This window comes from Heloderma suspectum, chromosome 5, assembly GCF_057233095.1.
Source record: "Heloderma suspectum isolate Gila_16-S chromosome 5, 16-S_ref, whole genome shotgun sequence".
In the NCBI taxonomy this organism is placed as follows: domain Eukaryota; kingdom Metazoa; phylum Chordata; class Lepidosauria; order Squamata; family Helodermatidae; genus Heloderma; species Heloderma suspectum.
This window is the reverse complement of record NC_139462.1, coordinates 40,997,163-41,141,341: the sequence shown is the minus strand read 5'-3', so window position 1 is coordinate 41,141,341 and position 144,179 is coordinate 40,997,163. Positions and strand designations below refer to the sequence as shown.

Here is a 144,179-nt window from a genome sequence, read left to right as displayed (position 1 = left end):
GTGCGTGCAGTCCCCAGCCCCCCAGCCAGCATCACATGTGATCGACAGGGCTGAAAATGTTGTGTACCCCTGCTTTATGGCACCACAGAACTGCACTGGGGAGGTTATGATGGTGAGAGTATAGAATGTCAACAAGGCCATTTTGATGTCTGGTGTCACGCCATGTAGAACCTTCAGAGCACTGCGGTCCCCTTTAAAGCCATCAAAGCATTCATGCTGAATTTTTGGTGTACGTGGCCAAGAGACATATTGCCTTCTCCAAAAACTCCCTGGAGTACATCCTATGAACTATATATTAAATCTGTGATTTAATGTTGGAGTACAAAAACTCCACTCACCTTCTCCCCCACCACACTCTGCAGAGAGAAAAAGGAGCTGCAACTTCAGGGACTACCTCTTGAAAAATCCCATATCTCCTCCCCCCCATGCTCACTCCAGAGTCAAAATGTACTCTGTGGTAAACATTTAAACAATTTATATTTGGGATTCAAAATGCAAATTCTTTCAAAATGTCTATGTTCATTTATGAAAAATATAAACAGTCAATTTTTCATCCATTTGATCCTAGGAACTATATATTAAATCTGTGATTTAATGTGTACAGTGATTTATTGTGAATGACATTAAACATTAAAAATGAATGCCAGGTGTCTAGCCTACAAACAGTTGCCCACCCAGGTAATGAAGATGGCTTTGGCAGCTGGCCAAGTTTGTGGCATTCACCACTTTCCAGAGCAAGACCATAACAATCGCTGAGGCATTTTAGGATGGATTTAATATCTGAAGAAGCAGCCCATAGCAGAGGGAGGAAAATCAGCAGCAGAAAAACAGGTGTCAAAGAGAAACACAACATAGTCTAATAAACCTGAGCTAACAGACTTGCCAGCATTAGGTCACCACAAGATTGTCTGGGACTGGAGCTAGTCAGATCCAATAATGTTTATACAGGGTTCCCATCTAATTAAAAGATGGGCGGGGAGCCAATCAGAGCTTGAGAAATCACTAAAGAACTAGGAAAAATATGATAAATTTGTATGATTTCCTAGCCATTGTATGCCTCTCATTCTTTGCTTAAGGACACACTTTCTCATCCTGGGCATGACATCTACGAAGATAGTAAAACACCAAATTAATGTGTTTACCTTAATGTTTATATTAAATACTGGAAAGTTTCACAAGCTAGTTAATAACGAATAAATCCAAATTTCCCAACATTTGGGGGAACAAATGTTTTGAATTTGAAGTGATATGACCTTAATTTGTGCACCAAAGATTCATCAGTTATGACTTCGAAATCTACTTATTGCTTGCTGTTTTTCACAATTCTAGTCTTAATACTCATCTTATTCACACACAATCCTTCTGTTGTCAGGACACTCTCTACAACTCTTCCATACCTGTAGTCACAGATTCCAGGCTGGTACTCTTTCCCACCACAATGAACCTGTCAAATCCAAGTCCAGTTTGACATGAGATAGAAACTTACAGCTAAAGGCTTCTGGTCCATTTATACAACTCGCAGAATTATGCAGAAGCTTCTGTTAGTTGGCCACTGTGTGAACAGAATGCTGGACTAGATAGACCCTTGGTCTGATCCAGCATGGCTCTTCTTAAGTTCTTATGTTCTTATGCTGGACTGTATCACTTCAGGCAGCAAGGAGACTGCATATTTGAATGCTCTATCATAGGACCAGTGGGGAGGGGAGGAGGAAGCTCCTTGTACAAAGAAAAACACCACTAATAGTAACAAGTTACTTTTCTGGAAGTGACTGTTTGTTTTGTTTTGCATGGGCGAGCATTCAAATATGCAATTCTGTACCTGCAGTTTAGAATAATAAACGTCCAGAAAAAGTGTTACCTCTTGATTCCGACTGTATAAACTGGCCTTCAGCCTAAACCGATGAGATGTAGGGACCAACCCATAACCAAGACTGTATTCTTTTGTGAATACAGTCTTATATTTGTTATATTTTCTTTACAGGTCTGAGATTGGAAAAAATTTTCAGAATAATTTTTCATTCATTTTTCTCACTTCTAAAATTAAACTCAACTGAACTCTTTGAAGTTCAGTTTTCTTTCTCTACTTCCAGTTTCCACCTGATATTGGTTGGTTCCAAATTAGGCTTTTATTGTGCAATTGCCCTGCCTCATGCACAGAATTTTCACAGCGGTTCCAGATGCAATGTCTTCAATTTATAGCCCTCCTGCCTTTTCTCAACACTTCTTCCATCTTTTTTTCATACTAGGAAAAGTTTGCTAAGGAAGAAAAGGTGCACAATGTCTTTTGATTTGTAGTGCTAGGAGCTTTCCATCTGGAAGAATCCAGTGAAACAAGAAGAGCCAGGGGGAAAAAAATACTGCCTAACGGTTCCAGCCTGATCCTTCAGTATAGAATCAATGTGATTCATTCAAATAATCAAATCAACTTTTTAATGGTTATCTGAACTCCAAACCCTTTGTTCATTATCAATAATTCCTTCTTGTATAATATACGAGTATTATATGAGAGAAAGAATAAATCTATATATATAGTACAGCTTTACTGCAAATACTTCTTAGAAATGTTTTACATATATTAACCCTACCATGATACCTATGAACTTCTAAAGGAAACAATAATCCTCTAAGAACATAACAGGACACTATCCTGAAGTCTCTTTATTCCTTTTCTAGAATTGTCCAAAGCACTTTCGGAGCATGTATATACATATAAGTGTATCCTTTTTAGCTGTTTGAAGTTGGCAGCATTTTTGTTGTATCAGACTAGATAAAGGTTAGACCAGGTGGAGAATGACAAAACAATTCTAGCAAACATTTAAATATATATGCAAATTGATGCACCAGTCCCTGCAAGGTACATACACCTGTCTCTCAACTCCCCTTCTTTGTGTGTGCGCGTGTGCATGTGTGTGTGTATATGTGTGCAAGGAGATCTATGTAGAAAAATAATGCAGGAGAGAAGGTACTATGAAAAGTGTTACATTCTTAATTCAAAACTTGCATCTCGAGGTATAGTTGAAGGCCACCTACAAAAACTGGAAGTGTATGAAAATTTGTTTATTAAATTGTTTTTCATATGAGCAACTATATTTTGATAGAAGGTATCAGTATGAAATCCAGACCTGGTGGATATAAGTTGTTCTATGATTGATTTCAAAAGCTGACAAATATTCTAATATCCATACTCTTTATTATACATATGCACACACACACACACACACACACACACACTTGCCAAAGCCATGTGGTAAATGTTAGAATCCTAATAGAATTTTGTAGGGCTCTGCTCTCTGCAGCAGACACATTCATTTTATACAATTTAATGGAAGTCACTGGAAACCACATTCATTAGATCTCGAATCAGATAGCTAGACATTACCTTTACCATGACACAGTCTATCAGTATAAGGGGAAAGCTTGAAAAGAAGTAAAGCAACAGAAAAGTAGACTCAGGTTAGGATTTAGTTATGAAACAATAAAATTCAAGTACAATATGAACTGTACAAATCAAATGTGTTCCCCATATATAGTATATCCACAATCACTAAAACAACAGCACACTAGGAACTTCTGACTTTTTTTTTTTTAAGGCCAAATAACAATGTATTACCAGATAGCCTTTGTGACCATCATAAACTTTTCAGTTCAGTAACTGAATCTCTCTTTGGTGTTCCTTTGCCAATACTGCAGCTCAAGCCACTTGCAAATGACATTTCCTTTCCACTCATTCCCAGCGTTGTTTACTGATTACCAAAATCCAGGCTGAGCTAGTAACCAAGGAAAGCACCTTACTCTGTTTCCTCTTCCAGAGTCACTTTATCTTCATGACACAGAAATACATAATAGCACAGGCAATAAAAGATAACATCCACACCTCTGCATTACCCAATCATCAGCAATCCACTATAGATTCTATGACACTCTTCCATTTTCATAGACACACACACAAAACACAGCCTTTAGATACCAAACTGCAGTACTGCTCTGTTCTTCACTGTGCAAACTACAATCTGCATCCTTCAATAACACATTGACCTGGTTCGCATGTAGCAATGAGTCACAGTCCACGTTGCGTATGGGTCATTGTTGAATAGTGAGTCGTTGTTGAATCACAGGCTGTTATTATGTGCTAACCCTGCACTATGGTTTAACTATGGGTTGTTAACCATGAACAGCCCAGGAATAGAACCCATGGTTTGTTGTTGAATTGTGAGCTCTGGGTTGTTCATGGCTAACAACCCATAGTTCACCATAGTGCACAGTTCCCACATAAAGACAACCCACGTTTCAATGACAGCCCATACCCAACCTGTTCTCTCAGTTGTTGTTATGTGCAAACCAGATCATTGACTATGGAGTGTGTGTGTGTATGCCAGGTGGTACTTATGTCTGACAAATGGTACACATCCTTTATGCCACACTGGATGCTGTCTATTGGAATTGTATGCTCTTCTGCAAAGGTCTGTGATCTCCAAGGGATGTGTTTTGTACCTCAATTACACTTTTATCCCATGTGATCTTTTCATCTATGGGAGATGGTTAGCTTATTTCACTGGTTGACACTGCCAGTATGGAGTTGGCCAGTTGTTTGGTGGGGAAATGGTAATTGATTATGGTGTCAGAATGAAGTATGTGTTTTTAGAGACCGGCGTGGGGGGAGCAGAATTCTTCATGTGGGAACAATTCACTACCAAATTCAGTGTGTGCCAGGTAGTGTGTCATATATATAGGCCTTGTGCTGTATTTTGAATATTCATATAGGCTGAATAGAATTATTTAGTGGAAGAGTGATGCAGTGTTTGGTTTGAGAGATGCTGTCTGCAGTTCTGAGGCTACATATACTAGCATTACTACCATGTATATCTGCAAAGAAATCTGCAAAGTGCGGAAAGATAAAGGGAGGTTTGGGCAGTAACTGGCTATTGGTCTGCACTGTGTGTCAGGCACTGTGGTAATATGCTGCTACACCACTGTTATAGGTGTTTGTATGTACATGAGGTTTGTAAGTTCAGCAAGGTGAGTCTAGAAGTAACAACATGGAGTTGTGTCTCTATTGTGTATGCCAAGGATGTGTTATTATTAAAGCTAGCATGCTTGATTGATATGCCTAACAGTGTGTGCTCAATTTTTGCAAGGCTGGGTAGCAATATGAAATCATGAAGAATGTAATAGGGTTTTTACAATAAACAAGGAGTGTGAAACTGATGTGGTCATTTGGGGGTTTGTTTGCCAAAGAGAGTGTGGCAACATGAAGACACAGAGGAGAAGCAAAGCTCTTCTGGTGTCAACAAGCTTGCATGACGGAGCAGTGTGCCAGAAGCTGAGTATCCCTGTACAGTTGCGCATGGCAGCCTGAGTTTGTCACCTCCATCCCCAAACGCATCTGATGAAGCGGACTCTGGCCCACCAAACGGCACATATAAAAACGTGTTAGCCATTAAGGTGCCACAGGACGCTTTGTTGCTCATGCCAAACGCAACGATTTGCAACCAAGCCCCCCATAAGGACTGAAATGTGGCTTCTTCCAAGCAGGTGTGGTTAAGATCGTAGCCTCGGGGTGTGCGACTGGGGGGGGGGGGGGGAGGGTGTTTGTGCCTCCAGCTGCTGCAGCCTGAGGCAAAAGTGCCCCGCAGAGGGCGTTGCCTGCCGCCGTATACCTCCCCAGGGCCGTCAGAGCGCACCCACCTGCCGAAGGCGTGCCTGGCCGGATTGGGGCGACGTCCCGCCTCCAGGGGACCCGGAGGAGGTGGGGGAAGCCATCTTCCGCGCCTCGGCTCCTTCTTGTCACCCGCGCCTCTTCTCCAGTCCCGCCGCGCTGTCGTCTGGTAGCTAGCGTCGCCGCCGCCGCCGCCGCCTGCTGCTGCCGACTTCAAGCTGGCCGGCGCCAACGGGAGGCAGCCGCTGGGCTGCCCATGCCCGAAAAGTCCCCTTTTCTCTCTTTCACCTTGGTCCGTCCCGCCCGCAAGCGCCCTCCTTCCCAGCCTCAGGCGCGGGAGAGAAGAGCGGCTTGCCTCGAAGCCGGCCAAAGAATCCCCCAGCCGCCCGCCTCCGCCCCTGCGGCGGGCTTGGACGCCGCTGAAATGCGGGTGGGGGAGCGGGAAGGGCACGCGACCGGCCGACTGGCCAAAGAATGACCTTCCCCGGGCACGTCGGAGGCGCTGCTGCTTTGCTGTGGCTGGAGCCGCGGCGCGTCTCCAGCGCCGCCTCTCCTCTCCTCTGCTCCGCTCTGCCCTTGCACGGCTTGGTGCAGCGGCAGCTTCTAGCCCGTCTGCCTGAGTGTGTATATATGCGGGCGGGCGCGCGCGCGCGCGCGCTTGTCGGGGGCGGGAGTGAGGAGGGGGGGCGGCGGGAGAGAAGCGCGCCAGCGCTGGGGTCATTCGAGCGGGCCCCTCTCCCCCCTGTGTGTGTCCCTCTCTCAGCAACACGCGCTCACGCATACGCGGAGTGGCTTGAGGCGGGACGAGCAGGCTGAGCTCTCGATGAGGTCATGGACAGCTCCTTGAAATACGGCTGGCCCGCTGCTGCTGCTGCTGGTGCTGGTGCTGGTGTGGTTTACTGGCTGGCAAAAGGGCGGGGACACACGCATGTAAACGAACAATTAAATAATTTCGGAAGCACCGGCCATTGGCTCCGTTCCCCACCCTCACGCCCAGCGCCACCGTCCTTTCTTCAGCATAGCCCGCGGCGTTGCTGCCACAGTCCATCGCGAGACGACTGCGAGCGATTCCTGCTTCCTCCGCCCCCGCCCAGCGAGCTCCCATACCACGATTCACTTTCCTTCCAAAGCTCTGGAGGGGTCACGTTTGTGCTGATGCACGTATATGTAAGCGGGTCCCCCCTGCCTTGGAGCCGCCCGGGAGGCGCTGCCCGAGGTGTAATACGGGGGTGTGGTCGCCCGGGCAAGGCGTTTCTCTCGCTCTGGCTCTGCTGTGCTCTGCTCTGCTTCTGTTCCAGGCAGGCAGTCGTACAAAGAGAAATACGAAGTATTCACGGAGCTCACCTAGACATGCCTACTCGGAAGTAAGTCCCACTGAGTTGTACGAGGCTTACTCCCACGTAAGCGGGCATGGGGTTGCAGTCCAGGCGTGCACGCCTAGCCGTGTCTACTCAGAAGTAAGTCATGATGAATTCAGTGAGACGGACTCCCACGTGTATAACAGCCTTCCCCAACGTGGACTACAACTCATCACCCACAGGCCCCTGCCAGTATGGCTGTGCTTGCTGGGGATGGTAGGAGCTGTAGTCTCCTACAGCTTGAAATAAATAATTTATTTAATTTAAATAAATAAATAAATAAATAAATAAATAGTCCAACACAGCTAGAGGGCATTAAGTTGAGGAAGGCTGCTGTATAGGATTGTAGCCTAAAGCAGTGGAGGCTGGTAGTGGAAGCACCTTGGATAGCTCCTTTAGAGTTCTGACTGGTTCTGACTGAAAGCCAGAGTGGATTCACCACCCCACTGACATCGGAGCCACCAGCCTCCACTGGTCTAACACATCTAGAGGGCATCATGTCGAGGAAGGCTGTTGTATAAGATTCTATCCTAAAGCTATATTAGAGCTCATTTCATGGAGGACAAGACCTCACTCCTCTGCCTGCTTTGTTGTTGTTGTTCAGTCGTGTCCGACTCTTCGTGACCCCATGGACCATAGCACGCCAGGCCTTCCTGTCCTGCGCTCTCTCCCGGAGCGTGCTCAAGTTCATATTCATTGCATCCATGATGCTATCTAGCCATCTCATCCTCTGCCGTCCCCTTCTCCTTTTGCCTTCAGTCTTTCCCAGCATCAGGGTCTTTCCCAGGGAGTTTTCTCTTTGCATTAGGTGGCCAAAATATTGGAGCTTCAGCTTCAGTATCTGTCCTTCCAATGAGCACTCACGGTTGATTTCCTTTAGGATGGACTGATTTGACCTCCTTGCAGTCCAGGGGACTCGTAAGAGTCTTCGACTAAACCCCATGGAGCTCAATCTATGCTTTTGAGTAGATATGTACATTGTTGTAGATCTTATGGCTATTAGGCATAACAACCAAATGGAAACTCCATGGTCCCAAGTAGTATACCTGCCACTAAAGAAGCTTTAAGGTGCCAGGGAACTTTCTATTTAAGATTGCTTTTAGCTGCTGTTTTTAACCTTACTGTATTTCTTTTGACTTCTTTTTTAGTGTTGAAAAAATACTTTGAAATTGTGTTTTATTATGTCTTATATTAATATTTTTGTAAGCTGCACAAAAGGCAACATAAGACCATAGGAATAGACCTGCTCCATCAAACTAGAGGCCCATCTAGGTGCTGGAGAAGTTAACCACATGCCTCTCCGATTGTTCCCCGCTAACTGGTATTCAGTTGCATGCTACCTCTGATCCTGGAGGTAGCATACAACCATTATGAGTAGTGGGTCTTTACTGAAAGCCTTGGAATAAAATATAAGTACTGGAAGTACTGGAACAAAACGAGAGGGGAGGGTCATCCTTTTTCTGCACTGAAGCATCTAGTTGGCCATTTTGGGTCACAGAATGCTGGACCAGATATCTGACAGAGAGGGCCAGCCCTACCAGTAGGCAGAGTGAGATGGCTATCTCAGGCAGCAGATTTTAGGTACCATGTCCCCCCCCCCCCAAAACAGGCACAGGAAATATGGAGTCATGCAAACACTGTCAAAATGTGTTTGCTGGCACTTGTCAACAAGTGACACGTAGAATATAAAGTTAATTATATTTTATATTCTACTAACATTAAAAACACAGAATTGTAAGGATAGACCTTAGTCGGAACTAGCAAGGAAGTTCTTATTATATTCTTACATCAAAATCTTAGCCAAACTGCAAAATATTCATTAATATTTTCTAATGCATTAAAAAAAACACTTTAAAAACCTTTTCTCTGTGCTGATGCCTGCATCACAAAGTGGAGATCTACAATATTTTACAAAAGTAGCCCAGGAGAGTCACATCAGTGGTTCAGTGGGGAGAAACATCAGGATTAAGTCATCCTTGACCCATACCCTCCCATATTTTCTCATTGATTTGGAAGTTATGATTATATGTAGCCTCTGGTATTATCTGCTCCATCCACTTCACAGAGCCAATGCAAACTTCAGATCATAAGAAGAGTCCTGCTGGGATCAGTCCAAAGGTTCACCTAGTCTAGCAGTGGCCAACCAGATGCCTCTGGGAAGCTCATACATTTACATTTGTGTTACTCTTTGCAAATCCATATTGTCCGAGGCAAAATCTGTGTCCTTCCTGATCCTTGTTTCAAAAATGAAAGCCTATGACTAGACACCTGCAATCTGCATGAATGCCACATGAACCTTCTTGTGATATTTGCAATGTTTCAAGGAGCATACTTGCTGCGGATTGGGGCAAAATTTTTAATTGTGTAAGCTGAGTTTGCAGAGAAGGGCTGCAATATATATTTTATCGGACCCAAGACATTCTGCTGCCTGAGACTAAGGACAAGATGCCACCCAGCCCCATTCCACATATAGAAGCCAATGAGACTGGCAATTTCATCTTACTTCAAGACTAGTGAACAGAATAGCATCTTTCAACACAGGTGGGGGCAGCAGGCTAGCTTAGGGGTGAACCCAAGGGCAGGCTCTGTGGCACACACTGCTCTGTCTACCAGCACCTCACCGCTGCTTGCTCACCACTGTCTGGCACCTGTTCTTTTAAACTAAGAGTCCATTCATGTACCAGCATGTGTCTTGTGGGAAGACCAACACTGGACCAACTGGTGTGTGTGGTCTGAGCTGGCTGCCTCTTTGCCTAGTCATTCAGTGGGCTTTCCCAATGATGCTGTCTGTGAGACACTGGGAGAAGGCAACTAGGTGAGGCAGGCAGGCAGCAGCAAGCAAGCAAGCATTGCTACCAGCTCAGGAGAATGGAAACAGCCCAGGGACCTCAGGAGGAACTGCCAGGCATGGCCAATGGCCTGGGATGACCATAACATTCTTCTTACTGACCCTGTGGGACATGGAGCTGGGAAATCATAGCACATGTAATTTTCTACTTGTAATTTTTTAAAAATTAGACCTTGAAATGATGAGAGGAATGGATATGTTTATAAAGTATGTTATGTCTTGGAGGTCAAATCCTACAGAAGCAATCTTTCAAGACTACTTATTGATTGTACTGAGTAAGCCATTACCCTGCCATGTTTAACCTGGTGAAAGCAATATGAAATATAACACTGTTACTTAAAATGGCCAGTGTATTTCTACTCTAAGAGGATCCCTATGTACATAATACATGGAGAAAACTAAAGCTGTCATATGTTGAAATTGAATATACTTTGAGCATGAGCATAAAGTATTTTGGTTTTATACCTACAAAAGATGACACATTTGAATTTTATTTATTTCTATAACGCCCAATGAACTCTCTGGGCAGTTCCTAAAAATCAGATTTCTGATTGCGCAAATGGCTAATGCATGTCATCCCTCCTCAGGTCATTTATGTTCATAATAAATGACAAGAGCTCTTTCTTAGGCAGTCCAACAACAAGACTGTTATATGGCTGCTTCCAGAGTAGGCACAGACTAACGCTTAACTGTATAAAAGGCTGCATCAACTTAAATTAGCTAAAGGCAAAGTTAAGGTATCTGATTTTTATTCAATCTGGCACGATTTTCTTTCATATAAAATCAGGGACACATGCAGCAACTTCTGTCAAAGCCTTTCCTCATATTATGGAAAAGAGACTACCAGCACAGTGTTTACTCAGAAGTAAGTCTCACTATGTTAAGTAAGGCTACGTTGTACTCTTTCCGGCGCCAGGTGAAGATATTTTTATTCTCCCAATATTTTAGCATTTTAGCTTCCTAGTCTTTTAGCATTGGTGTTTTAAATTTGTATTTTAAATCTCTGCATTTCTGCTAGGTTTTATTTTGGTTGTACTGTTATATTGTGGTTTTAAGCTTTCATATTTTATATCATTTTATGCTGTGCTTTGTGGTTTTAATTTTTGTGAACCACCCAGAGAGCTTTGGCTATTGGGTGGTATAGAAAGAAAGAAAGAAAGAAAGAAAGAAAGAAAGAAAGAAAGGGATTGCATTCTCAATATAATTTGCTATTATGATTAGTCATAAAATCTCCCAGCAGTCAATAGATTCCACCCATATTTTTGCCTGTACAGTGAAGAGGAAAAAAATGTCAAACATACTGCCCTCTGTCAACAACTAGATTTAACCTTGATGTAATGTTTTTCTTTCTTTTTGTGTGTTTGTCTTTATATTAAGAAAATTAAGAAAATTCTTTAAAATGTGTAAAACGCCACTTCTGTGGAAGAATACAGATTTGAAGAGATGTGGCAGCATAAAAGCACAGTGGGGAGGAAATTAATTGGTGATATACAAGAAGATATAAAACAGAATGCCACCTCCCTTCTAAATATATGTAGCAGGAATGGAGTTCCAATGATTTCAATAGAATGTACATCCAAGTCTATCTGCTTAGGATTGCTGCCCAATACTTTAAGCAAGTGTAAAAAGAGAAGGAGGCAACAGGGGTGTGTTGGCATTGTCAGTCTATGCTTGGCTCAGCAAAGAGGGTTCCCAGAACCACTTGGATCAAGATATTTTAAAAGATCACATTATCTTGTTTCTAAAAATCAATAGTCATTACAGTACTTTGGGGTATGTTGGGATATAAATGTCTTCCATTCCACAGACAACTCACTTGATGCTTGTGACGATGAGCTTCAAACCTGTTTTTCTGCTTTTTGGGGTGGTCGTGGTGTGTGTATGCCAACAGTCTTAACATAGATTTGCATAGCTGTATGTTTCCTTCATCCTTAAATAAGCAACCTAAACATTAATGTACTTCTTTTGATGCGGCTTAAACTGAAGCGTGATACGTACAGCTGCAATGATGCAGGCCTCAGAACAGCAGTAGCAGCAGACCAAACTGGGTATAATCATCAAGAGAGCTGGGATATACGTACTATTTATCCTCATCTGCTCCAGCTCTCCCATCATTGCAACAGTCCAGCAGAGCAAGAGTGAAAAGAGGGAGCAGCTTGCAGTTCATCATCTAGATCTGAATGAGGAAAACTCTGTTCCCCAGGGACATTTGTAACATCCAGCTGTAGAAACATTTTAAGGGGTGGGCGAGCTATTTGATCTGCTGCTGCAGGCCCCAGAACAGCAGCAGACTGACGCTGGTGTGTTCTTACTGTTGCTACAATGAGGGCCAGGATCTGCTGTCTTTGTCCATGTGGACACTGCTTTTGGCACCCGCCAGGCTCCCTGCCCCTTTTCAGTAGCATCACCCATTGTATCCTTCTGGAGAGGCTGCCTGAGTTGGGTGTGGGTGACATGGCTTTGCAGTGCTTCTGCTGATACTTGGATGGCAGTTTCCAGAAGGTAGTGTTGGGGGACTTCTACTTGACTCCATGGCATTTATGCTTTAGAGCCTCACTAGTTTCCATCTATTCCCCTATACTATTTAACATCTACATGAAGCCAATCTCAAGGAGCGCCTCCAGCAATACCAGAAATACCACTCAACAAGATCAGCCTCGGATGGCCTTCTCTCTGTCCCATCAGCCAGGATGGCTAGGCTGGTGAGGACGAGGGAGAGGGCCTTCTCTGTGGTGGCCCCTACTCTGTGGAACTCCTTCCCTAGAGAACTCTGCCATGCCCCCTCTTTAATGAGCTTCTGCCATGCACTGAAAACTTGGTTGTTCAGGCAGGCATTTGTGGTGGGTTAGGGTATTTTAGAACATGATGTTTTAATGCTTAATTTTACTGTTTTTGATTGTTGTATTGTTGTACATCACCAGAGCAGCCGGGTGACCAGCCAGATGGGCAGTTAAGAAATTTAATAAATAAACAAACTGCTGAATGAGGTCATTCAGAGATTTAGAGTGCAGTGTCATCAGTATGCTGATGACACACAGCTCTATCTTTCTCATCAGATCCAGGTGAGACAGTAGAAGTGCTGAATCAGTGCCTGGCCATGGTAATGGACTGGATGACGGCCAAAACTGAAGCTCAATCCAGACAAGACAGCTAGTGCATGATTCGACTATCCAGGGGAGTGGTGTTCAACCTGTTCTGGAAGGCATTTGATCTCCCAAAGAATCAAATTCGTAGCTTGGGGGTGTGTGTGGTTTCAGCTTTGTCTCTAGAGGCACAAGTGTTTTCTGTGGCTCAGAAGCTTTTACCAGCTTAGGCTAGTATGACCAGCTATGACCCCACCTGGAAAGTGACAGCCTGGCTTTAGTGATCCATGCCCTGGTAACCTCCGAGTTGGATTACTGAAATAGGTTGTATGTGGGGCTGAACTTGAAGATGGTCTGAAAATTTCAGTTAGTACAAAATATGGCAGATAGGATACTGTGTTGAGCTGGGCATTATGACCACATTACACTAGTCTTCGGCACATTATGCCATCTTTACTGGCTCCCAGTTTATTTCCAGATCCAGACCCAATTCAAGGTGCTGTGTTAACCTATAAAGCCTTTAATGGCTTGGGGCCACAGTATATGTCTCTTCCCGTATGTTCCTGCCCATGTTACGGACCTTTTCTGCAATGGCCCCCAAATTGTGGAATGCCCTCCCTTGAGAGGTCTGCCTGACACCTACTTTGTTGTCTTTTTGACACCAGGCAAAGACCCTTTTATTCTTCCAGGCCTTTTAAAAGAATTTTAACTGCAGCTTAATTATTTTTAATGATACATTTAATACCGCATTTTAAAATCATCTTTCTCCATGTTTTAGCTGCTCAGTTATTTATATCTTTTAAATTATTTTGAATTAATGTTGCTGCTTTTAAAACATTTTAATGTGACATCAGTTTTATTGAATTTGATTTTATTATGTATGTCACCTTGAGAGCTTCTGCTATAGGGTGACACATAAATTGAATAAATAATAATAATACACCCCCTATTTCTGAACTGAATATTTGAAGCAAAATGTCAACAGGTCTAAAAAAATGCACATGAGAAATCCAAATGTACATGCTTTTCAGTGTTGCATACCTGGTAATCAATGTTCGCACAGGAACATTGTTTCTAATATATCAGTTAAAAATACCAGTTCCTTCAAAAGAGTTCTAATTGCCTTCTGAACCCATCTCTCCAAGTAGAGGTTTTCATTGAGAACATAGGTAGGGATGATATTGGAGAAATCCACAATGGATTCAAATGATTTTGGATTTCTGTGAATCTAACCTGTGGACTCTGCAGCAGACTGGCTTTTTCTGATTCTGCAGACTTGCAGACCAGTTTTTACTATTGGGGGAATTTGCACAATTTAGTTTATTTGCAAATGCACTTGTGCTAATGCGCCCTTGTGCATTTGCGCAAGTGAACATTTGCAAATGAACAACATTCTCATATCAAAAATCTGATTCTGTCAATGAGCAGACAATGGAATGAAAGACACCTGACAATCTGTGAAACACAGAATGGATTTAGCAAAATCTGTACATCCATAACACAAATGGGAATGGGAGCCATTGCAGATACCAGTACAAACTCAAGGAGCCCATATCTACTACAATTTTAAGACAGCTGTCTAGAATCCAGATTCCTCTTTCAGAATCGAGAGGTTCCAGAATCTAGACTCCTCTTGGCTCCTCTTGGAAAACCTAGTTAGAATTCCTCTCATTTTCTGCCATCCAGCACCACAGTCCAACTCCCATTGAGTAGCACTGTCACCTTGCTTCTACAAGACGCTGTTCCCTGTATGAAAAAGGCTGTTTCATGTGACTCGGAGATGAAGCCAGAACTTCCCCTACAGCAGCTCTGTATGTTCAGCCAGTTCCCGATAGGATTGCACTCCCTCTGAAAGAACAGGTATGCAGTCTGGGGGATCACCTTGATCCAGCATTGTTACTGGAGGCCCTTAGTGCATGGAACACCTTTTACTAGCTTGGGCTAGTTCACCAACTGCAGTAATTCCTGGACAGGATATTTTAGCTACAACAATCCATGCTCTGGTAACATCTCAGCTGGATTACTGGAAAGCTTTATATTTGGGGCTGCCATTGAAGACTATTTGACAGAATTCAGCGGATAGAATTCTGACTAGGTTAGCTAGGTGGAGTCATATTATACCAATTTAAACTGCACTGACTGCCTATTTACTTCTGAATCCAATTCAAGGTGTTGGTACTTACCTTTAAAGCTCCAAATGGCCTAGGAACCAAATACTTCAAGGAGTACCTCTTCCCATACCATCCCGCCCTTGCATTATAAACTTCAGATGGGGGCTTCTCAGAGTACTGTCAGTGGGTAAAGCACATTTCAGGTGATTGTGTGTCCTACTTTACAGAGGACAGTCCTCTATTTGAAGGGCTATCTTGTTTAAAGAGAAAGAACCATAAAAAGGGAGAACAGGGGTGGTACTGAAGTTGCCCATCAACAGCTACCACCAATACAGCAGACCGAACAGACCAGCTCAGGCACATTGAGATGTCATAATCCTTCCAACTATAGAAAAATATATTGCATTTCTATTTAAATTATAGTAATGTTTTCTAAGTCTGTAAATATAAATTAGCACATGCAAATTCTGTGTAAATTGGTGTCCTCTTTTTTGGTGATGTTTTCCTCTTCTTTAATGATGTGCCTGCCATTCTAGATACATTATGTATTTACAAAGGAGAGGTCCTTTTCAATGGTGAAACATTCTCCCTAAGGATGTTCAGATGGTGCCAACAACTACAATCCTTTCAGGTGCCAACTGAAGACACTTCTATTTTCCCTGACATTTTAAATTAGTTTTATTGCTTCTCTTCTGCCTGGTACTTTTATGGTCTTGCTGCCTTTTAGTCTTGCTGTTGTTGAAGTTTAATTGTATTGTTTAATTATATTTATATTGTACTTTTATTGTACAATATTCAATAAAATCCATCCTGGAATCCATCAGTATGAAAAATGGGCTATACATTTTAAAAATAAACTAATAACAGGCATCCCAAAAAGATATCTGCTTGGGGAAATTTCTGATTTAAAATATTTAAACTGAACTTATTTCCCTTGGTCTGTGAACATTATGACAGCTGTAAAATTGTTTCTGCCCACTTTGGATTAATCTGATCTCCTGCAGCCAGTCTTATTTCTCTTCTTTAATGCATTCTCCACTGTTTGTGCCTGGAAGTTAAAATCTCGTTTTAAAGAAAACCTGCCTGTTTTCTTGCTTTTTTCAGTAGAGCAACGATTTCACAGTCTAATTGTTATTTTTGGTTAAGTGACCTGTAACATCCACATAACATGTTTGTTCTCAGACATTTCAATTATCGGTCCATAAACTCAGCTACTTCCGAATCACTTTTTGCATGAAAGGTTACTGTCTAATCACAACTAATGTTCCCCTAATCTAAACCCTTTTTCTTTCTCCTTTTTATCTGTGCATCCCATAACAGAACATACGCAGTACCAAGAGGTTTTATCCCACAGAATGCTTATGTATTTAGCATACCCTGAACAAATGCATCTAGGCTGCAATCTTATTCAGTTACCTGGGAGTAAATCCCATTGAACTGAGTGAGACTTACTTCCGAGTATGTATGTGTAGGATTACACAGTTAATACTTCTTCTCAGGAAGAACTCCCTGCAGCAAGCCACACCCATCATTACATCTAATCAGCTATTGGTGCAGGACCTTGGTTTGAGAAATGAGAACAACTAGAGATCTCTTCAAGAAAATTGGAGATCTCAAGGGAACGTTTTGTGCAAAGACGGGCATGATAAAGGACAAAGAAGGCAGGGACCTAACAGAAGCAGATGAGATTAAGAAGAGGTGGAAAGAATACACAGAAGAACTATACAGGAAAGATCTGAATGTCCCTGATAGCCATGATAGTGTGGTCACTGAACTTGAGCCGGACATCCTCGAGAGTGAAGTCAAGTGGGCCTTAGGAAGCATTAGTAACAACAAAGCTAGCGGAGATGACAGTATTCCAGCTGAGCTGTTTAAAATCCTAAAAGATAACGCTGTTAAAGTGCTGCACTCAATATGCCAACAAATTTGGAACACTCCACAGTGGCCACAAGACTGGAAAAGGTCAGTTTACATTCCAATTCCAAAGAAGGGCAATGCCAAAGAGTGTTCAAACTACTGCACAATTGCGCTCATTTCACATGCCAGCAAGGTGATGCTCAAAATCCTACAAGCTAGGCTTCAGCAGTATGTGAACTGAGAACTACCGGAAGTACAAACTGAGTTTCGAAGAGTCAGAGGAACTAGAGATCAAATCGCCAACATTCGCTGGATCATGGAGAAAGCAAGAGAATTCCAGAAAAAACATCTATTTCTGCTTCATTGACTACGCTAAAGCCTTTGATTGTGTGGATCACAACATACTCTGGCAAATTCTGAAAGAGATGGGGGTACCATACCACCTTACCTGTCTCCTGAGAAACCTGTACAAGGGTCAAGAAGCAACAGTAAGAACCAGACATGGAACAACCGATTGGTTCAAAATTGGGAAAGGAATATGACAAGGCTGCATATTGTCGCCCTGCTTATTTAACTTATATGCAGAGTACATCATGAGAAACGCCGGGTTGGATGAATCACAGGTCGGAATTAAGACTGCCGGGAGAATTATCAACAACCTCAGATACGCAGACGATACCACCCTAATGGCAGAAAGCGAGAGGATCTAAAGAGCCTCTTGTTGAGAGTGAAAGAGGAGAGTGCAAAAGCTGGTTTGAAACTCAACATTAAAAAAACAAAGATCATGGCATCTGGCCCCATCACTTCCTGGCATATAGAAGGGGAAGAAATGGAAGCAGTGACAGATTTTACTTTCTTGGGCTCCAAGACCACCGCAGACGGTGACTGTAGCTATGAAATTAAAAGACGCTTGCTCCTTGGGAGGAAAGCTATGGCAAACCTAGACAGCATAGTAAGAAGCAGAGACATCACCTTGCCAACAAAGGTCCACATAATCAAAGCTATGGTTTTCCCAGTAGTAATGTATGGCTGTGAGAGCTGGACTATAAGGAAGGCTGAGTGCCGAAGAATCAATGCTTTTGAACTGTGGTGCTGCAGAAGACTCTTACGAGTCCCCTGGACTGCAAGGAGGTCAAATCAGTCCATCCTAAAGGAAATCAACCCTGAGTGCTCATTGGAAGGACAGATATTGAAGCTGAAGCTCAAATATTTTGGCCACCTAATGCAAAGAGAAAGCCCACTGGAAAAGACCCTGATGCTGGGAAAGATTGAAGGCAAAAGGAGAAGGGGACGGCAGAGGATGAGATGGCTAGATAGCATCACGGATGCAATGAATATGAACTTGAGCACGCTCCGGGAGAGAGCGCAGGACAGGAAGGCCTGGCGTGCTATGGTCCATGGGGTCACGAAGAGTTGGACATGACTTAACGAGTGAACAACAGCAACTAATCGTGACCACTAGAGGGAGAAGGAGATGCAGCATACTTACATTTCATCATTTCTCATTTTCCAGGTGATCACAGCCATTTGCTATGATACTAGAAAAGATGGTAAGAATTATCTTGCTGGAGCAGATCAAAAATCCAAAACCCTTCTGGTTTTGAAACAGGAACTGCCTTGTTCAGCCTGTAGGATGACCTGTGCCAAGAGAGGGACAGGGGGAGCGCAACCCTGTTGATTCTCTTGGACCTCTCAGCAGCTTTAGATACCATTAACCATGGTATCCTTCTAGATAGGCTATCTGGCCTGAGAGTTAGAAGTACTGCACTGCAATGTTTCCACTGCTACTTGGATGGCCAATTCCAAAAGGTGGTGCTCGGGGTTTATTGCTCTGTCCCTTGGCAGTTATGCTAAGGGGTGCCACAGGGCTCTATTTTATCCCCCATGCTGTTCAACATCTACATGAAACTGCTGGGAAAAGTTACTCAGAAATGTAGGCTGAGTGTCCATCAATATGCAGATGACACCCAGCTCTAACTCTCTTTTTCATCAAACTCAGGTGAAGCAGTGGGTGTTCTGAACCAGTGCCTGAGTGTGGACTGGACAAGGGCCAATAAACTGAGACTGAATCCAGACAAGACAGAGATACTGTTAGTTCATTGTTCATTGCTTAGCTGTTAGATCAACATGTTCAACCTGTTCTGAAGGAGGTTGCACTCCCCCTAAAGGATGAGCTTCATAGTATGGGGCCGTTCTTGGATCCAGCATTGTCATTGGAGGCACAGGTGGACTCAGTGGCATGGAGCACCTTTTATCAGCTTAGGCTGATATGCCAACTACATCCTTGTCTGGATATCCTAACTACAGCTATCCGTGCTCTGGTAACCTCTTGCCTAGATTACTGCAATGTGTTATATGTGGGGCTACCTTTGAAAATGGTCCAGAACCTTCAGCTGGTCCAAAATAAGGCAGCAGGATTGTTAATGGGTACTGGCCAATGTGATCATATTATGCCAGCACTTTTCCATCTGCACTGGTGGCTGGGCCTGATTCAAAATGCTGTATTAACATTCAGAGCCCTAAATATCTTGGGGCCAGGTTACCTGAGGGATTGTCTCCTTCCATTTATATCTGGCCAGATAATAAGATCATCTTCAGCAGTCCTTCTCCAGGAGCCCCCACCAAAGAGAGTGAGGTGGATGGCTACTAAGAAGGCCTTTTCTGTTATAGCACCCTGGTTGTAGGAAGAGCTTCCTGTATAGGCTTGCCTGGTACCTACATTGGGCTCTTTTTGATGCCAAGTAAAAACCTTATTTTCCCAGGCATTATAGTCTTTCCGTTTGTTGTTTTATATTGTTACTATATTTTAAATCTTTGCCCTGCTGCTAGGTTTCATTTTGGTTTTCTTTTTATAGGAAAGGAAAGGTTCCTCCTGTGCAAGCACCGAGTCATTGCTGACTCCTAGAGGGACGCCGCTTTCACTGGTGTTTTCATGGCAGACTATAGCAGGGTGGTTTGCCATTGCCTTCCCCAGTCGTGACTACCTTTCCCCCGGCAAACTGGGTACTCATTTTACCGACCTCGGAAGGATGGGAGGCTGAGTCGACCTGAGCTGGCTACCTGGGACCCAGCTTCTGGGATCGAACTCAGGTCATGGGGAGAGTTTCAGTTGCAATACTGCTGCCTACCACTCTGCGCCACACAAGGCTCATTTTCATTTTATACTGTGGTTTTAAACATTTATATTGTATTTTATCGTGTTGTATTTTATGGTTTTAGTCACCGTGAACCACCCAGAGCGCTTTGGCTATTGGGTGGTATAGAAATGTAATAAATGCCTGTCTGCCCCTAGGATGCACACAAGCAGGGGCATGATGAAGATAGCATTCCCCTTGATGCCGTAGCTACATGGGAGGAAGGGAAGCAGAGATGAGCTCGCTAGCTCCACTCCTTCCCTTGCTGTTCTCAGTGTTTTCTATATGTGGAGGGTGACTGCAGAGGACCACTTCTTCTATCCATGGTGTCAGGAGTGCCCTAGCGGCCTCTTTAAGTCCCCTCCAATAGCCAACTCATGACACAGACAAAAGGGATTCTTTCCAAGGCTTTATTCCTTTACAACTTAATGACTCTTTCAGATGCTAATCACCAGCGACTAAGCAAGGAAATGCACTGGGGTAGTTAGCAGAGTAGCCTAAGCTCCGGGTAAGGCAGTTGGTCCCCGTTTGAAGGGGAAGAGCGGGAAAACTCTGAACTTATGGGCTATGGAGAGGTCCTCCCTCTTACCTGGGGATCCTCGGGATGCGACCGTTTTAGCGCCAAGTGGGCAGAGTGCCGCCTCTCGGCACCCTCCATCAGGCGCTGCTCCCTCTGTCTCCGCCGAGTGTCCAGCAAGATCCCATCCCCCACTCTCACTGCTAGGGTCACTCAGGAATGCAGGCAGGAGGAATCTCTCCCTGCTGCTGTGCTTGTGAGAGATGAGCGAGCTCCTCTCCCACGGGTGGTTGGTCCTCCTCAGAATCAGAACTACTCTGGGGCTCTATGGGCTCAGTATCCACCCTGACATCACCCCTGCTCCCATGAGGCCCCCCTCGCGCCCCCCCCAGGGCCCCGGGTTTGTGGGGGTACAGCTGGTGGAAATGCCTCAGCAGCAACAGAGCATGCACATTGTCAGCGGGTTCCCAGGATCGCTCATCTGGCCCGTACCCCTTCCAGCCCACCAGATATTGCAGACGGCCGCAAGAAAGGCATGAGTCCAGGATCTCCGCGACTTCAAACTCCTCCTCCCCCTCCACCAGCATTGGCAGCAGGGAGAGCCAGCTGAGCAATGAGGGTTGCCAGAAACCAGGAGGGACAGCAAGGACCGATGAAAAACAGGATGGATCTTCATGGGGGGGGGGAGTCAGGTGAAAAGCAACAGGGTTAATCTGGGCCATAACCTGGAAAGGCCCTGTGCGACAAGGCACGAGCTTCTTTGCAGGCGAGTGAGAGGGGAGGTATTGGGTGGACAACCAAACCCAGTCCCCCAGTTGCAGAGGCGGACCAGGCTGGTGCCGCCGGTCCGCAGAGGCCTTGTAGGCTGTCTTGGCTTGCTCGAGGGAGTCCCATAAGAGGCGGTGTACAGCTTGCAACTCCTCTAAAAACTCATGGGCTGCAGGCACCGAAGACGGAGCTAGGGTGGATGGGAAAGCCTTGGGGTGGTAACCAAAATTGGCAAAAAATGGAGTTTGGTGGGTGCATGGCAGGCATTGTTATAAGCAAATTCTTCTAGAGGCAGCAAGGAAAACCAGTCATCTTGCTGGTAATTGACATAATAGTGCAAATATTGCTCCAGAGTCGCATTGGTGCGCTTGGTCTGACCGTCCATCTGGGGATGGTGGGCGGAGGAAAGATGGAGCGTCACGTGGAGAAGCCCAAGTAGCTCCCTTCAGAAATGGGCAGTGAATTGGGCCCCCCCCTACCCGAAATGAGGCCCTCAGGCCATCCGTGGAGCCAAAAAACATGTGCCAAAAAAAGCTCCGCCGTCTCCCTGGCTGTGGGCAACCCAGAACAGGGGATGAAGTGGGCCATCTTAGAAAACAAATCCACCAGAATGGTGGTCTTACCTTGTGAGCGAGGCAAGTCAGTGATGAAATCAAGGGAGAGCAGTTTCCAAGGACCTGAGGGGGTGGGCAGGGGGTGAAACAAGCCTGTGGGCTTGCCTGAGGGGGCTTTCGCCTGCTGGCAGGTTGGCCAAGAAGCAACATAGGTCTTGACGTCCCGGCACACACGAGGCCACCAAAAAACCTGCATCACTCCGTGCAGGGTCTTGGCGAAGCCAAAATGCCCAGCGGTGGGGGAGTCGTGGCACTGATGGAGGACCTTCTCATGGAGGGGTCTAGAAGGCACATAGACCCAGCCGGAATGGTAAAGCAGGCCACCTCACAAAGAGAAGGGGGTAGAGTGGGGGGGGCAGAGGCTAGCCCCAATTCCTCCACCTACGTGCGGACAAAATCATCTTGAGCCTGTTCAGAGCGAAGGAGCTCCTCCCAAGAGCGAGTCACCGCAGCTGCCGCCAGACTCTGGGGAGGGAGAATCAGAGAGGGGGAGGGACTCTCCTCACCCCCCAGCTGGAGGTCCGGCTTATGAAAAAGAGCATCTGCTTGGAGGTTGTCGGAGGCTTTCACATGGCAAATCTTAAGGTGGAACCAGGGGAAAAAAGCGACCACCTAATCTGCCACTGGTTTAAGGCACGGGCTGTCTGAAGATGTTCCAGGTTGCGATGGTCGGTTCTAACTTCAACTGGGTGCTGTGCCCCCTCCAGCAGATGACACCAGGTCTCCAAAGTGGACTTTATGGCTAACAGTTCCTTCTCCCAGATAGTATAATTCCTGGAGTGGTAGGCGCAAGGTTGCAACCTGCTGCCCGCCTGATCTGGCTGAAAAAGCACAGCCCCCACCGCAAAGCCAGAAGCATCAGTTTACACACAAAAGGCTTCCTCGGGTCAGGATGTAACAGGCTCGGCTCAGAACTGAAAAGCTTCTTAAGTTCCTTGAAAGCCTGTTGGGCAGATGCCGTCCAATGAAAAGGAGATTTCCTGCCCTTACAGAGGTCCGTGAGAGGAGATGTCAGCCAAGCAAAGCTGGGCAGGAACCTTCTGTAGAAATTTGCAAAGCCCAGAAAACGTTGCAAGTCCTTCTTGGTGGATGGAGCCTGCCAGGAGAGGACAGCCTGGACGTTTCCAGGGTCCATCCTGATACTGTCAGCTGAGATGATGTAGCCAAGGTAGTCCAAAGATGTTAGGTCAAAAGCACATTTCTCCAGCTTGGCACAAAGATGATGCTTGCGGAGGCGTTGGAGGACAGTGGAGACATGGTACTGATGGTCGTGGGGGTCCTCAGAAAATATAAGTAAATCATCGAGATAAACAATGACAAAAGTGTCCAAATGGTCCCGGAAGATGGCATTCATAAAACGCGAAAACTTGGGGGGGGGGTGCAGGCGAGCCCAAGAGATATCACTAGGTATACATATGCTCCATACCGGGTACCGAAACAGGTCTTCCACTCATTCCCCCGCAGATGCGAATCAGATTGTAGGTGCCACGCAGGTCCAACTTGGTGAAAATCTTGGCTTGCCCTAGGCGCTCCAGCATTTCCGGAATGAGGAGGAAGGGGTACTTGTTGGGGATTGAGACCGAATTCATCGCTCGGAAATTGTGCACCAGGCGGAATTCTCCCAATTTTTTGCGAATAAACATGGTAGGGGCGCAGGCGGGGGAGGAGGAGGGACGAATGAAGCTACGTCTGAGGTTTGTTTCCAAAAACTCCCGTAGAGCTCGAAGTTCTGGCTCTGACATCGAATACAGCCAGCCTGCTGGGATGGTAGCCCCGGGGATTAGGTTAATGGCACAGCCAAAAGGGCAGTGAGGGGGCAGCTGGTCGGCCTCCTTCTTGTCGGAAACATCCCGGAAAGCCACATATTTGTCTGGGAGGGTCATGGGAACAGTAGGGAGACGAGAACTGCACTTGCTGAAGCCCCCAAGAAATCTGAGGATCATGCTTAGAGAGCCAGGAAACACCCAGCACGATTGGGTATTGGGGCACCTTGGCCAAGTGAAACTGAATTTGCTCAACGTGGGACTGGGCGCACGGAGTGAGCAGAGCTGTAATCCGAGTCACTGCGCCCGAAGAAAGAGAACGCCCATCGATAGTCTCCACAGCCAAGGGGGCAGGAAGAGGCAGGGTAGGAATATTGCGGAGGTGAGCGAACGTTTCATCCATGAAACTGGTCGTAGCCCCAGAGTCCACTAAAGCCAGGGCCTCCACCCCACCCAACTGGGAGGAGCTGAGGTGAACCTTCAATAGCAGATGGGAAGGTGGTGGGGTTTGCGGAAGGCACCTGCCTGGTGGGGAGCCGAGCCCCACACAGGAGACCCCCAACAGACTTGGGGGGCAGCCTAGTCAGGCCTGCAGATGAGTAGAAGGAGAGGAGGAAGGAGAGGAGGAGGAGGCAGTGGGGCTGCCAGTCTGGCGCAGCAGGTCTTGGGGAAATGTCCCAGCTTTCCACACCGAAAACATCCGCGCTCTGCGCACTGCTACTCTAGTTCCTCTGGCAGCAGTGGAACTTGGGTAGCTCCCAGCTGCATCGGGGTCTCCTCCGCCCCCACCGTGGGGGTGGGGAAGGGGTCAGGAAATGTGGGGGAATGGGAGGACGGAAATCTCAGCCCGCCGGGTCTGTCGGCACCCCTCCAACCGACTATCGATCTGGAGGCAGGTCTGGATGAGGTCCTCCAAAGTAGGCAGGCTTGGCATGCAAGCCAACTCATCCAAGATCTTGTTGTTCAAACCGTCCAAAAACTGAGCCACCAACGCAGCATCATTCCACTGTAAATCCTGTATCAGCAATCGAAAAGTTGTCGCGTAGCTGGAAACTGAGTCCTTGCCCTGCCTGAGGCGGCGAATCACCCGAGAAGCCGTCTGCGTGCGCAGGGGGTCACCGAAAAATCTGGCCATCGCTGTCATGAAGCCTTGATAGTCCCCTAGCAGGGGGTCATTAACGAGAAGAAGCCCCGAAGCCCATTTAGCTGCCATGCCTGAGAGTAGGTTAATGATAAAGCCCACACGAACCTGTTCCATCAGGAAATCCTCAGGTCGAAGGTGCATGTACAGCTCTGCTTGGGCACGGAAAATCTGAAAAAGTCCTTTCTCACCAGAAAACTTCTCAGGCAGAGCCACCGGGCACTTGCAGCGGGGGGGAATCGGAGGGGGTGGAGGTTGAGCAGCAGCTTGCAAGGCGCGCACAGCAGTTGTTAGTTGAGCAACTTGATCATGAACAGCCTGGTTCTCTTGCGCGAGAGCTTGCACCGTGGGGTCCGTGGCACCATCCATAGGCAGTAGGAGAAAGAGAGAGAGAGAGAGAGAGAGAGAGAGAAAGAGGAACGGGGACCAAGCTGTCAGGAGCGCCCTAGCTGCCTCTTTAAGTCCCCTCCAATAGCCATGACACAGACAAAAGGGATTCTTTCCAAGGCTTTATTCCTTTACAACTTAATGACTCTTTCAGATGCTAATCACCAGCGACTAAGCAAGGAAATGCACTGGGGTAGTTAGCAGAGTAGCCTAAGCTCCGGGTAAGGCAGTTGGTCCCCGTTTGAAGGGGAAGAGCGGGAAAATTCTGAACTTATGGGCTATGGGGAGGTCCTCCCTCTTACCCGGGGATCCTCGGGACGCGACCATTGTTTTAGCGCCAAGCGGGCAGAGCGCTGCCTCTCGGCGCCCTCCATCAGGCGCCGCTCCCTCCATCTCTGCCGAGCGTCCAGCAAGATCCCATCCCCCGCTCTCTAACTGCTAGGGTCACTATCTCTCTCAGGAATGCAGGCAGGAGGAACCTCTCCCTGCTGCTGTGCCTGTGAGAGATGAGCGAGCACCTCTCCCACGGGTGGTTGGTCCTCCTCAGAATCAGAACTACTCTGGGGCTCTATGGGCTCAGTATCCACCCTGACACATGGAAGTTCTTCCAAAGATTGTAGAATCCTGATGCTTGAAATGAAATCATGATTACAGGTAGTTAAGTATTTATAATTTGATTTATCATATAGGTAAACTTGCAAGAAAGCAGATTCAAGTGCAGTGGCAGATTGTCAACACTGTGATTATAACTTTCCTTTTCAAAAACCATGAAAATTCAAAGGGAAAAAAACCCTGCTGGTTTAAGACTGGAGTTAAGGCTAGCTCATTCTCCACAAAGCCAGGAAATTGGAAGCTAAGGCTGATACCTTAACTGACGTGCCCCAAGATTAGTGATGATGTTGTGCAATGTCACAAATTGTGCTTGCTTACAACTTACCCTCCATGCACCTGCCCCTTTCCTTGGTCAGCAAAGATGACCCAATTTCCTGGTCCTATATTACTTTATGAAGAACCAACCATACTGCTAGAAGAGGGCTCCCTCTCACTGTTTAATGCATCCTGGCTGTCAGGGGGCCCTAGCCGGCTTCTTTCAGTCTACTCCAGTAGCCAACTCCAGACACAAAGGATTCTTTTCAAGGCTTTATTCCTTTTACAACTTAATAACTCTATTACTAGTGACTAAGCTATGAACAGCAGAGTAACCTATGCCCCGGGTTGGAAACAGTTGGTCCCCGTTTGAACGAGAATCACTTGCAGACCCTGAACTTATGGGCTAGGGAGAGTCCCTCCCCTTTTCCCTTGGGTCCTCTGGACGTGACCATTGCTTGCACGCCAAACGGGCGCTATGCCTCCTTTCTGTGCCCTCCATAGGTCATCGCTCTTTGCATCTGCGTCGAGCACCCAGCCAGCCCTCTTCCCATGCTCTTTCACTCCCAGGACCGCTATCTATGTCTGGAATGCTGGCAGGAGGAATCTCTGCCAGCTGCAGGGCCTGGGAGGGATGAGCGCGCTCCTCTCCCACAGATGACTGTTCCTCCTCAGAATCAGAACTGCTCTGAGGTTCTATGGGCTCAGTGTCCACCCTGACACTGGCAGCTACTGATGAAAACTACAAACTGGCATTGGTCAATTCACAGGAAGATTCCTCTAGCAAAAAAGTAAGGCTCAGATACTTTATAAGGCAATGTAGGACCAGGACGTGGGTATCTTTCCTGGTCCCAGGAACTCCATCCTCCCCATCTGGATTCGGGCCTGAAAGACCAAGGAAAAGTGTGGGTGCATGGATGGCAAGTTATAAGGAAGCACAGTTTGTGACATTACACAGCGTCATCGCTGAGCATGCGGCATGTCAGTTAAGGCATCAAGTTTCCTGGTTTTGTGGAGAGTGAGCCAACATAAGATAGCCTTAACTCTGGTTTTAAACTGGCAGCTTTTTATCATTGTTTTTCGTACTGAGAACCTTTGTATAGAACCACTCATACATTGAACAAACAAGTAACCTTAACTATGATTTATTAAAATAGTCCAACTTCAAATCATGATTTATGAAGCTGACTCATTTTGGTAAACCATTCTTAAGATTAAGGGGACGTGGGAGCACAGAAGCCAGAGGTGTGCCTAGGTTTGTCCTCAGATTGCTAAAACCATGGTTTAGAGTCCTTGACAATTACATTTCCATCTCACAGGCCTTTGGTGGTAGGCAGGCCTTTGGTGGACAGCCCCCTCAACGCGAAACAGCTACTTATCAGCAACAGTCCATCTAATGGAGATACAAACACAAGAACCAGACCTTGCGTTAGACCCAGATTCCAACTCTATTCCTGTGTCTACTCTTGCAACACTTACAGGAATGACTGTTAGAAGGTTGATATGAGGAACACCTATTGCTTTAAAATTCTGCCCTTGTGATTCTGGAAATACTGAAAGATCGATACATATGATGCTCTATTTTAATTTTTATCGGGTCTAGTTTCAGCCAATTTTGACATCCTATCCTGGTCATTCTGATGTGGTGCTACTGCAAATATGCCTGGAGGGGCATAGTGTCAGCATTACCTAGAAGGTTGCAATGTTTTTAAATACAGTTTTAAAAATTAGACCAAAAATGCTTGCAAATGATCCTTAACTTTACTGATTCAACATTAAGAGTATGCAATTGCTGTCCCTATACTTATGAGCATATATTTTTGTCTGTATACGCATGTTCCTTTCTATTTCAATAGAAATGAAAGTAGCCTGTGGACCAATTTTAAATAAACTATCTAATGCAGTGACTAACATTGTACTTGACAACATCAGGGATTCATACATCTGCTCATCTTCCAGTGTGATACATGACAACATTTGCCAGCAATACCACACTGCATTCTACATAGGATAACCAGGCTCATCTTTATGCAAAAGAATAAATGGACCCACATCTCGTATCAGAAATGACAATGTACAAAAATCAGGAAGGGCAGGGAGAGAATAACACTTTAACTTCCCAAAACACTCTGTCACTGACCTTAAGGTGCCCATTCTTGAACAAAGAAACTTCAACAAAACAGTTCAATGCAAAACAGTTGAACTACAATTCATCAAGAGCTTCATCTTTTACCTCCTATAGCTTGAATAGGGACAAAATATGTTCACCATGCTATATATGTTAATCAAGGATGACTGTTATCACCTAACAATTTTGTGAATGGCCACTGTAAATAAGGTAAATCTTACTGTCTGTACTTTCTGCATTTCTATTCCCTCTGACCCCACTGCTTACAGTTCCTCCCCCCGCCAGGTGTGTGCATATATACATACTTGGAATTCAGGAAACCACTACATGCATCTGATGAAGTGGGCTGTGATCCATGAAAGCTTTTGTCATAATGAATTTGTTAGTCTTTATGGTGCCATGAGACTTTGTTGTTTTTGCTGCAACAGACTAACATAGCTACCCCTCTGCTAAGTACTCAATGAAATTAATGTACATTGTGTCAGCAATCCTTACAACACTGCTATAAGATAGGCCAGTATTATGCCCATACTGTAGCGGAAGACTGAGGATGTGACACAGTATCTTGCATACAGTCACTGAATGAACTCATATCTGATCTGAGATTTAAATCAGCATTCCAGTTCCTGTTATACCAACTCCTAAATACAAATGAGGTGAACACAGACTTTTTGTAAATAATATGGGATTGCACAATTTATGCCAGTTATTTAAATGGGGGAAGGAAAGGGACTTGTGAATATGACAAATGAAGCCATGTTTACTGAATCGATACCAAGAATTGACATGCAGCTCTGTACATATACACTGAGATTCTCAATGTGTTGTGCTCTTCAGTACCTGTCACTTGATGGCCAAGGTTATAAACAAGCTGGGGAGGAGTGTGTGTTTCAGTGCATGACATTGTTTTGTTGGTTTTCAAACAATATGGTATTATTTTGAGCTTCTGGTATAGGGTGAGAAGCCTATAACAAGATGAACACAAAAACATTTTGGCATTAAGCCTTCTTTGCCAAGAATTCCAAATATCTAGGCTATATTGGAATTCAGCTCAAAAATTTAATATCCACTAACATTTATAGAAAGCCTTTTTCTTCCCTCTACAAGACTTCACTCCTGCATTCACTGGAAAGAAGGTGGCCCTACAATATATCATTCTGGCATATCTCAGACATCAGATGAGTCAGCGAGTAATAGAGGAATCCTAGTCATTCCACTGCCTGACACTGCTGTGCAAAGGATGTCTCTAAGGCTTAGTGAAGCTCAAAATGTCTGTCCAGGAGAGAAATATTTAAGCAGCTGGGATAGTAAAGGAATTGCTGAATTAAATCGTGCAAGAGAGAAATTGCATATGTATGTATTTCCGAGGAGCTATAAAAATACCCACCAATTAGCAAAATAATGTACAGCTGTCTTTATTCATGCATTCAGACCTGTATTCTATCTTATCCTGAAGCCCCAGGGTAATTATCTTTATAATCAGGAAGAAAAATAATCTACAGTTAGATCCAACAAAAACAAGAGCCTGAGACCCTCCCAGATCTCAGGAAGACCAAAATCACCAATTAAAATTTGATCGAAAAGTGGAGCAACCCAGGTCTCAGGGACTTAAGAACGTCATACAGTACTTCTCATGCTAACATTCTAGTGAGTCCCCAATAAAAGAAAGTGAATCATTGCTGAACAGCCAGCAAGACTGCCTCCATCTGTGTCCTCACTCTATAGATTTGGTATAGTAAGATCCCATTCGTAATAATGCCATCTTTATACTAAACCATTTGTTTATTGATATGTCAGTGCTGTAATCTGGAGCATAAATCTTTCCATTCATTTTCAAGGCAGTCAGATGAAGCAGAGATCATGGTAGCATTTCTAGATCTATATGTGGCAGTGTACTCAATTTTAGAAGTTTCTAGAGTTTGTGCCTCACCCATTCAGAAATCTCATTGATGTGTGTCCACCTGACTCCTATATCTTCCATGCACCTGGGGCAGTATCCAATGGTGTCATTCCGCAAATTCAAATAGCACTAACAGAGCTCTTCTGAATCTTTCTGTTGTGCAACAGATTGCCCAAGAGTATGTGCAGTGGGTTGCACAACTGTGCTAGTGCAAACACAACTTCTGTTGGATTCTTCTCTTGTGCATAGTTCAGAACCTAGTTTCTGCTAATGCAATGTCACTTGCGCTAACAGAATGACACAGCTGGATACTGCCCCTGGTTTCCCCATCCACCCCCTACACGTTCCCTTTCAAACCTTGAAATGTTTGACTAAAGATACATTAAAACAGTATTGACATATTTTAGCCCTTCGTAGTGGCCTGAATAAGAAAACTGACTTGGCTTGTTACTTGCCAGCTACAAAAACAAATATGGTGGATTGCCGGAATCCCTTAAGTTTCCAGACACCTTGCAATGTAACTCTACGCTGAATTGTTCCATTTCTCGTACAGTCCATCAGCAAGCATTGACTAACACAGTTAACAACAAAAGGGATCAAACATTTGTGGGAGGAAGATACTGTTGCAATTTGTTTCTGTATCAGCTGCCTATACAAAGATGATTTAAACCCGCCCCCCACAATTTTGAACACCAGTCCCTCAATGAAAAATTGCTCCAGAAATGTAATAGATCACATTAAACAAGCAACATTCACCAACAGTGATCTGTTCTCATAAAAAAACCCAAATAAAACAAATAAATCAACATTTCCTTATTTCTATACCCTAAAACAACCACCCACTCAAATGTATATATACAAGTAATTCTGCACTTCTTAAAAATCTACCTCTTACCAGAAACGTTACAAAAAGTATGATTAACTTGTATTATAATTTGTTTAGGGAGCAATCCTATGTCCCCTAGACAAAGTTCGGGGGGATATAGGTTTTTGGTTTCCTGGCTCTGAGCCAGGAAACCACGCTCCCTTCCCCCTCCCCACCAGCACAGAGAGAACCATATGGGATACCTCTCTGCACTCGAAAAACAAAGTGCAGAGATAGGGAAAAGGAGGCGGTCCTGGGAGCAAGGAGGGGAGGAGATTGGGGACATAGGGCTATAAGCTACCCTCAGCTGTACCCAACCTCCTTCCCCTCCCCAAAGCCTCCGCTGGACGGCTTTGCCCGTCTAGGTAAAATTTGCCTGTCTAGCTGAAATGCTAAAATTGGATACACATAAGTCTCTGAGTTTAGAGGCTTACAAGTACCCAGGCCACATCCCAATCGGATTGCACCCTTTGGCAACGGAATAGGCTCCACTGAATACATTTTAAGAAAATGTAGTGTTTCTATAGTGAGGGAGTTTGGAATCTATTTTACATGTTTGCAATGCAACAGTTACATGTGCTTATGTTTTGTAATATTTTATTTATTCATTACATGTTTATAATGCTGAATAGCCAAAGCTCCCTCGGCTGTTCACAACAATTAAACCATAAAATACAAGATGATAAAATACAATATACAAATTTAAAAGTTTAAAACTACAGTAGAAAAATAACCAAATAAAACCTAGCTGCAGTGCAAAGATTTAAAATACAATACCAGATTTAAACAAACTGAAAAACTAAAATGCCTGGGAAAATAAAAAGCTCCTCACCTGCACTGAAAAGAGCACAGTGTAGGCACCAGGCAAGCCTCTCTGGGAAGTTTATTCCACAACTGGGGTGCTAAAGCAGAAAAGGCTCCCCTTCTTAGTAACCACCCACCTCAGTTCCTTTGGTAGGGACTCCTGGAGAAGGACCACTGAAGGTTGGACAGGTGTATATGGAAGACGATCCTTCAGGTAACCTAGCTCCAAGCCATTTAGGGCTTTGAATGTTAATACCAGCACTTTGAAGCGGGTCTGGAAATGGACTGGCAGCCAGCGCAGATGGAAAAGTACTGGCATAATATGATCACATTGTTAATGAGGATGGGCCAATCTTGCTGCCCTCTTTTGGATCAGCTGAAATTTCTGGATCATTTTCAAAGGCAGCCCCCATATATAACGCATTGCAGTAATCCAGACGAGAAGTTACCAGCTCATGGGTAACTGTAGCTAGGCTATCTCTGTCCAGATAAGGGCATAGTTGGCATATCAGCCGAAGCTGATAAAAGGTATTCCACTCCACCAAGTCCACGAGTGCCTCTAGTGAAAAGGCTGAATCCAAGAGCCATCAGATTACAAAGCTGATCCTTTAGGGGAAGTGCTGCCCCCTCCAAAACAGGTTGAATATTACTTAGCTGGGCAGATGAACCAGCCACTAATAGTACCTCTGTTGTGTCTGGATTCAGTCTCAGTTTATTGGCCTTCATCCAGTTCATTACCACACCCAGGCACTGGTTCAGAATGCCCACTGCCTCACTTGGGTTAGATGAAAAGGATAGGGCTGGGTGTCATCTGCATATTGGCGATGCCTCAATCCATATCTCTGGATAACCTTCCCCAGCAGTTTCATGTAGATGTTGAACAGCATGGGGGATAAAATAGAGCTCTGTGGCACCCCATGGCATAACTACCAAGGGACAGAGCAATAAACCCCAAGCACCACTTTTTGGAATCAGCCATCCAAGTAGGAGCAGAACCACTGCAGCACAGTACCTCCAACTCACAGGCCAGATAGCCTATCCAGGATACCATGGTTGATAGCATCTAAAGCCACTGAAAGGTCCAAGAGAAGCCACAAGATTGCACTACCCCTGTCCCTCTCCTGGCAAAAGCCATCCCACAGGGTGACCAAGGCAGCTTCCATTTCAAAGTCAGGCCTGGAGCCTGATTGAAATGGATCTAGATAATCAGTTTTATTCAAGTGTGCCAGGAGTTGTCTAGCAATCACCTGCTCAAGCACCCTGCCCGGGAAGGGGATATTTGCAACCAGCCTATTAGGTGTAATAGGCCATGATGGGCAAGGGTCAAACACATAGGCGGTTGATTGGACTTGGCCAAGCACCTTGTCCACATCCTTGGGCCTCAACAACTGAAACTCATCCAATAAAACTGAAGCAGACGGTGCTCTGGACACTTCTCTAATGGAACTGTATCAACTGTGGTGTCAAAGTCCTGATGAATCTGAGAGCCTTTATCTTCAAAGTGTTGTGCAAACTCATCACAGCATGCAACCAAGGTTTCCATCATCTCTCCCTGGCCCAGATTGCAAAAGGCCATTAACCACTCAGAAAAGTTCTGCTGGAAGACACTGAGAAGATGCAACGGTGGTGGAAAAGAACTCCCTCTTTGCCCCCTTCACCACCACAGAGTAGGCTCAATAATGTGATCTAACCTGTGTTTTGTCGGACTTAACACAAGTCTTCCTCCACCTGCATTCTAACAGTCTTCCATCTTGCTTCATTGCCCTCAGCTCAGGTGTATACAAAGGAGCTTCCCAGGTTCTGCTCAGAGGGGGAGGGCACTTGAGAGTGATCATGTCAACTGCCCTTGATGATTACTTGAGAGTACTTGAGAGTAATCATCTCTGCATTCCACAGAGTAACCGGGGCTTCAACAGGGCCGTCAGCCATACCAGCAGGAAAATCCCGTAGAGCCCTCCAGAATTCATTAGCCCCTGAGGGTAGACCATTTTAATGGTCCCCCACCCTGGCAGAGGGGAAAGGCTACTGAGAGTCTCAGTCTCAATGGGAAGTCATGACAAGGGGATAGAAGTTAATTCTGCCACTTTCAGATCACCATTATCCTGCCCAGTTGAGAAAACCAGATCAAACATGTGTCCTCCTACATGGGTTGGGCCAACAACATGTTGGGACAGCCCCATGGTTGTCATGGCAGCCATGAAGTCCTCAGCTGCCTTTGATCCAATGGCCTCTACGTGGAAGCTGAAATCCCCCCCATAAACTTCATCCTAAGGGTCCTCAATACCAAGACCGAGGCCACCTCTGTCAGCTTAGGCAGGGAGACTAAAGGGTACTGGGGTGGGCAGTACACCAGCAGAATCCTTAATCTGTCCCCAGTGCCCAAGACACAAACACTCAAGATCAGAACTCAAATGGACAGGAAGCCTAACAAGAGAATCTCCAAAGGACCACAGCAACCCCCTCCCTGCCCCTCAAGTTTGTGTTGGTGCTGCACCAAAAACCCAGGTGGGCAAAACTGGGAGACTAACCCACCCAGTTCCTTCACCCAGGGCTCAGTAATGAACACTAGGTTGGCGCTCTCATCTACAATTAAATTGTGAATAAGGGAGATTTTATTTTCGACTGACCGGACATTCGGCACCACCAGACCCAAGGGCAACCTGTTAAGGTAGTCAGGAAACATCTGGTTGGGGGAAGGACCAGGAGAGGGGATAGATATAAGGTGTCTAACCCCCACCATTGGCCTGTTAATCCCCAAATGCCATACCTCCCCCTACTTGTGACCACACTTAGGGGGGCACCCCCATTCCACCCCAGGCTATCCAGTCAATTCCCAAGGCACATGTAAAAAATTCAGTTTAAAATAGTTATGGCCACCACAAGAGCACAGTCTTAAAGACCCACCCACCAAGCTTATCAGGTGTGCATTCACAGGCAGAAACCAAGCTCTCACCTTGGCTACTGTACCCCTCAAATTCAGCCTTCACCAGAGCTTGTGCTGAAAGCTAACACACACCCCCCCCAGCACTCCTTGCTCTCACCCAGGAGAGCACACAACTAACAGCCCACATAAAAACATTCACTCTTCAGGGGGTTGTGCATTTGATGAGGTTGGCAGAGTGACAGCAGGGGATCAGATATACTCAATTCCAGCTCCTTCAGTGTGCCACTGAATCTTGTGTTCTGCGCCCCGCAGACTTCTCGCCTCAGCCCTCGTACTCTCACCCTTTGTCCAGGCCCAAGCTTTACATTACCTGGATGGGAGGGAGATGAAACAGTCTGAAATCAGGAGCCACAGCTGAAGTAAGGTAGCCAAACACACCTTGTAGCTAGCTCCTCCCCCTGTGCCATGGAATATTCCTTAAAAATGTAGAATTATTTTTATGCTAGAAAAACAACTGGTATTTTTTGAGGGCATAAATAAGTTAGTGTGGCTATATGTAGATATTTAGATTGTTTGATGGAAAGATATGGGTGTCAATCAATCATACATTTCTAGATTCTGAAGCATTTTTTTTCTTGAAAAAGACTAGTGTTTGAAACAAGTTGGGAATTAAAGGTACCTTTTAGACTATACAGTCGCTGTTTCATGTTTGGATTTTTCTTTGATCGAAAGACCCTGCTCTATCCTAGAAAACCGTATTACTTCACCTTTCGGACCTGTCCTTCCTGTTCCATTATGTAACTGTGATTTCAGACGAATCTGCATCCATTTGGAACATTTGTATTATTAATTACATTTCAATCAGTGCCTGAACACTAACTATTTGCACTCTGTAATGAGTACTTTTGGGCAAAACCTGAGATATAATGCAGCTCACTTCCTGAGTGTCTTATGTTCTCATTTAAGGAAAAAATAATGAATATCATTTACACTTTAGAGTAACAAGAAAGGATTGGATAAATGCTTTCAGAGTGAAAAGAGTCAAAGACATAGCTTTCACTTGCAATACTAAGAAGTAAAATGGTGGCTCCCACAAGTCTACAGTTAGGGTGTTTGGGGTCTCGAGATAGAAGCCTCACCAACCTAGGTGGCTTATTACATATTGACTTAATTTTTAAGAGATGACCTTGTAAATGTTGTTATACCTGCAACTTGAGCCTTACCTTAGCATTCTTCACAGGAAGACATGCAAAACTTGTTCCTAAAAAGGGCATCATAGAAATCCCCCAAGTTAAGGAAGCTGTTGTTCAGTCGTGTCCGAATCTTCGTGACCCCATGGACCATAGCACGCCGGGCCTTCCTGTCCTCCGCTGTCTCCCGGAGCTTGCTCAAGTTCATATTCATTGCATCAGTGATGCTATCTAGCCATCTCATCCTCTGCCGTCCCCTTCTCCTTTTGCCTTCAGTCTTTCCCAGCATCAGGGTCTTTTCCAGGGACTTTTCTCTTTGCATTAGGTGGCCAAAATATTTGAGCTTCAGCTTCAGTATCTGTCCTTCCAATGAGCACTCAGGGTTGATTTCCTTTAGGATGGACTGATTTGACCTCCTTGCAGTCCAGGGGACTCGTAAGAGTCTTCTCCAGCACCACAGTTCGAAAGCATCAATTCTTTGGCGCTCAGCCTTCCTTATAGTCCAGCTCTCACAGCCATACATTAGTACTGGGAAAACCATAGCTTTGATTAGACGGACCTTTGTCGGCAAGGTGATGTCTCTGCTTCTTACTATGCTGTCTAGGTTTGCCATAGCTTTCCTCCCAAGGAGCAAGCGTCTTTTAATTTCATGGCTACAGTCACTGTCTGCGGTGATCTTGGAGCCCAAGAAAATAAAATCTGTCACAGCTTCCATTTCTTCCCCTTCTATATGCCAGGAAGTGATGGGGCCAGATGCCATGATCTTCGTTTTTTTTAATGTTGAGTTTCAAACCAGCTTTTGCACTCTCCTCTTTCACCCTCAACAAGAGGCTCTTGAGATCCTCTTCGCTTTCTGCCATTAGGGTGGTATCGTCTGCATATCGGAGGTTGTTGATATTTCTCCCGGCAATCTTAATTCCGACCTGTGATTCATCCAACCCAGCGTTTCTCATGATGTACTCTGCATATAAATTAAATAAGCAGGGTGACAATATGCAGCCTTGTCGTACTCCTTTCCCAATTTTGAACCAATCGGTTGTTCCATGTCTGGTTTTTACTGTTGCTTCTTGACCCTCGTACAGGTTTCTCAGGAGACAGGTAAGGTGGTCTGGTACTCCCATAACTTTAAGAATTTGCCACAGTTTGTTGTGATCCACACAATCAAAGGCTTTAAGTTAAGGAAGAGCAGGTCCCATTTTAGCAGTGCTTTAGGATGAATTTTAGAATCTCTTACACATTACTTTAATAACAGATACCAATTTATTACAAAGACTTCTACTTTTTATTTGGTTTGCCCTTATAACTCAGTTTATAAAAATGCAGTGTACAAAATATCTGTGATAAATACAGACAAGAGCTTGTTAATACATAAAACAGATCCAAGTAGCAGTTCAATCTGTTGAAGTGAAACTGTGATTTAGAACAACCTTATTCAGGTCCCATAGTATTATGAAGCAGAGATAATTTCTTCATAACAGTTTATTTCTCTTTTAAACAGCGTTTCATACAATTATACATTTACTCATCTTCAGAGAAACGGATATGCCTGCTTATCTCTTGTGTCTTCGCTAGTCTCATTTTTTCAGCTTTTGCAATTAGCTATAGAAGAAAAAAGGTAAAAAAAAATTCTAATTATATTGTATTGTCTGTGTCAGAGAAGATAAAGACTAATGATCAAACCAACATTTGCAACTAAAACCTTCATTTAACAAAGAAACATTCTGATATTGGGCAAGATCCAGCTAAGGTTAAGAACTTTAAATTCATTTGATTTTAACGGGCAAGATTTAAATAGTTGAAAACAGCAGGACTTCTCTTCCATGGGATCATGCCCATTATCCCTCTTCAGAGTTGTAACACCTAATTAACAAGGAATTTCTCTAATCCTTAGACAAAATTGAGCTATTTAACCACTAATTCCTTATCCTCAAGGTATTAACTTTTTAAGAAATGGTGGAAGATTTGAATTTGAATGTTTTTAAAAGTATTGAACACAAAGTTCTACAGAGCTTTTTAATTAAAACATGGCTTTTCAAAACATCTGTTTACAGCTAACAAAAATAGGATAATGTAAGATGTAAGGAAAAGAATGTTTAAGAAAAATATTCTTATTAAGAATCACAAAAACATTGACATTCATATAGGAATGAAGTGTCCAGACTGAAATATACATGCAATGGGTGTAAGCAACTCTATTGACGGTTTCTACTTCTGTAACTAACCGATTTTCTAACAGGCCTACACACGCTCATATGTGAGTAAGCCCCACTGAAAACAATTATATTTTATATCCTGCCATTTCTCCAAGGAGCTCAGGGTGGCACATATGGTTTATCCTCACAACAACCCTATAAAATAAGTCAGAGAGGTAATGACTGGCCCAACCAAGAACACTCAGAGTTGTATCCAATGGTAGATCTACTTAGAGTAGACCCATTGAAATGACTAGGCCTTAAGTTAGACTGATATTGGATACAGTGAGCATTATTGCTGAGTGGGGTTTAAATCTGGTTTCTCAGACTGAGTCAAACACTTTAGCTGCTACACCAAACTGGCCGCCATGCACTAGACTGTACTGTAAACTATTAGTATTACCATTTATCAGTGCACATTTGAATTCAATTCTGCCTGCAACCCTAGCCAAAACATGAACACAGGTCATACTGCTACTTGAAGAGCAAGTGTTCATGTTAAGTACAAGAACGAGTTAAAACTGGCCAGGATTCATCTGTCTTTATTCCTTCCCTTGTCTTTTCCTCTGTTTCTTTGTCCATTCTGCCCAACAGAGGTGCTCATCATCAGCCTACTGTCTATCAGGTTCACAGTTTGTACCATTGTGAATCTATGGCATGAATTTTGTACTAGTGTGCACTGCTTCATGAGGTTAGGAATGGGCTAAGAGGACCAATGACAAAACTCATCAACATCATTGAGGAAGTAGCATCCATACATGCAGGCCCATCATAGTAGCCTCCACCTAACAAGGAACATGTGTGTTTTGCTGAAGGCTGGTGACCCAGGTAACTGCTGGATTTTATATTTTCAAATACAGAGCCATTGTGTGTTTCTTTGTCCCAGGAGCCCTAGGTGTTACTTGAAATTTGAATAGCATTTAGTAGAGCCTAACCTAATTAATTCCATGTTTTTGCACCATGGTGGTGCTTTGAAGCATGGATATGTGATATTTACAGTGCAATCTATAGATTCAAGTAGAATCTGTGATCTGATGTTGGTTTTGGTGGCAGCCTCTATAAAAATAATGAGGATCCATGCCTCAAATCAAAGTTTTGTACCATGGCAGCATCAGAAAGTACCAGATCTGTTATTTTTATGGTTCAAGTCCATAGAGACAGATGTGATCTGTGATTTGATAGTGGTTTTGGAAGTATCTTACGGAAAAATAATGCAAATTTAGGAGTATCTATTTGGGGGTTCCAAAGCTTGGGTGGTGGGCTGCACAGGCATAACGCCACAGGTTGTGGACCCCTGCCCTAAACCAATCATGCATCTTGAGTTTTCCCTTGTCAAAGATCAATCAGTGCATTCAACATTACAACACATCAAGTATGTAACGTGAGTTTCTGTAATATAGGCAAATTTGGCAGCAAACGATCCAGCTTCACAGCACAGAGTCAGTAATCTTCAGAACCCTTCCTGCCCTACTGTTCTCAAATCCTCAACTAGTGCTAATTCCAAGTTTGGGAAGGAGTATCTAGTATGTTAAAAGGGAGGTTCAATTTTATAAACTTCAAGAAACACTAAATTAAGGCCTTTCGTCTTTAAAGGTTAACTTTATTTATATTTGCATTTCACTGATTCCAAAGTCCCAGGGTAGGCTACAACATTAACCAACTTAATATAAAAACAAACAAACAAAACTGAAATTGGACTAAAAACCTTCCCTCTAATATGAGGTTAAATGCCAGGTTTATTAATATTTAAACCAGGGGTGGGCAACTTGAGGCCCTCCAGCTGTTTTGGCCTACAACTCCCATGTTCTCTCACCGCTTATGGGAATTGTAGGTGAAAACATCTGGGAGGTCAGAAGTTACCCACCCCCAACTGAAACAATTCTTAATAGACATTTAACTGATGGGTTAAATCCAACACTAGTCCTACTTAGAGTAGACCCATTGAAATAAATGGGACTTAAGTTAATCATGACTAACTTAAGTACCATTCATTTCAATGGGTCTATTCTACATAGGACTAGCATAGAATTTAACCGAATGTCTCCTAGAGATGGAAGTTGACAGAAGAGGGTGGAAAGGGAATCTTAGCTGCTGCTATTGTTAGCTGCAATTTAACAGCTTATTTGAACAAAACTGCCGTCTGTACCTTACTCTGTATTATAGATAAGTTATTTGCATAAGGAATTCTCAAGTGCTAGAAGTTGGGTTTTGGGAATCACATTACATACTGAGCCATTTGAATGTTTTGGACAGTTATTTTGCTTATTGAAAGAGGGCACTGACAAATGAATTCATTTCTATTTCATATTAACATTGGTAGATTTTAAATTGCAGATGGGACGTTACTTGCAATTGAATTGTTACTTGCAACGTTTCCTTGAAATTCACAGCAGAAAAATTCCTTTTAAATATGCAATTTCATGGGAAACACTGCTAGATATTCTTGAATTATGACAACTTCACGGGATTTTCCAAGTGGCATGCCTGTTCACAGGAAGGATGTAACTGACAGGCATGGACACTCCTTAGCTTTCATACCAAATGTATATGACAGAGACAAAAGTTCCATTTTTCTGGGGCACATCCAGCATTGGAGTTCTTGAAAAGCCCATTCAATACCCCATTCAGGAAGAAGATCATTTACATGACTTCATAACAATCATTAACACTGAAGTAGTTCATGGTTATGCAAAAATTACTTAGCGGAATTAACACCACAAGAAGAGTTATCAAAGAGACTGCAAACCCTGAAGGATTTTAGCTGCATATATTCAAAAAGGTAAAGCAATGAGAGAGACCAAAGGATGCAAGACTCAGACCTTCAGAGTTTATAACATACTGACTGCATCAACTTGAAAATCCTTTTGAAATGTACTGATTCTGGCTTTCAGAATCTATCACCTATTTTTAGTTTTAAGAATTGTTATGTAAATCACACTCTTGACTTGCTTCCTGGTCCTTAACACTTGCTGGTCTTGGCAATACACTCATAAAAACTTCTCCAGCCCAGCACTGGGGATAGGGGGTGAGGGGGTGGTTCCAAAATAATGGGAGCTAATTACTAATTTAATTCTAAGTTCTGAAACAGAATAATTGACTAAGGGCGCAATCCTACGCATGTTTAGACAGAAAAAAAGTTCTACAACATGCATAGGATTGCGCCCTAACTTAAGGATGCGTCTTGATGAGAAAATGCTGCTACCAAGATAACCTGATCTAATAAAAGTGTCTTCTAGGTCAGGTCAGTGAAGTTTAGAACAAGCACCAGCTTCTTCATAGCCACACCTCAGTTTCTGTTGCAGAGAAAAATAAACAGCAATCATACAAGACATATGCTGTTGCCTTATACTGTCAGACGAATGGTCCTTTGAGCCCAGTACTGTATACTACAACTGGCAACGGTTCTCCAATACCTCATTCATTCATTGGCATTTAATACCGCCCTTCCTAATATTTATCCCAGGGCTACCACAAATCCTTTAACTGGAGATTTAACACTGGCCCTTATACATTCAAAGCATGTGCTCTAACACTGAACTATACCTTCTCTCCTTGAACATATGAAGCTGCCTTATATCGAGTCGAACCATTAATTCATCAAATCTACTTCCGTCTATTCTGATTAGTAGCAGCCCTCAATGGTCTGAGCATCTCCAGTAGAATGAGACTGAATATGGGATCTTATCCATATAAAACATGTGTTCTTTTCCAGAATTGAACTCCCACTGACAAGATTTAAGAACTCCTGGACTGTTGATCTTACCTTTTCTGTGCCCCGCTTCTTTTCTCGTGGTTGATTAAGTTTAGCCTGTCGATCCACCAGAATCTTCTGCCAATATCGTTGTTCATGATCACCTTAAAACAAGAACGTTGTGACAGTGTGTTATGAGGACACCATTTTGCCTGCCATGGCTATGTCAATAGATTATCATTATTATTCCTTCAACTGTATGGAGGAAATTATGAAAACAATTAGGAGTATGAATACTGGGAAATCACCTGGTCCAGAGGTGTTTCCAACTGAATGGTATAAAACTCCAACCTGTTAGTTCCAAGACTACATCATCTTTATAATTATGCTTTTGAATATATCTCTCTCTCTTCTTTGTTAAATAATGTCTATATCACTGTAACCCCTAAACCCAGCAAAGATCATGCTCATTGTGCTAATTTTATCCTATTAATATAGATATTAAAAATATTAACTGTTATTTTAGCCAAGAGACTTCAAGAAGTTATTACAATATTGGTTCGAGAAGACTGGGTGGGATTATCAAACATGGCCAAGAGGCTGATAATTTTAGATTAATTACTGATTTGATAGCTTTAAACAGTGATAAAGAATTTGTTCAGCCTATCTGCAATCTCCTTGTCCTCTTTTAGTACTCTTTTAACTCCACTGTTATCCACTGGTATTAGCAGACTGGCAGTTTCTATGGTGCCCGGATGTTATTACTTATCTTGGAATACTTATTCCTCGAGATGTATTTCAAATGATTAAACTTAATTCGAATAAACTAATGAGGTTTCTTGAGATTTAGATAGATGGGCATCTTTAAAGCTGAGCTTGTGGGGTAAAGTAAATACACTCAAGATGAATACAATACCTTGGATTGTTTATGTTATATAGGGGATTCCTTTATACCTTGCAAATATTTTCAGAAAATCAATGCTTTGTTTTGTAAATTGGGGGGGATTCCTCTCCACCATGATTATCTCTGAAAAGGATGCAACTTCCAATTAAAGAAGGTGGATTTGGTTTTCCAGATCTTGTCTATATCATCAGGCTTACCTGCTGACTTGTACTGAATTTTGGTATTTCCTGTTTACATTGCATCTTTTGTCTTGGTCAGTTTTGGAATCTTGTCTGGTTCCTCTATGTAAATGAATGGTACTAGGTTCTATACAAGAATGGATAGGGTTCTTCCCACAGCTCCTAGTGTTTAGAGTTGTGTGGCATATAATCTCATGTCAATTACACTTTGATCCATTTTCTCAAATGGACTTTATGAGGCAATCTGGAGGAAAAATTTGGTAAGAAAATGTTTTGTGGTGGACATTGACAGATAAGGCGATTTTTACTTTGGAACTGGTGACTGCTGCTACTGAATTCTTGTCATTCTCTATCATGCGATTACGATTTGCCCACTATGACTGAATGCCAATACCTGCAACTGCAGCATTTGTTAGTATCTAGGTTTGGCCCTGCCGCTTTTACGGCATCAGAGGCTCTGTCGTTACTGAAAGTACTTACTGAGGCTGGACAGGCAAAGTGACCCACCATCCATGTCTACAAATGTTATTGGTGAATAAATATCCAGGGTTCTAAGCAGAAATGGAAGAGGGAACTGGATTGTTCCAATTCAACTAATCAAAGGATCACCATGTTGGTGTCTGTACCTGTCGCATCAATGGAACTTCGGTTGCGTCTTATTCAGCAAAAACTTTTGTTTCGTGTCTATTGGACACTGCAATGTCTCCTTAATAAGTGTTTGTCTAATTCAGCTGGCAGTGCAATGCAGCTAATGCTTCTTTTAAATATGTGTTTTGGCAATGTCCAGTAGTTGCTTCCTTTGGGGAGGAGGTTATTATATGGATAAATTCTGTACTGGAACTGTCTTTAATATTCACTGATGTACACACTCTTTTAAATTATCTACCCGCTTCTTGGCAATTAATGAATGCTCAGCATAAATAGAATTTCTGCCCTATTTTGACAACTAAAAGACTGATTTTACAACATGTCAGGATAAGGATAAACACTCACCTCCTCTAATGCAATGGATTGAGGACCTTACAGTGCTTTCAATATTTGAACAGATGGCACATACACACCATCTTCAAATGGATACTTATTTGGTACCTAGTCTCTTTTTGTTGAAACTTATGAGTAATTACTAGAAAGTTGTATCTTCATATATACATTTCATGTGTATTCACTGATATGGATATGTACACATCTATGTGCGTGTATAATTTTTCTTCTTTTTCTCTTCTTTTTATAAATGTTTTTGGATGAATTAAAAAAACAAAAACCAATCCACCCACCTACCCCAACTGCATAAAAAACAATTGTGACTACCATCTAATAGTTTATTTCTTAAAGAGAAGACACTTTTGGTTGGATCCAATGCGGGTCATCTACCAGTGGAATGGATTTCCCCTCCCCCTGCAGCCCCCTGTTTGCACCCACAGGTTTGTACTGGAGGGTTGGGGGATGCTCTGGAGCAGATCAGAGGCAGGTGTGGGGGCTACAGGGGGAGGAAGGAACAGGGAGGTCCTACTATGGAGCCAGTCTTTCAGATGACACAACATTGGGTGGGATAGCTAATACCCTGGAAGAAAGAAACAGAATTCAAAGTGATCTTGATAGACTGGAGCGCCAGGAAGAAAACAACAGAATGACATTTAATAGGGACAAATGCCAAGTTCTGCACCTAGGAAAAAGAAACCGAATGCACAGTTACAAGATGGGGGATACTTGGTTCAACAATACTACAAGCAAGAAGGATCTTGGAATTGTTGTAGATCACAAGCTGAATATGAGCCAACAACGTGATGTGGCTGCAAAAAAGGCAAATGCTATTTGTGGCTGCATTAATAGAAGCATCACTTCCAAATCCCGGGAAGTACTAGTTCTCCTCTACTCAGCACTGGTTAGGCCTCATCTGGAGTACTGTGTCCGGTTCTCGGCACCACACTTTTAAGAGCAGATAAACTGGAGAGGTTCAGAGGAGGCAACGAAGATGATCAGGGGACTGGAAACAAAGCCCTATGAGGAGAGACTGAAAGAACTGGGCATGTTTAGCCTTGAGAAGAGAAGACTGAGGGGAGATATGATAGCGCTGTTCAAGTACTTGAAAGGCGGTCACAGAGAGGAAGGCCAGCATCTCTTCTCGATCATCCCAGAATGCAGGACACAGAATAATGGGTTCAAGTTACAGGAAGCCATATTCCGGCTGAACATCAGGAGAAAGTTCCTGGCTGTTAGAGCAATATGACTATGGAACCAATTACCTAGGGAGGTAGTGGGCTCTGACACACTGCAGGTATTCAAGATGAGGTTGGACAGCCATCTGTCAGGGATGCTTTGACTTAGATTCCTGCATTATGCAGGGGGTTGGACTCGATAGTCTTATAAGCCCCTTCCAACCCTACTATTCTATGGTTCTATGTAAAAAAAGATGTGTTACTTCTTCTGAACATATAACACATATGCCATTTTCTGTCTCTGCTTTCTAACAAGTTCTGTACTGCAGGATCAGAGAGCACCCATATCCAAATAAAAGCAGTATCTCTCAGAGAGCTTTTATGGCACTACAATATATATCTAACTTTAGAAAGTGGAGGAAGAAGGAAGGAACAAACATATGAACCCAAGACCTGCTCCTGATTTCACAGCGCACAGGACACAAGACATCATAATTTGGACAGGTGTTGAAATAATAAGACAAATAAATCTCACCTGAAAGGATCTCAAGTTTCCAGTTGTTTTTAGCGTGCAGTTCTTTATGTGACTTTATTATAGTTTCTGCGTCTTCAGGTGTCATAAGTCGTACATGACACTCCGTATCTCCTTCCAGCAGGTCAACATAAGCAACATTAGCTAGTGTTGCCAATATGTCCTGTGACAAAAAACAGACATCATAGTAATTAGTTAGTGATTTTACCTAGTTGTTAAATTGGGGTGGGCTCTTATACCATGGTGCTAAAAAACATAAGAACCATGCTGAATCAGACCTAAGGCCTATCTAGTCCAGCATTCTGTCCACACAGTGGCCAACCAGCTCCATATTAAATACCTCCGTATTTTAAAAAAGAAAGTAATTACTTCTGTGTTATAACATCTCTACTATTAACTGCTATTCGCAATTATTAGTGGTGGTCATATTACTATTATATATAAGGATAAGTTATATCTACCCTAAAGTACTTCTATGACACCACATTCATAAGCCATAAAGGGAGGAGGCGTTAATATCACAAAATGGTGATTTTAAAAAACTAACATGCAACAAGGACAATAGAAACATCTATCCGGATCTTTTTGATTTTGGAAAAGTATGGCCAGTGCAAAGTGACAATTTTCTAAATTGGAGGGACGGGGTGGGGGGGGTGGGGAGAAAGTGAGAGTGAGTGAGTGAGAGAGAGAGATGACAACTTTACAGGCTGTGGGGTCTTTCTCTCTCTCACTCTCTGTGTCACACACACACACACACCCCGCATGTCCTGGAGTACCTTAAAGGCTTAAAGAACTTTATCCTGATATACATTTTCAGCATATGCAGTTTATAATATTTTTATTTTAATTTGTTTGTATAAACTTCAAGCTTACTCACAATGCACAAGTTTCTTCTGTAGGCATTGTATTATTTAGATAGAATGCAAAGCAGAAAAAGAATTGGAATATATACTGTCCTTCCTCCAAAGAACTTAGGCCAGTCTTTTAGTCACCATGTGAGGTAGGTTAGGCTAGAACATTTGTAAACAGTTACTCGGTGAACTTAGTAACAGAACAGGGATTTGAATCTAGGTTTCCTATTTCCAAAAGCCAACTCTCTAGCCACTGAGCAACACCAATCAGTACATACATTGTTTATATGCTAGAAACCAAGTAGATAAGATAATGCCTAAACAACCAACAACTATTGCTGAACCTAAATATCTTCTACCAATCGAGCCTTTAAACTTTATGCAACCTGGTTCGAAGCTCTGACTTTCAAAAGCATGCTGTCATTCAAACACACAAGCTGGTGCAATAAAAAGTATCATCTTATCTAGTTTATTTCTCTAGCTGACTATACTGCTGTCATGAGCACTCTCAGACAGACATTCAGTGTCAAGGTTACCTTACAAATAAAGGTGTCCCCAACCAGTCATGTCCGACTCTAGGGTGCGGTGCTCATCCCCGTTTCTAAGCCAAGGAGCCAGCGCTGTCCGAAGACGCTTCCGTGGTCATGTGGCCGGCATGACTGAACACCGAGGTGCACGGAACGCTGTTACCTTTCCCGCCGAGGCGGTACCTATTTATCTACTTGCAATTTCTTGCTTTCTTGCCAACTGCTAGGTTGGCAGGAGCTGGGACTGAAGACGGGAGCTCACTCCGTCACGCAGCACTCGGGTCTCGAACTGCTGACCTGCTGACCTTCCAGTCTGCAGTTCAGCATCTTAACCACTAAGCCACTGCGGCCCTAACCTTACAAATAGCTAAAATAATAAACTTGAAGGCACAAGACAACATAGTTGGATTATACAGCTCCTCAGAAGACCAAGACATACATAAATGCTAAGATTATATGCTTCTCAGACAGTAATTCAACTGTCACAGTACTTAGCTATATAGTGTTTTGAATTGCTCACACAAAAAGTGAAGGTAGCTGTGTTGGCTAAAAGAACATTTCCAAAATTCTTTTGGAATTTTTCCTTTGTCCAATATGGCTATGTCCGCTTTTTGTGTGACCTGGAGAAATTTAGCAATTCAGCAGCAGGATCCTAAACTGGAGAAAGATTATCTTATACCACCCGAAGCTGGGAACTCCGAGGATAAATTTCCTCCTCCTAGAGCGAGCTACCCAATTTGCCTTCCATTGACTTTTTTTTAAACCTAGTACTCCAGGTCTGTTAACATTACAAACTGTCTAGTTTTTCCTCTATTTCTGTGTTTCATCTGTCAAGGAACCTGTGTGCTTTGCCTAAGGATGGAGATGGTTTTTGAGCAACAGCTGGATTTTTTTTTATTTTCAAAGCTATATTTCCAACCATTCTTTGTTTTTCTTTACCAGCAACACTTGGGAGGGTCCCAGGTGCAACTTGAACAATCTCTATACCTCATAGAACCTAATTTGAATGTCTGCAGCTTCCTTCAACTTTCCATCTTAAGCCTGTAGCCGAATGCAGAAAAACTGTTTTTTTCCCCCTTTCCCTGCCCACCTTTTGCTGTTTACCATCCTGCCTGATAAAGATTTCTGGAAAACTTGCACAGTATTTTGTGCCCTTTGAGTTGGCTTAACAAAGTTATTATGGTGATAGACTTTGGAATTTTTTTTTTAATTTTTCAAAGCATTTCACATATCTGCACCCAGTTAGCACTACAACCCATTGTGGGTTAATTTACCCACAAGGAGCTGCGGTGCGTGTCAGCCACCATTATGTTGTCATGGTTTGTCATGTTATTTGAACAAGGCAACAGGGGTTGTTTGAGGGTTAAACAACTCTCACATGACCTTTAAACCAATTGTGGGTTATACGGGGGTTGTTGTAACCTGCAAATAACTCCCACTACCCAGGTTTGGAGGACACAACAAGCCCTGGCAACTCCTGGCTGGGACTTGCATATTCATAACAGTGGACGGCACCCACGGTGAGCTGTTGTATACACTGAACCAGGTCGTTATGTTTTAATCCTTACAACCATGTAAATATACGTTAGCATTATTATCCCTGTATTGCGGACTGGAGGTAGGAGGCTGAAACTAAAAGACAGTAGCTTGCCTAAAATCATCTAGAGAGCTTATGGGAGAGGAAAGATTTAAACTTGGGACTTCCTGATTCATAACTCAGTCTTTTAGTTGCTATTCTACACCAGACTTAAGCAAAAAAACCACACAAGATTGAAAAGTTCATTACATGATTAAGTGGACAAAGTCAGATTAAAAGAGGCAGAAGTAGAACTACTATGAACTCTACATAGTACTTATGATACTCTGGTCCAATCAGATTAGTCCTCAAAAATGCAAGATGCAAAAGGGTAAGGCACAACTTTTACTAGACCATCTTATGTTGTTGACATATTTACATATCTAAAACCATTAATCATTTTAGAAACACACACTTCCTTTTCAGCTTGAACTGGTTGCCCCAAATTTTCAAATTCTTCCATCATCATAGGCTAGTTTGACAAAAGATGTCACACAAAAACAGGCAGATACAATTTTGAAAGAGGCTATACAAGCGGTATATGTTTCAAGGTTTGAAGTATGCCATTAAAAGTATAAAATTAGATAAAGGGGAAGTTCATAGTAACTTACAGGACCTGACTTCAGCAATGGGTTCCAGACAGGAGAGCTCATATGCAAATTCCACATACAAGAATCTATTCCCTTCATCAAAATTAATGATACAACCATGGCGCACAAGCACTTTGGCTACCATGAGTGTACATTTGGCTCTCTAGATCAGGAAGATTACTTTCATTTCTAATATTTAACCTATTTTATTGTAAATATTTATCATTCACCATATTGTACTTTATAAATAAAAACGTATCTAATAAACAGTTATTTTATGTCTTTAACAATAACAGAGTTTAGGCATTTCATTGGATGATAGTTACTGGAGAAGGGAAAAACTATTCACCTCTGGAAGTGGGAGGGGAAATATATGCCAATACAAAACAGTGACTTGTACAGATGAGCTCTTTCCAGTATGCACGTTTGAATTTTTTTTGCTTTGAACTACATTCTTCAGAAGATTCTTCAATGAAACCATCCATTAACAGATATTCAAGGTATGTGCACACCTAGTTGGCAATCTGAATTGCATATAGAAGATGCATTCAACAAGTCAAATAATTTTCAAGGAAAGGTAACCCTGAGGTTACAGAGGTATTACCTTGATGTGCTTCCTGCCTAGCAAAGGCTCAGCACTAACGATCTTCACAATTACTCCGCCCTCAAACTGGGGCCCCATTGTGTGAACCTTCTCAGTGGGGGCTGAACCCTGACTGGCTGCTGTTAATTTGAAAAGGAAGAAACCATTAATGAAAGTTCACCATGTTAATAATTTACCATTGCACACATTCAAAATTACACAAGTAAAACATCCTACATTTCTTACACTGGGCATAATAATAGTAAAGTTAGAAACAGAGAACCAACAGGTTTGAGTTATAAGCACTAGTAATACACCAGCAGTATCTTTAACTCCAGTGAATGGTGCATACACAAAACTTTCAAGACATCCTCCTGAATACTAAATTGATTTAGACAGATTTGATTCTTCTAAATCACTGGTCAGTTAATAAAATGAAGAAACTCTTAATGAAATCAGTACAGAAATGGGTTATTACATCTGAACGTAAAACAATGTTACTCAGTTCTCAAACACTTCAGAGGAAGGGTGGGCAGACTTCGGACTTACAGGATCTACTTTGTTTTTTGCTAGAACCCCAAGATCCACCAATTTCACTGAAATGAAAAATAGTCATTTAGGAATCAGGCACAGACTTCGAATTAAGGAACAGGATACCCCCGAGCACATGCTCAGTGCGCACTAACCTGTTCCTGGTCCCGTTCCCTCCCCCCGCACAAACATTTGTCATTTCAACAGCCTAATTTGGAGTGGAGGAGTCTTTTTAACTTATTGTTTGATAACTGGAAGACAGATGTACTGCAAATCACTCAGATGCCAATTTACCTTCTGCCCACGTAGCTGTAGAGAATTGGAGACAATAGTGAATACTACTTAAATTTTCTTCTATAGTTAATCAGAAATATTATGAGAACAACTTTGTTGAAGCACAGCCCATCGTTACAAGACATGAACTAACTCTGACAATACTTGCATGCGATGTTAAACCACAGAGCCCGTTTGAATGACCGTGACGGGAAAAGAAGCCATTCTGGTTTCTCTCCCCGCTCCTGCCATGCAGGCAACAGCCATTTGCAAAAACTTTCACGATGCAGGGTGGGTTGATGTGTCATCTGAACCCAGTGCGCAGGCAGTGGCTTTGAGCCCACCCTACAACCTCTACTGCATGTGGAAGGTTGCAGGGTGGTATGAAGCCACCTCCGTCATGCACTGGGTTCAGATGACATGCCAACCCATGCTGTAGCGCAGAGGATTATGCAACTGTCAGTCAAGGAGTGAGAAGCCATGATGGCTTCTTTTCCTGTTGTGATCGTGTGAACCCAGTCATAGTTTAGCACTATGTGAATGAACAGAAAAGAGCCCACGTGAAGGGCCTGGCTCATGTGCTTCCCCCTCCCGCAGCCAGGAGGAAGAATTCAGCATTCAGTTTCATATTACCCAATTCCCGGCTTGTCAAAATCTAAACAAGCCAGATAAACAAGCCAGGGTTTGTAGTTGGCATGTTTAGCAACTGACTAAGAGTTGGTTGGGGAAGGCTGCTAGAGGGTTTTTTACACTATGATTCCTGGTTTGCACATAACAGCAAAATGAAACTGAGTGCTGGACTATTCCTCCTCATGGACCCTCAGGAGAAGGGAGTGGGGAATGAGTGGGATTTCTGCTCATGAATGTAGCACTAAACCATGGTTTAACATTACAAGCAAATACTCTCATTATATCAACAGATCCATGTGCATTTATATGTAATACGAACATTAAATCTCTTGCTTCTAAAGATAGCCTATGGTTGATCTTAGATGCTGAGTACTTGTTTATTATTCAGTTTCTATAACATTTTAGATGTTCCCCTATGTATGGAAAGGTGTAATTCTATGCATGTTTAGAGAGAAAAATGGCCTACATATTGTAGAACATTTTTCAGTCTAAACATACATAGGATTGCACCCTAAATCTGTGGCTTTTGTTACAGTAAATCAATTTTGCATTGTGTGAAGTACAGAGTATTTTCAATATTTGATATTTTCAAAATCTGAAACTATGTTACCTCTTCATCTTTTTTCTATTCTCAGGAAAACATTAGTAAATTCTTAATTTTCACACTTTATTCAGATCCCTTAAACCACCATCAGCATCTAAGTTCTTCCACTTAAAAACAAATACAAGTTATGAAGAAGCACACAATACTCATTACATTTGCCATTTCTTGTTGCAGGCTGGTTTGGTATACAGGCATCTGTTTCCATTTCCCCAACAGTTTTTGTTTTTGTCTGGGCCATTGCTTTTTTCAAAGATGACATGCTGGCTTTCTGTAGGGTCAAGTACTCTTGCTTCAGTTGCATCCAGTCATTTCTAGAGGTCAGGATTTATACGTGTTAATATGTATACAGTATCAACACTCTAAAAAGAAATCTAATTGATATGATCAGAAACAAATCAATCTGCAAAAAGATTTTAAAAGGTAGAAGACACTGATCATCTTTTCTATGTATGGGTCCAAGGTTCATGTTGCTTTTTTTCTGATATGGGACAGCTATTACCATGCTGGTTTCAGAGAAAATGAAATTGAAAATAGATTTAAGGGATATATTTAATTAGATCCACTTCTTATGGTATACAAACATAAACATTTTTAATCAGTCTGAAGAGTTCTAGATTTATTGAAAGCTCATATACCTGAGAAGCTGGGATTACAAACATTAACCACCTATTCCATATCACCTATTCCATAGTTCAAATAAGATATGAATGAATTATTCAATAATCATATGTAATTGGTTAAGTTAGTTAAATATTATTGGATTCTAGAAAATGTTTGAAATAAAAAAATGTGAAAGCCAGTGTGGTGCAGTGGCTAGAGTGTTGGACTGGGAGCCGGGAGATCCGGGTTCTAAGTCCCCACTCGGCCATGGAAGCTCACTGGGTGACTTTGGGCCAGTCACAGACTCTCAGCCCAACCTACCTCACAGGGTTGTTGTTGTGAGGATAAAATGGAGAGGAGGAGGATAATGTAATCCGCCTTGGGTTCCTTGCAAGAGGAATAAAAGCGGGATATAAATGCAATAATAATAATAATAATAATAATAATAATAGATGTGGGTATAAGATAGCCAGTGATCCACTGGCCAATTTATATTGGTTACCAGGAGTTTTGAAAGGAATGCTGGACTAGATGGATGTTGGTCTGATCTTAAGTTTTTAAACAATAGCACATATTCAGGATCAGTACAGAGATATTAGTTATGCATTAATTGTTAAGAAATCCTAAATATGCGCTCTTGCTCTGTACATTAACTTACATCACTGTATCACAGAGATTAATTGTATTTTTCAATATACACATCTGGTAAAAAAAAATGCCTGAAAACTTATTAAACTTCCCAAAATCTATCCAGATAGGAACATTTCTTAAGGCTCAGAGATTTTTTTTTCTGTTTTTAGAGAAGCGAAAAACACAGCAAATTATATTACATTCATTTGACATGGAGATGCTTCTACAAATAGCTAGAGCTTTGCTAATAGAAGCACAATGAAGATAGTGCTATTGAGAGAATGATTCATTGTTAAGTCTAATCTGTGCTATCAAATAGGCAGACAGAGCTTCTTTTTTAAAGGATAACTTTGGGTAATAGTTTTATCTGCTGATGCTGACAACTGTGCACTTAAAAACCAAAGGCTTAGTACCACCCAGGAACATACATTCTCAGAATAAAGACATTAAATAACAAAGGATTTACATAGTGACTCTGAGATAAAAAGGCACTACGTCACTCTTTGGTAAGGTATGGTATAAATAGATGCCCAAGGCAGCACCTTGTTAAAGGAAGCTGAAAAGAAGCAACACCATGAGGAATGAGCAAGGTAAGCATTTCTCTAAAATATGTTTTTATTAAAATATATTTTATTTACTAGATTTGGTGCACTGGACAGCATCGGTGGATGCGGGAATCAGATACAGAGTGGTGCTGCTTTACATGGACCCCTTCTACTTTAACATGGAGGTGCTTTCTGTGTACACAAAAAAAAGTAAGTGCTTCCATGTTTTGGCAGAGGTGAATCCTGAACTCAGTCTTAATTACCACACAATTTTTGCTTGAACATTTGAGTGTTCCTGTATTGCTCATTTCAACATCATGAAATAACTGCTGCCAAAATTCTGTGTACTTGACTGCAACATTTGTTATATTATAATCAGCACTCCAGCAAGGTGTGCACAAACTCTGAAATTTGGGCAAGTAAGGCAAGTTCTTTCTAGAATATCCTGCTTCAAGGAGATAAGTTCTGATATTCTCTGCTTCTCTAGTAAAGCTTGTTTTTGTTCATTAATTACAGCCATTGTAAACAGAAAAGTAGGTTTTAGAAAAGTAGGTATTAAAATAATTGCAACTATTATTATTATTAGCATTTACATCCTGCTTTTTTTCCTCTTGCAGGGAACCTAGGGCGGTATATAGAGTCTTGCATAGTGAAAGTAAGTATTTTCATGCCTCCGTGGTGGTAACACTATTTTTCTGGACACAGCTCAACATTTCATTTTTATTAAATACTACAACCCACCAAACCCATGCATACTTACTTGGAAGCAAATTTAATTTATCTCAGTGGGACTACTTTCCACATAAGTATGTTTAGGGTTGCAGCCTTAAAACAGCCAATAAACTGCAATGTACATTTATTTATTGCATTTATATTTCACCTTTCCTCCAAGGAGGTCAATGTCCCAAAACACTATTTTATAGAGCTTAATGTAATTGTGAATTGTTTGGTTTGGATTTTTTTAATATATAGTTTTTATGATTAATAATATACTATGCCAGGAAAGTATCTGTATAAATTTTTTCATTTTAAAAGCTGTATGCATTTTTTAAAAAGTAATGACACATATCTGACTTTGTCTTTTACAGGAAAAGAGGTTCTCACCCCATGATAAAGGACTATCCACCACTTTAATGTGGAAGTACTTGTTTTGTTCCTTTAAAAAAAAGTGCTTTCATATTTTAGTGATGGTGCATTCTACATCTTAAATACTCTACATTCAAAGAATGAATTCTTTAGTAGCAGAAGATCTAGAAAGGTGTAACTACATTTATTGGATGCAGAACTTCTTCAAATAGAACTTTTTCAAATAGAATTTAACTATTCATCAGTCTGAAAGGATCTTTAATATGGATGTTCTTGTTATTTTGAAATTCTATGTTGTAGTCATGCAGAATCCATTTATAAGCGAGAGAATACATTAAGGCTGCAATCCTATGCACACTTACCTGGGTGTAAGTCCTACTGAACTCTATGGTACTTACTTCCCAGTAGACATGCAGAAGATTGCACTGAAAATGTTTTCTTTCCTAATGAAGATGAGGCACTGGGATTACCTGGCCAAACCCAGTAAAGTATTTTCATTTTTATTATTTTACACTCATAAATTAACACCAATCTTTCCATGCACAATGAAAAGCAGATCTTGCCTGTGATGTACATTTTGCTGCAATCCTTTACTGTTGCTAATATGCAACTCTGTTGCACAAAATCCGGAATTGCACTTTAGCAATGGTGATGGACTACAAGCCGTTCAATAAAATGATTTGGACACTTGCAATATTCATTTTAATCAATATGCTATAATATATGTACTAATGCATATGGTAGTTAATTTTGACATGGTCACTGCTTCTATGTGGTGTATGCATATAAGTACCCCCAAAATGTGACAATAAAGAGCAATGTTTCCTTTTGTTAGGAGACTTAATTCTCTTCCAATATTTTCCTGATTTTTGAAAATGCTGTTTATAGAAGTGATATATAGTTCCAATAGGTATATGCATTGGTTTAATACTGCTTCATAAAACTGCCCTAAAAATAAACCATTTAACTAATGATAAAACTAGAGTCACGTTCCAGCCAAAGCTAAGTGCATTGGCATCCTAAAACATTTTTTTTTAGGTTCCAACGCTTTGCTCCCACATTCCTTCCTTATTAGCCTTGCCCCTTTTCTTTTAACCACTGTAAAAATTTAGGTTAGTGGAGGGACCCAGTGTTCCCCTGCCTATGTTAATCTGTAAGAGCTATGTACATTGATGGTGCTATGCTATATAAATAAAAAAAAAACTACCCTTCTAGTGTTGATGGAATGAATTTTTGGTACATTCGGGGCAGGAGAAGCCCATCTGCACTTCAGCCACCCTGCATTTGCAGCTAGACAGCCTATTTCAGCTGTCTAGCCATGGGAAGTTGGAGGGTGGGAAGCGGTGGCAGGACAATGTGTCGTACCGGATTTCTGACTTTCCCGCCCTGGCACGCCCCCAGGAACACCCTATTTTCGTCACTCCATGCTCCTCTTTCAAGCATGCGAAGATTGTGCCCTTAAAGATCTTCTTTTAAAAATATTATGCTTTTAGGGTGTAATCCTATGCGTGTGCCAGTATAGCTGGCTGGGGAAATGTAGGATTTGTAGAACTTTTTTTCTTCTAAACATGCATAGGACTGCGCCCTTTAACTTCTCTGCATTCATTTAATCTACTTACAATGGAACTACCTGAGAAATTTCAATGGAAAAAATAGGACAAATTGATTTGGGCTTTAAAACAAAACAACACTGAAATCAAAAGGGAAGCTGAAGATGAACATGTACACGCTACCAAACATATGTATCTGATTATGGGTTGCTAGTCACACTAGGACACTAAAAAACTTAGTTCTCTCATAGACCACAAACGTGATCTCAAATAGCAGCTTCCTGGTCAAGAGGAACCAAACATGACATTACTTTGCCGCAAGTAATGGTGCTTGTTGCTTTTTGTAGCTTGTACCACTAGAATCCCTGTATGTTTTAACATACTTTGAAAGAACTCTTAATGGAATGACCTCTTCTCCCATCTTGTGTCTCTCTTTATGTTTCTTCTTGTGCTTCCTTTTAGATTTTGAAAGAGATGTATCTTTCTTATCCCCAGTCTCTCTCTCTTCAGTGGAAATTTCTAAGTGGAAAAAAATAAATTTTAAAGAGATAATAGATGCTTTAATTTCTTACATCACCTTTTCTTCAGGGAGCTTGAGGCAATGAACATAAGATTTCTCCCTACTCCCCCAGCACACATTTGTCCTCACAACAACCATGCGGGGTATATTAGGCACAGAGATAGTAACTGATCCAAGATCACCTAGTGAGCTCCATGAGGCTTTGAAGCCGAGTCTCCAGTCCTAACTCCAGTCCAGTCCAGTTCAACATACTAACCACTTAATGTTTAGCATTCTATTTCAATCTAACATTAGGCTACAGAATTCTTAAGTATATGCTGGAAACTGAAGAACACAGATGAAGTATTTGCATACATTTGCGGTTTATTTTAGATTTTAAGATCAGGCTTATCTAGGAATAGAAGCTACCACAAAGATTTGAGAAATCATCACTCTGACAGATCTACTGTAAACTTCCACAATTCAGAAAAAACAAAAATAAAAAGGTGTAGTTTTCTATCTTCCATAAAAAATCTTACTGTACATGTACATGATTTGGTACCTAGTAAATTTCTTTTTCCCTCCAACAGTAAAACCTTTAACAGAACTTCTTGTATAGCAAGGGGTCCAAAGACATTAGAATCTCTAGTTCGGAAACAATTGCCAGCAACATTTGACATGGGGTCACGAAGAATCAGACATGACTTAATGACTGAACAACAATAACATCTAGCAGCAAACACAGATTTGTATATCTGTTTATCTGTAGGCAACGTTCTACATAGACATAACGTTCCCCATTTGAGATGGGGAGAAATACCGTTGGGTTTCTGTAGTTCTATGTTTGCTGTTATTCGTGGATTATGCTGCCAAGTGCTTTGTTATGGATTATGCTAGCCTTGGATTTTAAATACCAATAGCTCCTCATTCACACATATACTAACTCAGTTTTGCACATATTGGTCTGCTAATGACAGAAACAAGGGTATTCCTCTCAATAATTTTCCTATTCAGTATCCCAAGTATGAATTCTAAGCAAATGGCAGTTATAGTATAAATAACACATGATGCATTACCAGCATAAGCAATGCCCAACCTCACACATCCCTTATTTGCATTTTATCTGACAACTTGAAGAAGAAACTTTCTGTTTGTCTGCTACTGATCCAAATATAATTTTTATGTTCTACTTCCTGGTGTCTGAATCCACTCTCCTCTCAGGCTTTGAGAGGAGAGTTACTTTACACCATCAAACTCCCATTCTCTCCCGCTATTTAAAAACCAGTTCTACACATTGGAGTAGTACTGTCCAAAATCTGCTTCAGAAAGTCAGTAAACTAAAAAAAAGGAGTGATCTGACTCTTACCTTTGGAATCCTCTGGCCCTTCTGTGGATTCCTCTTTTGTAGAATGAACATTATCTTTCTGACAAGTTTTCTTCACCTTTACACTTGACAGCTCTCCATCCCCAGAGCGGCTTCGCTTCCTCTTTCCTGGTCTACTTTCTCCTAAACCTGAGCTTTCCATTCTATCGAGCTTCTTTTTCTCTTTCTTTGAAGATTGCTGTTGGACTTCTGATAATTCTGTTTCGGAGTTCTCTGACATTGTCCTATGCCTCTTTGACTTGCTTGTGTGTTCCATAGTAATGTCCATGTTTAATTCTTTTGTTTCCACAGTTGAGTGTTGAATGTTTTCCTTCTTTGTTTTGGATTTTTTCTTCTTTTTCTTCTTCTTTTCTTCTATATGAATTGAATAATATTTATCTCAATATTTATTTCATGTTTATCCCATTTTGCTTCCAAGGAGCTCAGGATTGTGTATATGGCTATTTGCCTCCTTCCCTCCCACATCATTTTCTCCTAACACCCTTGTCAGAGGCAGTTTAAGACAGAGTATGTGACTGGCCCAAGGTCACCCAATGAGCTTCATGACTAAATGGGGATTTGAACCCAGGTCTCCACAGTCAAAATCCAACATTCTTTTCACTACACCACATTGGCTGTACTCATCTGTCCTAAGCCCAGAGACAGCATATGCCCAACTTAGGAAAATCAGTTGAGATACCTCACATGCTGGCTTTAGTTTTCCTGGAACATTTCTTGTTTTAGCAAGAGAAGACAAAGAAAGAAAGTGAACTGCTCTCACGAAGGACTGATACTATAACCTAGCAAAGAGTCTTGTGGCGCCTTAAAGAACGAAGCACCCAGTACGTACATCTGACAAAGCCAGCTCTGGCCCATGGAAGCTTATGCCATAACATTGGTGATAAGATGGCTACTCTTGGAATGTGTCACTATAATCCTAGTTACTCATAATATTTCTATGGCTGAGCAACAAATCATTCAGTTCAGCCTGCTTGTATATAAATTTGTTTAATATCACTGGCTTCAATTGGACTAAGCTGAAATGTAATATTAATGCATTTAATAATAATATTAATTTATATTAATAACTTGTCAACTGCACTGCAAACCACCATCTGACTACAGAATGGATCAAAAAAGGGCAAGTATATAGGAAAGCAGATAGATATGAGGGCTGCTCATATGAATGCCCAGATGCATTCAATGAGATATGATGGTGAAGTTGATCACATTCAGTAGCCACCCCCACTAACACTGACATGTCCATTGGACAACCCCCTAGCAGCTGCATGTTTACTGTTAACGTATGGGTATAAGTCTCCTCCGTGTGAATGTAACACCTGGCCAATCAGGGTTCCTGCTTGGGTTGAGGAGCCCTAAGCACATACATCCATAAATGTGTAGGGATCCTCCTCTTCTACTAATATTGAATATACAAGGGCATGGGGGTGCGAGGACAGTAGCAGGCACATCAGTGTTAGGTGGTCTTTGATTAGTGGCCATGATTGTCAGCCCCCATGTTCAGTGAATGAGAGGAGAGATTGTATGAATAGCTCTCTTTTCTAACTCAAATTCCTCTAAGATGCTGGTCTGTTTTCTATAAACATACTTTGGTTATTTTAATAGCTAGCTGCTAAGATTAGCATATTTGTTATCATAAATTCAAATGAATATTATGCCTATAAAATTTCAGATTGCTGAAAGTTCCTATATATACATGGATGAAGAACAGAGGTAGGCGACCTTTTTGGTCCATGGTCACATTTGGCCATTTGAGAAAAAGTCTTGGGCACCATCACAAAATGGCTGCTATGGGAGGCATGGCAAAGTAACCTGCCCAAAAGACTGAGTACAAGGTGAAGGTGGCATCTGAGCCCCAAAACACTAAACAAGTCCTTTGAACCCACAATTTTAATCACCAGCGGAAATGTATTTCACAGCAATCCCAGCTGCTGGCAAGAAAAATGTGTTAATTTTAAAAAGTATGGGGGGAATGCATCTAGGCGGGCACCAAGAAAAGTGCCCAGAAGCACCTTGGCAACAGTTGGCAGAACATTACCTACGCCTGATCAAGAACAAATGTCCACCTTCTAGCAGTATATAGAAATCAATTACTTTGATAACAGAAAAAATTATCCTCCAAACAATCCATGGACAAAGTAAAGCTATCAGCTTTGTACTCACCAACTACGCTGGAATCACTTGTAGGCAGTGTAGGAACAGCCTTGTTTTTTACTGTTTTGGGGAATATACCAGGTTTTCTTGGTGCATCTTCTGGTGGATTATTCAAGAACTGAAATGCAAAAGTCAGATTTAATATAACCACTACAAGTTATTAAGAAAATAAAATTCCACTGGATTCCAGGACCCACTGAATGTTTCCCTATATATCCTCATTATCTAGAACTTGTTGCATTTGTTATATAGGGATATAGGGAAGCCTCTTAATATTGTAAAGGATTTAAGTTGTGCTATATTTAAATACCAACTCTCTGGCACTGATGTGCTATAGGTACTGACATAAGGAATAAAACTAAGACACATGAGTGTAGTTTGCGTTGCTCCTCTCATTATATTTCTGTACCTAAAACCCCAAAGGGTTGGATCTAGAATTGCCATTCTATAAACTGAAGGGCTACTTCCATTGTGGTATGGAAGTTCCCACTGGAGGGATGGGGAGAGGGAACACTTTTTATTGATTCTCCCTTCCCCCTGAAGTGTCATCTCTAGACTGTTCTGAAGGGCTCCTAACGCTATGGAGCAGATCTGGAGATTTGGGGGCGGGGGAGATGGGGAACTGTAGAGAGAAAGGGGAACTGGCAAAAATCACCTCCTGCGTTCCTTCCACCATCAGGAGCATCCTGTTAGCAGAACTCTGCTCAGGAAAATCTGGAACCAACTCAGATTTTTCAGTTAGAATAAATCATGAAAACGAAGTAAACATACATTTACTTTGAAGACTTCCTTAACTGAATTGATTCCAAAAGATTTAGGCTACAAGCCCACCCATACAAAATCGGGAGTAAGCCTCCTAAATTTAGTGGGGCTTACTTTGAATGTAAATGTGCATAGGACTGGAGAGCAAGTTTCTTTTGGTAAGGACTGTTGCATACAAGGACAATAGTAAATGGAGAGGGGACAGGATAAAATTATGAGTGGTAAGGAAGCTGGAGCTATGTAATGCAATTAATAGCACAATGCTATGTGTGTCTACTCACATACATTGAATTAATGGGTTTTACTTCTAGGTAAGCATGCATAAGATTGCAGCCTAAATATATTCCCTGACTGATTTCCCATGAACTCTAAATTTAATAGACATTGCCAGGAAATTTTCAGTCTACGATAAGAGCTAGAAACATGCTGTTTTTAAAATTTAAAGCTGAAAACTTTCCCAGATAACAAATTTTGTCTTTCCAAATTCATTGCATGGACAAAGCCTTGGTGTATTTACATAACTGAAACCAGAGCAGGACTCATACCGAACTACAAATTGTTTGAGAAACAGTATTGGTAGAGAAGTCAAAACTGTGTATAGACATTCATTCATTCATTCATTTATTGCATTTATACCCCGCCTTTTTTCCTCTTGCAAGGAACCCAAGGCGGCTTACATTATCCTCCTCTTCTCCATTTTATCCTCACAACAACAACCCTATGAGGTGGGTTGGGCTGAGAGTCTGTGACTGGCCTAAAGTCACCCAGTGAGCTTCCATGGCCGAGTGGGGACTAGAACCCAGATCTCCCAGCTCCTAGTCCAACACTCTTGCCACTACACCACACTGGCTCTCAGACATGAAGCTGAACACCACAAAAATAGTATTTTAAGTTGTCTATAACTGACCTCTATTGCCTTTTCTGCTTGTTCTTTTGTTTCGAATTCAACAAATGCAAATCCCTTCGGGTCTCTGGTAGTCTTATAGCGAGGGATGCTGGTATAAACTACATTGCCACATTTTCCAAATACCCGTTCAATCCAACTGTGATTGACATTTTTAGGAAGCAATTCCTAAAACAAAACAAAAGCCCACAAAAGGAAGAATGGATATATACATTAACATTGTTGTATAAATATTCAAGAGCCATTACACTCACTACATATTTTAAGGTCTAATCATCTTGGGTAAACCAAGACAGGACATCCCTATTGTTTATACATCACAATTTTAACAGATAGATACTTCCCCTTTCCCCATTCATTTTATACCAAATAATTATCTTAGGGACCCCTGACTGCTCTAAAGATTTGAGAAAAAAGGTATTTCAAGGCCACCATCCTATTCCTTAGAAAGTATTATAAATATGTTCTAACACAAGAAATGCTAGGTGGTAGTATTTGCTAACAAATTAGATCTGAAAGCCTCATTTCTGTATTTGATATGTGGATGACATGGGTAGAGAGCAAGTAACGCTTGAGAGATGTTTGTCAGAACACTGTATTAATTTATAATGTTTCCTGTGATATTGGCCTGGTTCACACATAATAACTAAGGGTTAAACAACCCATGGTCAGGGCTGAACAAGCTACCACCCGCATGCCCCTTCTGCTTTGCATCTGTTTTCCCACCCACCCCACACCCAGAATGCCTCATTCTTGAGTTGTTTGATGTGGTGTGCGAGCCCAGAACTCTGGGTTGTTGAGGGACAAACAACCTAGGGTTTGAACCCATGATTTGCTGCTGGGTTAAAACTTGGGGTTGTTTGTTCCTGAACAACCCAGAGTTCCAGGTTCACACACTGCATCAAACAACCCATGAATGGGACATTCCCAGGCTGTTGATAAAGCTGATGCAAAGTAAAAGTAGTGAGTACAGGGGAGGCAGCCCACCACTTCCTCCATCTTTTTTCTTTCACAATAATTCAGTTAAGGAGGAAAGACAGAATAGCTGCACAATGCCTTTTGATTGGGTAGTGCTAGGAGCCCTCCACCAGAAAGCACCTTTAGGCTATCCCTGTATGGTTCCAGATCCAAACCAGAAGTTGTGAGAGGTATTCTCTTCCTTTCTGCTACTGAGGGCTTTGGTAGAGTATCAACAGTTTCTACTTCTCAGGGTTCCCATACAACATTTTGAAAACAGATGCCATCTGTGTCATGGAGAGACTCCTTTCCATCAATAGTGTTGACATGTGCATCATATCCCAGGCAACTCCTGTTATTAACTGTGGTGATAGTTTTATTCCTTCTCATCAAGTGATGCAGATGTTAATTCAGTCCTTATTCTTTCAACATCTGACCATGCCCAGAACATTAATATTAAGGATCTTCCTGTTGCCAGTGATACTTTTCACTGCAACATCAATTGGAACTTTTAAAAATGGCTTCACATGTCCATTTGTTACAAATACACAACATCTTGGTAAAACGATGTTGTGTGTCTCCAGCTTGCACCTGTTAATGACATCACACACACACACCCCACCTCCTCCCCCAGTAATCTTGCTTTCTAGGGATTTCCATGGCTCCCTGTCTGGAGACTGCTTGTGATTATGCAGGCTCCTTTCCACAGTAAGCCCAAAAAACAGAAATTCCAATACATTTCTGGAACTACAATATCAATTCCTTACTTAACTCAATACAGTGAAAATTGTTATGACTCTGATCATATGAAATGGTCTGATTTGGGGTTGGCCCCACATAAAGCAGTCAGATAGGTTATTTTAAGATTCAGAAAGGTGATCTCTATCAAATGATACCCATTTCAGCCATGTACCTTATGATGTAATTAACAGTCTGCTTTTGGAGGGGTCAGAAAGGGGGTACACCCGAACAAATTCAATCAGATTGAACAGTTTGGAATTACATACACTACGCCCCAACAGATGCTTCTTGTTTCATCCATGTACCTTATGACATAATTATTGGCCTTGAAAAGGGATTTGGGGGGGCTGCCACCCCCTAAATGCCCCAGCAGTTGTGCATAAGACTAGCAGTTTTGGAGAAGCCACAGTTTTTAGATGGTCAAACTTTTTGTACTTATGACATAAATTTTTTGACATGAGCTCTTGTACTATTAGGGGGATACATACTTACAAGATACAGCAACATTTAACCAAACACTGAATAAAAACCTAATTTTAATATCCAATTTGCTAAGTAAGTATCTATCTTGCAGGCTGTGGAACTCGCTCTCAAAGGAGGCTAGGTTTGCTCCCCTGTTATCCTTCTGCCAGCAAGCAAAGACTACTTTATTTAAGAACGCTGTGAGTCTGTTGTGTTGAGTGCTACATACATACACACGCACAGAGTCATTATTATTGATTGCATTTTTATCCTGCCTTTTTTCCTCTTGCAAGGAACCCAAGGTGGCTTACATGATCCTCCTCCTCCTCTCCATTTTATCCTCACAACAAAAACCCTGTGAGGAAGGCTGGGCTGAGAGTCTGTGACTGGCCCAAAGTCACCCAGTGAGCTTCCATGGCCAAGTGGGGACTAGAACCCAGATCTCCTGACTCCCAGTCCAACACTCTCACCACTACATCACACTGGCTCTCATTGTTATGTTTTTATTGTATTGTTTTATTGTTCTAATCAATTTTAATTGTTTTGTAAGCTGCCTTACATGCCATTATTTCATAGAGAGGTAGGATACAAATAAAACAAATAAATGTTGTAAACAAGCTTTAAATACATAGGAATATATTGGATTAAACTTTTAAAATGTCCTGGTCTGTGTGTTTCATGCCTATAGCCTAATCCAGCTATTATTTATGGGGGAATAAGGGAGTGAACAAAAATTGGTTGGTGGAAACAGAAGATAAGGGATAAGGTAAGCAGGTATACTCACTAAACAGGGATACATAGTGATCATGGCTTTTTAAAAGTTTAAACGCTTCACATTTGGTGGAGCTCAGTGCGATTGGTAGCCAAAACCTTCACAATATTGTGGAAATGTGGTGAAACAAACCCGGAGACTTATGCGTATTCAACGTAGAGCAGGAAGTGCCTTGTGCCTCCTGCTCTGCATTTTAGATAAACGGGTGATGTCACTCGTCTAGTTGAGGCTTTGGGGAGGAAAGGAGGCTGGGGACGGAGGGATATCTCGTAGACCCATGTCCCCAGTCTCCTCCCTGCCCCCAGGATCACCTCCTTTTCCCCATCTCCATGCTCCATTTTGTGAACATGGAGAGGTAGCCAGAGTGGTTCTCTCTGCACTGGGTACAAGGGGGAAGGGGCAGGTATCATGGTTTCCTGGCTCCCAGCTTGGAGCCCTGTCTACGAGCTCAGAACCATGAAACCGAGCAATCCTATGTCCTCTCAGACGCTGTCTAGGGACATAGGACTGCTCCCTAAATTAGTTAAACTTCCACAAGTTGGTTAGCACTGGTGGAATTGATCCTCCAACGGACGGTAGAAGGAGATCAGTTTACCACAGCATACAACCATACGGCTCTTCCTACCCCTAGGATATCAAAGTACCCAATGCTTTCACCATTATTTAGGTGCTTGACAGTCAAAACTCCAAAATATTCTCACAATACCCCAAACCCTAATTGTATAAAAACACATGAACTAGCAATATTTCATTAATCCTCCTTCCTGAAGATTTAAGAGTGAAAAAAATATTTTAAATAAATAAAGGACAGTTCAATTTTAGAGAACAAGGAGGAGTTCAAAATTAGAGACATCTTACCACATATACCGTACGACTATCCACATCTTTAGGCTGCTCACCCAGTGGTTGTCGTCTTCTTATCTTAGTTCCTTCTAAATCCAACTATAAGATACAAACTAATTAGGGAAGTCTCTTCTACAACATTTCATCTCATTCAGCCTTACAGAAAAAGACAAAATAAAACAAAGAGATTTTATACTCACCTCTACAACAGATGAACTTTTAACTGCTCGTGCTATCAATTTTCTGTCAGTGGTTAATTTTTTCATTTTGTTAAAAGAAACCAGAAGCGATATGTCAACATCTAAAGACAAAAGTGTCGAAATTAAGGTAGGAAATGGTAAGAAAGTGACTGACCTAGTTTGCACATAATGATAACCCATCAGTTTAAAAACCAAAGGGTTGTTGGGACACACAGGTGCACTGCTTGCAGCACGCCTGCCTCTTCCACTTTAGCACACAACCTTTGTAGGTTGTGCAACATGACATGTGAACCCAGAACTCTGGGTTATTTAGGGGCTCAACAACCCAGCAGTTAACCCAACAATAACCCATGAGTTAACTGCTAGGCTGTTTAACCTCTAAAAAATGCAGAGATCCAGATTCACACATCATGCTGCACAACCTACAAAGGACCTGATCATGGGTTGTGCTGTAAAGCAGACGAGGCGGACTGTGCGTCCCCAACAACCCTCAGTTTTTGAACCGATGCATTACGTACGAACAGCCCCACTGAGAAGGCTTGTGAGACTGGCCTTTGGACCTGTCAGTTAGGAGGGAGGCTCCCTCTCCAAGGGGAGGCAGAACAACCTGCACAAGCAGCTAGCTCTTTGGCAATTGACTCTCAGAACTGCCCAGAGAGCTTCAGCTATTTGGCAGTATAGAACTGTAATTAAATAAATAAGGGTATCTGGAGGAGAGACATTTGGAGAGGAGTTAGCTGATCTGGTATAAACCTCTGGGCCCTGTCATATTGCTGTTTTGCCCCTTCAATGACCATTAGTGTAGAAGAGAAACAAGAGAAAAACTATAAATAGGATTTAGGTTTTCCTTTTTGAGAGACTGCTCTGTATCATTATCCTTTGCTTTCCCACCAATGATTGTGCCTCCTTTTTGGAGATTTCTCTAAAAGTTCCCTATGAGAGTACCTTTCTCTCAACTGCTTACTGAGTACAGAGTCTTATTTAAAACATTTTATACTTCATTTTAGTTAGAATTCCAGTACGGTGCAGTCTATTAAACCACAACATAAAAATAATAAAACTGCTAAAATGTGTAATTCTTAAAAACATATACAAGTTAACATTCCTAGGTAAAAAAAAAAAAATTTAGCCTGAAGCTGGAAAGCGTGTAATGTGGGCACCAGGGAAGACATTCCATAGTTGGGCACCACCGCTAAGAAAGCCCTTTCCTTTGTTGACACATACCGTACTTCTGATAGAGGTACCTGAAGGAGGTCCTCAGAAGATTTTAACGCATGGGTAGGCTGGTATGGGAAGAGGTACTCATCCAGGCTGCAAACTATTTACAGCTTTAAAGGTAAATACAAGAAGTCTGAATTAGGCCCAGAAGTGAATAGGCAGCCAGTGAAGTTCTTTTCAAGCAGACTTGTATCTCTTACTTGTATTGTGTCATATTCACTGTGAAACTTGCACCATTTGTGCTTTAATTGTCTGCTTCATTGACCTCAGCTCCCCAGTGAAGTAGAGAGCTAGTCAAGCTCTACATTGTGGGAGAGGATGCTTGACAATGAACATGTCAACAGCCAGTTTCATCTCACACTGCACAGTGAGACCAAGATTTCAACAAGAGCACCAGCCATGTCAACTGGAAACTCCTCAAGAGCATTCAAGAATCCACTGAATTTTCTGGGAGTGGACAAGCTTAATGGAACCAACTTAAATTTTAGAGTTTAAGGCTGCTCCCAGCCCTGCCAGAGTCACATGATGAACCAGGCAGTGACAGCTGTGGAACTACCTGGCTGAAACTGGCATAATCCTATCTTGCTCCAACCTCCCTTAACTAGAGGGTGGTATGCATCACAGAGACTTCTGCAATTAAAAGGATAACTGTCCTCTGCTGTGGTAATGTGACAATCCCATCACTACTACTGCTGTTTTTTCTGTTGGACCTTGTATTTTCTATGGTGAGATGTTTTAATGCTTGTTCCAGAAAGCTAGAGATAATGAAAATCTGAGCAGTCACCAAAAATATGAACCTTAAAGGATTAAGAAAATCCAGAGTTTTTACTACAATCCAGCTCTCTGAAATACAACTACAAATGTTCATAAAAACATTTAACAAAATGATATCCAAAGCCTCAATATGATTAGCTGAGACTACTTAGATTCTCCGCAGCTAGAAATGTATGAACAAGGATTCCCACGAGTTGCATTTCAACAGCAATGTGCTTTACAGCTAGCTTAGTAGAGTACGAACTCACATCCATCTCTAGATTTTTCTATTTGTTCTCGGAGAAATCTGTCTTTGTGGAGATTGACATCGCCAAACCAGAAGTCCACTTGCTTGGCTATATCTGAAAGCACCTGTTTAACTCTAGACCTTTTTTTTTTTCTCGTTCTTTTCTTTGTTCAGTAGTTTCTTTTTCCATGGCTTTACTTCTTACACTTTCAGTCTCCATTCTTGACACTTTGTCACCTGAAAATTAATATAACATGATGCTTATTTTTATTCTGAGGAGCATCCAGTGCTCCTTTGAATTTGTATAATATCAAGATTTCTACTACAGCACTGTTATATGCATATAACATATGAATGAAATAAGTATATACGTTTCCTTTTTACTGAAGCAAATGGATACTGTATGGCCACTTCTCATCTAATTAAAGATCTTAACAACTTAATTTTATAATGGAAAATGGATAAATACCTACTTTAAATTATACATTTCATTTTACAGTAGCAAACCACCCAGATGGGTGGCTAATAAATCAAATAAATAAATAATAAACCATGCACAAAAACATCAACAGCACAATAGTATAGGTTGCTTCAACATTACAGCCCTTGAACACTACTGAGGCACTGCTTTTCCGAAAAATCAAGAAGCAAAATTTAAATGTTGGTTCCACACAGCACTTAATATAAAGGTTCTTCTATTGTTTATGCAGGTAATTCTATTCAGAAAAGGTCCATTACAACATTTTCCTCTCATTTTTTTTTCTTTTATAGCAATGTTTTGCCATAGAAGGAAACAAAGAAGAAACCAGAAACCTTCCTCTCCACAACAGGACTGACCTTAAAGGGCAAATAAGAGGATATTCAAAGGGAAATTGACTATTCATCAGTCCCCTCACTGCTACAGTCAATAGCAAACAATAAAAGGGGCAATTCCCAGAGAGTAACTGCAATTACAGCAAAAACAAAGAGTCTTGTGGCACCTTAAAGACTAATATTAATTTTGCCATGAGCTTTCATGGACTACAGCCCACTTCACAGGAAATGTTTAATTAAAAGCACAGTAGCCTGAAAGGCCCCAATTACAAGTGGCCAGTCCACACTGGACAGGCTGGTACTGCAATTGCAATTACATTTTACTGTTCTAATTGTATACAAATTAAGCTTCCAACTCAGACTTTAAGTTAGTCTACTGGCCTTATTTATGTCTTCCATAAATGTCAATACTACGCTTTTCCTCAATTTTGGAGAAAATCTAAAGTGAGCCTCAAACCTTTGAACAAAAGTATGAGTGCTTCATTACCATAGCAATTATTTATCATTAACGATATGCTTCTGAACTATTTAAAGAAACACACATTCATGCTGCATTCCCCAACAACTTCCATGGAATTCTCATTGAATTAAATAACATAGGGCATTGAATTCACTGACATATCCTATGCTGCCAGTGGGACTCACTGCTAGCATACCAGGGAGCTAGCAGTTCTTCAAGCAAGCGGAAATGAGTGGAAATGCTCATTTCAGGAACAGGGCACATCAGCAGAACTTACAGAAGGGAGCTCTGCTGACCAGTCCTGATCCAGAAACTAGTGTTTCTGGATGTACATTAGGCAGGGCAAACTCCTAGTTGCACTAGTGTTCAGTCCTGATGATACAATGGAATGAGAGGAAGCGCAGCAGCAGCATTGGATACTGTCCTCCGTTCCAAATGAACCATGAAAGAGAAATTTTTGTCCTACCAAAAAGTGATGTCATATGTTGCATCATGGGAATTAAAAGTGTGCTAAACTAACACTTTCTGACTAAAGGAGAAAATGCTTCTACTCAGTTTCTGTATGGGCACGTTAACACAGCAAAAAATGACAATTACAATGATAACTAACTCATGCAATTATAATTCTAACCAAATCGCCTGAATTTATTTGTGAGTGAGATATAGCAATATAATAAACCACAATGTGAGACCTCTTAGAATAGAAGTATGCAACAGAAGCACATAAACATTGAAATGGGGTAAAACCTGTCCTGCAAATCTGGTCTCTCTTCTTGTGAGCTGACCGATCAAGATGATTAAGGTCAATGTGTTTCCAATCATAGTTTCCAAGGATAAATGAGATCATGTTCTCTCCAGTAGGACAGAAGTGCAGCATAGGTGCAACTCTCCCACTGAGATCTTTGGCTTACCAAAATGTCAACACTGAAATTCACCACATTGTGAATTGTGAATTCACAAACAAAATATAAGATGTTAGCCACTATATTTAAGGCTAATTCACACTTACCCACAGAGATGTAGTAGCCACCATCAACACACACACCAAGCTAGGCAATAGCTGCTTGGGAAGGGATCATGTCATTATCCCATATAGCCATGTTTCCTGGAACAATGTGTAACTGCAGTACCAGGAAGCTAGTCCCATACATTTATGGAACTGTTAGAAAAAGGATTAGACAAAACAAAATAGAGGGTTAATCTATTAATGGCTATTAGCATGATGGAACCTCTGTGTTCAGACACCGTACACCTTTGGGAATAAGATGCTGGGGACAAAGGTCAGGACATGGTGATCAGCATGATGTCCTGCTTGTGAGATTTCAAAGACATCTGGCTTGCAATTGCTGAGAAATAAAAGCCAACTATCAGACCTTGGTCTGATCTAAGAAGACACTCTCTATTGTTCCACAACTAATTAAGGCCAAAGGCCACCCTACAACTAACAATTCAGCTTTTAAGAGGATCGTTAAAATGGTTATTCACATAGGAGTTAAACTGACCATTTTATAGTGTTTGTATTCCTTCTCTGCCTCCCTTTCAAACATATACATTACACCAATCCATTAATTTAACAATTGGGAGCTCCCTTATGGGTCCTCTTACATACTTAACAGCTGCCTGAAATTAAGCAGGTGAAGCTTTTCCTATCACCTACTTAAATTCTGGATATCAGGCTGCTGTTACAACCACAGGAGCTGGGCCAAAAAAAAATGCCTCATTGTTGGTGCCTTACCTCTCAGACCAGTGGAATTTGCACAGTTTGACCTTGCAGTCAGTAATATGTTCTGTGACTGATCCAAACTTCCCTGCCAACTAGCCTCTTGCCCTAACAGACAGATGTCAAGCTGTTTCTTACGCTTTTTCTTTCAATACAACACTTCAACACATATTCCAATCCAAATAAAATTGGCAGTGGTAATTCTGGTCTCTTGACATAGGCCCTTCTCCTACACCTGATAGTTTTGTTTGCACTTGAATACCACCTAACCATATTTCACTTTATTCATATTATGATAACAGCAAATTAACCTTCATGACCAAGAAATAACTGTTTATTTTGCTGTTACAGAGCACCTATATGAGGCACAGCCTAGAATATCAGGCTGGGATATGACAAACCAAAGTTTAAATCCCTGTTTGGTTAAGAACCTCACTGAGCAACCAGTCTTTGAACCTCATGCAGTAGGCTAATACATTCTTTGAGAAAGGGCAGCACAACATTTCTCAAACCTCCCCAGATATGATCCATACCAAGCCAAAAGAAAAAACAATTGGGAGAAGGAGTTAACCAGCAATAGGCCTATGTTTCCCACTGTAGCCAGATACCTATGGGAAGCCCACAAACAAGACATGAGGGCAATAGTCCTCGCCTGCTGTTATTTCTAAGTAATTGCCTCTGATCCTGGGGGTAGCGTATAACTATCATGACTAGTAGCCATTGATTGCCTTATTCTTCATGAATTTGTCTAATCTCCTTTTAAAATGATCTGAGTTGATGGCCATCACCACATACTGTAGCAGCAAATTAAGTACACACTGTATGTAGAAGTATTTCCTTCTAGGGGAGGGGCTATAGCTCAGTGGTAGGACACATGCTTTGCATGTAGAAGGTCCCAGCTTCAACCTCTGGCATCTCTAGATAGAGCTACAAAACAATCCTGCCTGGAGAGCTGCTGCCAGTCAGTGTTGATAATACCAGGTTAGATGGGCCAATTGTCTGACTCAGTATAAGGCTCTGTTCCATTTGTCTGTCCTGAATCTTCCATCAGTCATCTTCATTGGATAACCCCAGGTTTTCTTATTATATGAAAGAAATCAATACTTCCATTCACCAATGTTCTCTAGTGTAGAGCATGGGTATTGAACCTCTTTCAGCCTGAGGGCCGAATTCCATTTCAGAAAAACTTTCAGGGGCTGCATTCCAGTGGTGGACAAGGCCAAAATATTTTTTAAAAATACCAGCATATTTTAGCTTAAAGCTCTTACTGCCAGTAACTAAGCTTCAGAGGAGACATTTCATCCAGGTAGAATGGGGGAAAACACTGCACAAATGCCAGGAAACCACCAAATCATCAGTGGTTGGGGAAATGGGGATGGTGCCAGCGATGGGAGTGTGGCCATCTGGGGAACCTGGGAAGACCAGATTTGTCCTCCAGGCTTGAAGTTCCGCACCCCTGGTATAAAGTTTATTCTATACAATGCATGATTTGATATGCCTCTAGCATGTTTCCCCTTAATTAAAACAAAAACATTGAAACTTTTCCTTGTAAATATTAAATAAGGGAGTTGCTCCACTCTTAACCTTTTTGATTACCGTTTCCTGCACGCCACATTTGGTTAAGAAGCAAAATTAGAAAATGAATGTAAGAAAATAATGTCTTCGTCAATGTTTGCTCATTTAGGGCACAATCCTATGTTTCTATGTTTAGACAGAAAAAAGTCCTATTACTCCTAGAATCCCCCAGCTAGCATGTCTAAACATGCATCGGATTGGACCCTTGATTCACACAAAGGAAAAAATAGTTTGAGAAAGCAAAAATGTTGGGCCAGCTATGCTCCTTATTTGTGCTTTAGTTTTTATGAGAGAGAAAACTAAAGGGCACACATAATAAGAGTACGCATCGTGTATAAAGAATGAATAGTGCTTTTCTCTCTCCTCCATAATACTAGAACTCAAGAGCTACCCAAAGAAATTATTTGGCAGAAGAAACAGGGCAGATGAGAAAGCACTTTTTTTACACAATACGTAATTAAAATATAGAATTTGCTGCTACACTGGATGGCCATTACCTCAGATGGCTTTAGAGAATGGTTAGATTTATGGTCTATGTATTTGTCTAACGGGAGCTACTAGCCACAGAAGCTAAATGGAACCTCCAGATTAAGTAGCAGCATACATCTGAAACTAGTAGGGTTTGGGATGGGGGGAGCTGAGAAGAAAAACTGCTGCCTACAAGACCTGCTCTGCGGGAAATAAAGTGCTGGTCCAGAGCTGCAATTCCTTGCATACTTATGTGATATTAAGTTTTACCTAGCCTTTCGCAAAAATAAATCTTGGTTTGAAAAGAGCAGGGGATAGATCAGAAACTCTTCTAGGAATAGAATGCTGTAGGCCATATTAGATCCTGCAGTAATAAACAGGCAAACTATAAGCAAACTCAAGAATTTATCCACTGTACTGGGAGTACGACCTGGGAGTATGCCAAGCATGATATGCTTTAAGAAAATAGACAATAAACGTTAAAGGAACTGCCATGTTTATAACTGGATAACTCAGCTTCTGAATAGGGCAATCCTATGCACACTTACAACAGAGTAAGCCCCACTGAATACAGCAGCCTGCTTAGGGCGGTGTTATGCATGGATCTTTATGTTCTTGTTTGGGACCACAGGAGTGCGAGCACCCCTCATAGGGTGGGGAAGGGAAGAGACCTCAGAACAGTCCGTCTCTCCGCTGTCCCCTGAGCCAGCCTGGTCTAATGGTTAAGAGTGTGCGATTGGGCCTGAGGAGAGCCAGTTTCGAGCCCCACCTCAGCTATCAAGCCCACCAGGTAAGCTTACACCAGTCAGTCTAGCCTACCTCGCCTGGTTGTTGTGAGGATAAAATAAGGAGAGGAGAGCCATGTACGCTTAGAGTAATGGCGGGGTATAAATATAATTGGAGAAGGAAATGGCAACCCACTCCAGTATTCTTGACAAGAAAACCCAATGGAACGTATCAGGAGGCGACGGCAGAGGATGAGATGGCTGGATAGCATCACCGATGCAATGAATATGGACTTGAGCACGCTCCGGGAGAGAGCGCAGGACAGGAAGGCCTGACGTGCCATGGTCCATGGGGTCACGAAGAGTCGGACACGACTGAACAGCAACAATAAATATAATAATGCTTCCAACTCCGAGTCTCCACAGGGCTCTTCGCCTCAGAGTGGGCGGGGCACACGGGCGGATAGAAACCTGTCAGCCAACACGCACCCGAACGCCCCGCCGGCCAGCTGTCGCTGCCCCGCCTCCTCAGCTTGAGCCGAGCAACCGCCCCCTCGCGCCGCGCTCAACGACTCCATCCCTGACACCGAGCGAGGCGAGCGCATGCGCGGACGCCGCTGCGCCGGCAGGCCTTTCAGGGAACGCGCAAAGGATTAAACGAGGCCGACTCCGCTCCCCCCGCCCCCGGACTGACCTGATGTCAGGAGCCAGCGTGAGAGAATCAGGGCAACGCCGCCCGCGGAGCAGGCTAGGGGCGGGCACCACTCTCGGTCCGCTTCCCTCCTCGCCCACGTTGTAGTATTGAATTCTCGCGCGACACACAAGAGAGCGCCCTCTTCCCCTGCCCTATTGGCTGCTCGGAAGGCGAACGGAGCGGGCTTTCGCGCAGGCGCGCGCAGCCGTCACGCGCGTCTATACAGACGCGACGAGGGCCATTCTCCGCCTCTCATTGCGGTTGTCATAGAAATAGGAAAGCATGGCCTGGCCGGCGCACGCGCACACAATGTAAACATCCGGTAAAAACAAAATCGGAAGCCGCCATCGGCTGTGATTCTCTATGATCGCGGACAGGAATTGTTCTCTTATCCCCGAGCGCCTCCGTGGTAAAAACAGCAACCTGGGAATCCCGTATAGCCACCTTGGGTTCCACGATGCAAGAAATGTGGGATATAAATGTAACAATAATGTGATCTAACAATAAAACAAAATAATTGCATCGCACGACTTCTCACAATCTCATGCAAATTCTTCTCAGTACGGTCAATTAACCAATTAAATGTGCATAGGGTCTCAGCCTGGCAGCGCAATCCTATGCATGTTTTAAGTCCCACTGAATTCAGTGCGAACAGGACTGCAGTCAGAGCCTCACCAGGTACTCAATATATATTATAATATATTCTCAGCCCTGTATTTGAAGGGCAGCCAGCGGACCGTCCTCTATTTGAAATACTGCCCCGTCCCAATTCCGATTTCGGGCACAATCCTACGCACGTTTAGACAAAAAAAAAAAAAGTCCTACAACTCTCAGCTTGTAGGACTTGGGAATTGTAGGACTTTTTTCTGTCTAAACGTGCATGGTATTGCCCCTCTAAATAAAGAACCGTAAGAACTGTTGCCCATTCACAGTTAGCACCTGGACAGTTGACTGAACAGGCAGGCTGTTCACCTGGTCACAGTTTTCCGCATTATGGCGGGCTTTACTGTATTTCTATTTACATTATAACAACTTCTAGATTTGCAACTATGCATCTAAATTGGCACTTGCACATCTTATGCACGTTTGTGTCCCTTTTGTTAAAGCGACGCATTCTCTCTTTTTTGCCATCCATAAGCGGCCCCCCTAGTCTTTTTTCTCACCAGGCTTCCCTGTGGGCGCAGCGTAGAACCACTCTTTCCGCGCTAACTCTATGGTGAAAGCCTCCTCCACTTTCTACGGGAAGCCAGAGCGGAAATACCGTCTCACGTTAATCCGGAAGTGAGGCACTGCGACGTTGCGTTGCGTTCGCTCTCTATGGTTTTGCTAGTGTCGTGTAGAGAGGACGTCACCACCAGCTGGGTTGGGCGGGAAACGTTTGAACGCAGGAGCTGGGTGGGTGAGAGGATGGCGGAAGCGCGCGGTGGCCGTGTGGGCTCCCGCCAGGGCTTCTGAGGGAAGGAGCCGCTCTCCCGTGATAGGGCGGCGGGCGAGCTTGCCTTTCGTCAGTCTGGCTGGGGAAAGCGACTTATTTATCTGTCATTGGCTGCGATATATAAGCATCTTCGGCTAGTCTTACTGGTTTGGAGATGGGAATATACTTGGTCCTGGGTGCCGCCTCCCTCCGTTCTCCTTCTGCGGCAAGAGTGTTGGATTCGGACCGGTTCAAGACCTTCCACTGGGTGACCGTGGGCTATTGCCTGTCTCTTAGCCTAACCTACCTCGCAAGGGTGGCTCCGAGGGCACAGTGAGGTGGGGTGGAGAACTTTGCTTGCTAATCTGAGTTCCTTGGAGGAAAGGCGGGATATAAAGACTGTTATCTTTATATCCCGCCTTTCCTCCAAGGAACTCAGATTAGCAGACAATATTAGCCTATATTGCAGCCTAAGTTACTTCAAATAATTGTGAGGATAAAAGGTGGGGTATGCTTGTAATAAATAAAAACCAGGGGAACAACATATTCTGTCACTATATCCTTAGAAGCAGAGCAGGATAAAAATGTATTAATTTTGGCAAAATTTGCTAAAATTGCTGACTTTTAAACATGTCTTGCTGTGTCTTTAATTTACATGCAAACATTTTGGCAAATGAATATTACTTTGTTTCCCCCACCCCACCCCACCCCACCCCACCCCACCTCACCTCCATGGAAGCAGTGTGAAGCTTCACTTAGGGTGCAATCCTATGCATGTTTAGACAGACAAAAAGCATACAACTCCCAGCATTCCCCAGACAGCCATTTGCTGTAGGACTTTTTTCAGTCTAAAAATGCATAGGATTATGCCCTTCCTAAATTTTTGTGAGTCAGGCTCTGGTGAAAGAAGGGAAATGTGGCAATATTAGTTACTACACCCTAAAACTTAAATCTGTCTTATTATGGTTACTTATTTTCTTGACAGCTTTAACTAAGGAGGAAAAAATGCTTAGCACTGACATCCCTCTTGTACTACTGGGCTGTGACTTTAAAAAAATGCTCTAGTTTACTAGCTTGCTAAAGACTTCTTAACTGCTTTTTGTCTCTTTAACAGAATGATGTAGACAAACAAGTATTAAAAGATCTTGGTGTGTGATTTTGATTTCACCAGGGCTTATGGCTTTGTTGCACTAGCCCACTTCTCTTGTTCCTGAAGAGGGATACTGGTTCAGAACCTTCTTCCTGTCTCCTGCTGATAATCCTTGTTAGGCAGAGAGAGAAAGGTGAAGATTTGCAAAGCGTTGTCTGAATCAAGACTGTATGGATTGTGTACATCGATGATATCAGCATTGAATATTTTCCCCCAAGTTATATTTCAAATTAAAAGTGATTATTTAAATTTTAGAATTGCAGTTAATGAGCTAATCAATTAGTTTGCTGTTAATTTTTCAAAGATGTCTTAAAATGTAAGTGCAATACGTTGCGGTAGTTGTATGGAATTGAAAGGTATTGAAAGAAAAAAAAACATTACTTGCTTTAGATTTATTCAAATCAGCAAAAGCACAAAAGTCTTTTTTTTAAAAAATTGAGGGTCTGTTGCCAGTACTGCTGATGAAGTGCTCTTGTGCTTAATCACCAAGGCTGTATTCCTATGCACACTTACTCAGGAGTAAGGTTCACTGAAAACAATAAGACTGACTTCTAAGGAGATATGTATAGCATTGCATTGGTTTGCCTGCAATCCCAAATACCCTTGCCTTGGAGAGGGTCCTATTGAACTCAGTGGAACCCACATGTATAGGATTGTACTGTATATTGCTTTTTTAACTTCAGTAAGTTCAGATTGCTGTTTAGGGATTCAGGAAGGCACACTGTGTAAAATTAGTTATTAAGAAATAGGGTGCACATGGCTCTTTGGATCTCAGACATTAAGTTCTATTGACTTAAACAGGATTTTTTTTTTCAGGTAATTTGGAAGTGCAAACCAATGGTGTGATCTTGTTTCACCAAAGTGATGGCTTGTCAAGAGTTTATTGTGAGTCTGATATTTCAACAATACTTTTGTATTTAACTTAACAATGTTTCAGATTCATCAGTATAGTTAAATTAATCATAAATTTAAAAATTAGGGCAATAAATGTAATAAAACAAATTGTGAAATGTCAATTAAGTGTGTGTGTGTGTGTGTTTATATATCAAAATAGGTTTTATACACACATCAGAAGACTAAAAAATCCAAAGTTTGGCAAGATGGAATTTTGAAGTTCACCGTTGGGGGAAATAAGGTAAATACATACATTCAGTAGGGTATTATACTGACAACATATGTGGGTGTTACTACTTTGTTTGATGAAATACCAATTATCTCACTTCTTTTACTCAAATACAGGTAACCTTATTTGATGACAAAGGACAGATTTTGGATAGTATTTTTGTGAAGTTTCAGGTATGTTTTGTTTTCCGTAATGTGATTATTTTATTTGCTTAATAGCTTTAAAAGATGGCTTGCTTGTTCAGTTGAGCCAGAATCTCCTCTGTTGGTTTATATTGATCGCGGGTGTGTGGGTTTTCTGCTCAGCAGCTCATTTTGAGTAATGTGTAATTCTAGATGCCTCATCTCATAGAGCCAGACAATCTAAATACACAAGACCACATGCTGTATTTCATATGAGGATATGCTAAAAATAGTTTGATTCCTCAGCTCAGAAAAGTCAGACAAGGACAAATTTATACAATAATTCTCTCTCTGTGAGAATACTCTGCAAAATCAGTATGTTGTGCTTGTGGTGGCAAGGCTCTCAGAAATGCACACAATCTGAACACATGATCATGACAGAAGTTGCCTAATACTTCATAACAAAATTTACCTCATGGCATGCTTGTGTGAATTTACCATGAAGGGTCTCTGCTACCACACTCATCAACCATTCTCACCTGTCCACAATTTACTTTCTGCCATGCTCATCTCTTCCTCTTCCCACTCCACCCACCATTTCCTTCCTCCACTGCCACACTCACCTCCTTCTGCTTTCACCTTCCTTATTAGTGCTGCTTAAGTGAGCACAGAGGTAGATGGTGATGGGGGGAGGAAATCAGCAAAGGTGGGGTCTGCCAGGTATACTCAGAGGTCCTGGCGGGCACCACATTGCCAACCCCTAGCTTAAAGAAATCCAGAAAATGTTTAATATAAGTGCCAGAAATGAATACTTGCATTTAAGGATTTTTAGGGAATCCTTTTGGGATAGATACTGCAGAAATAATGAAATCTGAGAGTATGTACTAATAACACTGCATATTGTTTCATATAAACATGCTACCACATTATCTTTCCCCACCCCTCTCTCTAGGTAAAACCTGGAGATGACTTGGAATGTGAGCGATATTTAATCACAGTTGAAGCTGAAAAAGCTTCTGAAACTGGATGTAAAGATCAGCCAAAGAACACAGAAGGGCCAGTGTTAACAAGAAATCAGTTGAAGTCTTTTTCCTCTTCGTCCTGGCACCTGCCAGTTGGCTTAAAGCGAAAATATACTGTATGTTGTTTTCTTTCCCCTCCTTTATACACGTGCTCACATACAAACACTAAAATGAAGTCTTTTGATCAGAAAGATCTGTAACTGGTTAGATTTTTATCGAATTAGGAAACATAAGCACTGAACATGTACAACTTGAAATGTACATGATGGTTCCACAATTTTTGGCTCTAGCCCTCTTCAGTACAGTGTGTGTTACAATATAGGGTGGCCCAAGTTAACCACCATATTTCACATTGGCAGTAAGAGCAGTAGGTACAATGTGTGCTATCAGGCCAGCAGAACACTGTGAATGGAAGGAAATTGTGCAATATGATACATAGTCTGCCGTGTGTAAGGTGCTATGTAGTTGTCCATGTGCTTTAAGGGCAGTTACAGGTGAAACATAGCATTCTTCAGCATTCTTCACCATTAAATATGCACATCACTGCAGTTATCATTAGAGACTTATAGGGAGCAATCCTGTTGGGATAAGCGGCCGCTTCCAAACTCGGAGGCGACTGCCAAACCAATGCACGTCAGGAGGAGTGCAGAGGGGATTCTCTCCTCCGTGCTCCAGTTGCCCTGTATTTGCGGCTAGATGGCCGATTTCAGCTGTCTAGCCATGGGACACCAGAGCACAGGGTGGGGAGGCCAGATGATGCATAGGAAGTGTCGTACTGGCGCTTCCGCACTCCCCGCCCCCAGGAACACCCCCTTTTCCCCTGCTCCACACTGCTCGTATGAGCCCGGGGATGATCTGCACCACCTACGAGGCAGTGGGGGTGGGGAGGTGGTTCTCTGGGAACTGACCAATCCTATGGCCATCTAGCTGCTGTCTAGCAACCATAGAATTGCGCCCATAGAGTAATTTCCAGTCATGTGCAGTTGACAGCAGGTCACTGGATCTGATGCTTCTTAACATTTGTGAACTGCAGTACACAGAGCTGAAAGTAATGGCAGTGCCTCAGTTTTCAATTCATATTTTTAGGTGGGGACTTCTTTGGAGTTAAGAAGACTGTAAAAGTTATTTGTCCTATTATGTTATATGTACTCCTGTTTTGTTATAAAAGAAACCCATCATTTTAAATTTAAATCTTATTTACTGATTCAATGGAATATTGCACAATGAATATAGAACAAGCAGTGTAGTGTATAACCCTGCTGCTTAATACTAAAACTTCAATGATGAAATTTGCCACAATTGAAATTATTCTCCTTTTAGGGTTTCCAAGGACCACGTCAGATGGAAAAGAAAATGACAGTGGAAGAAACTGAAGCAGTAGTATTGTCTACATCTAAGGGTCCTCATTTATCCTTTTCTTCTCAGTTCTCTGTCTCTTCCCCATTATTTTCTGTTCCTTACAAGAAAGGCGAGACTAACTTACTCCAAAACTTTAATGGGGATGCTTTCATGAAGAAGCATAGAGACACTGAGTCTGTTTCTTTTTTGACTTTCAGCCCTTGTGCTGATGAGCATAAAGTGGCACAAAGCAGGAACCAAAGTACCGATGGTGCAGATGCTGAATATATAAAGCCAGAATTTCAATTGGATAATGGAATGGTCAAATCAAACTACTCTGCAAGCAATGCTGGGGCAGTTTCTCCAAACCTAAGGAGTAACGCAGAAATTTTAGCACTTCTGAGCAGGGAGCAAAAACCTTTGAAAGCCCCAGGGGAGGAAACTAAAAATATCACTGCCTCACTGAAAAACATGTCGACATTGATTAAGTCAGAATTTAATCTGGAAGATTTGCCTTCATCTATGCCATCAAGGAGGACAGACTTTTTGTTCAAAGTGAAGATGTTGGGAGGCACAAAGCATACTAATGAAGAAACCACTAAACACATAAAGCCACCAAACTCAGAAAAAATTGTGCAGACAAAAAGCCGATGGGATGCATACTTGCCTTCATGTTTAGCAGAGGAGTCTCCTGATACAGATAATGCAGAACACAATGGCAACAGTGTTGGCAATCTGCAACTAGTTAAAAAAGACTTAAAGGAGAATGGCACTGTTAATAGGATCCAATACAGCGAGGACATTAAACAAATTCTACAAGTACCTGATTCCTTGGAAAGCAATATTTCTCCTGTTAGTAAAAGTTCTGTTAAGAACCAAACACATAGCTTTGTCCCAACTGAATCCATCCTGAGTAAAGAGAATGACAATGAGGTTGTGTCATCTTTTCATAGTATTCCTTATTCGAATTGTATAAATGCTTCAAAAACATTTGAAGACAAACTCCCCAAATCCAGTAAACACACAATGACTGGTAACTTGGAATTGGTTTGCCAACAGTCCCAAAATGAATCTGATCCAATGGTATGTTCTGAACCTTTCTCAAATGGCTCTGCATATGGAGATCTTGGTGATCCAGATAAGCAGTTTACAGAGGTTAACTTCAATCTGTTGGAAACATTAGGTTTTAGTGACACAGAAGCAGGAGAGCATGTAACTAGAATGCTTTCACAGTGCTCAACATGTTTTAAAGAGGAAACTGAAACTCAACTTGAGGTCAGTGTTCAAAAGAACTGTGATATAAAGGCAAGTAGTCCTGAGAGAAAAGATAATGTACAGTCAGCATTTCTACAAGGTAGGGATATAATTCATATCTCAGAATCTCATCCATTGCAGCTTTGTGATCAAATCCCGGTGGAGCCTAACAAAATGAAAGAAAATTGTGTAATTCCTCATTTTGTAAAAATGCTACAACATTCAGAGGCTACAATTGTTGATGAAAAGATAAAGGCAAATGCAATAGGTATTCAAAATGTATGTGATCAAAGAGATCTTATTTGTACCGATAGAGAATTGTTAATGGAAAATGATGTGGACTGTGAAGTGAATGGTAGTGAGTATCATAATGAAATAACTCATCTTAGAAAAACTAATATAATTCCATATCTTCCTGCTACTTCAAATGGCTACTTCATGGATAAAAGTAATGGAACAGATATGGAGGCTGGAGCAGATAATTCCCAACCTAGTTTCATAGGTATTTCTGATAACATGAGACCAGTTAATTCTTTACTGATCTTTCCTGAAAAATATAAGTGTTCTGATAGTTTTGCCCAATATACTGCAGACAAGCAATACTCTGCACCAGAAAAAGAATATGATCTAGATTTCAGGCCAATTACTCATCCCTTAAATTGTGAGACTTCAGATAACTCACTAATGAGTAAAAATGAATTTGGAAATGCAGCAGGTATCTTGGATTCTTTTTACAAATCCAATGAAGATAAAGAAAAGGATTCTATATGTGTTACATCTTCAGCTGTCGATTCTTCAAGACTTCTTCCATTGGCAAATGGTTTCAGACTGTTAAGATCACTTACAGAACATAGCACAGCCTTAGAAAGCCTGCAAATGATTGAGGAAAATACTGGCATATTGTTCCAGAGAGAAGGACTAAGAGAAAAGCAAGAGTCAACTGGACCTGAAGGTTATTAGTTTCTATTTTTAGAGTATAGCTTACTTTGCAATACTGTCCGTTTTTTCCCCCACTAGTTCCTTTTTCCTCATGTAGAAATTTGTGTCGTAAGGAGAGCTAGTTCATTACAAAAAAAATACAGTTTTGATAACTGCGTTTGATGCACATGAAACATTCTCCTCCATAAGAATTTCCAGCCATGATTAGCACACATGTGAATCTGTTTGCTATAGTTTTTAGAAAGTTAGACTTAAAACTCGTGTAAAATTTAGAGTTTTTCATGGACTTGTATAAAGCCTGGATCAACTACAGCTGAAACCTGATGACACTGAAACACTTCAGAATGAATCTGTAGTAATGTTTTGTATTGTCCTGGTAGGGCAATAAAAGTTCCTTAGGTCTGGTGAAGATTTAACATTGTGAGTCTCTTAACTGTTAAGAGACGGAGAGGTATGATGGGTTCTTCCTTTCCTGTGTGAATTCCCCCTCCTTTCTGTAAGGTAGTATTATGTCTTGCTTTGATTCTAACAAAATCTGGTTTACATAACCAGATTCCCTTGCAAGTAGGATTTGATAAGCCAATTTCAAGTTCTAGTTAAGGGAAACATGGTTGGTGTTAACCACAGTTAGGAATCGTGCAGATACAATATTCTATAGTGTATAAAGCAAGCCATAGAAGCGGTAAGGGAATTTGCTTAGAGGAGATGAAGGGAATACATGCATCAAAAGCAAGTCTGCTTTACACTCCCAAAGAGTTCAGAAAATCAGAAACATAACATCTGCAGTTGGTCTTATGTAGATATTTGACCTCTTTATGTACACATTCTGTCAAGTAGTTCAGTATCTTGGAAGCCATGGTGTTTTCATACAGTCTACACATATTGTTGTTCAGTCATTAAGTCGTATCTGACTCTTCATGACCCCATGGACCACAGCACGCCAGGTCTTCCTGTCCTGTGCTCTCTCCCGGAGTGTGCTCAAGTTCATCTTCATTGCATCGGTGATGCTATCTAGCCATCTCATCCTCTGCTGTCCCCTTCTCCTTTTGCCTTCAATATTTCTCAGCATCAGGGTCTTTCCCAGGGAGTTTTCTCTTCGCATTAGGTGGCCAAAATATTTGAGCTTCAGCTTCAGTATCTGTCCTTCCAATAAGCACTCAGGGTTGATTTCCTTTAGGACGGACTGATTTGACCTCCTGGCAGTCCAGGGGACTTGTAAGAGTCTTCTCCAGCACCACAGTTCGAAAGCATCGATTCTTCGGCGCTCAGCCTTCCTTATAGTCCAGCTCTCACAGCCATACGTTGCTACGGGGAAAACCATAGCTTTGATTATACAGACCTTTGTCGGCAAGGTGATGTCTCTGCTTCTTACTATGCTGTCTAGGTTTGCCATAGCTTTCCTCCCAAGGAGCAAGCGTCTTTTAATTTCATGGCTACAGTCACCGTCTGCGGTGATCTTGGAGCCCAAGAAAATAAAATCAGTCACTGCTTCCATTTCTTCCCCTTCTATATGATGGGGCCAGATGCCATGATCTTCATTTTTTTAATGTTGAATTTCAAACCAGCCTTTGCACTCTCCTCTTTCACCCTCAACAAGAGGCTCTTTAGATCCTCTTCGCTTTCTGCCATTAGGGTGGTATTGTCTGCGTATCTGAGGTTGTTGATAATTCTCCCGGCAATCTTAATTCCGACCTGTGATTAATCCAACCCGGCGTTTCTCATGATGTACGCTGCATATAAGTTAAATAAGCAGGGTGACAATATGCAGCCTTGTCGTACTCCTTTCCCAATTTTGAACCAGTTTGTTGTTCCATTTCCGTTTCTTACTGTTGCTTCTTGACCCTCGTACAGGTTTCTCAGGAGACAGGTAAGGTGGTCTGGTACTCCCATCTCTTTAAGAATTTGCCACAGTTTGTTGTGATCCACACAATCAAAGGCTTTAGCATAGTCAATGAAGCAGAAATAGACGTTTTTCTGGAATTCTCTTGCTTTCTCCATGATCCAGCGAATGTTGGCAATTTGATCTCTAGTTCCTTTGCCTCTTCGAAACCCAGCTTGTACTTCCGGTAGTTCTCGGTTCGCATACTGCTGAAGCCTAGCTTGTAGGATTTTGAGCATCACCTTGCTTGCATGTGAAATGAGCGCAATTGTACGGTAGTTTGAACACTCTTTGGCATTGCCCTTCTTTGTAATTGGAATGTAAACTGACCTTTTCCAGTCTTGTGGCCACTGTTGAGTGTTCCAAATTTGTTGGCATATTGAGTGCAGCACTTTAACAGCATCATCTTTTATGATTTTAAATAGCTCAGCTGGAATACTGTCATCTCCGCTAGCTTTGTTGTTAGTAATGCTTCCTAAGGCCCATTTGACTTCACTCTCTAGGATGTCCGGCTCAAGGTCAGTGACGGTACTATCATGGCTATCAGGGACATTGAGATCTTTCCTGTATAGTTCTTCTGTGTATTCTTTCCACCTCTTCTTACTCTCATCTGCTTCTGTTAAGTCCCTGCCTTCTTTGTCCTTTATCATGCACATCTTTGCACAAAACATTCCCTTGAGATCTCCGATTTTCTTGAAGAGATCTCTAGTCTTTCCCATTCTATTGTTTTTCTCGATTTCTTTTCATTGTTCATTTAAGAAGGCCTTCTTGTCTCTCCTTGCTATTCTTGAAATCTGCATTCAGTTGGATATATCTTCCCCTTTCTCCCTTGCTTTTCGCTTCCCTTCTTTCCTCAGCTACTTGTAAAGCCTCATCAGACAGCCACTTGGCTTTCTTGCATTTCTTTTTCTTTGGGACGGATTTCGTTGCTGCGTCCTGAACAATGTTTTGGACCTCCGTCCATAGTTCCTCAGGCACTCTGTCTATCAGGTCTAATCCCTTAAATCTATTCCTCATCTCCACTGCATATTCATAAGGGATATGATTTAGGTCATACCTGAATGGTTTAGTGGTTTTCCCTACGTTCTTCAATTTAAGCCGACATTTTACAAGAAGCAGCTCATGATCTGAGCCACAGTCAGCTCCAGGTCTTGTTTTGACTGACTGTATAGAGCTTCTCCATCTTTGGCTGCAAAGGACATAATCAATCTGATTTCGATATTGACCATCTGGTGATGTCCATGTGCAGAGTCACCTCTTGTGCTGTTGGAAAAGAGTGCTTACTATGCGTGATTGTAAACATTACACTAACAGTGCAGTCCTGTGCCTGTTTAAATGGAAATAAGTCCTATTGTGTTCAGTGTGCCTTACTTCCTAGTAAATGGGTCTAGCATTGCAGCCTTAATGGTTCATTGTGTGACTAATTTAAAGTAAGCAAGCACTTTGTGCATATTAACAAACTATCTGTAGGAAAAAATCATCCTGGAAGCCTATGGGGAGAAAACAATCACTTCACAAGTCCAGATGAGCCTTTTGAAATGCTTCAGCCAGAAGTAGTCTAGAAAAGAACAAAAGACCTGTTGCTTGTTCACATGTTTTCCCAAGAATTTCCACAGTGTGGTACAATTTTAAAAACACAACTAGAGAGATTCACAGGTGCTTGTACTTCTCTTACGCTGCTCTCAGCAAGAATACTCCACTGTAAAGAATACTTAAAATATTCTGCTTTTGAGATCAACTAAAATACCTGGTAGTGATTTCAAGTAACCTAGGGTATCTTTAATGAGTGTTGTCCAATGCACTTCACTGTACTAACAGATGTGGGAGGTCCCAAAGACTATCAAGTCCAGTCAGTTAAAGTCAGAACCAGACAATCAATTTGCCTTCAAAAATTCAGTTAAGTGGACTGGAAATGGATTGTGGGTGTTCTTCAATAAGATGCCTGCAGAATGACTCAAGCAATGCTAAAACCATACTTGAAGGGTAGGAAATCCTGGGTCTTCAGCTAATTGGAGCTGTGCAAAATGCCTTCCTGATTCCAAAATTGTGATAAGGCTGTTTCTGAAATTAAAATCCATCCACTGAACATTTCAAGGGAAATTTTATTGGGCTGCAGCAACCCTGATGCCACAGAGGAGAGGAAAGTAGTATGCTTGTAATACTGGAATAAATCAAAAGTGCAGCTTTTTGCCTAGGGGTTTAACCGTAACAGCCATGGTAGTGCAACCATGGGCTGAAAATAATGACCTGGAGATGGAACTAAAGGTTCCTAATTTCTTGCATACTGAAGTGTGTTCACTAATACATGTTCCTATAAATACATTCCTATAAACATGTGTTAACTATTTGTTAGAATTAACTAACCCATATGTTTTTTTTTTTCTTATAAAGGAATACTTACTGGGTTTGCACAACCACTGCAGCCCCACTGTGGCTTATTTAAGCCATGGTGGGCTGTGGCGTATGTCAGTAGCCATTTTGAATATTCAGCCTGCGGCAGAGGGTTGCCATGATTTGTCATGTCCAAACCCGGGTAACAAGAGTTATTAGAGGGGGAAACAACCCTCAAATAACTTATGGCTGTTATTGGGTTAATTGAGGGTTGCTGCCCCCCTCAAGCCAAGCTGTTTGGGTTCAATTGACATGGCAGGACATGCCAGTGAATGCAGTTAGGGAAATCCAGCTGCCATGTGTGGTGGGGGACATAAGCCTTGCTGTGATCGTGCAGACCAGCCCAATAAGTTGTGATGCATGAAGTCCCTGGTTCAGATTTTACCTTTGTTCTGTGCTTGCTATGTGGCCTTAGGCAATTGGCTCTCATTCTCAGCCTTCAGCTCTCATTCTTCATCTGATCTGAGAGTAACAGTACTGACTACTTTACAGGGTTGCTGTAAGGATTACTGACAAAATGTATATGAAGTGCTTTGAATATCCTACAATACAATATAAATGCTAAGTGTTATAATCATCCTGTTCCTTATACAAGGCCAGAAATGAAGCACCCCGGGGTTAAGTACTCATTTTCTATTACTGTTGTAAAGTCATTTCTGCCTGTCTCATTTCAGAAAGGACTAAAACTGAAACAAAATTAAGCAAAAGTTATAAAATACACTGAACATTCCCAAGGAAACATTGGAGTCTATCTCCACACTATTCACTCATCCACTGGAATTATATTCCTGCACATCTGGGGATGGATCTCCCCACTTTCACTCACATTTGCCTTGACACCCATGATCAATGAAAAACCTGTATATAACTCTGAACTTTAATATACTTTAATTATGAATGCAAGCACCTCTTAAAGTGAACATTATATATGCCTCAATTCAGACATCTTTATTTGTTGTTGTTGTTCAGTCGTTCAGTCGTGTCCGACTCTTCGTGACCCCATGGACCATAGCACGCCAGGCCTTCCTGTCCTGCGCTCTCTCCCGGAGCGTGCTCAAGTTCATATTCATTGCATCCGTGATGCTATCTAGCCATCTCATCCTCTGCCGTCCCCTTCTCCTTTTGCCTTCAGTCTTTCCCAGCAACAGGGTCTTTTCCAGGGAGTTTTCTCTTCGCATTAGGTGGCCAAAATATTTGAGCTTCAGCTTCATTATCTGTCCTTCCAATGAGCACTCAGGGTTGATTTCCTTTAGGATGGACTGATTTGACCTCCTTGCAGTCCAGGGGACTCGTAAGAGTCTTCTCCAGCACCACAGTTCGAAAGCATCAATTCTTCGGCGCTCAGCCTTCCTTATAGTCCAGCTCTCACAGCCATACATTACTACTGGGAAAACCATAGCTTTGATTAGACGGACCTTTGTCGGCAAGGTGATGTCTCTGCTTCTTACTATGCTGTCTAGGTTTGCCATAGCTTTCCTCCCAAGGAGCAAGCGTCTTTTAATTTCATGGCTACAGTCACCGTCTGCGGTGATCTTGGAGCCCAAGAAAGTAAAATCTGTCACTGCTTCCATTTCTTCCCCTTCTATATGCCAGGAAGTGATGGGGCCAGATGACATGATCTTAGTTTTTTTAATGTTGAGTTTCAAACCAGCTTTTGCACTCTCCTCTTTCACCCTCAACAAGAGGCTCTTCACATCCTCTTCGCTTTCTGCCATTAGGGTGGTATCGTCTGCATATCGGAGGTTGTTGATAATTCTCCCAGCAATCTTAATTCCGACCTCTGATTCATCCAACCCGGCATTTCTCATGATGTACTCTGCATATAAGTTAAATAAGCAGGGTGACAATATGCAGCCTTGTCGTACTCCTTTCCCAATTTTGAACCACTCAGTTGTTCCATTTCTGGTTCTTACTGTTGCTTCTTGACCCTCGTACAGGTTTCTCAGGAGACAGGTAAGGTGGTCTGGTACTCCCATCACTTTAAGAATTTGCCACAGTTTGTTGTGATCCACACAATCAAAGGCTTTAGCGTAGTCAATGAAGCAGAAATAGACGTTTTTCTGGAATTCTCTTGCTTTCTCCATGATGCAGCGAATGTTGGCGATTTGATCTCTAGTTCCTCTTCCTCTTCGAAACCCAGCTTGTACTTCCGGTAGTTCTCGGTTCGCATACTGCTGAAGCCTAGCTTGTAGGATTTTGAGCATCACCTTGCTGGCATGTGAAATGAGCGCAATTGTGCGGTAGTTTGAACACTGTTTGGCGTTGCCCTTCTTTGGGATTGGAATGTAAACTGACCTTTTCCAGTCTTGTGGCCACTGTTGAGTGTTCCAGATTTGTTGGCATATTGAATGCAGCACTTTAACAGCATCATCTTTTAGGATTTTAAATAGCTCGGCTGGAATACTGTCATCTCCGCTAGCTTTGTTGTTACTAATGCTTCCTAAGGCCCACTTGACTTCACTCTCTAGGATGTCTGGCTCAAGTTCAGTGACCGCACTATCATGGCTATCAGGGACATTCAGATCTTTCCTGTATAGTTCTTCTGTGTATTCTTTCCACCTCTTCTTAATCTCATCTGCTTCTGTTAGGTCCCTGCCTTCTTTGTCCTTTATCATGCCCGTCTTTGCACAAAACGTTCCCTTGAGATCTCCAATTTTCTTGAAGAGATCTCTAGTCTTTCCCATTCTGTTGTTTTCCTCGATTTCTTTGCATTGTTCATTTAAGAAGGCCTTCTTGTCTCTCCTTGCTATTCTCTGGAACTCTGCATTCAGTTGGGTATATCTTCCCCTTTCTCCTTTGCTTTTCACTTCCCTTCTTTCGTGAGCTACTTGTAAAGCCTCATCAGACAGCCACTTGGCTTTCTTGCATTTCTTTTTCTTTGGGACGGATTTCGTTGCTGCCTCCTGAACAATGTTACGGACCTCCGTCCATAGTTCCTCAGGCACTCTGTCTATCAGGTCTAATCTCTGAAATCTATTCCTCACCTCCACTGTATATTCATAAGGGATATGATTTAGGTCATACCTGAACGGTTTAGTGGTTTTCCCGACGTTCTTCAATTTAAGCCGAAATTTTGCAAGAAGCAGCTCATGATCTGAGCCACAGTCAGCTCCAGGTCTTGTTTTGACTGACTGTATGGAGCTTCTCCATCTTTGGCTGCAAAGGACATAATCAATCTGATTTCGATATTGACCATCTGGTGACGTCCATGTGTAGAGTCGCCTCTTGTGCTGTTGGAAAAGAGTGTTTGCTATGATCAGCGTGTTCTCTTGGCAAAACTCTATTAGCTTTTGTCCTGCTTCATTTTGTACACCAAGGCCATGCCTGCCTGTTATCCCGGTGATTTCTTGACTTCCTACTTTAGCATTCCAATCCCCTATGATGAAGAGGACATCTTTTTTTGGTGTTAGTTCTAGAAGGTGTTGTAGGTCTTCATAGAACCGATCAACCTCAGCTTCTTCGGCCTCAGTGGTTGGGGCATAGACTTGAATTACTGTGATGTTGAATGGTTTGCCTTGGATTCGTACTGAGATCATTCTATCATTTTTAAGATTGTACCCCAGTACTGCTTTTCCCACCCTTTTGTTGACTATGAGTGCTACTCCATTTCTTCTAAGGGATTCTTGCCCACAATAGTAGATATGATGGTCACCTGAATTAAATTCGCCCATGCCTGTCCATTTTAGTTCGCTGATTCCCAAGATGTCGATGTTCAATCTTGCCATCTCCTGTTTGACCACCTCCAGCTTACCTTGATTCATTGATCTGACATTCCAGGTTCCTAAACAATATTGTTCTTTACAGCATCGGATTTTCTTTTCACCGCCAGACACATCCACAGCTGAGTGTCCTTTCGGCTTTGGCCCAGCCGCTTCACTCTTTCTGGCGCTACTTGGAAATACCCTCTGCTCTTCCCCAGTAGCATATTGGACACCTTCCGACCTGAGGGGCTCATCTTCCGGCGTCATCTCTTTTAGCCTTGTGATACGTTCCATGGGGTTTTCTTGGCAAGAATACTGGAGTGGGTTGCCATTTCCTTCTCCAGTGGACCACATTTTGTCAGAACTCTCTGCCATGACCTGTCCGTCTTGGGTGGCCCTGCACGGCATAGCTTATGGCTTCACTGAGTTACGCAAGCCCCTTCGCCACAACAAGGCAGTGATCCATGAAGGGGCATCTTTATTTAGGTAACCACAAAAGCTTGCACATGCCCAACAGGAGGTCAGTGCCACTTCCCATCTTCGCTTGCAATGTGGAAACACTGGGCTGGATCTAGATTTAGGCGTGCGCAACTGAGCTGGTGGAAGTGGACTTCCCTGCCCCTCCTCCCCCCAGCAATCCCTCCAATCCCCAGCCCACGGAAATTGCCTTGATCTGATTTGTGGGGATCCCCTGATTCTACCCCATTCAGCAGGGTCCCCAGACCCTCTGTAGCATTTTGAGATCGCTGGTGGGGCTGTGATAGGGAGTTTGGGGTAGAGAAGTCTGCTTCCGCCAGCCCGGTTGCATGTGCCTAAATCTGGATCCAATCCACTGCTTTTAAAAGTCCATTCACGTTTCAAAAGCAGCTTACTGTGTAGCATAAGAAGATTGCTGGGTGGCAGTGGTGGTGAGTCAATGGTCTCCCTTGCATGATCACCGCAGCCCACCAGTGGTGCATGCCAGCAGCCACTGTGAATATTCAAGCTCTGATGGGTGGTTGCTGTGGCTTATTGTGATGTATGAACCTGGTGCAGGGTGGGTTGTTGTCATGGTTAACAAACCATTCCCAACCCAAAACCAGCCCATGGGTTGGGGGTGGTTTGTTAACCACAGAAACAACCAACCTTTGCCAGGTTTGGGACTGCTGCAGCTTGAATGTTCACAATGGTCGCAGTGCACTGTGACTTAAATAAGGCTGCAGCAATTGTGTGAACTAGCCCATAGCTCTGGTATGCGGCCAACACTTGCAGGACTGGGGGATTGCATATCATTTTTTTTCTTGTGTTTTTTCAATTAAAATTATATCTATTCTGTTTTCAAGAAATGTCATATCTACCCACTATTTTATTTCCTATTGGAATAAATATTCTACAGAAATGAATTGTTTTGTGTTTGTCACTAATATTACTAATTATACTAAAATAAAGTCTGTGTTTTTGATACCTGGTCCTATGAGCAGTAGCATTGACTTTAAAAGGGACAACTAATTACAATAATTCAAGGTGTATCTTTTAAGTATTTTTCTTATTTGAATTAGCCTGGTGTCTGAAGCTTACTGTATTTTTCTCTCTTTTGTAGCTAAGCAAAAGTTTGCTGAAGTGTCTTCTTCTGAAAATGTGCAAATATCTTCTGTATATTCTGGTTCTCCTAAACTGGTAAACCTTTTGGATTTTGATTATTATTGATAATGGCTTTAATCTAAATATCTCACTACACAAACTGAAGTCACTCACTTGCATACCCCCCCCCCACGCTCATTGACTCCCTCTGCCCCTGCGTGCAGCCCACCTGCACCCCTGGAAACTGGCTCCAGAGTCAAGGGACCCTCCAGAGCAGGTTCTGGGGAGCGGAGATGAACTCTGCAATCCCTCCACTTCAGCAGAAGTGCCTTCCATTTGGGATCGTCCAGTTCATAATCATTAATACAAGGGGTTGTAGTTTAGTGATAGAGCACGTGCTTTACATGCAGCAGATCTCAGCTTCAGTCCCTGACATCTCTAGGTAGGTCTTGAAAAAACTCCTCCATGAAACCCTGGAGAACCCTGCCAGTCAGTAATTATAACACTGGCCTAGATTGACCAATGGTCTGCCTCAGTATAAGGCAGTGTCCTATGTTCCTATTAATACTCTTAGCTTTGTTGTTGTGGTTGTTTATTTGGTCAGTCGCTTCCGACTCTTCGTGACTTCATGGACCAGCCCACACCAGAGCTTCCTGTCGGCCGTCGCCACCCCCAGCTCCCCCAAGGTCGAGTCCATCACCTCCAGAATATCATCCATCCATCTTGCCCTTGGTCGGCCCCTCTTCCTTTGGCCTTCCACTTTCCCTAGCATCAGCATCTTCTTCAGGGTATCCTGTCTTCTCATGATGTGGCCAAAGGACTTCAGTTTTGCCTTTCATATCATTCCCTCAAGTGAGCAGGCTGGCTTTATTTCCTGGAGTGTGGACTGGTTTGATCTTCTTGCAGTTCAAGGCACTCTCAGAATTTTCCTCCAGCACCACAGTTCAAAAGCATCTATCTTCCTTCGCTCAGCCTTCCTTATGGTCCAGCTCTCGCAGCCATAGGTTACTACGGGGAATACCATTGCTTTAACTATGCAGACCTTTGTTGTCAGTGTGATGTCTCTGCTGTTAACTATTTGATCAAGATTTGTCATTGCTGTCCTCAGAAGAAGTAAACGTCTTCTGATTTCCTGGCTGCAGTCAGCGTCGGCAGTAATCTTTGCACCTAGAAAGACAAAGTCTGTCACTGTCTCCACGTTTTCTCCCTCTATTTGCCAGTTATCAATCAAGCTGGTTGCCATAATCTTGGTTTTTTTGAGGTTTAACTGCAACCCAGCTTTTGCACTTTCTTCTTTCACCTTGGTCATAAGGTTCCTCAGCTCCTCCTCGCTTTCAGCCATCAAAGTGGTATCATCTGCATATCAGAGATTTTTAATGTTACTTCCAGTGATTTTAACTCCAGCCTTGGCTTCATCAAGCCCAGCACGTCACATGATGTGTTCTGCGTACAGGTTGAATAGGTAGGGTGAGAGTATACTACCCTGCCGTACTCCTTTCCCAATCTTAAACCAGTCCATTGTTCCATGGTCTGTTCTTACCGTTGCTACTTGTTTGTTATACAGATTCCTCAGGAGGCAGACAAGATGACTTGGTATTCCCATACCACCAAGAACTTGCCACCATTTGTTATGATCCACACAGTCAAAGGCTTTAGAATAGTCAATAAAACAGAAGTAGATGTTTTTCTGAAACTCCCTGGCTTTCTCCATTATCCAGCGGATATTGGCAATTTGGTCTCTAGTTCCTCTGCCTTTTCTAAACCCAGCTTGTAAATCTGGCAGTTCTCGTTCCATGAATTGCTGGAGTCTACCTTGCAAGATCTTGAGCATTACCTAACTGGCATGTGAAATAAGTGCCACTGTTCGATAGTTTGAACATTCTTTGGTGCTTCCCTTTTTTGGTATGGGGATATAGGTTGATTTTTTCCAATCTGTTGGCCATTCTTGTGTTTTCCAACTTTGCTGGCATATGGCATGCATCACCTTGAAAGGTTTTAAACAGTTCAGCTGGGATACCATCGTCTCCTGCTGCCTTGTTATTAGCAATGCTTCTTAAGGCCCATTCAACCTCACTCTTCAGGATGTCTGGCTCTAGCTCACTGACCACACCGTCAAATCTATCCCCGATATTATTATCCTTCCTATACAGATCTTCCATATATTCATGCCACCTTTTCTTGATCTCTTCTGCTTCTGTTAGGTCCTTGCCATCTTTGTTTTTGATCATACCCATTTTTGCCTGGAATTTACCTCCGATGTTTCTAATTTTCTGGAAGAGGTCTCTTGTCCTTCCTATTCTGTTACCCTCTTCCGCTGCCGCGCATTGCTTGTTTAAAAACAATTCCTTATCTCTTCTGGCTAACCTCTGGAATTTTGCATTTAATGGGGCATTTTTCCCCCTCTCACTGTTGCCTTTTGCTTTCCTTCTTTCTTGGGCTGCTTCCAGTGTCTCAGCAGACAGCCATCTTGCCGTCTTGGTTTTCTTTTTCTTTGGGATGTTTTTTGTTGCCGGCCGCCTCCTGAACAATGTTGCGAACTTCTGTCCATAGTTCTTCCGGGACACTATCTACTAAATCTAGTCCCTTAAATCTATTCTTCACCTCCACTGCATATTCATGAGGAATATTAGTGAGCTCATATCTAACTGATCTGTGGGTCTTCCCTGTTCTCTTTAGTCTGATTCTAAATTGTGCAATAAGAAGTTCATGATCTGAACTACAATCAGCTACAGGTCTTGTTTTTACCAACTGCATAGATGTCCGCCACCTTTGGCTACAAAGGATGTAGTCAATCTGATTTCGGTGTCGACTGTCTGGTGAAGTCCGTGTATGAAGTCGTCTCTTAGGTTGTTGGAAGAGAGTGTTTGTTATGCACAGTGAGTTGTCTTGGCAAAATTCTATCAGCCTATGTCCTGCTTCATTTTGTTCTCCGAGACCATGCTTGCCTGTAATTCCAGGTGTCGTTTGACTACCCACCTTAGCATTCCAGTCCCCTGTAATGAAAACAACATCTTTGTTTGGCGTACTATCCAGTAGGTGCTGCAGATCCTCATAGAACTGATCTCCTTCTGCTTCTTCAGCATCTGTGGTTGGGGCGTATATTTGGATCACTGTGATGTTAAATGGCTTACCCTGAATTCGAATTGAGATCATTCTGTCATTTTTTGGATTGTATCCAAGCACTGCTTTAGCCACTTTATTATTAATTATGAAGGCTACTCCATTTCTTCTGTGGTCTTCTTGTCCACAGTAGTAGATCTGGTGGTCATTTGATGTGAAGTGGCCCATTCCAATCCATTTCAGTTCACTGACACCCAAAATGTCTATATTTAATCTTGACATCTCTCCAATAACCACATCCAATTTGCCCTGGCTCATAGATCTTACATTCCAGGTTCCTATGGTGTGTTGATCTTTAGAACATTGGATTTGTTGTTCACCACCAGCACCATCGGCTGCTAGCCGTCCTTTCGACTTTGAGCTAGCTGCGTCATCACATCTGGGGCTAGTTGAACTTATCCTCTGTTCCTCCCCAGTAGCATTTTGACCATCTTCCGACCTGGGAGTCCCATCTTCCGATGGTATACCGACATATCTCTGGTTGTACTGATCCATTTAGTTTTCATAGCGAGAATACTGGGGTGGGTTGCCGTTTCCTTCCCCAGGGATCATATTTAGTTTGACCTCTCTGCCATGACCTTCCCGTCTTGGGTGTCCCTTCACGGTTTAGCTCATGACATTTTGGTGCTCAAACTCCAGCACCACGACAAGGTAACGATCTCCTTTGCTGAAGACTCTTAGCTACACCTGTGAAATTGTCATTTATCAGTGCTATCTGATATCCTTTTAATAAGATATAGGATTTAAGAAGATATGTGAAACATGCACAATCTGAGGCTTCTGAATGACTTATAGCGTACCCCTCCATCAGGAGACCCTGCAGTGCAACTTCTGATGTAGTTCAAAGAAGTGAATCACAATGATGAACAGTGGCAAACTCCATATGCATATGCAGTAGTGTCTGGCACTGGGCCTCTTTGAGTTCTAGCTAAGAATTTGTTTTAAGTTCAGTTTGGGAAGGGTGGGCACTGTAGACACATACACAGCAATAAATCTTTAACTTTTAAAAAAACCTTAAGTCATGCATTAGGTTGCTAGTGCTATTAGGCTTCTACTAAGCTAGACAATAAGTGTGTTTATTTTGGGTAGATCTTGTTTTCTAGATATTAATAACAGGAAGAGACTTAGCACATTGATTTTAGGATTTAAAAGCATATTCCATAGCAATGCTAGCTAAAATGAAACAAAAGCAAGATTGTTAACTTGTTTTAAAGGCAGAACACCTGTTATATAATAGGTGTTTGAAAGGAGTCTTTCATACGAAAAGTTCATTACATCATGTCAAAGATGATATTTGAGAAAATTATTGTGATTTTTTTCAACAGCTAGAACACACAACTCAATATAGCATTTGCACTGTAGAGCAGAAATGTATGCTTCCTATCCAAATGTAAAATAGGTTGTTTTGTGTGTGTTTTTAGCTGAAATATAGTTTTTAAAAATAGCAAATGACATTGCCATATGGTCAGACTGAAGGTAATGGACTGATTTTAATTTCTTTCTGCATGCAAAAGTGATCATGTGCTAAGTACAGAATGATTCATCCTTCTCTTAACCTTTTTATGGTTATTTCTAGACTTCTTCCTTAAACAATGATGTAGAGGAGCCCACAACAGCAACAGTAAATATGCTACAGAATTACTATCCTTTTGAAGTAGTTGAGAGTCAACAAAAGGTATATCCTGCAAAGAGATGATTTAGCAAACCTAACAGCCAGGATCCCTCAAACTGCAACTAGGGCTTTTGAAAGTATGGAGTTTTCAAACAGCAGTTTGTGATATGGCATGTGGGGCTCCTGTTCAGAGAAGTAAAAAAGTCTCACAGCATGCCCAAGCTCTAGAGCACATCTAAAGGAACTCTTCGGATCCTGGCTAATAACTGTTTACTCACACCAATACTTCTCATCTCTCTCCCCTCACCACCACTCCTTGAAGGGTAATTTGTAATGGCATATTGAATAAGTATTCTTAAATAAACTACTGTAATCACAACATTGAAAAATGATTTGCCTGAAGTCTTCCATCCCATGAGATTTTATTTTCCCATGACACTTTTCCTTAGGGCCTGAATTCCAGAATTGTGCAGTTATAACTTAATGAATCTTATGGATGGTGTACCTCTCCATTCATATAGGGAATTAAACCAGTGCTTGCCATGGTGGCAATAATGTGTAGAACAGCAGCATGTTTATCATAGGATTCAGTTACAAATTAATTTAAATTAGAAAATGCAAATGTGCAAACTGACAATTTGTATTTAAAGCACTCATATTCCAAAGGCTTATAGTTTGTGTTAAGATTACACAAGTCTGAATTCAGCAGTTAATTTTGGATGTTGATCATGGAATTCAGGTTACAAAACTCAGGGCAGTATCCTGCAATACTCCACTGATACTCTCCACTGATGATGTAGTGGGATACTCTCCACTGATGATGTAGCACCATCGGGACCCATCTCTGGCACAAGACTAAGCTAGCGCTTCCTAGAACAATCCCAGAAATGAATTGAAATGCCTGTATCCCGAACAGGACAGATGAGCAGAGCTCTCTTCTGTTAGGTCTGCTGACCTGTTCTGTTCCGGAAACTAGCATTTTGTATCATTTCTGGTTTGTCCATTTCTGTATAAACTTGTTTTGTGTTGCATGTCCTTCTCAAGTTCTTATATAAAATGTCAGCTTTGACACAGTAGCAATGACACAAATTCAGTAAAACCAACACTTTTTTGTTTCACCTTAAATTCAGGTGAACTGATCACGCTGGCAACTGTGAACATCCAAGTTCCTATTGTCAGCAGTAGGATGGGAAAGATGAAAGGGAAGTGCATAACTTTCCTTTTGCATAGGTGGCAATAGAAAATCTGTATACTTCAGAACAGCAGCAGCTTGCAAAGATTCCTAGTTCTGCACTAGGCAAGGGCATGAAGGCCCTGAGAAGACTAAAGAACAAATCAGAAAGAGAACTGTAGGGTCAAGGGAGTATCTGAGTAATTTCTTGAAAACCTCCAGTAAAACAGATAGATTAGCATATCCATTTTTTATTTAAAGAGGAGGATCTGAATGTATATGTTAGTGATCTCAGACATGTGAGAGATAGCAGGCATTCCTAATTCTGAACTGGTGCAGGCCTAATTCTGACTCCCTGTTAACTATGTTTAACGAACGGAACAGCCTTGGGAGTACCCCACTGCCACTATCTGTCAAGGGCTCCTTGGAGGGCTCTCTCAGTCTAATCCAGTAGCCAAGTCCAGATGCATACAAAGGGATTCTTTTCAAAGCTTTATTTTTCTTTTACAACTTACAACTCTACAGGTAGCGACTAGATCTGAGCAGCAGCATCCCTATGCCCTAACTTGGAACAGTTGGTCCCCGTTTGAAAGGCAATTACTGGCAGACCCCTGAATATAAGGACTAGGGAGAATCCCTCCCCTTTTCCCTTGGATCCTCTGGGCGCAACCGTTCTTTGAGCGCCAACCGGGCGCTACGCCTCCTTTCCGCGCTCTCCATTTGGCGCCGCTCTCTGCGTCTGCACCGCACATCCAACCAGTCTGCTATCGGTGCTGGGTCACTCCCTGGACTGCTTTCTAATCTAGGAATGTTGGTGGGAGGAATCTCTGTCAGCTGCGGGTCCTGGGAAAAAGGGGCGCGCTCCTCTCCCAGGAGCAACTGCTCTTCCTCTGAATCAGAACTACTCTGGGATTCTATGGGCTTAGTGTCCACCCTGACACTATCCTACCTGGAGCAAATTTCACCCCCCAGCTATGCTTAAGCAGTTTAGTGACACCAATCTAAATTTCATCTCAGATTCATCTGGGTTTCTGTTTAATCTGATACCAATGGGGGCTTCCTGTTTAACCTTAACTGGAATTTGCTATGGGGAGGGTCTGCAGGATGGGTATGCACATTCCTGAGGCTTGCTTCAAGTTTGTTCACTACATTTAAAAGTGACCCAGTGTTGCACCTGCATCATCCCAGTGATTTCCAGTGCGACTTAACAAAAATTATAATAGAGCAAATTGTGGTTGTTTTCTCCTGATATCTTCTTATTGATGCATCTCTTATTGCTTTGCATGTTTAATTAAATGTATATAGCAAGTTGAATTTCATGGGTACCAGGTGAAGGGATCAGCAGCTAGTGAGTTAATGATGAGAGGACCCTGTTCACATCTGAGGTGGGATACACATGCTGATATGGCAGAGTTTGAAATGGCTGCAAAGGATGTTTGTTTTTCCCCAGCTCAAGAACTGGGCAGTCCTGTGCTGCCCAACTTTATTAAGGTAAACTGAGGTGTGTTTTTTTAGATCGTTTTCTTTAGTCTGTGAATGTATTGTGAAAACATGAATTAGAAAAGCTAGACTAAATATATGGTTTAAAACATGACAGGAAAGTAACAAATACAGACCTCAGCTTGTCGACTCCTTATATATCTTCATGTCAGGCCTTCAAGAAAAAGAATTCTGAATTTGTTGTGACAAGTTTCCTAGAATGTTGTGTGAAAGCTTGTTTATAAGCTTTCCTCTGAGCATGGAACTCTCTTCCTGAACATGTCATGGTGCTACCTCTCCTTCAAATCCCCCATCAAAGCTCACTTTTCCTGCCAGATCTTTGGATTAACCCTGGTTTAATCTGCACTCTCAGTTTGTAGCCAGACTTACATATGTGTAACTGTACCAGCTCGCTTTATCTTTGGCTACACTTGGCTCTCCCTCCCTTCCTTTCTCGCCTTTCACTATTGTTAATTTTAGATTGTCCGTTTGTTGGGGAAAGGACCCTATATTTTTTGTTCGTGAAACTATGTAAAGCATTTATACCAATGGCAGTGTATTATTAATAATAATGTTTGCAAGATAAAATTAAATGTTTAAACTCATGCTGACAAGTGTTCAGATTAAAGTAACCTGTGAATGGCTTAAGCCTAAGATGTAGCTTTTATCCTTAAGAATATAGAGCAGCATGTTAGGTTGGATTTTTTTTCTGTCGGCAGAATCAATATGAAACGTCTTTCTTCTGAAGAATCAGGCTCAGAATTTTAAACAAACCAGTTTTCTAACAGATAACGGGTAACACTTTTACTTACTGGGAAACCTATGTTTCATAGCTTGAATGATGTATTCTGAGTTCTGAATATGGAGAATAAGATGCTTTTTATAGGACTAGCTTACTTTTTTAAGGAGCCAGTGAGGGCCCTGTTAAATATTATGCATGGTCTAGGTTCCTTTAGAAATCTGAAGTTGGTATTGTTTGATACCCAGATTTTCAATTTTTCTCTGAAATAAAATGAGGATATTGATACAGCTTTTTTCTTCCTAGCCTGTAGGCTCAAGAAACCTTTCAAAAAATGATCTCAACACCATTACAACTGAAAATTTTAGCAAAGAGTTCAACTTCATCGACAAACACACCAAATATGAATTTTGTAAGTTACTATCAACGTGAACTATTAGTAACCAGAGTTTAATATGATGATTTTGTATTATTATTATTATTATTGTTTCTTCCCCTTCACAGTGGCATTCAATGTGTCTTCTGAACCTCTAAACCGGATCATGATAAATTCTCCTTCAAATCTAAATTTGGATTTCTCAACGTTTGTTTCAAGTGAGCTTAATAAGGTATGGACCTGATATTCAGCAGGTATAAAACAGCAATTTTATTTTATTTGGTATTTAAAAAACAATTTGGATAATATAAGTTTATTCAGCTGTGCTTTCTTGATTTCTTAGCTTTACAAATTGCTTGGGTGCAAATGTTATCAATACAACGCATTTCTTCACAGCCGTCTGACTGTCATTGTTCCACAAGTCCAAGCAGTAAAGAAACAGTGGTAGACATGCAAGAAAAGGAATTCCTGATGTCCAGAATTGTTCCAGAGTTATCTATGGACAATGAAACAGACCTGTTCAGTAAGAATGTTTGTTTTGTTTTTTTAAATAATGGTTGTGCCAGCAGACATAGCAAGGGGATGGTATGCTCCCTATAGGCAAAAATCAGGTTGCAGTACTGGATACCGAAAACTTGCACCTTTCTTTTCCTCTAGCTTCTTAAGGTGTTACAGTTAAACATATATAGTCTGAGCATTCTCTGCCTGGTTTTATTATAAATATTACATTTTTAAAGCTAAAGATAGTGAGATTTTCCTTCCTGGCTCTGTGTTACTTAGAGCCTGTGACTTGGATCCTGACTTTTTGGTTAGTGTGAAAAGAAGGGGTTCTGTATGCTCACAGAAGGACTCTTTCTGTTGGGGCAACTTTCTTTCCATGAATGGAAACTTATTCGTTTCACAAAGCAAAGGTTAGGATCCAACCAGTGTTTCCCCCTCACCCTGAATTAGTTCTTTTAGTACGGAACAGGTAACAAGTTGAGTGATCTTATGAAGACTTTAATTTAACAATGTGGACCTGCAACACGATGTTCTGGTGTATCCCCGACTTCTAACTGGACTGCTCCTGTTCAGAGCTCCAGCAATCCTAGGAAAGGAGACTTGTAGCACAGTTTGGGACTCACAAGATTTCAGAAGGAGGAAAGGACATTTTTCTTGCCCGTCCTTCTGAAACATTCCCCCCTGCCCCCGTACTATATAGCACTACAGACCTGAGATTCAAGGCTGACTAGCAGCACATAGCGATCCCAGATAGCATTATTAGGTCATGCATTACCATTCACATTAAGCCATCCCTTTTTCAGCTAATTGATTAAAATGCATTCATGCTATGGAAGTAACAAATACATCCAAAGTCCTTGCTACCTAAAAGTTATCATTCAAGGGAAAGCAGCATTCCCAGGGAACTTGGAGAGAAGAAATCCAGATATTTATTTTTATTTGTTATTCCTAGGATCTTGTTTTGAAATGGCCAAGGGCATGTGTTGCAGCTTTCTATAATTCTCTGTTCTATAGGAATGGAGGAGTCCAGCTGCCCGGAAGATAATGATATGTCTATGCTCCTATCCGCTGCTAGAACACGCATTCCAGCTGTGACTGTACCTGTAGATGAAAAACTTCCCTACTCAGAAGTTTTTTCCAGTGGAAAGGCCTGTGAGGAAGGCCAGCAGTCCTGTGGTTTCTCAGTAGTCAACACATATGACAAGTCAAAAATGTTAGGGCCTGAGGACAGGATGTGTGAAACATTTGGGGATGAAAAGTATATAGGAGAAAGACAAGGGGTGCTTACACAGCATGCATTCCCTAATATGTCTGAACAAAAGAGACAAAGCAAGTGGCAGAAATACCAAAACACAACTCATGGTGATTTGAGAGCTCAAAACAGCAGTGAAGTGTCTATGACTGATGACATCCGAGCTGAGAGTGTCTTAGGAATGCCACTGGATGACACAGGAGAGGGTCAGAGTGATGCCATCGATAAAAGCCCTCCAGACTCTGTGCATATGCAGATGATGAAAAGCATGCTTTATAAACAGCAACAAAACTTTAGCAGCCAAGATTTTGTTTCAGAAGGAAAGAAATTTTCTCTGTGCTTCAATCAGACATTTTCTACGGAGGAAGCACCAAAGGTGTTAGGTCAGTTGAACTGCCACAACATAACCAAACACCCCAAGGTATATAACTATTCACAAAGTAGATCTTGCCAAAGCATCTTCCTAAAATAGTTGTGAATATTTAGTAGTCCAGTATTCCAGCTAATTGTTGATTAGACTAGTCATGTGCTCCTCATTATTGCTTTTAAAATGTTGTTTTTATATATTCTTAAAGGTTGTTGAGGTACCTGCATCAATAAGCTTCAAAATGGCACTTGTGGCTCCATTAGAGATATTGAGCTGGTTCATACTATCATATCTCAGCTAACTTATTAAACTAAGATATGAAGAAGGCCTTTGTTCACACTGAGCACCTTGCTGTGAGTCACAGTGAAACCAGGCAGCCTCTAATTAACCATGATTTCACGTTTCATCTGACCTGGGAAACTAAGGTTACCAGCTTTGGATCAAGCAAGGATATTAAACCATGGTTTGAAGTTGGCTTAATGTTCTGGCTTGCTCCAAAATGGTGTCTGGATTGGCCCTGTATTAGCAATAAGCATGCAATCCCAAATATGTATATCCTTTGTCCTAAAGTGGAAGATCTACAGTCTACATCTACTGAGACTGTAAAGTGGTGGAAAGGCAGGATATATTATCTGGACCCATTTTAATCGGGTTTTCAGCCGGGATATGGGACTGAGTGCTTTGTTCACCTTGGTGGATGACCTATGCCTGGAGCATGACCCTATTCTCTTGGACCTCTCTGTGGCTTTCGATACCATCGACCATGGTGTCCTTCTGGACCATCTGGTGGGGCTGGACCTTGGAGATGATGTTTTGCAGTAGTTACAGTCCTTTCTGTCAGGCCGTGTCCAGAAGGTGGTGCTGGGATAGCTGTTCGACTCCATGGTCATTGGTCTGTGCTGTCCCACAAGGTTTCATCTTGTCCCCATTGTGTTTTAATATCTACATCAAACCGATGGCAGAGGTATAGAAGTTCATACAAAGCATAGTATATTAATGGCACAATCCTATGCATAGAATCATAGACTTAGAAGGGGCCTACAAGACCATCAAGTCCAACCCCCTGCTCAGTGCAGGAAGCCTGATTCCCAGGCAGTCTCCCATCCAAGTACCAACCAGGGCTAAGCCAAGGCAAGATCAGGCACATCCAGCCCTTTGCTCATCTTCTCATTCAGAGCTTTGGAGTAAGGTACCACCAATATGCTGATAGCACCCAGCTCTATTGCTCTTTGTCACCTAACACTAAGGAAACAGTTGAAACCCTTGAATGCTGCCTGAGTTCGATAATGGGATAGATGAAAGTGAACAAGCTGAAGTTAAACCCAGACAAGATAGAGGTTGTTGGTCAGTCGAAAGCCTGACTTGGAGACTGGTATTCAACCTGTTCTGGAAGGGGTTGCACTCTCCCTGAAGAATCAAGTCCATAGCTTGGGAGTGCTCCTTGATCTTATGCTGCCTCTGGATGTTCAAGTGGCAACAGTTATATATCCCTTGGTTCCATCGCGTTTAGACTATTGCAATGTGCTCTGTGTGGGGCTATCCCTAAAGATTGTCTGGAAGCTTCAGCTGGTGTAAAATGTGGCAGATAGGCTGCTAACTGGTACACATTATCGGCACCATATTACACCTATCCTGAAAGACCTGCACTGGTTGCCAGTTGCTTTCCAGGCTTAATTCAAGGTGCTGGTTTTAACCTTGAAAGCCCTAACAGTTTAGAACCTGGCTATCTAAGGGACTGCCTGCCTCACTATTAACCTGCTCAAGTACTAAGATCTGCAGGAGAGGCCCTTTTGAGGGCACCATTACCCACAGGGGCCCATTTCTCAGGCACGCATGAAAAGGGCTTTCTCCTGTGTTGCCCCCAAACTATGGAATGCACTCCCTCAAGAACTGTGATTGGCCCCCACTCTCTTGGTCTTTAGATAGAGTATAAATATGCATCTTTTCAATTTAGCCTTTTAAAATGTGTAGTTTTTCATGTTTTTATATTTTTACTGGTTTTAATGTATTTGTTTTTAGCGTTGCAAGGCTTAAAATTTTTTAAAAGTGTATACCGCCTTGATGGCTTTTTAGCAAATATGGCACTATATAAATGATAATAATAAAGATCTGTTGAGTTAGGGAGCAACCGTATGGCCTCTAGTCAGCGGCTAGATGGCCATAGGTTATCTTGTTTTCTGGGAACTGACCTTCCACCCCCTTCTGTACTGCCTCACAGGCAGCGCCGAGAAGCCCTGTGCTCCGCGCTCGCAAGAGGAATGTGGAGCAGCCGAAACGGGGTGCTCCGGGGAGCGTTCCAGGCCAGGGAGGGCAGAAATGCCTGTACAACACATCCTATGTGTCATACGGCAGCCTCCTCCCCCACTCTGCCCTCCACAAGCGGCTGTCTAGCTGAAAATGCAGGGCAGGGGGAGCGTGGAGGGAACGATTCTCTCTGTGCTTCTCCTGCCCTGCACTGGATAGGCAGTTATCGCCTTTGAGTTCAGAGGTGGCCACCTATCTGCATAGGATTGCGCCCTTCGTTATATTAATTAAAATGGATTGGTGAGCACTGGTGGGATGAACACTGATGTGTTGATATCTTGAATACAAATTACAGCCAGTTACAACAGATAGACTGCCAGATATAGAGTGACATAATTTTACTTTGTAGCAAGGAAAGTGATAAAGAATCTTGGTTTGCATAAATTGTGTTTTAAAACTTTAAATACTGCTATATTTTACAAGCAATTTTTTCAGTATTGAAATGGATTTCTGTGAATTACCCAACAAAAGTCTGGTCACAGATGCAGGAGGGACCGATGTTACTGCTTGAGACAATACTCTAATAAATAAAAACGTTCTGAATCTATGTATTGTCTGCATATTAGACTGGAGGAAAGGAAATAGGATTTTGCATGCATAGCTGTCATTGTTTTATTTTTCAGAAAACTTCCGGACTGTCCTTTCCTAGTGCGGAAATGGTAAAGTGTGCTAATATCCCTAAAAGGCAGATATATATCCCAGCTGAATTTCAATCTCCTGCACATTATAAGCAGATTTTTACTACTGCTTTGACGGGTACGGCTAACACCTTTCATTTCAATACTGATGCAGTGAATTCAATGACGGTTGTTTTGTGGGTGGCAACAGAGTTTGGGATAGAATATGGGCAAATGCGGCAATTTAACAGCAGCCACACAGAGAGCCACCATTCAAAACCATGTGCATTGTAAATCTGCTGTGGCCATATCTGCAGCCACCATGTGGGTCTATAGTTGTCCCTGCAGTCCAAATTCTACTATGTTAGAGAAATCTGTCAGGGCCAAGCTTTATATTATGCAGGAGGTTCATGACTGGACTTCCCAATGTTCTTACTTTTAGATAAAAACAGTCAAAGGGGGCTCTGATTTTATTGGAGCAGCAGTGCTGGAGAATTAGGTGTTTAACCCTTTTTCCCTAATCCCAATCTACATTTTCCCCTGCAAACTGTTATAACTCTGCACTGGGAAAAATACAGGTACCTGTACGCCCCCCCCCCCCATCTTAATTGAAGCCTCAGGATAGTGATTTAGATTTGGAAAATAACACAGGGAAAATGATTAAACACCCTCTTCCCCAGCCCTGTTGCTCACTCCTCACCCTCATAGCTGCTTTTAAATACAAATAAAAATGTCAGGAGGTCTGAAAGGCCAAGAATCTTTAATGTTTAGATTATAACTTGCCAATTTGTTTTGATATCTCTGTGCTCTATCCTTAGCTCTTAATTGATCGAGCTAACATAGTTTAGTTAGACAGTTTAGTTAGTGCCTCCCATTTCATTGAATTTGGGCCGGTATCTCAACAGCAGTCAACTTTAGTGGCAATGGATGGTAACCCAAATTCAGCTCTAAGAAGAAATGGGGCATCCATGACTATTCATAAGCTACTGTATATTTTAGGGGAGTTACTTTCTTAGTCCACTTACACATTTTAGAGAAACAGTCTTGAAGTTTACATGATCACTTTTCCATTGATGAAAGAGAAATGGGTTAAAGGGTCTCAATTTTAAAGCAGTTCTTTTTTTTCTCTTTCAGCTAACCATAGCCCCTTATTCACCTTTAAAGGATTATAGTAAAAAAAACTGATTAGGTTGGTGGAGCAGCTCAAATTAGTACTATTGGATAAACGAGAAGTTGCATTTAAAGTTGTTTGATTTCTTTCCAACCACACTTAACTGTTTAAAATTTAATCTTTATTGTTGTTCGTGCATGAAGAACATTTAAACATATTGTTGTTTGAGCTGTCACAAAAACTACATAAAGCTCTTGGAAAAGTGGATATATCCTTCTATACCTCCATGAAAGGAGGGCAAGGACAAGAGAATTCTGCACCACTCTGCAACCACAAAATTGCTACTAAACTTGTTATGGTTAAAAAAGAAGGCAGAAATAAGGTATGCTTTTGGAGGCTTAAATAACAGATTTGAAGTTTACACAATTATCTTTAAACGTAGTTTTACTAGTATGGTTGTTGAAAGTCATTACATACGTAAGTGCATAAACTTACATATTTTTGTGAAGCAGAATTTTAGAATGTCTAATTTGCTACATGTTGGTTTGTGTTTTATGCATACAATTGTTTATCATACATATTGGTTTGGTAAAGATTCAAAATTAATCACCTTGACTCAAGAGGTGAAAGCCTGGAAAAAAACTGGGAAATTTTGGGAAAAAATCCTTTCCCCTTGTTTTTTTTCCTAAGGACCTTTGGGGTAGGGGTGTTAATGAGAAATGGGAAACATTGAACAGTTTTGGGTTATGAAATATTTTCTTCTAGAATGGTGAATCAAATGTTTAAGATAAGGTGTTTATATATTGCTACCTAGACTTTATAACCCCCAAATGATTTCTAAAAACTATAGGAAGACTAGAGATGTAAAATTTCTGGAAATATTGAAGTCATGGGGAAAAATGTTGCCCAACATAATTATTTCTTCCATTCCTTGTTATAATTATTGATATAATGTATCTTTTCCTGATAGTCATTTAGGGACATCATCCTCTGTTTTCCAACATGTGACTAGAGTCACCATATCATAACATGTGAAGAAAATGTGCATACTTGACAGTTGGGATTTTGTTCTATAGACAAAATGGGCTTGTTTTGATTAGGTGCTGTAACAGTCAATGAATGTAGTTCTAATCTAAAATGCACATGTCAAAGAAACACTGTAGGTTATTTGCCACCAGATAACTTTGAGGCTTGGATCTATGGAACTTATTGCCACAGTTTTTATAACATTTCCAGTTAGACCTCACCACATGAAAATGCTGCCTGAGCTATAAAATCTTTAACCACTGCCACCAAAGTAAATCCTCTCAACATAAAAGAAACTCAGTAGCCTTGTTCGTACAGTGTAGGCATGACTTGACACCACCAGCAGAGACAACTTTTCAAAATGAACAAAAAAATAAGGGGAATTATTTACAAAAGAGAATAAAATGTCACTCTTCAAATAAAAGGTTGAGATTGATTAAAGGTTCTTAAATTAAATATGCTTGGTTACCATTCCTAATAAGCAAGAAATGCATGTTTTTTAGTATCACAATAGAGAGCTGCCATAGCACCCAATCCTATGCACATTTATTTGGAACTAAGCCCCCCCTAATTTCAATAAGGGGGCCTAAGGACACAGCTGGATGTGATATTGGATGACCTGTGAACAGATTCCTCCTGCTTTTTTGTTTTGTAATGTAATAGCATCTGCTGGGAAGAGGGTTAATCTTTTACCCCTGTACTGTTTCCCTATTGGAAGACTCCCGCTGAAAGATATTTTCCCCTGTAGTAACCTGGGGTGGGAATTGTTGGGAAAACGGCTTGAGAGGAAAGGATTGACCCCTCCCCCCCGCAAGCACTGCAGTTCTAGTCAGATTGGGGGAGGTTCTGTTGCTGTTTTTTTTTAAAAAAAAAATAGAAAGTGGGAGATCAAACTTTATCTCTTGATGTCACATCCAGTTGCAGCCTTAGATTGCAATCCTAACCCACTTACTTGAAAACAAGTTCCCTTAAGTCAACCACTCCTGGCAGATGGGTTTTCGCTTCCAAGGAATACCTGCCTCGCAGTTGGGGAGCCACTGCTCTATGAAGTTTACTTTTCTAAAACATTCATAGCATTTATCAGAAGTGAAGTTTAATACTTTTAATGAGCTGTGGTGGGACTGTCAACCTGTTCTAGAGAGAGAGAGAGACTAGATTTGTTTTTCAATATATAGATATTGATATTATATGGTTTGCATTTTGTTTCAGGGGCGCCTTTTCTATGCCTGTGATGCTCCTAAAGCCAATCGGTGTGATTTTTTTAAGTGGCTAGAGGATGTAACTCCTGGACAGATAGAAAGTAGGCCTAGGGTTGTTCTTCATGATATGAAGAGTATTGGAACTTACCTCAGGTGTCAAAAAATTTCTCTCTATGAAGAATGCCAGCTTTTGATTAGGTATGTTGGAATGTTAAGTAAACTTGAATAGTAATACATGTTTGAATGGAAATGAAGCTACAGGATAAACAAGGCTAGTGGTCTTACATCACGTAGTGTCAGAGAAAAATTATTATTAAGAGGTTATCACAAAATCTGTGCAATCTCAGACTTACCCTTTTCATGTAATATTGCAAAAGTGTCAGTAGCAACAATTACGATATTATATTTCAGTTTCAAAATGAGCAGTGTGAGGCTCAACAAAGATTAAGGCTAGGAACCAAAGACTATTTTACCCTGGCTTAAAAGTCCTTTTGTCATGCAGCATAGGGGGGTGCTGTTCAAAAACCACAACCTCAAAGCATCTTCAGTGTCTGGAATTAGTTGAACACTTTTAATCAATATGTCTTGATATTAGAAATCATGATTTTGACTGAGGCTGTAATTTATTTAATACTTCTCCATTTCAGTTTTTGGAGGGAGCAATCCTATGGCTGCTAGACAGTGGCTAGATGGCCATAGGATATTTGGTTTTCTGGGAACCAACTTGGAGCCCGCACTCCAAGGTTGGTTCCCGGAGAACCAACCTCCCCCCACTTCCACGTTGCCTCAGAGGCCACGTGGAACAGCTTTGTGCTCCGCGCTCGCAAGAGGAGTGTGGAGCGGCCAGAAAGGGGCGTTCCCGGAGGGCGTTCCAGGACAGGGAGGGTGGAAATGCCTATATGACACATGTGTCATATGGCAGCCTCCTGCCCCACTCTGCCCTCCCATGGCTAGACAGCCGCAATCACCTGTCTAGCTGAAAATGCAGGGCAGGAGAAGCGCGGAGGGAAAAATCCCCTCCGTGCTTCTCCTGCCCTGCATTGGATAGGCAGTTGCCTCTGAGTTCAGAGGCAGCTGCCTATCTGAATAGGATTGCGCCCTAAGTGTATTAAAATGTGTATGGGATATGTGTACTCTTTTATTCTGTTTTGGTCTAATGATAAACCACCTGTATATTTGTTTTGAATATAAAGGCAGTATAGAAATCATAAAGTCTTATTCCTGATATTCCTTATGTTATTTTTGTTTTCCAGGAAAACCTTTGATATTCGAAGAAAACAATTTGGTAAGCTGAAGAAATTTAGTATTGCAACAGCTAGCTTTGATTGCCATTCTAAGAGCAAATTGTATCTTAAGCTGAACCGAAAGGAGCTCTCCTCTGTGTTCAGCAAAGGTTGGTGAATTTTGCCATCTCTTGAGAAACTGGACAAAATGTAACTCAAGCAATATATATTCAGAATAGTGAGGTTCTTCTCTTTAAGTATGCCCACATTAGGATTTGTCTTTGGAAATTCTGCATGTTTCTGTGTTTACGTTTGCAGGGTCTTGACTTCCATCGAAAGAAGGATTTCCATTCCCAGGAAAGCAAGACCTAATGTATAGCTCATGCATAGTTTTCTGTTTAAAGGAGTTGCATCAGTACTTTATGCTATGACCTGGTTTGCACATAACACCAGTTCATGGGTTGCTTTGGATCTGCTTTCATAAACAACCCATTCCTGGGTTGTTTGATGCAATATGCAAATCCAGTACTCTGAGTTGTTGAGGGACAAATAACGCAGAGTTTTAACCCAATGAGAAACCATGGGTTAAAACTCTGGGTTATCTGTCTCTCAACAATCAAGAATTCTTTGTTCAGACATTGCAGGTTTATGAAAGCTGATGCAAAGCAGAAGTGGTAAGTGGGCGGGAAGTAGTGTGCACGTACATGCTGCCACAGAGCCACAACTAACTATGGGTTGTTTAACCCATAATTCGTTACTATGTGCAAACCGGGTTGTTTGTCACTTTTGGCTAGTGAGATGGAGGAGCAATCCTATGTGTGCTAGAGAGTATCTGGGGGGTCATAGGATATTTTGGTTTCCTGGCTCCAAGGTCCAACCTCAGAGCCAGGAAACCACGCTCCCCATCCCATTCCCTGCTCCCTCGTAGCCGGTGCGGAGAGAAACACGAGCTCATAGAAGGGTAAAATAGCACATGCTGCTGAGCGGGTAGGGGAGGAGACCAGGGATGTGGGGATACAAGCTATGCCCAGCCCCCCCCCCCCCCCCGAGTCTAGTTACCCAACTAGATAGGTAAAAATGCCTGTATAGCTAAAATGCAGAGTGGGTGGCCCAATGCATCTCCTGGTCTGCATTTGATACCTGTAGGCCTCTGAGTTTGAAGGCTTATGAGTACCCAGGGTGGATCCAATAGGGTTGTACCCTACAGGCACAATCCTATGCATATTTAGAAAAAAGAAAGTCCTACACCTCCCAGCCTTTCCCAGCCAGCATGGCTGGCTAGAGAATGCTGGAAATTATAGGACTTATTTCTGTCTAAATATACATTGGATTGTGCTCTTAATCATGTAGAAAAATGGCATTTAATACTTTAAAAGCAATCCTTTATTTCATATACCTGACCAATAAAGTGTGGACAGGCTTGTTTTTCAAAAAAAAAAAAAAAACAAGATTATTCTTCAGATGCATGCAGTTTACAGAGGAATGTGCTATCTGTTTCACAATGTAGCACATGCAAGTGATTTGTGTTAACTCAAAGGCCAAGAGAATGCATGTTTGAAGAGTAGCTATATGATAAGGGCACTTACTCCTGTCCTGGCTATGCCTCGGACTAGTTGGGGGGGGCGGGCAGTGTGGGGCAGGTGTAGACCAGGTTTTGTAAGTTGTAGTACCTTTGGTACTGTGAGATTTTTTAGCTTTGATACACATTTGGTGCAGCACATGTTCAGTTGCAGCCTGTCATCTAGAATATATGCCTCAGAAGATTTGAAATCAGATCTTCAATTCTCTCTGTACTAAAGGAAGAAATGTGAACTTTACCTTTTGAAATGTTCTTGTGCATTTCCTACCCTGTTTCTGCCTGAAGGCTTGTCTGGTAGAAATTTGTAACAAAGGAATCCAAGCTTTATGTATCCACATTTTTCATAAAATGCTTTCATAAACCATTTTGGAAGCCAAACACCAAAGGATACCACATACAAGCCCTTTTTAAGAATGAATATATGTGTGTTTGAGGAGAGGCAGCTTTCACACCCACATGCATTCATTTTAGTCTTGGGAGGGAACTCCACGTGAACAGCTGTATGTGCAGGGGCTTCCTACAGAAGTTTAATAAACTCAAGTAGGCTAGAGCAGAGCCTGTCTCTGAGATATATCTCTTCTCCCCACCATCCCGCCCAATCATGTGCATTCATTCGACACAAATGCCAGAAAAGGGCTTAGTTTCCCACCTAACTGGTGGAGCATGCACAAGACATCCAAAGTCACAGTCTTCATTTCTCTGATTGGTCTAGCAGGTATAATGTCACTAAATAATTCATACTAGATATATCAACAAATTGAAACAAATCTTGAGAAGAGTTCTACTATTTAAATAGCCATCTTGAAAATACACTATTAATATGAAAACATTTACCTGACACAGTTAAGATAAAGAAAGCAAAGCAAAGACTTTTGGAAGAAGCAAAAGTAGGAAGGAAAAATAAAGGGGGGAAAATGTGTTTTCGTCTCAGGAGCTATTCCAGGTTTACTTTTGTCACTGCAGAAACTAGTGATTTGGTGCAACTGATACAAACCTATTTACTTTGTTGACAGATGACCTTTGGGTTGTTTCCAAGACCCTAACATTTGAACCCTTGGACACATTCATTGCATGCAGTGTTTTCTTTGGACCATCCTCTAGCAATGAAGTGGAGTTGGTGCCTCTCAAAGGTTACAGCCCCTCAAACTGGCGCTCAGATAGTAAGTTTGTCCTGAGAAAGTTATTCAGTGAGCATCTTGGCATAGACGTTTCAAAACACAACTAACTCTCATATGCCATGGAACTGAATTATCAATGTATGGATCTTTTGAATGAAAAAGATAGCAATGTCAGATCAGTTAGTTAAACATTGACAGAAAGCCTAATAGGTAGGATTATGATATGCTGAAAGGTCTAAAGGGCCGAAGGAAATGGCCAGAATATAAAACATCAAGATATATATAGATAAACATCAAGAATATAAAACGCAGCAGAACATCAATATGTTCTGCTGCAAGTGAAATGTGTTCATTTGGAAACCTCATTAAATGGTCCAAAACCCACAGCTGGGCAATACCTTTATTAGGACTAGTTTGGTGTTTTTTTTATTAAATGGTGTTCATTTATTTGGCTTGTGAAAGTTGAATATTTTTATCTGTTTGACTTATGAAGACCAATTCCAGAGAGGTAGCTATGTGTGTTGTTTTTGGTTCAGCAGACTCTTGTGGCATTTAATGACCTTAAAAATGCCATTTATTGTGGCATATATTTTCTGTGGCAAAAGATGAAAATGTAGGCAATGATAAATCTATTTGTTTTTAAGGTGCCATAAGACTGCTCATGTCTCTCTGAAGGCCAAACTGGATGAGACAGCATTCATACAGTTAGCCATTGTGTGAATGGCTTTTGTAAGTAAGTTGCAGGCACCGGGGCCTGATCCAGATTGGTATCCTGCAATGGGTTAAGGGGGCTTTACCCTGCAGTCCCAAACTGGATTGGACCCCCATGTCTGGGATTTGCATTGGAAGAAAAGCTTCTGGTGGTGTGAATGGGAGCTTTTCTCCTAATACAAATAGGGGTTTGATCACATCATAGCCTTCTTGCAGGCACAGATCGTTGTGTTCTATTTTTTCTTTAAAAGCAGAATTCCATGGTATCTATCACACTGCTGAAGTTTTCCTCCTGCATATGTAACACGATCTCCTGTCTGTATGCCTATCTTTTATCCCTCCCCCCGCCACCTCTTCCCCTCCTCTCCACTACCATTTTCTTCCTTCCACTTCTGTCTCCCTAAGTGGGCATGCTCACAGGTGAGTCAGTTCACCTGTGCGCAAACCTTTTTTTAAAATGAGGAGGAATTGCACAAGACTGTTATGGTGGAAGTTCCAAATGTACATTTTTGAAAAGAGATAACTCCAGAAGTGTGCAAGTACTGCACCATCAAAAAAAAATTTTTTAAGGGAAAACAGCTGCATTTGTACTACACCAGACGGAAATGAAATGACACAAATGGGAGCAAAATTGTGCTACACTGACATACCCATTCAGAAACATCTCAGTAAACATCACAACCACGCTCCCACAGAAATGCCACAAGGTCCTGAAAACAGGGATCACACTAGTGGTTCTTTGTGGTACTATGGTGTGCCAGAAAAGAAGTACAAATTTTCCTTGTTGTGGAAAATATACAGGCAAATCAGGGGGAAATCACAGAGCAGCTGCAGGACCGTGACAATGTCATGTAGACAGCTTGCAAAAATGTGCAAATGTGGCAGGGTAATAGCACATTAAAAGCCTCATGTGATCAACTCTAGGTGCAGGGGGAGCCAAACTGGTTGGGACTAGGGTGGGGGGCAGAGGGTTAAAGCCCACTTACCTCCTGACTGAATACTGATCTGGATAAGGCCCCTGTTCTTGCTATTTACTTCATAAAAGCGATTCACCCCACAGCTGCCCCACCAGGGGCCTGATCCATATTAGGGCCCCCATGCCAGTTGTTTCCTTTTTAAAAACCATTCACACGATTATTAATTGCATGAATGCTTTAGTTTGGCCCTAGTGTAGACTTTCCTGTAGTTAATCATTTGTTAACTTCTGCTCCTTGTGATGTTTCCCCCCAGTGATTGTTCATGCCTTGCTGGTTTGTAATGCTAGCAGTGAACTCACAACTTTAAGAAATATAGAGGAAAACGTCAGTTCATCCACTTTACCAATAATGCAGCATCTACTCAGAAAGTATGTAATTTTGCTATTTATATTCCACTGCAGTTATTTATCTACAGACTATACGATGGTTTGAAAAAGCTGGAGCAGTAACATTTCTTTTTCTGCATAAAATAATTATTACAGACTAATATCCATGTGCAAATATGTAAGATTAAGACTGTGCAAACAGAAGTGACATCCTATTAAAATATATATAATTTGTACCCACTGTGATTTCTTGGTCTTTCATCCATGGCAATTGTCTGAAAACTAATAAGACATGGAAAAATTAAATTGGAATGTATTTATTTTTGTTAGATTCCTTTAACCACCTATAGGTGGAAAACAAAGGGGATGGCATAGCTACAATCATGAGATTTAGTTTAGTTTAGACTGTATTTAGTTTATTATTTAACATGCACGTGGAATGGTGGGTATGGAATCATAAAAAAGATAATATATTTTATAAATGGAAGCAGACTGGTGCATTTATTGATGGAAATAAATTTTGTTTGAATCTTTTGATTAGAATCTTTTAATATAGATGTAATTTAACTATATAGCAATGTACTGCTGACAGTGCAATCCTAAACATGTCTTCTCAGATGTAAGTCCTATTGACCTCTTTCACAGATCACAGTGGCAATTTGTGGGTTAATTAATTCACTGAGTTGCATGCTCGGCACAAGCCGTTTCCCCTTTGCATCAACAACCTCCGATTGATGCGATCAGAGGTTGTTGTATGGTTTCCGAACCTGGACACTTCAGGCTGTTTGTGGGTGAAATAACCCAAAGTTAACCCACACTTTATTCTTAGGTTAACTGATGTCAGGGTTGCTTCTGAGCCCATAGAGTCCCAAAGCAGCTCTGATTCTGAGGAGGAAAGACAATCCATGCGGGAGGAACTCTCTCAGACTTCAGAGGCGCAGCTGGGGGGGGAGCCCCCCCTGGGAGTAACAGTGAACCAGGCATGGAAAGGGAGGGACAACCTGAACTTTTAGACGTGAGGCGCAGACGTGGGCACAAGCGTGAGATTGCAGGGGCCAAGCTTCGGCGCTCGGCCCGATTGGCTCGACGTCAACAGCTGCGCCCAGAAGCATCGCAGGAGAGTGTGGGATCTTCCCCTCCCACCCCTTAAGTTCAGAGAATTGCCATGTTTTTTCCCAAATGGAGATGAACTGACGTCCTAACCCTTAGAAACCCCTAGATGGCTGTTCCTTTGTAGTTTCTCTGAGTCTCAAGCAATTAGCATCTGTATGCCTCATTAGGATAAATGGAATTAAAGCCTTGGAAAGCAGCCCTTTTGTCTGAGCATTGATTTGGGCTATTGGAGTATTCAGTAGGCAACAGGGGCAGCCTCTGACAACTATGGGTCATTTAATTCACAAACAACCCAAAGTGTCTGGGTTTGCATGTCACACAACAGCCTTCATTCAGAAGTTGTTTATGCAAAGTGGAAGCGGCTTGCACACTGAGTGCAACCTGTCAAATTGTGGGTTAATTAATTAACCCACAGTTTGCTGCTGTGATGTGCAAACAGAGTCACTGAGTTTAATGGGACTTACTCCTAGGTAAATGTGTATAGGATTGCAGCCTAAATGTACTTAATCTTCTCTTCTTTTGTGCTTTTTAGGACTGTCAAAGGAATAACTTATAGTAACAAAGTCAAGAAACAAGCATTTAAATCACCAGCCTCAAACACAAATATAGTAGATTCTGGAGTCCTGAGTCAAGAAACAATGATAAATCTGGCAAACAAGATGATTCAGACATATCAGCTGAATAAGGATCAGGCTAAGGCATTGATTCAGATAGGTGCCATGATGACATCAGAAGAAATTGATACAGAAATAGGGAAACAGAAAGCCCTTCCTATAACAGTAATACATGGTAAATTATTGTATATGAACTTAAATCCTTTGCTTCTAAAGTTCTTCCTCTATCTTTATCTTTTTCTTCTTCCCTTTAAAGCTGCTCATCTCTTTTTTTCTCAAGAAGCTTTCTCTGGATTCTCTTTACTGCCATCCTATTCCTCTTGTATTTATATCTACAATTCTTTGACATTTTGCATATCCAGAAACAGCACCAGTCTTGTGATAGGAAGATGATCCATCTGTCTTCATTTCAGTTGTCTGTTCTCCATCAGTACAATCCATTTTTAATTGGCAAGAGACAGATCCACGTTATAGCCGGCCCTTATGATTTCAGACATGGGGGTTAGCCATGGCTTCTTTGACCCAGAATGCTACGTATAATATGCTACAAGCAACACCTCCCAGTGACTACTTAATTCAGGCTCTGTCTTGAGTTTGGATCTAAGCTGCAGACCTCATGACGACAACATCTGGCCTAACCTTTGTACTTTTTTGTCATTACATACACATGCTTTTTATACCACTTCACCTGATGAAGAGTTTTGGAGAGCTCGAAAGTTTGCACACTCTTTTGTGGGATTTTTGTTGGTCCTAATAAAAGTATGACAAGCTGTGATTAAGCAGTTCAAGCAAAAGCAGAAGTGAAATGTTTCAACCTCCTCACTGTGGCTATACCAGAAGACAAGAAGGGTTGGGAGAAGCGCACAACCCAAGACTTGCCTAGGCTCATTTACATTATGTTAAACTATAAAATAAACACGGTTATTAAGCTAATTATAAACTAAATATCACATTCTTTCATCTTCTCTTTAAATAGCAGCAAATGAAATCTACAGGATATACTGGGAGATCAAAACCAGTGATCTGCCTGAAAAGTCACTCTATTGTTTACCAGAATGTTTTAATCTTAAGATTGTGTTACCAAACACATATGAACCCATTGTACCAGCAAACGCTATTGGTGTTGTGCTAGAGGTTGCTTATACTAACACAACGTCATGTAGTGCCAAACAGAAAACTGCCCATTGGGGAATATCCTATTAGGTCCGTGCACCAGTGACAACAGCCACTAGTGCAATGGGATTTTCAGTTCTACAGGCAACCCTAAACGAGTGGAAATGCTATTTTCTGGAATGGGGCAGCTCAGCGGAGCTTGCAGAAGGGAGCTCCAATAACTTGTCCTGATCTGGAAACGAGTCTTTCTGCTCATTTTTAAGGTTAGTTTTAGAACTGCAAAATCCCCATTGCGCAAGTGGTCGCTCCCGCAGGTGTAAAATAAACAGCCAGAGTGTAGGAGCATTATAGGATACTGCCAAGTATCTCTGATTGCACCATACCCATTAATGCCTGCTATAATTTCAAATGAAATAACTGTTTTAAGAAATCAGTCCACGGTAAGTTTGTCTGATTCCATTAATAATTTATAATACTTATTTATTGATTCCGATATACAGGTGTGTTTGGATCTGGAAAAAGTTACTTGTTGGCCATTGTGATCTTATTCCTCGTACAGATCTTTGAAATCAGGGAAGCAATTAATGGCAAAAGGTCAGTGCCGTGGAAAGTACTAATCTCTTCATCTACAAATGTTGCTGTAGACAGAGTACTTCTGTGGTAAGTTCTAAAACATTTATGCATGCACTATGTTACATTAACATATTTCCATTGTTAAATCTTGATTGCCCCCTACTCCTACAAAGTAGCCTAATGCAGTTTGTTTTCTGCTTCCCTTGTTCTGATTATCATAGAATAGTAGGATTGGAAAGTCTTATAGGCCATCAAGTCCAACCCCCTGCTCAGTGCAGGAATCCAAGTCAAAGCATCCCTGACAGACGGCTGTCCAGCTTCATCTTGAATGCCTCCAGTGTGGGAGAGCCTACTACCTCCCTGGGTAATTGGTTCCACTGTCGTATTGCTCTAACGGTCAGGAAGTTTCTCCTCATGTTCAGCCGGAATCTGGTTTCTTCTAACTTGACCCCTTATTCCGTGTCCTTCACTCTGGGGTGATCAAGAAGAGATCCTGGCCTTCCTCTCTGTGACAACCTTTCAACTACTTGAAGAATGCTATCATATCTCCCCTCAGTCTTCTCAAGGCTAAACATGCCCAGTTCCTTTGGTCTTTCCTCATAGGGCTTTGTTTCCAGTCCCCTGACCATCTTTGTTGCCCTCCTGTGAACCCTCTCCAGTTTGTCTGCATCCTTCTTAAAGTGTGGTGCCCAGGACTGGACGCAGTACTCCAGATGAGGCCTAACCAGTGCTGAGTAGAGGGGAACTATCAGGTGGATCCACAGTTGGCTACAGAATCAGACTCAAAGATTCTTGGGAGAGGTACTTCCCGGGATTTGGAAGCTATGCTTCCATTAATGCAGCCCCAAATAGCATTTGCCTTTTTTGCAGCTATATCACATTGTTGGCTCATATTCAGCTTGTGATCTATAACAATTCCAAGATCCTTCTTCTCACTTGTAGTATTGCTGAGCCAAGTATCCCCCATCTTGTAACTGTGCATTTGGTTTCTTTTCCTAGGTGCAGAACTTGGCATTTATCCCTATTAAATTTCATTCTGTGGTTTTCTGCCCAATGCTCCAGCCTATCAAGGTCACTTTGAATTTTTTTTCTGTCTTCCAGGGTATTAGCTGTCCCACCCAATTTTGTGTCATCTGCAAATTTGATCAGCATTCCCTGCACCTTCTCATCCAAATCATTAATACATATGTTGAAGAGCACTGGGCCCAGGACTGAGCCCTGCGGTACCCCGCTCGTTACCTCTCCCAAGTTTGAGAAGATACCATTGATAAGCAGTCTTTGAGTCTGATTCTATAGCCAACTGTGGATCCACCTGATAGTTGTTTCATTTAGCCCACTTTAGCTAGTTTGCTAATCAGGATATCGTGGGGCACTTTGTTGAAAGCTTTGCTGAAGTCAGGGTATATTATGTCCACAGCAGTCCCACAGTCCACAAAGGAGGTTACCTGATCAAAAAATGAGATCAGATTATAGAATCATAAAATAGTAGGGTTGGAAGGGGCCTACAAGGCCATCGAGTCCAACCCCCTGATCAATGCAGGAATCCAAGTCTGAGCATCCCTGACAGATGGCTGTCCAGCCTCGCCTTGAATGCCTCCAGTGTGGGAGAGCCTACCACCTCCCTAGGTAATTGGTTCCATTGTCATATTGCTCTAACAGTCAGGAAGTTTTTCCTGATGTTCAGCCGGAATCTGGCTTCCTGTAACTTGAACCCATTATTCTGTGTCCCGCATTCTGGGAAGATCGAGAAGAGATCCTAGTCTTCCTCTCTGTGACAACCTTTCAAGTACTTGAAGAGCGCTGTCATATCTCCCCTCAGTCTTCTCAAGGCTAAACATGCCCAGTTCCTTCAGTCTGTCATCATAGGGCTTTGTTTCCAGTCCCCTGATCATCTTTGTTGCCCTCCTCTGAACCCTCTCCACTTTGTCTGCATCCTTCTTAAAATTTGGTGCCCAGAACTGGACACAGTACTCCAGATGAGGCCTAACCAGTGCTGAGTAGAGGGGAACTAGTACTTCCCGGGATTTGGAAGCTATGCTTCTATGAATGCAGCCCAAAAGAGCATTTGCCTTTTTTGCAGCCACATCACATTGTTGGCTGATATTCAGCTTGTGATCTACAACAATTCCAGGATCCTTCTTGGAATTTGTTAAAATAATTTTTTTTAATTTTTATTTATTTATTTATTTTATTTACAATATTTATATACCGCTCCTCATCAGAAGATTTCAGAGCGGTGAACAACATAAGAATAAAATAGTGGTTAAAAGAGTTTAAAAAGTTAAAACATTTTTAAAAAGACAAATCCCAACGAAGTGGAATTCAGCGACCCATGGCTGGTCATGCAAGGAAGGCCTTTTGAAAGAACAACGTCTTCAGGAGGCGCCGGAAAGAACACAATGTTGGCGCCTGCCTGACCTCTAAAGGCAGGGAATTCCACAGGAAGGGGGCCACCACACTGAAGGCTGTTTTCCTGGTGGACTCCAACCGGGCCATAGGTCTATGCGGAACCACCAGAAACATGCGCTCTGATGACCTCAGTGACCAGGCAGGTTGGTAGGGAAGGAGGCGCTCTCTCAGGTATCCTGGTCCCAAGTTGTTTAGGGCTTTGTACACTAGTACTAATACCTTAAACCTGGCCCGGTAGCGAATAGGCAGCCAGTGCAGTTCCCTCAGCAAAGGAGTTACACGCTAAAAAGGGGCAGCTCCCGACAACAGCTGAGCTGCTGCATTCTGCACGACCTCCAGCTTCCAGACCAGCCTTAAGGGCAGCCCCACATAGAGCACATTGCAGTAATCCAGTCTTGAGGTTACTAATGCCTGTACCACCGTGGTCAAGCTATCCCTGTCCAGGAGAGGCCGTAGCTGGCAAACCAGCCGAAGCTGGTAAAAGGCACTCCGAGCTTCCGCGACCACGGATCTAGGAGTACCCCCAGACTACGGACCTGATCTTTCAGAGGGAGTGCAACCCCATCCAGAACAGGCAATGAGCCTATCTCCCGGACCCGGGAACCACTCACTCACAGGGCTTCCGTCTTGCCAGGATTCAGCTTCAGTTTATTGGCCCTCATCCAGCCCATCACTGAGTCTAGGCACTGATTCAGGACTTGCACAGCCTCTCCTGATTCAGATGTCACAGGGAGATAGAGCTGCATGTCATCAGCATACTGATGGCATTTAGCTCCAAATCCCCTAATGATTGCTTCCAGCGGCTTCATATAGATGTTAAACAACATTGGAGACAGGATGGTACCCTGCAGCACCCCATAGCTCAATTGCCAAGGGGCCGAGGAATAGTCACCCAATGTTACTATCTGAAATCGGCCCCGTAGGTAGGACCGGAACCACTGTAGCACAGTGCCTCCAGTACCCATCCCATGGAGTCGATCCAGGAGGATATCATGGTCAATGGTATCAAAAGCCGATGAGAGATCGAGCAGAATTAACAGGGTTGCACTCCCCCTGTCCCTCTCTCGATGAAGGTCATCCATCAGGGCGACCAAGGCTGATTCAGTCCCATAACCAGAACGAAACCCAGAACGAAATGGGTCTAGATAATCAGTATCCTCCAAGAGTGCCTGCAATTGGTTCACCACAACCCTGTTAGGGTTAGGGACCTCCCCCTTGACCTCCCCTGCTGAACTCTTGTTTGCTCTCCCTGTTCACTTGCTGTCTGCTCGCTTGCTCGCTTGTATAGCTCCTAAACCAGCTTCTTCTGCTCTGCTCAGTTAGGAATCAGCAAACAAAATGAAACTCCCCACCCATACAGCTGCTGAGTAATTCAGGCCATGCCCCTTCAGTATAAAACTATTTGGGAAATCTAGGAAGCACTTTCTAAACTCATTTTCAACACTGGCCTTCTATGGAAAGAAGAAAACAATACCGCTGACTGTCCTGTGTGCCCATATTATCCTATATTCTGATGAAGCTGGAGTTTTTGAATTTGGCCAATAATGACTGACCAGCTGGTAACCTTAAAAAACAACTTAGCAGAAGTAGGAAAGGAGATCATCAATTCTGAGAGAACAGATTATGATGAATATTAGGTTGTTAGGCAGAGGCTAGAAAAGAAATTGAAGCTCTCCCCCCTCTCCTCAAATCAAGATAACATTAAAATATTTTAGGGGAAACAAGACTCAGAAAGTTGATAAAATGCAACTTGAAAAGGGAGAACCTGAAGGAGTGAGAACAGTCAGCTTGCCTCCCAAGGAAGTAATAATGTGTTCTAAAAATGTTTTGTTGTCCTGATATCACCGGATAAAATGCTTCCTTTAATAAAGCTCTTTTAACCTGGATGTATACACTGTGTTGTTATTGCGTTAATCTGTTGGCCATTATTCATGCCATAATTATATAATCTATATTTAAAAGTGAAATAAATCTATATGAAGCCATCTTCATTGGATCTTAGCCTTCAGATACCAATCCATCCGTTCTTGGTGCTTTCTTAGCTTTTAATTTCTTGTCCTGAATTATTTCCTCAGCTGTAATTGGCTGAATTAGTTTCAGATTATCTTGAAAAGTAAACCTGGGAGTCTGTAAACATATCTAGAAAATGAGTTATTTCTCACTATTGAAGTTATAAAGTTGGGAGATTAGAACATACAAGTGGGAGCTGAGAAAAAGACTGATTAAAGAAACTGATTGATGGGAAAGGGAATTCAGAGAGAGCCTCTACCAAAATCCCCCCTGCCCACAGATGCTTTAGAGGTGAAAGAGAATTCAGGCTCTCTTTGTCCCTGAAGCAATGATTGGGGAGAGAGACTTCCCTCCTCCCTATGGTCACTTTAGACTGGAGGGGATGGCTCAGCTTCCCTGTATCCCTACCAGGATTGGTAGAGGCCTCGCATCCCAGTTTGGCATCCTCAGAGTCTGTATATGAATGTTCCAGATAGAAAATGAATAAGTAAAATACAAATCTGGAAAGATCAGATCAAAACAGAATGGCTAAAATTCTTTTTAATAAATCTCAATTCATGTTGTCTTGCTTCTCTCACCCCCAGCCTTCTAGATCTTGGATTTGAAGAATTTATTAGAGTGGGAAGTATTAGAAAAATTGCTAAGCCAGTTCTTCCATACAGGTAACATTCATAAAATCTTTAGCCAACCCAGCAGGTCACTATTATTAAATATAATATTTTACCTATGATATTTTGCTTTTTGAAAATGAATGAAATACAGCATATGCGAAGAGCCTGAAATAATTGTTGTGAATACAGGTTCAATAAAGTCACATTCTCTAGCTGTACATGTGGATATATTTTTTGTTTAAAAGTATAGAAAGAAAACAAAGTCCCTCACAAATTTTAAACTTAGGCTTTAAAGTTGGCTTGCCACTTGGCCATAGGCAAGATACTTCCAGGCTAATCCCATGTATGTTATTGAAAATAAGCATCACTAAGTTCAGTGGAGATATTTCTAAAGTATGTACATGACTGCAGCCTTAACCTGATTAAGGCCCAGCATACCTGCTTTGCCAGCCCCTGCAATTGCTTGCTGAGACATGTGGGTCCACCAGTAGACTTGTGACCCAGCCTAGATTTTGTGAAGGCCCAAATTGTAAGACCAGTTTTTCCACGTGAGACCAATAAAAGCAGCATTCACAATTTGTGTGGCTTTTTGAAGCCACTATGATTGCTCAAATCATAGTGAATAAGGTATATAGGCTCCACATGAGGTGCTGGTTTATACAATCTACACCTCCATGCAATCCCCACCAGCAGCCCTGTGCATTCCTACAGGGGGCCTTGTGGGACTGCCAAGAATCTGAACCAGGCCTATTCCTGATATTTAAGATTAGGATAGTACTTATTCCACACATGCCTGCCCATGTACTACATTCCCCACACTCCTCATCTGCTGAAGTCAAGTAGGTGGCAATTTGAAGAAGGACCTTTTTGGTAGTGGCATTTGTTGAAGGATATAAGCCATCTTGTGTATCTTTTTTGAGACAGAAAGCGTGGGGTTTTTCCCAGGCCTTTTAAAAACATCTGCTGAGGTAGCTTTTATCTGCCATTTTACATCTTGCTGCTGTTTTATCATCCTGATGTTTTTTATTTTGTTGATTTAGTTTTTATTAGCCACACTGGAAACAACTGCTGATAGGGAGGGCTATACATTTTTAAATAAATACATCCGAAGTTGCTGGAGTGTATCACTGCAGAAAGATTGAATGCCCCTTCATATAAAAAGTCCCTGTAAGAAAGTAGGTTCTAACCTAGCTAAATTGACATGCTAGTTTTGGATGCACAGGGAGTTTTTTACATGACGTGGCATTCAAACAGGCAGTCGCTTTTATGTGTTTTGCCACATAGTGCAAGGTTCCACTTCTGCATATGATGTGCAGAATTCTCCTAGATTTCAGCACTTCAACATCAGCCTAAAATGGAAACAGAAGGGTCTTTTGTACATATGTACCTTAACATAACTGCACTGTTTTTAGTCATTATTCTTTACGACTGCACAATATGTTTAAAGCTTGCATGCTGGCTCAGGACCAGAAAATGAACAACTGAAAGAATTGCTTGCCCTGATGAAAGAGGATTTAACCCCAGCAGAAAAAATCTATGTAAAGAAGACCATTGAACACCATAAGCTGGGTACCAATAAAGCTCTTCTGCAGCAGGTACTGATAAAGTGAAATAGAATATTTGATAAGTACAGCAGGATTATTGTGCATTGATGGTGGAATAAAATATAGGTATTGTAAAATTCTTAAGAAAATAACTCTTGATACAAAAATAATTAGCAGGGACTTCTCTTTAGGAAAATGTCTCAGATGTTAATGTTGCAACTATAAACTTGAAATGTCTTTCTCAGTGGTGCAAATGGATCAAATGGACAGGTACGAAGTACTGGTGAAGCATTCTTGGAGTTTTGAAGGTCATTTCATTCACATTTATAACTGAACTTAGAGAACCAAAAAAATTAAAACAGTTGGGGAAATTTTGCAAGGCGTTTGATCTACTTTTATCACTGATCTATCTTGAGGGTAAAGATCAAAACCAGCTCTTATAAAAACTGAATATGTGCTACTATGAAGGGTTAGGTCAATATACAACGAAGTCATTTTTCTAACCCAAGTTATGTTGCGCTAGTGTAAGGGTCCTATAGCACAATTCAACTAGTACTAGGTTGTGCAATGGGTTTTCCAGGGAATGCTGTCACTGCTATTGGCATTGCACTAAAGGACCCTTACACTGGTGCAACATAATTTGCATTTGTACACTGATGTTGTTAGATACTGCCCTTCATTTTCTTTCTCCCATTACTAAGATGAAGTTCCTCTTGAAACTGCATGCTTACAGCACAGTCGTATTGCATGTTTATTGAGAAGTGAGTTTCAGTCCAGTGGGGCTTATTTCTCAGTAAGTAGTAAGAAGGGGAGAGACCATAGTTCAGTGGTATAGTACATGCTTTGCATGCAGAAGGTCCCAGATTTGATCCCCAGTATCTCCAGGTAGGTCAGGAAAAACTCCTGCCCAAAACTCTGGAAAGCTGCTGCCCATCAGTGTTGACAGTACTGGGCTAGATGGACAAATTGTCCTACTCAGTAAAAAGCAACTTCCTACGTTCCTAAGTGTGTTCGGGATTGCAGTCTTCTTTTCTCCTGCAACAGACACTGAATTTGGACAACTGCACTCATGTTTCCATAAATGTGATGCAAATTCCTAGAAAAAGGAGAGAACTGAAGGTAGAATCATGAAGAAAACTGAGTGATAAAGTAGTCAAACCTCCTTTGGTTAAAAAAATTAACAGACAAATTTTACATGGTGTCTAAGGACCAAACTAGACACTATGTTATTCACATCTTTAGCCCTTGTGTGGCTATTTCGTTTTAACAAATCATAGGTGCGTGGGGAGGTGGGGGGGCAGATTAGGGCCATGGAAGGAAGGGAGATACCCTTTGGCCTTGCTACAGTCCTGATCTGAATTGGAGGGCCCCACACCTGCCTTTGGTTCAGATTGAGGTCATAGCAGTGGCAAAGGGTTAAAGCCCCCCCACACACACCATGTCCCTTGATTCAGGGCCCCCCCCCCCTTATTTTTTTTCTGGGTGGAAAACAGCCTGCAGTGGTAAAAGATGTGAATGTCACATTTACTGTGGCCCTGTGGTGCACAACTACAGTGGTACCGACTTAACTTGCCATTAAAGAAAAAGGCTGTGATAATGAAGTAGGAGAGGCAACAATATTGCTAGGAAGAGGGTCCACACGAGCCTTGCGTGTGTCCAATAATGCAGAAAAAGTGTTCCTCTTTAATAAGAGTAACTTAGTGTGGGGGAGGGGAGTTCAGAAAAGGAGTGTAAAGAGTCACGTCACAGGATGAGGTGTGGAATGTATCCTCTCCTGACACAAACATAATTATGAAATTTCACGAAACTCCCCTGCCAGTCTGGCTGTAGCTTAAGTTCTTTGTGGTATATGCAACCCCGTATGTGGAAACCATGCTCATAGCTGAAGTTACTTTGCGCCCCTACCAGCTCCCTGTCCTCCTGATGGGAGACAAATGCCCTAACAATCCAGTTTTGTCTCTGCTACAACTTTTTCATAGTGCAAAGGGAATAAGTTACTTTCCTTCTTAACAGACTTTCAAAACGAATGCCGTATTAGAAACATAATTTGTTTTTTTAATGTATATGTGAGCAGCACTGTGAAAAGCCAAGAGTTATCACAAAAACCAAGACCCATTCCAAACTGAGAACGTATCTAGAAAGTTCAGCTCTAAAAGAATCTGTTGTGTGTCATCTGTGACATTTGTGACTAAGGGCGCAATCCTGTTGAGATAGTCAGCAGCCTCTGAAGTTGGAGGCTGCCCAGTATCCAATGCAGGGCAACTGGAGCACAGAGGTGATCCTTGCCTCCATGCACTAGCCACCCTGCATTTTTGGCTAGACAGGCGATACTGCCTGTCTAGCTGTGGCTTCGGGGAGGGAGAGGGAAGGAGGCTGGGATGCACATAGGAAGCTGTGTAATGTGGCTTCTGCGGTCTCCTCCCCTCCGCACCCCTGGGATCATCCCCTTTTCCCCGTCTCCGCACTCTGTTTCTGAGTGCGGAGACGTAGCCAGCGCAGAGAGAACCGCACCAGCAACAAGGGGGCAGGGAGTATGGTTTCTGGCTCTGAGGTCAGAGCTCTTGTTCCGACCTTGGATCCCAGAAACTGAAGCATCCTATGCCCCTCTAGTGGCCATAGGATCGCTCCCTAAATGGTTTAAGCATTAGAACTGTGAATTTTGACTGCACAGCTTATGGTTATAAGGAGGCTATCTAAATGATTTTTACAGGTATACAGATTACTTTAAATAAACTTTATTCCCCCCCTAATTACATAGGTGAAAGTAGTGGGAGCTACCTGTGCAGCCTGCCCATTCCCTTGCATGAAAAATCTTAAATTTCCCATAGTGGTTCTGGATGAGTGCAGTCAGATGACAGAACCTGCATCTCTCCTTCCTATTGCAAGGTATGTTGCAACTAACCTATTGCAGAATTGCTTATTCTATGATCGTATTTATTATTGGTTTTGTTGTGCTGTAAGCAGCTCTGAGTTTGCAAGCAGAAGAGTAGCATGGAAATAAATGAAAGTTATTATTACTATTCCTTTTAACTTAATGGTGAGACAGTTTAGTGATCAGCCTTGTAAATACATTCACAAAAAATGACTCTAGATATATATGTATGTATGTATTTATGTATGTATATATTGGAATATTTTTGTTTTTCATTTTTTAAAAACCTTGTAAATCACCCTGGAATCAATTTTGATAAAGGACGGTATGTGTGAGACATTTGTGGCATATCAACAATCTGAGGGGTGGAGGGGGGATGAACTCTTCTTCGTGGTGTCTATGCAGTCCCATACATGGGAACTGTGCCTGTGCAAAGCAGCATTTTGGAAAATCTCTAAAACCTAGAAGAGCCTGTAGCCCAAGGTTGAGGAACAGGTGCCCGTCCAGATGTTGTTGGACAGCAATTCCTGTCATTCCGCACCATTGACTATGCTGGCTAGGGCTGATGGGAGTTGCAGTCCAACAACATCTGTAGAGCAACCCATTCCCAAACTGCTGTAGCCCCTATCCCTGAGCAGGGAAACCCTGTGCCCCTGCATGTCTCAGGAGCAGGTCCAAGGCTCTCCATTTGTTTTCAGCCACTGCCTGAACAGCATGATAAGGCACTTTCTTCCAGTCAATTTATCCTCATAACTACAGCGTGAAAAATATTTTACCACAGAATTCATTAGGGGTTTGCTTTTGGTCATGTTTTTCTTCCACATAAAAATGAAGGAAAGAAAACAAAATATTTTACCTTGGTTTCCACCTCTGTTTACCTCCTTTCAATGCCATTCTTTGCCCAGACTGCTTAAGCCTTCACAGCCAAGCATATCAAGATAAGGTTCGATGCTGTGCCTCTCTAGGTGTGGGCACTGAATGGCTTTGAGCCTCTGTCTACACCAATCTGATGCCTCTGTCTACCAAATCAAACCCTCATGTTAGTATAATACCCTCCAAGTGTATGAACCCAGAGCATCTAGAACATCATATAAAGCTTCCTTGCATATGGTTCCAGAGCTCAGGTATGTGTGTTGGCTTCATCTGCCCTGGTTGCTGCTCTGGTCTTGACCATGACTCATTGACAATCCAGCCTAAAGGAATGTTGGTTTCTTCTTGTAGACCATCAGGCCCTGAGGATCTAGTTCTGTCAGGCTTGCAAATGACCAATTCTTGCAACAATTCTGAGTAATGCTAACTAACACTGTGGGATTCTAAGGAGCCATGGGACTGATAATAGATCGATCATATCTGTATAACTGCCTGTGTTCATTATACATTTACTCCAGCAGTCTCAGTCATCTCTGTCTTTCGTACCTGGAGTGCTTCTCCGTACCATGCTCCTGTCTCAATACTTGTTAGCAGAATACTATAGATCTGAGAAAATCAGTCCGCGTTCCACACAATGCATCTGTATTTTTTAAAACCTTTACTGCACCAACAGATTGCAGGCAGCATTACACGGCATAACTTAAGCTGAAGAACAAGAAGTTAGGGAGGAGGATGTTTAGTGGTCTAAGTGTGTGCACGCACAATTAGAACGGTTGCCATTTTTAATATTTTTATCACACATAGTAGAGGGCCTAGAACAGAGCCAGGGAGGCTGCAGAAGGCCTGTGTAGGGTATGAAAAGTTATTGAGATAAGAGGCTGGGTGAAGATACACCACGGCAACCACGAGGGCTGGTAAATGGATCGCAATCCAGCCAAATATAAGTATTTCAGTTAATAATACTTAAAAGTGTCTACATTTACCTTGAGTTTGTCCAGTTGTTAAAAAAGAAAAACAAAAACTTAAACCCTTGTAGTTTTGTAGCCACAACCAGCTTTGTTATTTGTTATATTTGGGTTTAGGACACAAGGGAATGAACTTCCTTCTTCACAGTGGTACCGTTTAGCATATTGTGTGAACTGGGAGTCTTTGACTGAAAGACGGCATACAACTTTTTAAATAAAATAAGTAATTTAGGATGGCCAAAACTATGTTTATATATGTAGATCTGAGTGTGAAAAGCTGATTCTGGTTGGAGATCCAAAACAGCTACCACCCACCATTCAAGGGTCTGAAAGTGCACATGATAATAGTTTGGAGCAAACTCTCTTTAACCGACTCTGTTTGATGGTATGTACTATTATTCATCCTGAAAGGGGTACACTTTCTGTGATGCTAACCCTGTTATATGGCTGAATTTTGCTTTCTTAACTATATTTGCCCAGCTTTTTGTAGAAACATTCCTTATTTCCTATCAATGCATACTTAAATCGAGGTTTCTTAAGAGCTAGTTGCCATCTGTTACTTGCCAGATTGCTTTTGGAATTTCCTAGGAAAATATACATGCGACAAATGTGATGTCTAAATTACTCAGTCATGTGGATAATCAGTCATGTGGAAGAATCTTACAAGCAGGATCGGGGATTCCTGTCAGCATCTGCTCAAGGATCTAGCTAGAAAAATCAACGTAGATTTTGAGTTCCATTGTAATGTGTTTAGAGCATATGTCTCCACAGGAGTGTTTCTAAATCCACCTCAATATGAGGAGGAATGAGACCCTGAGTCAGACAGGAGGCCTTCTTTTTTACAGTGTCTTGATTGGGCCAGGAAAACCAGCATGTCATTTCAGTACAGGGACTGGGTGTGTGCTCCTGATTCCTTGTGTCAGATATCACTGCTGAGGTGTACATGAGACCATTATCTCTTCTTCTTGAAAGGAAAAGATTTTTTTATCGGACAAGGTTCCTTTCTTGAGGACTTTGAACTATGAAGTAGCAACACACAGTGATGGCCATCTCCCTACTTCCTCCATTTGGTCTGTGTTTCCCAGTTGAAAATAAGCAAAATATTTTATGTTTTGTCTGAGTAATGTCCATATGCATCATGTGAGGATTGTATCAACTCTTTTTCAGAGGGGAGCTGTTTGTCTGAAATCTCCCTCAGATAAAAAATACTTGGTCTTTTTAGAGGAAAGGTGGGATATATACATAAAAACAATAAAAAACAGATGGTTTATCACATCAAGGCTTAGAAAGTTTTGCCCACTTAAATTTATATTCTTGCTGTTTCTACTGATTTATGATGTCCTTCCCTTTCCAAGTATTCCCTTAGTCTTGCCAGACTCACAATTTCTGACTGTAGATCTGACACAGGAGGAGTTATCTCAATTTACACCGTGAAATATGTACAAATAGGACTAGGAGTCTATAATATTGGTACAATATGGTTTAACAACCCCTTCCATTATTTTTGCTTCCTTTTTTCCCTTACCAATTCATAGGGACATGAGCCAATATTGCTTAGGACACAGTATCGCTGTCATCCTGTTATCTCTGCCATAGCCAGTGACCTATTTTATGAGGGAAATCTGTTGAATGGCATTTCTGAAGTGGATCGAATTCCTATCATAGACTGGTTACCAACACTATGTTTTTATAATGTTAATGGTTATGAGCAGGTATGTTGTATTAATTTTTAAACTGCAGTGACGCATTCTTTAGGATAAGCTGGTTATAAACCAAAATGTCCATTTTGGGCTTGATACTTCCTTGATTTGATGCCACTTTGAGATAAATGGTTAGACCCAAATTACTGTGTGTGAAGTTTTTGTCATTATTCCCCAAAGCAGGCTAGATGACTTCTCATGGGTTTTTTTTCCATTGCATAGTTTGAATTGTTTCTTGTTCTCCAGATGGAAAAAGACAACAGTTTCCACAATATGGCAGAATCCTTTTTCACTGTCAAGTTAATCCAATCTCTGATTGCCAGTGGAGCAGAAGGATCTATGATTGGGGTAATAACCCTCTATAAATCACAAATGAGCAAGGTATGTTTTACACACCAAAGCATGTTCCAGCAAAACATTTACCATTACATGTAAATTTTACTTTGCTTTTTTCCAACAATTAAGCTTTCCTCACTATTTCTAAAATATCAGTCTTATTTAGACTTCCTAACTTTTTAAAACTTTGTTTTATTTAATGTTTGTGCATAGTATAGTAAGCTTACATCAACAAATACAATAAAGGTCAACTATTCAAACAAAATAAAAAGAAACTGTGTTCTGTTCTTGTCTCAGTTACATTAACAGTAGAATGTTCTTAGAACACCCCTCATTTAATTAGATCCCTCCAAAATGATGTTTGGAATATTGGGGGTTTATAGACCTCTTAACTTTGAACTGATGAATTTATTTGGGCATATATTTGCGATAACCCATAGTTAAACTATGAAATCTGCTACCACAAGATATTGCGATGGCCATCAACTTGAATGGCTTAAAAGGGAATTAGATAAATTCATCGAGGATAAGGCTACCAATGGATATTAGTCATGATGCTACCTCCAGTATCAGAGGCAGTATATCTCCCAATACCAGTTGCTGGGGAGCATGAGTAGGAGGATGCTATTGCACTCATGACCTGCTTATGGCTTCCCATAGGCATATGGTTTGCCACTGTGGGAACATCTGGATTAGATAGGTCATTGATCTGATCCAGCATGGCTCTTCTGATATTATGTTCTTACAGTCCTACTAAAAAGACGCAGCAATTTCTCATGGTTCATCAATAAGCAGAGAAGTCATACTTTAGTAGGTGAAGGTCTGTCTCAATTTTGGATTCATTATTTCTCTCTGGTAGAAAAGTCATGGCAATACAAATATGTGTAGGTAGTCATAAGGAACCTTGATAGATGTTTGTGTTTTTCAAGTCTGCCTGTTTTGAACTAAATAAATAAATACCGCCCAGAGAGCTTTGGCTATTGGGCGGTATAGAAATGAAATAAATAAATAAATAAATTGAACAAGTTCAAAATTGTAGGCATTTTAATGCCGGGGTCCCTAACGTGGCACCTCCAGGCGCCATGGCATCCACAGGCACTTCCAATGGTGCCTGCAAAGGGGTCCCCAATGTGTGCCCATGGGCACCTGAATTTTTTAAAAACATTATTATTCCATTTTTGTAATATGTACATGGATTTGTATGAAATACATACAACTTTCTTGCAATTATACATAGGCTTCAACAAAAGTGTACCAAATAGGTATCCATTTGAAGGTGGTGTCTATATGCCATCCATTCAAATATTGACAGCGTTGTAAGGTCCTCAATGCACTGCATTATAGGAGGTGTGTATTTATCCTTCCAATGTAATATCAGTCTTTTAGCTGTCAAAAGGGCTCAGAGAATCCATTTACACTGAGCATTTGTTAATTTCCATGAAGCAGATAAATAATTTAAAAGAGTGTGTACATCAGTGAATGTTAGAGACTATTCCAGTACAAAAGTTACCTGTGTAGTAACCTCCCCACAAAAAGAAGCAACTACCAAAACATATGTTTAAAAGAAGCATTCGCTGTATTGCACCTTCAGCAATTAGCTGAATTAGACAATCCCTTATTAAAGAGTTGTTGCGGTGTCCAAATAGACATGAAACAAAAGTTTTTGCTGAGTAAGACACAGTCTAAGATCCATAGTTGCAATTAGTGCCAATCCACTAATTAGGCATTTGTGATGGTGCCCACAGCAGTTTCTCAAATACCTAAATGTGCCTACAGGTTCAAAAAGTTTAGGGATCCCTGTTTTAATGGAACATGTGAATGCCCATAATTTCACTTCAGCGTTTGCAACATTGTAAAATGTCATTGTCTTGATCTGTTTTGTTGTCAGATTTCAAACTTGCTTGGTGCTGTACACTCAGATACTTCCCAGATTAAAGCTGTCCAGGTGTCTACTGTTGATGCTTTTCAAGGCGCAGAAAAAGAAATAATTGTCTTATCTTGTGTAAGGACAAGACAAGTTGGCTTCATAGATTCAGAAAAGAGAGTGAATGTGGCACTGACAAGAGGGAAGAGACATGTATTGATAGTGGGAAATCTTAACTGTTTAAGAAAGAACAAACTATGGGGAAGTGTCATTCAGCACTGTTCAGGTAAAGTAGAATACTCTAAAATATAGACGGTTTTTGTTATATGGGTCCCAGAGAAACTGGTGCAATAAAACGTATCCCATTACCTACTTTGTGTCTAAATACTTGTAATTGCTTTTTATGTTTTCGCATATGCTCTTGTTGTATAAATGGTGTGTGTATGTCTAACTATTATAACTGTTCTATCGATTCTAAACATGTTTACTCAGAAGTACGTCCCATTGATTTCAAAGGAACCTACTTTCAATTAAATCTTCTTAGGATTGCAGCATTAGTTATCCTTCCAGTAGTAGGATTTTTATCTTAGGAAGTTTATAGGTAAGGTGCAGTGCTTACCTATACAGAAAAGCATTGCCCCCTGTGAAATACTTAGCTTTCTGTCGCGAATCCTGTTTCTGGCCAACCATTCCTGGTTTGTTTTTTAACAGTCCTGCGCAATTTGGTAGGAGAGGTCCCAAAGCCTTGCCAAAATTATTGGGAAGGATGAATATCAAAAAGCATTAATACCTTAGGATCAAATTAGACATGACATTGAGAAATCTGTATTTTTTATTGTCGCTGGAACTACAATGCAGCTGAGGATGGGGGGAATTATCCTTTTCCCACTGTGTCGTTTTCCTGATTAAAATGGGACCCACCATATCTGTACCTATACGTTTTCCCCCATGAGGCAAATAGTAATTCCAAAGTGGGGATTTTAAATGCGGAAAGATGGCACAGGGTCAGTACTACACACGGTTGCTTTCAATTATTTTAAATCCATGGGAAGTCAATCATGATTTTGCATTTCGTTGCACCCTTAGTCTGACAAGGATTGGATGGCCTGCTGCCCACTTTTCCCACTCTCCAGCCCAACCACATACCATTTGGTCTTTGCCTACCTTCTGCTTGGAAGAGGTATAGATAATACCTACCAGGATTACTTATGGTACAAGAACTCCTAGTCTGAATAAGCAAATGGTTACAGCATTCCTTAGGTCCGTCTGCCTGCTGTCTCCCAGGAAATCCTGGTTTCTGCAAGCTGCCTCCATAAATGTATTGTCAGAAAGACCCAACAGATAGACAAGGGAAAGGGTAAATAACAAAATTTTCCTTTCTTTGCCCTACCCTTTCAACCTGTTTGCAAATTTTCATTTATTATTTGCATTTCTATCAGCATATTGGCTTTTTATTACTTAGGGGTGGGGGCAGGACCTCTATTCCATATCACAGGCTGCTTGTGAAATTTCTGACAGTTTCAAAACTTATTTTAACATGTATAAAGGGCCACTATTAAAGGAACACAAGTCTAAAGTAGACACCCTTCCTGGGTGTGCAGAGTTTGGAAGGTGGTTCTTTGTATCTAGGCCTGTCTGTTTAGAAAATAAATATTACAAATTAGGACTGAAGCTTTAATATATAATTACACTGTTCTATTACTTCTAGGAAGAAAAAATGGATTACAGCATGTTAGCCGGTGTGAGCAGCAGCTGAACAATATTATTAAATCTTGCTTGGAAAGGAAGAAAGAGAAAGAAATAAATACACACAAGGAAAAATCTAAAAGTAAATAATTTTCACAAAAAACAAATGGATAAAAATGTGCTTTCTGTGTAAATTGTGTAAAATACTTTGAAAATCACAGCTGTGGTGTTTTATGTCCAATCAGTACTCCAGTATGCTTACATGTAATAAAAGGCTTGATAACCAAGTTATTCCTATTCAAAGATAATGCCACTAGAAACTTGGCAATCCTTTTCAAAATGCTCCCCCACCACCCCTATGTGGTTATTTTAATTGTTGTACTGGTGTCTACATACTCTGGAGTAGAATAAAGTCAAGATTTTTAAATCAGTTTGTTGTTGTGGAGTTTTCAACAGGGCATGAAACTTTTAGACATATTTATCATGAATGGTAGATGACCAGGCGTTTGTTTAGATACATATAGATATAACAGGCTAATTGTCCAAAGCTTCCTGAGATAATGAAAAAAACAACTAGTGGCAATTTTTTAAAAATGTTACACGGGTTAAGCATATTGGATAGTTTGAGTATTTAACATATACTCCTGGCCATTAGAGAATATTCTAAAATATTATACTTTATTTTGGCAATATATGGTATGCGATTGGGGGGGGTATTCTATACTTGTGGTCAGCAGCCTTTTCTTTCTTTTGCAAATGTATTTTCAAGCAAGTTCCTATTAACAATTAGAAAAATTGGGTTTTCACTTGTAGATAAACCTATGAGTCATGGAAAAATAAGAAGGGATGTCTTAAATTCTCTGTAAGTTTAAAATTCCTATGTAATATTTAGTAATTATATAGTACAGTTCAAAATGGCTCACATATATTATTGTAGTAATCCTATATGGTACTTGTACAGGATAAGCAGCAGCTTTGTGGGGGAGGCAATTTTCACTGGGAAAATGGTGTTAGGGGAAAGGGTTAAATCCCCCTCTACCAGTTCTGATCCAAATTGCTCCCTCTCAAGAGTTAATCATTTAAACCATTTCTTTCTTAAATTGTGTCACAATCTTATTTCAAATTACTTTTTCAAAACATGTTCCTGCCTTCTCCAAAAGTATTTTATAGAAAATATTAATACAAGGATATAACTGTTTATAATCACTTGAACTCTTAAGGCTTAGTTTTTTAAAAACATGTTAAAATCCTAGCTAAAATTAAAATTGTCCATTAGGTGGTGCCAGTGTACTCTTTGCTGTCCATATACAACTTGAAGAAAACTAGCAAGGGTCATCTAATTTTTTTTAAGTGAAGAAAGAATTTTTTGTATAATCTCACATGAATTTAAGATAATTGTTCAGATGTGATGCAAGTCTGTTGCTAAAAGACTTTGAAGTTGTATTCAGGAAAACAAAACTTTATTGCACTCTAAACTTTGCAGACAGTCTGCATTTCTAGAGTGAAGGCAAGCGTTGCTATCATATTTTGGAGGGTTTTTACAGGATTTATTTTAGCTCAAGCTGTCGCTAAAGCCATTAATAAGTGAAGTGTAGAAAAAGAAGAAATAGTCAAGGGCTGAATAGCATCTTTTAAATTACTGGTGACACCCCTGTTCCAGCTCCCTAAAATCTCAATCAACAATCCATTAGAACTCAACAGGAGTAAAACTAAATCCTCGTTTAAGTGTATTTATCCGATCTCTTTTCTCTCTTTCAAATGCTAAATCCATTTCAGCATATGCCCCTTCTTTCTCTCGCCTTTCTCTAAAGGCTGGCAGCCTATACTGCTCTTGTAAATATGAAAGATGCTAATCATATGACATATCACGTCTCAGTCGGAGCTTGGAATAAAGCCTCGAGATTTGGGATCATTGCTTCCAGACAACAGCTTCATCAGCCGGAAAGTTGGTTTTTTTTTCTCCTTTCCTTCAACTCTCAATCCCTTCTTTGTCTGAGGGAAAATGCAGCCAACTCAAGCTACCCTGGCCATATGGTTCACTCTGTATTTTCGTAGTTGAATTCTGAATTGTTTCTGTGACTTGCTTAGGGATTTTTTCCCCTTTGGAAGTGTGTATAAAGACATAGAAGGGCTATTTTTTCTCGGACAGCTTTGCTGAAGTGCTGCATGATCTTCATGTGTTCATTTCACACACTCTCTAGAGCTGTTTTACTTACACTACTTTCTGCTACTGAATGCAGTTTACATTTGTATGATAAATATACTTGGAAGTAAGGCCTATTGATTTCTAATATTTTCCATGGGTGTTTTAAATCCGTGTAAATGTACTCTGAAGGGACAGAGATCATTTTGATAAGAACCTGTCATATTTTCTTCCTTCCCTCTCTCTTTTCTCTGGATCTGTGTTTGTCTATATCTCCTCCTTCTCCTGCCCCCTCCTCCCCCAAAGGCCCTTTCAACAAATCATTAAATTCTACAGAGGTGGTCAGGCCAGGCCTGCTTTTCATGCATTTGGGAAAAGAAAAGAGTCCTTGAAGTTTAGAAGATGCCCAAGGAAAACTCCTTGAATGACATCAAAAGAATGGGTTTCCATAGCTGTTGAAGCACGAGAGCCGTGTAAGCTGCACAAAGGCGGGTTGGGGCAGTGGGACTGTCCCGCTGCTCTATCCCAGCACAATTGGGTCACTGAAATAGGGAATTAATTACCATTGGAGAGTGGGCAGCCCATTCACCACTGCCTGAGTTTTATTAAACGCCAATATAAATAACAAAACAACTCTTGTGGCTGCACTATTCCTACACGCCAAAGGAAGGATTAGCTTGGGGATTAACATCTTAAAGTCTATGAGACTTTCTGACTCAAGGTTCGGAGCTGGTAATCGTATTTGTCTCCTGGTTCAGCGATTAGTGCTCTCTCACTCCCACCTTCGCCTGCCTGCCCAATGTCCCTTTTTGCAGGCTTGTCTCTTTAGGCTTCTGCTGCTTCTCTTCTCACAATCAGCTGTTCTTTTGGCCACATCTATAGAAAAAAAAGAGAAACTGCATCTTGGTCATGCAATCCTCAAGTTTCTGGGAAAGCCGGGGGGTGGGGGGGATTATAGGCTCTTGGGGTAGAGGGAGAGTCTGCTGTCCTGGGAGGAGGAGGGAGGGGCTGGAGTTTACAAAATCACTATGTGGAAGCCTGCACCTGCCATGCAAATGTGGGAAGCACAACAATCAAAGAACCACCACTTGCGTGGGGGTGGGGGGATAGAATAGTTACAAGCAAGGGATGCCTTCAGGCTACATGGGTATAGGCATCTCCTGGTGAGATCGAAAAACAGCACCCATCTGTCAAGCTGTTTCTCTGCTAAGGAAAGTAAAAGAAAATTGCTGTGCCTTCCGGAGCTCCATTAAGGAGGTTTCTTTGCTGTGGTGTCCTTGCACTACTTTCCCTATAATTTCTGAAGCTTCTGAGTGCCAGGCCTGAATAAAAGAGCACTGGCTATAAAGTACATGATTGCTAACTTGAGTTTGGAATTTAAAAGATGGCTAAGGGCTTATTTAAACAAACACCTGGTGGGAAGCAAAAGGCTTGTGCATGTACAGAAACAGTCCCATTTTATTAGTGAGTGAGGAGGCTTGTCCTAAGGTTAAGCCATATTATTTTGCAGATTTGGCGGCTGAGCCCTGTCATGGGGAAAAAAAGTTCGCAGATGGATTACAGGTGCGCCCAGACTGAAACTAAGCCTCTGTTCCTCCATATACAGTGCAATTTAAGGCAGATTCTCATGCTATATTTTGCACTTGGGTGCAATAAAACAGGTAATGATAAATAAAAGTATTTGTATGCATTTCTTGAGTGTCCACAGTATGACATGGTACAGATACCAATACAGGAACAGGTTCTGTGCCAGTCATCCATACTTCCATGTATTTTAAATTGTAAATTCTTATAGGTGTGTGTGTGCCCTTCATAATTGAATGTAGGTGTGGTCATTGTATTCAGATATCTGTGCCAATTATAAAATGGTAAGCCACTCTCAGATGGGAGAAAAACAGTACTGAACCACATCTAGAATGGGTATGAGCATAAGGAAGACCTTATTATGGTGTGTGAAAGTCTGAAAAATTCTCCTTGGAATACTTGCAGTGGCAAGGAATTTCCTTTGTTTCAAGAAAGAACCTGATAATATGTACAGTCAGGGCCAGAAATATTAGAACAAGGATAACTGTTTCGGCAGTTGGCCTCTGTACACCACCACATTGAAGTTGAAAGGAAACACACCCAGATGGGAGCGAAGGCAAGACTTTCAGCTGTAATTCAAGGGGTTTGACAAAAGTGGGGCACTAACCATCCAGGAAGTACAGCCAGTGGCAGACACACATATCCATAGTTGGTGGCTCATAACTAATGGAACGAATGGCTGACAAGCAGCTGCATGGCCAGGTGTGGCCTGTTTCCTGGGTACCCCATGACCAATCAAGCAGATAAAAGACCTAGAGGTGGTTCTGAGTGTTAGAATACATTTGCATTTGGTAGCTGTTCACTGGAACTCCCAACATGAGGTCCAAAGAGGTGTCCATGCGAGTGAAGGAAGCCATCATTAGGCTGAGGAAACAAAATAAACCCATCAAAGAGATAGCAAAAACAGTGGGAGTGGCCAATACAACAGTTTGGAACATCCTGAAAAAGAAGGAATTAACAGGCAAGCTCAGCAACAGCAAAAGGCCTGGAAGACCACGGAAGACAACTAAAGTGGATGACTGCAGAATTCTGCTCATGGTGAAGAGGAACCCTTTCACAACATCTAGCCAGGTCAAGAATGCTCCTGCGGAGGTAGGCATGTCATTGTCAACATCTACAGACAAGAGACAGCTTTATGAATGTAAATACAGAGGCTTCACAACAAGGTGCAAACCACGGGTAATGCTCAAGAACTGAAAGGCCAGATTAGCCTTTGCCAGCAAACACCTAAAAAAGCCTGCCCAGTTCTGGAATAAGATTCTTTGGACTGATGAGACCAAGATTAACTTGTACCAGAATGATGGGAAGAGAAAAGTATGGAGAAGGAAAGGAATAGCTCATGATCCAAAGCATACCACATCATCTGTCAAACATGGTGGAGGCAGTGTTATGGCATGGGCATGTATGGCTGCCAATGGAACTGGGTCACTGGTGTTTATCGATGACCTGACTGCTGATAAAAGCAGCAGGATGAATTCTGAAGTGTATAGGGCTATACTATCTGCTCAGATTCAGCCAAATGCTGCCAAACTGATAGGACACCACTTCATATTGCAGATGGATCATGACCCAAAACATACAGCAAAAGCTACCCAAGAGTTTCTCAAGGCAAAGAAGTGGGATGTTCTTCAATGGCCAAGTCAGTCACCTGATCTCAACCCAACAGAGCATGCTTTCCACTTACTGAAGACAAGACTGAAGGCAGAAAGACCCACAAACAAGCAGCAGCTGAAGGGAGCTGCAGTCAAGGCCTGGCAAAGCATCTCGAGGGAGGAAACTCAGCATTTGGTTATATCCATGGGTTCCAGACTTCAGGCATTCACTGACTGCAAAGGATTTTCATCCAGGTATTAAAGGCGATCCTTAAGTTTGAAATGACGTTGGTTTGTTCCATTACTTATGAGCCACCAACGATGGGTGTGTGTGTATGCCACTGGCTGTCCTTCCTGAATGGTTAGTGCCCCACTTTTGTCAAACCCCTTGAATTACAGCTGAAAGTCCTGACTTCGCTCCCATCTGGGTGTGTTTCCTTTCAACTTCAGTGTGGTGGTGTACGGAGGCCAACTGCCAAAACAGTTATCCTAGTTCCAATATTTCTGGCCCTGACTTTATTTGCTTAGTTTGTCTCCCACCTTACCCAGGGTGGGGTGTATTATCTTTTTTTTTTTCTTCAATCAAAGCCCTGCAAAATAGATTAAGCCTACCAAGGCAGAGATTTATCAAGGCCACTCAGTAAGCTTCATGGCTGAGGAAGCATTTGGGCTGGGGTTCCCCTTATCTTCCCCGATACTCTTCTGTCCTAATTTTATTTCAGGGGGTATTCAGTGGATAAACTTTATTTCAAACTTTGGATTTTACTTATCTCTATTTGGGAAAGAACTTCCTCCCAAGATCCTGTTGACTAGTGACTCTGGTTAATAATGCAAGTGTTTGACAGCATGAAATGTTTGGCAGAATCCTTCCAGCACTCATCAGTTTCACACCTCATATAAGTGACCCAATCATGCTGGTGCTTTCAAAGGGTGGGGAGCCTCAGGCCCCGGAGCTAATTCTGGCCCTCCTGGAATCCCAATCTAGCCCTCTAGAGTTCCCCAGATGACCACGCCCCCTTTTCCCCAACCACCAATCGTTTGGTGGTTTCCCAGTTTTTGTGCATTTGTTCTCCATTCTAAAAGGTTGAATTGTCTTTCCTAGGACTTATTTATTGACAGTAAGATCTTTAAACTACAATATGCTGCTGTGGTTTTTTTTTAATTTTGTGGCCCTTTCACCCTGCCCACTACTGGAATGCTTCCCCCAGCACCCAAAAGTTTTTCCACATATGTGAGGATCTCCACCCTTGTGCTATCAGATATTGGTGGTGGTATTTAATAGTGTTAGTACTCTAGCAAATATTAACCAAGGAATATCAGTGCTATATGCACATATCGCCATTTAAACATTACATGAAAAGGATGTACCGTGCCTTTCACGGGAAGACAAGGAACACCCTTCCCACATCTTGTTGCTGTTGTTATTATTACTATTTCTTAATACTTATTAATAAATGTTAATATAATAACATCTAGTCAGTATCTTTGAATGGACCCACATGCTCTCACAGATGGGAGATCAACCCTGATTCAAGTTAGCTGTAGTGTTGTGTCAGCAGTTTATCTATCCATGTGGATGTAAGTGACCATTCTCTACAGATAACCACAACTTCATTTTATGTTTTTAATGTAGCTCAAGTCCCCAAAATATTTAAGTACTACAATACTACTGATATTAGTTATGACAATTGTTGTGGTACATAGCAAGCCATCTTCTGTCTGATCAAAAGCAACTACAAATAAAAACCACTTCATACAAACAATAGTATATAATTTCCTTTGTCCTGGATATATTAGGCTGAGAAAGTTTGCTTTAACCACACCAAAATCTTATATAAATATTTAACTATGCTCTAAGGACCCGTTGATTTCAGGACTTAAGTATGCTAATCTTTCTCTGAAATGTGACCAAAATTTCCAAAATACAGGCAGACCTGGAAACTGGACAATAAATTCCTACAGTTTGCAACTGTGACAAACCCCTATATTCTGACATAGCTCAACATTGGCCCCTAGAGCATTTGGTAAGTTGGCAGCATACCAGGACACCTAAATAAGCTTATCTGAACTTTTGGTTCTCCAATAGGCATTCAAATATTTAGGGAACAATCCTATGGTCACTAGACACTGTCTAGAGGGCCATAGGATTTTTAGGTTTCTGGGAACTAAGGTCAGAGCCCTGACTCTGAGCTCGGTTCCTAGAAACTGCACTACCCTCTCCCCCACTCTCGTAGCCAGGGTGGTTCTCTCCACACTCAGAAACAGAGTATGGACAGGGTGAAGGGGGTGGTCCTGGGGGCAGGGAGGAGTCCGCAGAAGCTGCTTTATGAGGCTTCCTATGTGCCGCATAGCCTCCCTCCTCCCACTCTGAAGTCTCTGGCTAAACTTCTGAAATTGTGCATCCAGCTGACAATGCAGGGTGGTCGGAGCACATAGGCGAGGATCGCCTCCATGCTCTGGCCGCCCCGCATTGGATAGGTGTCAGTTTCTGAGTTCGGAAGCTGATGTCTATCTTCATAGGATTGTGCCCTTAAGCTCTTTTTAAGAATAGGTTGGTTCAAGCCAGCAATGTCTTTTGAGATGTGAATTTAGAATTGCTAGAAAGGTGTGTTCAACCGCTAAGTAATGTTCTGATTTTCTGGCTAGACCACTGGCATCAGCAATGGAGGCTATAGCATGATTGGACGAAAGAAGAATCAGTCTCGTATAAGGCTTTTACTGAACTCAGATTCCAATAAAAGTAAGAGTTTGTTAACTCCTGGAGAGCCTTTTATATACCATCTAACCAGAAACCAAGATGCTCTCTCAGATTAGCCTCTCTGCAATGAATTAATTCTACATATGCTCTGGAGCCCAAGACTCTGCTCAAGTAGGTAATATATAAGGTAGATTGACTTTTGGGTTTTATTTGGAATTCTGTGTGTGGGGGGGGGATGATTGTTGCTTTCCCTGTTTTTTCCCTCCCCCCTCCCCCAGATAAACTCCTTTTTTCTATTTTAACATTTGGCTGCATTGTTTTAAAAGGGAGTTCTCATTAAAAACTCTTCCTCACACAAACGGCCCCACAATGACAAAATGACCACTTGTGTTTTGAGGATTTTTATGTTTTTGTTGAGTCTTGTATTTCTGGGCTTTAGGAAAGAAAAGTCAAAACACTTTTTTTCCCTTTAGGGCTGGACTGGAAGGAGATGTCATTGGCAATAGGGCTCAGAAACTCAACAAGCAGCTGGACAGACTAGGGTGTGCCAGGAGACTGATCTTTTTGTCATTATTTTTTCAGGGAAACTTTGTAAAGAAGGGATGCACCAGGAGGAAAAGTCAATCCCTCTTCCAAGTCCTTAAGAGCAGGCTACCTACATAAAACAGGGGTGGGCAATTTGTAGGGGAGACACAACTCCCATTATCCATCACCCTTGGCTGTGC

At 41.8% G+C, this 144,179-nt stretch overlaps 2 protein-coding genes across 2 annotated transcripts; one reads left to right on the top strand and one right to left on the bottom strand.

The window, feature by feature from the left end:
* Positions 1–37,339: 37,339 nt before the first annotated feature.
* LARP7 (La ribonucleoprotein 7, transcriptional regulator) lies at positions 37,340–74,621 on the bottom strand. Its single transcript, XM_084855882.1, is given in 14 exon segments — positions 37,340–37,474; positions 41,831–41,922; positions 45,533–45,692; positions 49,678–49,796; positions 51,848–52,005; positions 56,489–56,624; positions 57,971–58,342; positions 60,152–60,260; positions 61,812–61,976; positions 65,599–65,682; positions 65,784–65,884; positions 68,024–68,155; positions 68,158–68,238; positions 74,457–74,621. Coding segments are annotated over 13 exon segments (1,773 nt in total). The 5' UTR covers positions 68,222–68,238; positions 74,457–74,621; the 3' UTR covers positions 37,340–37,393.
* Positions 74,622–75,821: 1,200 nt separating this feature from the next.
* Positions 75,822–135,868, top strand: ZGRF1 (zinc finger GRF-type containing 1). The gene is made up of 29 exons (XM_084855881.1): positions 75,822–76,138; positions 76,985–77,153; positions 77,837–77,905; positions 78,075–78,155; positions 78,260–78,316; positions 79,218–79,403; positions 80,608–82,831; positions 92,369–92,445; positions 97,046–97,144; positions 100,777–100,882; positions 100,975–101,078; positions 101,243–101,369; positions 102,362–103,020; positions 105,894–106,026; positions 107,202–107,380; positions 109,234–109,421; positions 110,477–110,616; positions 113,039–113,185; positions 115,085–115,199; positions 116,803–117,059; positions 118,498–118,657; positions 123,574–123,651; positions 125,048–125,195; positions 127,903–128,030; positions 130,113–130,236; positions 131,387–131,563; positions 131,798–131,932; positions 133,776–134,037; positions 135,460–135,868. The coding sequence occupies exons 3-29, from the start codon at positions 77,885–77,887 to the stop codon at positions 135,585–135,587; spliced, it is 6,240 nt and encodes a 2,079-aa protein (XP_084712007.1). The 5' UTR covers positions 75,822–76,138; positions 76,985–77,153; positions 77,837–77,884; the 3' UTR covers positions 135,588–135,868.
* The last annotated feature ends 8,311 nt before the right edge of the window (positions 135,869–144,179 follow it).

Excerpts from the sequence above, each read along its gene's own strand:
- ZGRF1 (XM_084855881.1), top strand. The coding sequence starts at position 77,885 with ATGGCTTGTCAAGAGTTTATT. Across the intron at positions 131,564-131,797 it reads ATGTTAATGGTTATGAGCAG|ATGGAAAAAGACAACAGTTT; the intron begins GTATGTTGTATT and ends CTTGTTCTCCAG. Across the intron at positions 134,038-135,459 it reads TGTCATTCAGCACTGTTCAG|GAAGAAAAAATGGATTACAG; the intron begins GTAAAGTAGAAT and ends TATTACTTCTAG.